This window comes from Bubalus bubalis, chromosome 22 (assembly GCF_019923935.1).
Source record: "Bubalus bubalis isolate 160015118507 breed Murrah chromosome 22, NDDB_SH_1, whole genome shotgun sequence".
In the NCBI taxonomy this organism is placed as follows: domain Eukaryota; kingdom Metazoa; phylum Chordata; class Mammalia; order Artiodactyla; family Bovidae; genus Bubalus; species Bubalus bubalis.
The window spans coordinates 16256303-16363247 of NC_059178.1; the positions used below are offsets into that span (position 1 = coordinate 16256303).

The 106945-nt window shown below is 43.0% G+C and overlaps 1 protein-coding gene and 1 pseudogene across 3 annotated transcripts; one reads left to right on the forward strand and one right to left on the reverse strand.

The window, feature by feature from the left end:
• The first annotated feature begins 626 nt into the window (after nucleotides 1-626).
• On the forward strand, nucleotides 627-96082 carry PSTPIP2 (proline-serine-threonine phosphatase interacting protein 2). Of its 3 annotated transcripts, XM_045164031.1 has the most exons (15): nucleotides 627-765; nucleotides 43691-43791; nucleotides 55866-55943; nucleotides 64286-64320; nucleotides 65735-65841; nucleotides 71326-71388; nucleotides 84993-85091; nucleotides 85615-85660; nucleotides 86554-86633; nucleotides 88013-88111; nucleotides 89038-89134; nucleotides 89256-89334; nucleotides 90902-90936; nucleotides 91988-92048; nucleotides 94536-96082. In XM_045164031.1, exons 1-14 carry the CDS (start codon nucleotides 733-735, stop codon nucleotides 92038-92040), a joined length of 1005 nt encoding a protein of 334 aa, XP_045019966.1. In that variant the 5' UTR covers nucleotides 627-732; the 3' UTR covers nucleotides 92041-92048; nucleotides 94536-96082. The 3 variants fall into 3 exon arrangements, with proteins under 3 accessions (XP_045019966.1, XP_045019967.1, XP_045019968.1); XM_045164032.1 differs by lacking the exon at nucleotides 91988-92048; XM_045164033.1 differs by lacking the exon at nucleotides 55866-55943.
• A 10136-nt stretch (nucleotides 96083-106218) lies between these two features.
• Nucleotides 106219-106619, reverse strand: LOC102414317 (annotated as a pseudogene).
• Between the last annotated feature and the right edge of the window lie 326 nt (nucleotides 106620-106945).

Consider the following 106945-nt stretch of genomic DNA (forward strand, 5'->3'; position numbering starts at 1 on the left):
GCGACAGAATCAGTTCCTTCCAATCTTTAAAGGTCTCCCGAAGGAGGGGGACGTAGGGCTAACTGACTGACTCCTGACACCGCAGGGTCTAACCCGCGGGCCGCCTCTTTCTTCCGCGCGGGACGAGTGCAGGGTGCGGGCAGACCCGGGACGCGGCTCGGGCAGGAGTGTGGGGTGCTGGGTGCTGCGGACCGCTGAGGGGTGTGGGGAGTGGGACGGGGCGCTGGATGTGGGGGGCGGGTGCTTGGCGCGGGGGTGGGGTGGGGGCGGGGCCGGGCGATGCGGCTGGGGCAGGCGGGTCGGGGCCGATGGGTGGTGTGGGGCGGGGCGGAGCGGGGGAGCTGGGCGGGGCGGGGGCCGGGCCAGGGCGGGGCACGAGGGTGGGCGGGGCAGGCGGTGGTGTGGGCGGGGCCGAGCGGGGTAGCTGGGCGATTGCGGTTCGGGGCAGGTCGAGCGGGGAAGTTGGGTAGGGCAGAGCGCAGTGCGGGGGCGGGGCGGAACGGGGGAGCTGGGCGGGGCTGGGATCGGGGGGCGGGGCCGGGCGATGAGGCTCGGGGCAGGCGGGGCGGGGCAGATGGGTTTTGTGTGGGGCGGGGCGGGACGCGGGGCGGGGCGGGGCGGGCGGTGGCGTGGGCGGGGCTTAGTTTCGGGTGCGCGGCCAGGCTGGCGGGTCCTGACAGTCCTCGTCCCCGCGCGCCTGCTCTGGTTCTCCTCGCTGCTCGCTAGCCAGCCATGACAGGCTCACTGTTCAAGGGGAACTTTTGGGTAAGTCAGCGAGGCGAGGGGTCCATCGCCCGGCTTGGGAGCTGGGGGCCCCGAAGGGAGCCGTGGGCCCCTGTCCGGAGCAGAATCCGATCGGACTGGCCGCCGCCGGCCCCTCTCTGCGCTGCCCCCAGCCCGCCGCGCGTCCGCGGGTCCCCGGGGTCCGGTTCGTAGGGTCTCCCTCGGCCTTCCGCGCCCCGGGTCACCGCAGACAGGTGTAGCCTTATAGCTAGGACGTTCACCCCTCATCTCACACCTGGGGAAACCGAGACCCAAAGGGAGGAGCCAACCGTCCTGGGACAGTGGCAGGGTGGTCCCGGAGGCTCTGCTGTGAGCAGATTTGGGGGGTAACGTGGGTCAGAGAACGTGCGGTAAACTTGGCTGGGTTGTTTGGCTTTTCCAGGTCCACGGAAATGTACAGCCTGTCCGAGCCTGCAGACATTAGCGGGGTTCTTTAGCAGAAGCTTTGCCGGTCTCGTAGCCCCGTTTCCTGAGCCCCTCCCAGCCTTTGCCCCCTGTCCCCCTATCCAGGGGGAGGCTGGTGCGTGTGTAAGATCCTGCGAGCTGGTGGGGGCATCTGAGCCCGAGGACGGGCCCAACCAGGAGGCGTCAGCTCAGTCCTCTTCTCCTCTGTCCAGTCCTCTTCCCCCCTTGTCCTCTCGCTCCCCAGGTGCCCCTCAACAGTCTGTACCCCCTCATTTAGAGGAGCCACCCTCATCCTTTTAAGGCAGCAGCAGAAAGTCAGCTTGTCTCCAGACTGAGCTACTGCTGCCAAGCCACCCCATCTCCTTACCTGCAATCCCGATGTGAAGTGAAAGTTGCTCCCTCTGTCTGACTCTTTGCGACCCCATGGACTACAGTCCATGGAATTCTCCAGGCCAGAATACTGGAGTGGGTAGCCTTTCCCTTCTCCAGGGGATCTTTCCAACCCAGGGATTGAATCCAGGTCTTGCACACTGTAGGCGGATTCCTTACCAGCTGAGCCACAAGGGAAGCCCAATACTGAAGTGGGTAGCCTATCTCTTCTCCAGAGTATCTTCCTGACCCAGGAATTGAACTGGGGTCTCTTGCATTGCAGGAGGATTCTTTACCAACTGAGCTATGAGGGAAGCTGAAAGGAAAGCAACCCTGATGGCTCCCCCTGTAGCCTCATAGCGCCTAACAAGTTCCTGTCCCCCATGGAGAATGCTACATAGAGAAACTTGGCCCTGTGACCTGGGGGACACAGTTTACACCCTGCCTTGAGAAGTCCCTTTTCCTGGAGTTTATGGGGTTCTCCTTGGCAATGCCTACCTGTGGGGTATGATCCTCTCACCCCAAGCAGCTTCACAGAGAGGGTTCATGGCCTTGGAGCTGGCCCCTGGAGGAGGCCTGTGAATTCTTTGGGTGGAATAAAGGATCTCTGGGTCCCATGCCAGGCGCTGTGGGAAAAAAACAGCACAGACAGCCCTGTTTTTCTTCCCCTCAATATGTAGCATTCAGTTTTCAGGTCTCTGCTCAGTGTCTTCTCTTCAGGGAAGCCCTTCCTGATTGCGCCCGATAGTGCCTGTTGTATTCCTTCATAGTTTTTGTCCTTTATGGTTTTGAGGTTGGGGGCCTGCAAGCATGTGAGCACCTTGTGGACAGCTGTTGTCTGGCTTTCAGTGCCACTGCCCCTTGCACGGGCTGATGCCAGTGAGATCTCAGCTGATAGCTGTCGAATGAGTACAGTGGATCTATAAAACGGACAGGGCATGTAGTGGGTTGAGAGCTGCGGCCTCCATCCTCAGAGGGCTCCCAGGCCACAGGAAGGCAGCCCCCCAGCTGCTCCCAGAGGCAGTCTTGCAGGAATGGTTAGGGGAGGGGGCAGACATGAGGTCTGTGTTGGGAGTTAGAGATTGGATAAAGGTCCAGGGTAGAGAACTTTCTGGGTTTTTACTCCCCCCCCACACCCGAGCTTTTACTTTCAAAACATATAAGATCCTGAGAGATAGTTTGCAAAGATATCTTCCATTTCTAATTTCATGTGATTTTTATGTCAAGTAATAAAAACAGTAATAGCTAACATTACTGTGTATAGAGTCTGTGGCAAGCACTGTGCTAAACACTTTACATATACCACTCGTTTAAGTCTCAGCTACCCTGTGAAGTACCTTATTGACTATCCCATTTTACAGATGAGGAAACTGAGTGGCAAACAGGTTGAGCAACATTCCCAAGATTGTAGAGCTATTAAACAGTGCAGCAGGACTCTGCATAGACCAAGTGTTCACTGAGTGCTTTCAATGAGGCTGGTGCTCAGTGAGAGTGTCCTTTGGCACCGTTAGATGTAGATGCTGAGACATCATTTGACTCTTCATGTGGCTATCTTTCTCCTTCAGCTCCAACCATGAGCTCCTGGGGGGTCTGCGCTGAGTGCCACCACTGAGCCTCCAGCACTGCGATGGTGCTTCTCATACGGATGCTCAGGAACCAGGCAGATGGGACAGTCAGCCCAGATTTGAGAGAAAAGGGGCAGAAGGGAACTATTGGAGACCTTAGGGGCTGCCTGAGATGCTCTCATATTCTCAGGGATGGGTAGAGAGTGGGGAGCAAGGCTGTTGTTATTACTAAGGGGATGGCAGCAACTCACGTTTCAAGGACAAGAAGGTTGTGATGGTACAAGGTAGAAAGCTTTGGAAACCCAAGTGGGTATCAGCTGATTGAATTGAACAAATATTTGAGAAAATACGTTCTCTGTATAGAGGTGGCATTTGCAGGGATAAGAGCACTGTCTTGGGTTGAAGGTACATTCATCATTAGGAAGCCAGCAGGGAGGGTGGACTTTAGTCTTGAATGCCTGTCCTCTGGGATATAGAGGACAAAGGGGCTGGGGGATGGGAAAGTTCTAGCAGGGGCCAAGGGGCAGAAAGAGTCTGCTCCAGGATGGAAATCATAGGGAAGGGACAGGAGGAGACCAATGAAAGGAATGGCAGAAGGTGAGAGAAGTCAAAGCCGCGGGACCAGGTCACCAATTGAAGCCGGCAGTGGGGGAGAGGAAAGAAAAGCTCGGAGCAGGCTCTAAGTAAGGTGAGCGGGAGAGTGGGGTACTGGCCCCAGAAAGAAGGAAGTCAGATGAGGAACTGGTTTGTGGGGAGAGAAGGAGGAGGAGGCAGAAGTGATATTGACAATATTAACCACAGGGGTAGCACTGGTGAAGACCGAGACTCGCAGCATCCTGAACCCCCTGCAGCAGCCCTCAGCTTTCAGGACAGTGCCAGGGTTGCTGGATATGGGGAGGCCCTGGGGAAGGAACAGGGGCCAGACAGTAGGCTTTGGGGATATGTTAATATTTGAACAACCAGTACAAACAATGAATGTGCCCTGATCCTAGGTTTGAGGACTTGGTGGAGGTGGCCCCAGTGCCTGGGAAAGGATGTCCAGGAAAGACAGTGCCTGGAACAGCAGAGGCTCTCAGGTGGCCTCAGTTCAGCTCAGTTCAGTCTCTCAGTCGTGTCCGACTCTTTGCGACCCCATGAATTGCAGCATGCCAGGCCTCCCTGTCCATCACCAACTCCCGGAGTTCACTCAGACTCATGGCCAGGTTTAAATCCCCATCTGCCCCTTATAGCTGAGTGACCTTGGGCAGTTAACTTCAACTCTCATTTTGTTTTTCCATGTCGAAAAATGAGGATAATACCAATGTTGATACTCTAGGACTGTTGTGAAGATTAAATCAGAGTTCTGTGCATGCCTGGCACATAGCGAGCACTTGTGATTGTCAACTATTATCAGCACAGAGATGACAATTAAAGGAAGTGGTTGACAGTTACTCAAGGAGAAAGAATCAAGAGATAAGAGGACCCCAGAGAAGCACTATTGGTGACTACCTTGTTTAGGCAGGAGTAGAGAGTGGTCAGAGAAAGAGGGGCAGAAATGTAAGGATTGAACCCTCACAGGAGCCATCACAGGCCCAGGAGAGGAATGTTCCATGGAAGTTGAGAGGCCCATGGTCAAATTAGGTAGATGTTCCTGAAAAGGTATGAGTCAGCGCATACTGTATAAATAATCTTCAAATGCCCCATGGGAAGTTCATTTAAAGGAACCTTTCAGTGGATCTATTTGAAAAGGGAATACTCTTTAAAACTGGGATAGTCCCCAGCTGGGTTTGCCCATGTGCTTTTTCCCTCCCAGCAGTTGTATGGTTAGGCCATGCTGTTATTTATCCTGGTTAACGCTGATGGTATCTTGTTGAAATAAGACGGGGACCGTGGGTGTGGTTTCCAGGGCTCCAGGGAAGGTGGCCACAGAGGGACAGTCCCAGCCTTTGGCCTGTTGTCAGAGGGGCCTTGCACAGGTGACCTGTTCCGGGAGAGGGAGATGCTTCCCGTCTCAGGACAGTCCCACATTCCTCATGAGGGTGTGACCCCAGCCTGACCCTGTGTATCTTCTAGATCCCTATTTTGACCTGGTCTTCCTGATTCTCACTGCTCTAAGCTCAGACCAGCTTCCTATTGCCTGTCCTATCCTCTTCCACCCCTGTGCCTACGGTGGGCGAGGTCTCTCTGCTTGGGGAGTGACTAGGGGAAGGCTTGGGGCCCCCTGAACTTGCTCGTTGCCCCTGACCACCCAGGGCTGTCCCTCTGCTTCAAACCTCTGACTGCTTTGGAATCTGTTCTTTCTGGGTCTTACCAGATCTTGAGTTGGTACTGTCCTGCCTGGTGGCAAAATGCAAGGTAAAGGCGTTGACTTTTGTCCCTTCCAGTTCATTCTTTCTAGAGCAGCCACTGGGGTCTAGCTTTCAAATAATTATCACAAATCTTTTTTTCTTGTTTTAGCATTGTAAGAATTTAATAAGAAAGTCATGGGATCTACCTTCTAAGGAAAATAAGAAATTCTTCTCTTTTTTTGGCCATGAGGCATGTGGGATCCTAATTTCCTCGCCAGGGTGCAAACCCAAGCTCCCTGCATTGGAAGAGCAGAGTCTTAGTCACTGTGACTGCCAGAGAAGCCTCCAGAAAAATAGGAAATTCTTTTTGAAATATATGAAACAAAATCTGAACAAGTGGAAAGAAGACAAAAGTTTGTTACCAAACTTTAAAAAAGTCTAGATGATGCAAGCATATTCTTTAAAAATCCAAATATTCCCAATGATTTAGAATGAAAAACAATATAAATATTATTTATGTTGTCACAGTGTTTATTTTATTTTTCTTTGCCATGTGACTTGTGGGATCTTAGTTCCCTGACCAGGGGTGGAACCCATACCCTCAGCAGTGAAAGTGCAGAGTCCTAACCACTGGACTGCCAGGGAATTCCCACAGCATGTAAAGGTTTTTTGTTTTTAAAGATAAGTGTGTGTGTGTGTGTGTGTGTGTGTGTGTGTGCGCGTGCGCGCGCGCTTAGTTGTGTCTGACTCTTTGCAACCCTTTGGACTGTAGCCTGCCAGGCTCCTCTGTCTATGGGATTCTCCAGGCAAGAAATACTGGAGTGGGTTGCCGTTTCCTTCTCCAGGGGATCTTCCCAACCCAGAGATGGAACCCGTGTCTCCTGCATTGCAGGCGAATTCTTTACCTGATGAGCCATCAGGGAAGCCTGAAGTAGTATATTATACTTAGATCTCCATTCTTATTTTTCCTGGACTTTCTAATTCTTTCTTCTTTTTTTGAGAGAAGACATTATTCACTTTTATCAGAAAAAAATTTTTTTTTAAAGCATTTATTTAATTTTGGCTGTGCTGGGTCTTTGTTGCTGTGCGGGCTTTTCTCTAGTTGCAGAGGAGCGTAGGCTTCTCTTTGCGCTGGCTTCTCTTGTGGAGCTCTAGAGCACAGGCTCAGTAGTTGTGGCCCACAGGCTTAGTCGCTCCAGAGTATGTGGGATCTTCCTGGATCAGGGATTGAGCCCATGTCTCCTGCGTTGCAAGGTAAATTATTTACCACTGAGCCACCAGGAAAGCCCCAGAGCCTTTTTTTTTTTTTTTTCCAATGCTCCACTCTATCAGTTTTTTCCCCTGCATAAACAACAGTTTGTTCGCAGATTAGATTTACACAGTGAATGTAGAATTCTGAGTTTAGTGTCTCAGATACCCATTACAGGAACACGTACATAGATAATACATAGTTAAGTTCATTCTAAAGTCAAAAAAGACTTGGTGTGTGCAAACTTGGTATAAGTGTATATGGATGCATATTAATTTATGGATTTTTCTGGTAAAAGCAACTATAGATGTCATTAGCCAGTCAAAGCAAAATATTAGTTATATCCAAACATATACAATATCCAAAGTACCTCTGTTTGTACAACCAGTAGATGTTTTTGCCGGAGAAGGCAATGGCACCCCACTCCAGTACTCTTGCCTGGAAAATCCCATGGAAGGAGGAGCCTGGAAGGCTGCAGTCCATGGGGTCGCTCAGGGTTGGACCCGACTGAGCAACTTCACTTTCACTTTTCACTTTCATTCTTTGGAGAAGGAAATGGCAACCCACTCCAGTGTTCTTGCCTGGAGAATCCCAGGGACGGGGGAGCCTGGTGGACTGCCGTCTATGGGGTTGCACAGAGTCGGACACGACTGAAGCAACTTAGCAGCAGCATCAGCAGATGTTTTTGCAATTAACTTCTGTAATTTTCATTTACTGTCTCTTAAGTATAATCAGAATGTCCATTTTTGGACATATTTTATTATAGCATAAATATCATCTAAGTTTCAATGTTAGTGAAAAGCTCATCTGAGTAGGAAGGGGCTGACATTTTTCTTTCCTCCGCTATACTAGAAATCTCCAGCTTTGACAAAAGAAAAGGTGGGCTGGGGGTGGTGTTAAATAATAGGAATTGTTGGTTAGCTTTATAGAATGACATGTCACTGTTTTTAAAAATATTTGTCTGCTTATTTATTTATTTGGCTGCATTGCTCTTTGTTGCCACATGTGGGATCTTTGTTGCTGTGTGCCAGAGCTTCGTTGCAGTTTCTGAGATCTAGTTCCCTGACTAGGGATCAAACCCAGGTCCCTGGTCTTGGGAACCTGGAGTCTTAGGCACTGAACCATTGGGGATGTCCCTAGCCATTGTAATTTTTAAAAATATAAAACTATCAGACTTTTCCAACTCTATCAATGGGACTATTTAAGGTATGGTTGCCAAGAATTTAAGAACTCTTGCATGTTATGAAAATCCATGAAGACTGAGAGCTATATGATCTCACTCTGGAAAAGTCAGGCAACAGGAAACCAGATACTTTGGACACTGTGTTCAGATAGGTGTTGTTGTGTCTCACAACATTCAACACAAGCTTCGGAGCCTTCCTCAGAATCAGGGGCTTCTAGCTTCCCAAACAGCCTGTGTGTAAGGAAAGTAGGAAGAGCAGGCTTCAGAAAGACACAGTAGGCTCTTGACATGTTGGTTTAAAAACTTGCCTTCTAGCTGGAATTAGCTGTATCTTTGTGTGAAGGTTAGACAAAGGTCAAGCTGCAGATTTCAACACAGGAGATAACGGTTTGTTCTTGAGAAGAGGAAAACTTTTCCCTAGCTGACTCTAACGCTCTTGTCTTAAACACTTTACACGTTTGTATGTGTAAGGAGGCTCAGGGTAGTTCAGTTCAGTTCAGTGGCTCAGTCGTGTCCAACTCTTTGCGACCCCATGAATTGCAGCACTCCATGCCTCCCTGTCCATTACCAACTCCTGGAGTTCACCCAAACTCACGTCCATCGAGTCAGTGATGCTATCCAGCCATCTCATCCTCTGTCATCCCCTTCTCCTCCTGCCCCCAATCCCTCCCAGCATCAGAGTCTTTTCCAGTGAGTCAACTCTTCGCATGAGGTGGCCAAAGTATTGGAGTTTCAGCTTTAGCATCAGTCCTTCCAAAGAACACCCAGGACTGATCTCCTTTAGAATGGACTGGTTGGATCTCCTTGGAGTCCAAGGGACTCTCAAGAGTCTTCTCCAACACCACAGTTCAAAAGCATCAATTCTTCGGCGCTCAGCTTTCTTCACAGTCCAGTTCATATCCATACATGACCACTGGAAAAACCATAGCCTTGACTAGATGGACCTTTGTTGGCAAAGTAATGTCTCTGCTTTTCAATATGCTATTTAGGTTGGTCATAACTTTCCTTCCAAGGAGCAAGCGTCTTTTAATTTCATGGCTGTAATCACCATCTGCAGTGATTTTGGAGCCCAAAAAATAAAATCTGACACTGTTTCCACTGTTCCCCATCTATTTCCCATGAAGTGATGGGGCTAGATGCCATGATCTTCGTTTTCTGAATGTTGAGCTTTAAGCCAACTTTTTCACTCTCCTCTTTCACTTTCATCAAGAGGCTTTTTAGTTCCTCTTCACTTTCTGCCATAAGGGTGGTGTCATCTGCATATCTGAGGTTATTGATATTTCTCCCGCCATTCTTGATTCCGGCTTGTGCTTCATCCAGCCCAGTGTTTCTCATGATGTACTCTGCATGTAAGTTAAATAAGCAGGGTGACAATATACAGCCTTGACATACTCCTTTTCCTATTTGGAACCAGTCTGTTGTTCCATGTCCAGTTCTAACTGTTGCTTCCTGACCTGCATATAGGTTTCTCAAGAGGCAGGTCAGGTGGTCTGGTATTCCCATCTCTTTCAGAATTTTCCACAGTTTATTGTGATCCACACAGTCAAAGGCTTTGGCATAGTCAATAAAGCAGAAATAGATGATTTTCTGGAACTCTCTTCCTTTTTCTATGATCCAGCAGATGTTGGCAATTTGATCTCTGTCAAAGAGTTCAGTTCAGGGCAACTTAAATCCCGGTGCACAGATCCATACCATTCATCAGTATTTATCTGTGGAAACTCTTATATGGCTTCCTAGCTTACCAGTCAGATATGGCTCTATTGCATTAGCATTGATCAGGTCACACCAGGTGAAGACTTTCTTATTTTAAAGTTTGTTTATTTGGCTATGTGGGTCTTAGATGCCGAGTACTCTCTAGTTGTAGCCCAAGGACTCAGTTGCTCCAGGGATATGTGAGATCTTAGTGCCCCGGACAGACATCGAGCCTGAGTCCCCTGCATTGCAAGGTGGATTCTCAACCATTGGACCACCAGGGAAATCCCAAGACTTTCTTTTTTGACAGAAATGATCACAGCTGAAATATTTGGGAAAGTAAATTAAAAGAATATTCTTAGATATTTAAATCTGTTTTTTAACAGAAGGTTAGACAAAGGTCAAGGCTGTGGCGCTTTATACCCTCTCACCAGCCCAGCACTGCGCCTCCAACAGAGAGTATGACATAGAGTACCGTTTTTTCTATTTTTTAAGGCTACATGATCTTAAATATTTTTTTTTCATAGATCACTGTCCATCTTTTAAACATATTACTCTTTGTGCCTTTCAGATCCCTAAGAATGGTACTGTAAGTGTTGCATACCTCAGGGACATCACTGCTTTTACAACTGTATTTTAGGAGAGGGAGACACACACAGAGGATAAAAAATAAGGAAAGTTGGAGTGACAGAGGATGGCTGACCCTGCCTCATACCCTCAGCGTTCACACTGTGAGGTGCAGCCACACAAGACCCTCAAAGGGTTGGAGGTCGGAGAAGGGGGTGGGAGGTTTTAGTTGACTTTGCACTGATCTCTACTCCTCCCTCCTGGTCTTGGGGAGGAGACTTTTTCTACAAGTCTGTTGCATATTTCTAACAATACGCTTATCACTCCATGTTTGTTTGTTTTTCTTCCTTGGTAGACTGTGGTCAGCTTCTGTATTGTTTACCTCTGTGTCCCTAGAGCTTGACTCAGTTCTGAGGACAGAACATGTGCTCAGTAAACGTTTAACAAGTGAATAAATGAACACTGAAGTCTCAACTACTTGATGTTAAGAGGCATCCCCCTACTCTCTACCCCCTGTACAATACCTAATATTTAGGGGCCAAGCAACTAAATTCCACATATTTAACTAATATTTGTTGTCTTTTAAAGTGTGATGCCACATTTAAAAAAAATTGTGATACAACGCACATAACAACATTTACCACCCCCCCGCCCCAACCTTTTTTTCCGTCTAGTCAAGGCTATGGTTTTTCCAGTGGTCATGTATGGATGCGAGAGTTGGACTGTGAAGAAAGCTGAGCACTGAAGAATTGATGCTTTTGAACTGTGGTGTTGGAGAAGACTCTTGACAGTCCCTTGGACTGCAAGGAGATCCAACCAGTCCATTCTAAAGGAGATCAGTCCTGGGTGTTCTTTGGAAGGAATGATGCTAAAGCTGAAACTCCAGTACTTTGGCCACCTCATGCGAAGAGTTGACTCATTGGAAAAGACTCTGATGCTAGGAGGGATTGGGGGCAGGAGGAGAAGGGGACGACAGAGGATGAGATGGCTGGATGGCATCACTGACTCGATGGATGTGAGTCTCAGTGAACTCCGGGAGTTGGTGATGGACAGGGAGGCCTGGCCTGCTGCGATTCATGGGGTCGCAAAGAGTCGGACATGACTGAGCAACTGAACTGAACTGAACCTTTTTTCAGTGTAAGGTTAAAACTTCAATACTTTGGCCACCTGATGTGAAGAACCGACTCATTGGAAAAGACCCTGATGCTAGGAAAGATTGAAGGTGGGAGGAGAAGGGGACAACAGAGGATGAGATGGTTGGATGGCATCAATGATACGATGGACGTGAGTTTGAGTAAACTCTGGGAGTTGGTGATGGACAGGGAAGCCTGGCATGCTGCAGTCCATGGGGTCGTAAAGAGTTGGACATGATTCAGTGACTGAACTGAACTGAAGGTTCATTGGTATTAAATACATTCACGTTATTGTGCAACCATCACCACCATCTGTCCTCTAAATTCCTTTCCTCTTGTAAAACTGAAGGTCTACATCCATTAAACAACAACTCCCCAATCTCCCTTCCCCCAGTCTCTGGCAACCACCTTTATACTTCTGTCTCTATGATTTTGACTGCTTTGAGTACCTCACATAAGTGGAATCATAGAGTATTTTTTATGACTGGCTTATTTCACTTAGTGTAATGTCCTCAAGGCTCATCTGTGTTGTAACACATTTCAGAATTTCCTTACTTTTTAAGTAGAATATTCTTCCATTGTATGTATATACAACATTTTGCTGATCTGTTCATCCATCAATAGATATTTGAATTGCTTCCATGTTTCACTTATTGTGAATAATACTATGAACATGGGTATACAAATATTTCTTCAAGACCCTACTGCTAATCCTTTTGGCATATGCCCAGAAATGTAATTGCTGGATCATATGATAATGCTATTTTTAATTTTTTGAGGAACTGCCATATGTTTCCTATAGCAGCTGTACTGTTCTACCTTCTCACCAATAGTGCAGAGGGTTCCTGTTTTCTCATATCCTCACCAATACCTTTTATTTTCTCTCTTTTTTCTTTTTTTCCACTCTACTCAAACCTCCACTTCACTTCCTCATTCTTTCTCTGTTTTGATGATCTTTGCCTCCTGCTCCATTAAGAAATCAGACACCAGCTGGTGAAAGCTCACTTGTCTTCTGTATAAATAAGATGAGGTGTAGCCATGAGTAATAGAAAAACCCAAAACAACAGTAGCCTCAACAAGGACAAAGTTTTTCTTTCACCCACACAAAGTCCCCAGCCATTCATTCCAGGGATGGCACGGCCACCCACAGTGCCAGGGCCCACACTTCTGTCTCATTCCTCTGGTGGTACCTAGGTTAATGCCTGGTACATAATGGATTCACAGTAATAGCTGTTGAATGACTGAAAATAGGGTTTATTAATAATAGGACATTTAAAAACTTGATATGTAGCACCAAACTGATTTCCTAAAGAGGAGACATAGTTTAAGTGTCCCTGATAATATGTGGAAATAATCAGTTTCACTACATCAGCCATGGCCAGTTTAATAAGCAAAAACAGATGCCTTATTAAATTTTTGTTTGTTTTTATCACCGGGGAGAGTGAACGTTATTTTCTTGTTGTATTTCCCCATTTACAAATGGTTTTAATTCCTTTCTCATTCTTTACTTATAAATCTACATAAGTCTTTTGAAATGATAAATATATTCTTTGTCATTTAATACAAATATTTGAATGTGTATTCTTGTATATATGTGTGTGTGTATGTGGTTGTGTATGTAATTCACACGTTCTAGCCTTGATTCACACGTTCAGCAACTAGCGTGCAGCAGGGAAGGACTTTCCTCATGCCCTCAAACTTTTGCCTTGAACATTTCTGGGTTGCAATCCCAGCTCTGCTCTTTTCAAGCTGAGGGATGTGCCCTTGTTCAAATTACTCAACCTTCCTAAGCTTAGTATCCTTGTCTGTAAAAGGATCATTGTACTTAAACATGTATAATGTATTTTGAAAACACTTTATACAGTCAAGTTTGCTGTAATTTTGTAATTTCATCTCAGCTCAGTTCAGTCAGTCAGTCATGTCCGACTCTTTGTCATCCCATGGACTGTAGCACGTCAGGCTTCCCTGTCCATAACCAACTCCCGGAGCTTACTCAAACTCATGTCCATCAAGTCGGTGATGCCATCCAACCATCTCATCCTCTGTCATCCCCTTCTTCCACCTTCAGCCTTTCCCAGCATCAGGGTCTTTTCCAGTGAGTCAGGTCTTCACATCAGGTGGCCAAAGGCTTGGAGCTTCAGCATCAGTCCTTCCAATGGATGTTCAGGACTGATTTCCTTTAGGGTGGACTGGTTTGATCTCCTCGCAGTCCAAAGGACTCTCAAGAGTCTTCTCCAGCACCACAGTTCAAAAGCATCAATTCTTCGGCTCTCAGCTTTCTTTATGGTCCAACTCTCACATCCATACATGACTACTGGAAAAACCATAGCTTTGACTAGATGGACCTTTGTTGGCAAAGTAATGTCTCTGCTTTTTAATATGCTGTCTTGGTTTTTCATAGCTTTTCTTCCAAGGATCAAGCATTTGTTAATTTCACAGCTGCAGTCACCATCTGCAGTCACCCAAGAAAATAAAGTCTGTCCCTGTTTCCATTGATTCCCCTTCTATTTGCCATGAAGTGATGGGACCAGATGCCATGATGTTCATTTTTTGAATGCTGAGTTTTAAGCCAGCTTTTTCACTCTCCTCTCTCACTTTCATCAAGAGGCTCTTTAATTCTTCGCTTTCTGCCATAAGGGTGGTGTCATCTGAATATCTGAAGTTATTGATATTTCTCCTGGCTATCTTTTTATTTTTTTTTCTCCTGGCAGACTTGATTCCAGCTTGTGTTTCATCGAGTCTGGCATTTCGTATGATGTACTCTGCATATAAGTTAAATAAGCAGGGTGACAATATACAGCCTTGATGTACTCTTTTTCCCAATTTGGAACTGGTCTGTTGTTCCATGTCTGGTTTTAACTGCTGCTTCTTGCCCTGCATATAGATTTCTCAGGAGGAGGAAATGTGATCTGGTATTCCCATCTCTTTAAGAATTTTTCACAGTTTGTTGTGATCCACACAGTCAAAGGCTTTGGCATGGTCAGTAAAGCAGAAGTAGATGTTTTTCTGGAACTTTCTTGCTTTTTCTGTGGTCCAGTGAATGTTGGTAATTTGATCTCTGGTTCTCTGCCTTTTCTAAATCCAGCTTGAACATCTGGAAGGTCTCTGTTCATGTACTGTTGAAGCCTTGCTTGGAGAATTTTGAGCATTACTTTGTTAGAGTGTAAGATGAGTGCAATGGTGCGGTAGTTTGAACATTCTCTGGCATTACCTTTCTCTATTGCACATCAAGGTTTCAAAACTCTGCATGCTGAAACTCGATAAACATTCAGGTTCTTTTTTTCTGAACTCTTTTTTTATGATTAGAGTTTTACTCAGTATTTAATTGTCTTTTTCTATGAGCCTTTGGGGCTTCCCAGGTAGAGCTAGTGGCAAAGAACACACCTGCCAATGCAGGAGACATAAGAAATGTGGGTTTGATCCCTGGGTCGGGAAGATCTCCTAGAAGAGGGCGTGGCAACCTGTTCCAGTATTCTTGCCTGGAGAATCCCCATGGACAGAGGAGCCCAATGGTCTATAGTCCATAGGGTCGCAAAGAATTGGACACGACTGAAGCAACTCAACACGCACTCACGCATAAGCCCTTAGGTGTTCCAACATTTGCAGAAGCTAGAGATCTGTGTGGACCTGTAAAGTCAGGAGGAGACTGATCCCTGCCCTTGGGGGGCTTTGTTGCTGTTGCTATTTTGTCCCTCAGTCGTGTCCAACTCTTTGTGACCCCATGGACTGCAGCATGCCAGGTTTCCATGTCTTTCGCTATCTCCCAGAGTTTGCTCACACTCATGTCCATTGAATCAGTGATGCCATCCAATCAACTCATCCTCTGTCGTCCCCTTCTCCTCCTGCCTTCAATCTTTCCCAGCATCGGGGTCTTTTCCAGTGAATCAGCTCTTTGCATCAGGTGGCCAAAGTATCGGAGCTTCAGCTTCAGGATCAGTCCTTCCAATGAATATTCAGGGATGATTTCCTTTAGAATGGCTGGTTGGATCTCCTTGCTGTCTTGTTAAGGGACAAACACAAGTGTATGGCACTGATGGGAAACAGGCTCACCTAGTCTGCTCATGCTGCAAGCAGTGGGTTAGCCGGATAGGATTATGGGTCAGGCTTAGCTGGAGCACCGTTTCCTAAAAAGTGCTGAGATGGTACTGGCCATGTGATAAGATGGAGAAATCTGTGTTTCCAGAACACCTCAGAGAAAGTGGTGGCATGCACAAGGGTAGAAGGAATACTTGAGTGAGCTGCTTAGGGTAGGGAGACTGGGACTTCACCTGGAGGTCTTGCTTGAGTGAAAATAGCTGATAGTCTGGCCATCCTCTGAGGGGCTGGGGTCTGGCTCATTTTCAGGCTTTGTTTTGCTGTGTGACAGATGCCAGCCGAAATGCTGAGAAAAGTCACCGCTGTCTTTCCTCTCCGCTCTGGTCCTGCACTGCTGAGTCCCCACTCCTGTATGAACATGACTTTTTCTATTTTAAGAAGCAGGATCTGCTTAAAGCGACAGGTTCAAAAATGGCCACAAACACAATTCCTTCACTGCACCAGGCCTTGGTTGCCCCACATCTTGGAATCTACTCTGCAACTGCACCCTGTTGTCAGAAACAAACATGGCTTTCTTGATCCCGTGTCACGGTCTTCGTAGACCGGGACATGGGGACTGGAGTCAATGAGTAGAGGGATGCAGGGGACCCAAGTCTCGAGTGAAATAAGAGTGCTTTATTTGCAGAAACGCATATTTATATATCTTCATACAAGGCAGCTTTAGGCAGTAAAAAAATTGAGCAAAAACAAAGGCAAGCAAATAACAATCTTCAAAGGGCCAGAAAGCATTCCATATCCTGAGTAAGAGGGGCATAACTGAATAGACTACCTCTAAGTAAAAGGTCACTGAAGGGAGTCACTGAAAGGAATCCAAGCAGGTGCCCTTCTCATGATCTCAGTCCTGAGAACTGCATGCAGCTCTGATCGCTCCTGTTTTCCAGGAACTGATAAGGAATAGAGAGTCCTTGAGAAATGGCACACAAAAGAAGAAAATAACATATTGGATCCCTTAAAGTTGAAAGTCCCCTGACAATCCTGCAAGTCAGGTCCTGAACTAGGGGTGCAGAAAGACCTAAGCTCTGAGGCATTCATCAGTACCTCTGCTGCTGGCCAGATCTGGACAGTTGATGAGTCCTATGGGCTGTCTGCCCCAGATCAGGCTTCCCCCCTGTCTGTCCGGTGTTTGCGTGTACCTGTGCGAATCAGGATTCTCACGTTAATTCCTGCTCAGAAGGTTGGCCAGCTTTGATTCTGACCAGCCGTGGCTCAGGGCTGGTGTCCTGGCGGGCAGGCCTCTCCCTGGCCAACCCTGGCTGATGCTGCCCTTTCCTGGGGAATCTGTACATGAGGGACCCTCCTGTTCCTCCCGGCCATCCTCAACTCTGAGTCACAGGGAGCAGACTTGCTGAAGATCCAGGCACCTGCATGTGAGCCGTGCAGCCCCTTCTGCAGAAACTAAACTGAAAGGTCCCGGAGTCCAAGGGCTCAGGAAGCCACGAGCCTGTCTGCTATCTGAGGGTAAAGGAATGAGTCCAGTCAGGGTCGTTGCAGAGAGGGAAGCTGGAAGCCTGAAAAGACGGGGGCCCTGAGAGAGGCTGAGTGAACAAACCACAGCTATTCAGAATTGTGATTGATTCCGAGAGCAGAGGATGTGGGGAGGGGGAGGCCAGCAGCCGCAGTCCTCCCAGCCAGGGCTATGTATCATTTGGGGTCTGCACCCCACTCTACCTCAGACTAAGTGGGTGACTCCCCGGAAGCCACCCTGCTAACCACTCTGGTTAGCTTGGGCTTCCTGTTTAGCAATGTGGATAATACTATCTGGCCGGCCCACTGCTAGCTAGGGCCATCGTGTCTCGGATGGAGGAGGTGGAATCGTCGGGGATGTGTTAATGTCAATAGTACAGTGTTTTCATGTTTTGTTCGTTTCTTTGGCCGTGCTGTGCAGCACGTGGGATCTTAGTTTCCTGAGTAGGGGTGGAACCTCTGCTCCCCTGCAGTGGAAGCCCAGAGTGCTAACCACTCTGCCAGGAAGTCCCAATATTGTAGTGCTTTCTGCAGTTAAATTAATTTTTAAAATTGAGACCATGAGTGAAAATGATGAGTGGAAATCACTTGAAAAAATCTCAAGAATTGTTAGAACAGGCGAAATATAGTCCCTAATCCCTAAAAATTATGATTTTAAACAAGCAGGGGTCCCTGTACTTCTGTTATGAAGCTAATTCCATAGTATTATCCTCAGGGCTCAGTGGCACAGGTTTTAGCACTGAGTGAACATGGCTTTGAATCCCTGCTCAGCTGTGTATGCTTTTGCTGTACGACGTTGGGCCAGTGGTGTTATGTCTCTGGGTCTCTGTGTCTGCATCTGTAACATCTGGGTGATAATACCTCTTGGATATCATCACCTGGATGATCTCTCCATCTCAGGGTCCTTAATTTAATCACAGCTGCAGAGTTCATTTTGCCATGAAAGATAACAGAGTCACAAGTTCCAGGTATTATAGCTTGGCACCACGTAAGGTGGTTGGGTCGTCACTGGACGTGTGCAGGGGGATGGAGTTGTCATCGGGGACGTCTTTGAGAAGATGCCATTTGAACTGAGATGTGAAAGGTAAGGTCCACCTAGCCTTGCAGGTGGCCGGAGGAAGGGGAGGGAAAACAGCAAGCCTGGAAAGGGCCTAGTGTGTTTGAGGGATAGAAGGATCAGCGCTTCAGCAGGAAGCAGGTTGAATTGCTGAAACTCAGCTTGACAAAAACCCGTTTGCTGAAATGATCATGTCACTAAAAACTTGTTTTTAGTGATTACCCAGAATCTAAAGAGTATTGTATTATCAAGGGTAGTTTCAACAAATTTTTTATTTAATAGGCTTTATTATTATTTTATTAATAGGCTTTATTATTTTGAACAGTTTTAGGTTTACAGAAAAAAATTGAACAAGGTATAGGATTCCCATATCACCTCTCTCTCAGTTTCCTCCACTATTAATATGGGGTGAGAAATCTTGCCTTTCATGAATGTTTACTGAGCAGCTACTCTGTGCGAGACATGGCAGCAGATTTTGGGACTTCATACTCTAGTCTGTGAGATCCAAGGTGGCCAAATATTACATACGTTACACAGTTAGGGATTTTGGTGACTTCAGTGAAGGAAATAGAGTGTATGAGTTTCCTATTGCTGCTTTAACTAACTGCCACAAGCTCAGTGACTTAACACAAATTTACTGTCTCACAGTACTGGATGGCAGAAGTCTCATTGGGCTAATGTTGAAGTATCTGTAGGGCTGTATGCCCTCTGGGGGCTCAAGGAAAATCTGTCCCTTGCCTTTTCCTGATTCCAGAGGTTCCCCTCATTCCTTGGCTAGTGGCCCTCTTTTATCTTTAAACCCAGCAATCACATCGCTCTGCTTCTCTCTTTTAAGGGTTCTTGGGCCCACCTGGATATCTTGCATTACTACGTTACTATTGCTGCACTAACATTACTAGCTAAAGTCCATGCTTTACATTAAGGCTCACTCTTTGTTTTCTGTGGGTTTTGACAAACGTGTGATGCCATGTATCCAGCATTACAGTATCATACAGAATGGCTTCACTGACTTGAAAAATCTTCTTTACATCCTTGCTTGCTTCCCCTGAACCCCGGGGCAACCAACAACCTTTTTATTGTCTCCATAGTTCTGCTTTTTCCAGAATGTCATGTAGTTGGAATCACATATGGTATGTAGCTTTTTCAGACTGACTTCTTTCATTTAGCAATATGCTTTTAAGATTCTCCCATGTCTTTTTGTGGCTGGATAGCCCATTTCTTCTTATCGATGAATAACATTCCATGGTATGGATGGACCACACTGTTTATTTGTTCACCTATTGAGGGACATTTTGGTTGCTTCCAATTTGGGGCAATTATGAGTAAAGCTGCTACCCACATGTGTGTGTAGTTTGCATGGACATAAATTTTAAACTTGATTTAGTTTCATTGATTCAGATTTATTGATCTAGCCCAGTCGGATGTCATTTTAACATGTGTTTCACATCTAATATGGCTGAATATCCTCTGTGCTTCAAATTCATGCAATTTATTCATTGGATCAAACTGAATGAGAAGTAGTGAGTTAGAGAAGGAGAAAAGGCAGTGGGCTCAGATGAACATGTAGGGAGAACTACTTCTTATTTGCTTCTAAAATTTGCTTCCAAAATCCTAACATTTATTATTTGCATATATCTGAAATTTGAATATGAAAACATTCTCATGACCAAATGTCATGAACAGAAAGTATAGAAAACTTTAAAGATGCTGAACTTGGGCTGGTGTCAGTGAAATGGCAGTCATGAAACTTAAAAATAAACTAAATCTAAAATTTAACTACATTTAAATCAAAACTTTGAAAAAGCCGCGAGGTCTTTTATAGACTATGAAATTGTCTATTTTATAGTCAGTAGGAACAAGTAGAAACTAGAGGCACATGTTTCAGGGGTGAGAGAGGGCTGAATCACTGAGACACAGAGGATGAGTAATTTTGGGATGAAAAAAATGGTATTGATGTTATTCCTCAGAATCAAAGTTAATCAACCTGGTCTTCAGATATGGAGATTATTGCATTTATTTACATGGTGCTGGTTGAGTAACACGTTTTGCATTTATGTATCCCTAGTTGTGTTAAGAATATAATGACTGGGGCTCAGTTTCTTCATTAGTTGCAGGATGGAGACTGCTTTCATGGTTGAGCCCTGAGATGTCTTCTGATGCCTCAGCATGCCCAGGCTGGAACAGCATGGGAGAGCAAACAGACTCTGATTGCCTAGACTGTTTAGGAAATGGGATAGATACTCTGATTAGCAGTGCTTTCTCTTTTTTAAAAGCTTTTTATTTTGTGTTGATTTTGTTGTTCACTTGCTAAGTCACGTCTGATTCTTTGTGACCCCATGAACCACAGTACGCCAGGCTTCCCTGTCCTTCACTCTCTTCCTGAGTTTGCTCAAATTTTGTATTGGAGTATAGTCAGTTCACAATGTGATAGTTTCAGGTGCATAGCAAAGGGACTCAGCTGTACATATATACATGTATGCATTCTCCCCCAAGCTCCCCTCCCATCCAGAGCAATGCTTTCTGGTCAATTGATAATTGACCCTGATTCTTTTTTTTTTTTTAATTTATTTTTTTGGCTGCTCTGGATCTTATTTGCTGCTCGAGGACTTTCTCTAGTTGTGCCGAGTAGGGGCTCCTGTCTAGTTGCAGTGTGTGGGGTGGGCTTCTCGTTGCAGTGGCTTCTCTTGTTGTGGAGCACAGGCTCTAGGCTGCAAGGGCTTCAGTAGTTGTGGTGCAGGGGCTTAGCTGCCCCACAACATGTGGGATCTTCCCAGACTAGGGATCGAACCCATGTCCCCTCCATTGGCAGGAGGTTTCCTAACCACTGGGCCACCAGGGTAGTCTGACCCTGATTAATTTTTAATTCAAAATTTGTTAGAATTTATAAATCTACATTTGCTTTGGATAATCAAAGTGCAGAGACTATAAGGGAATTTTTTTCGAGGACTTTTCTGATTATGCATTGGGGTTTCAGAAAAGGAGATAGATAAGACGGAGGAAACTGATTATGAATGGATGTACTGAGGCCAGGTTTTATCTTAAAAAGTTATTAACAGTAAATCTTTTCTACTGACCTGCAGTTTCTTTACTTCAGATAAATTGTCATGGAAAAAGACCCAGGCAGCTGAGTATCTGGATGACTTAAGTCAAGGTTTCCCAGTTAGTTGGAGCCATTATTTCTGCAGGGATGAGACTGCCTGAGTCTCCACAGTGGTGTATTGTTTTGAGACCAAAATTTATTCTCCTTTGAGTATATGGTTTGCCTAGTGGGTCAACCAGAAGGATAGTAGAGATTCAGTCAGTTTAGTCTCTCATTTGTGTCCGACTCTTTGCGACCCCATGGTCTGAGCTCGCCAGGCTTCCCTGTACGTGGCCAGCTCCCGGAGCTTGTTCAAACTCATGTCCATCGAGTCGGTGATGCCATCGAACCATCTCAACCTCTGTCGTCCCCTTCTTCTCCTGCCTTCAATCTTTCCCAGCGTCAGGGTCTTTTCCAATGAGTCAGTTCTTCGCATCAGGTATCCAAAGTATTGGAGCTTCAGCTTCAGCATCAGTCCTTCTAATGAATAGTAGAGCTTAAAGTCCTTCAAGATTGTACTGCAGAGGCTGTTGGGAATTTTTGTGGATTGGACCCAAACTTTCCACTTGCAGTGAGAAGAAATACAGGTCAGCTGGTGCAGTGACTGTGGATGTTCCCTGGGTTGGATCTACTTTGGATTCCTGGCTCTATTTGCTTTTTTTGTTTTTAACAGTAGTGGCAGTACATTTGGTTTTTGAACTGGCCTGTTTTCTTGGCTTTTCTGGCGGAACTGCTGGAGTTTGTTGTTCCCTTGAAGTCTGTTCATCCCATAGTTGAGGACTTACTTTCAGTTTTAGGAACAACCTCTTCATCCTGGTGCTTGCTTGCCTCCCAGGCCTGGACAAGTGTCTTGGGCATGTCTGGGAATTCTCAGGAATGCTGTGGGTGAGGAAGATGACTTTGGGGTCTGTATTTCTGGTCATTGACATATCACTGGTTTTACCCTGTGATGTGTAAAGTCGTGCATCTCTTAGGGGTAAGCTTCAGTCCTTCAACTTATTTTTATTAACTAGAAAAGTCATAGCACTAACATTAGCAGTGCTCTTGGGGGCAATCTAGTGTTCCTTGTGAATTGAAATTCTCAAATTTTCTCTGCCAGGAAATTTGTGTTTTCCCTTAGGTTGTGTATTCTGTGTATGTGCATGCGTATGTGAGAGATTTGGATCATGTTAAAGGTTAAATGAGTAATGCTGGACATGAGCCAACTTTCTGAATATTATCTTTTAAACTTTTGCCTTCTATGTTAGATTTACAGGGATAAGTATCTTTCAAAAAGTCATGATCTCACCATTGCCTAATATGAATTAATCTGTATTTTGTAAAATAGAACTTGTTTCTAGTTTTACACCAGTTTTGTTAGAGCAGTCCAATCAGTTCAGAAATAGAGGTTGCCACTAGTAAATGTGAGGTATGGCTCCTTCTAGACTTTTATCTTTGCTGTTATATATAATGTAGCTATACATTTTCTTAACATATATAAGCTCCCCTATTATGGGCTCATATATGCAACTTTCATTTTTCTTGTAATGATATATGTGGATATCTTTTTATGTTTCTATGTATAATTCTGCTTTATTCTCGTCTCTATTCAGTTTTCCACTGTATGATTATCAAATTTACTTAAACAATTTTTGTTGCTGGATATTTAGGTTGTTTCCAGTTCTTTGTCATTACAACACCTTTGTATATGTATCTTTTCAGATCTGTGTAGTTACAGAGAATGAATTTCTACTAGAAGAAGCTATACACATTCAAAATTTTCATTAATATCATCTATTTGCCTTCCAAAAAGGTTGTACTAATGTACAGTCCTGCCAGTAGAATATGACAGTGACTGTTTTGCTATACTTTTGTTTGCCAGTGCTGGGTATTTTCAACCTTTACCAATCTGATGGGTGAAAACTTATGTCTTATTTTTTGTTTGCACTTTTTGATTGTTGATGATATTGATTCCCTTTTTACAAAGTGCTTATTGGCCATTTTAAGAGCACTGTCTCTATATCTTTTACCTATTTGAAAGAAAATTGGTTTTGCTTATTTTTTGGTTGCCGTGGTCTTCACTGCTGCGCACGGGCTTTCTGTAGTTGCAGGAAGTGGGGGCTACTCTCTAGCTGCAGTGCATGGGTCCTCATTGCTGTGGCTTCTCCTGTTGCGGTGCCTGGGCTCGAGGGCGCTTGGGCTTAGTGTTTGCAGTGTGCCGGCTACATAGCAAGGGCTCAGCAGTTGTGGCGCATGGGTTTAACTGCCCCGTGGGATCTTTCTGGACAAGGGATCGAACCTGTGTCCCCTGGATTGGCAGGTAGATTCCTAACCACTGGACCACCAGGAAAGTCTGAAAGACTGTTTAAGATTTACAGAAAAGTTGTAAAATAGTACAGGGAATTTCTAGAGACTTTTCACTTGAATTCCTCAAATGTTAATACTTTGTTCTTTCTGTTTGTACCTAAAATACATATGCACACATTTATTTTTTCTGAACCATTTAAAAGTAAAGTTGCAGGCATGATTTCCCTTTGTCCAGAAATTCTGCATTGTGTATTTCATAAATATAAGGATATTTTCTTGCGTAATCACAGTATGATGATAATATAATACTGTTAGCTAATGTATAGACCCTACTCAAATTGTCCCAATTTCCCTGGATAATGTCTTTATAGCAAAAGAAGAAACACTCCTTTTAATCCAGGGTACTGTGTTGCATTTAGTCCAGTCTTTTCAGTCTTCTTTAATCTGGAACAGTTCCTCAGTCTTTTGTTATTTAAGACTGAGATTTTTGAAGCGTATAAGACAGTTATTTTGTAGAATGTCCCTCAACTTGAGTTTGCGTGTTTCCTTATAATTAGATTCAAGCTATTTTTGGCATGAGCTATGCAGAAATGGTGCTGTTTTATTCTCGGTATCAGGGGCATGCGATATTTATTTGTACTGTTACTGGTGGTGTTAACTTTGACCCTTTACAAAGGGTTCCAGTGGTTATGTTGGTTTCCGGTTGCTGCTGTAACAGATTGCTACAAATTTAGTGGCTTAAAACAGCACAAATTTATTATCTTATAGTTTTGGAGGTCAGAAGTCTGAAATGAGTTTCACTTGGCTAAAAATCAAGGTGTTAGGAAGGCTTGCTTGTTCCCTCTGGAGGCCCTGGAGCCTCTGCTTGCATTGTCCAGCTTCTAGAGGCTGCCTGCAATCACTGGCTTGTGGTCTCTTCCTCCCTCCAAGTCAGTGGCACAGCCGCTTCAAATCTGTCTCTCTGACTTTTGCACCTGTCATTCCATTTCTGACTCTGAGTTTTCTGCCTCCTTTTTATGAGGAGCCTGGTAATTACACTGGGGCCACCTGGATAATCTAGGATACTCTCTGCATCTCAAGATCCTTAATTTAATCACACCTGTAAAGTTCTTTTGTCATGTAGGGAAACATACTCACAGATTTGGGGATTAGGTTGTGGACATGTTTCAGTTCAGTTCAGTTCAGTTGCTCAGTTGTGTCCAACTCTCTGTGACCCCATGAATGGCAGCACGCCAGGCCTCCCTGTCCATCACCAACTCCCGGAGTTCACTCAAACTCATGTCCATCGAGTTGGTGATGCCATCCAGCCATCTCATCCTCTGTCATCCCCTTCTCCTCCTGCCCCAAATCCCTCCCAGCATCAGGGTTGTTTCCAATGAGTCAACTCTTCTCATGAGGTGGCCAAAGTATTGGAGTTTCAGCTTTAGCATCAGTCCTTCCAAAGAACACCTAGGACTGCTCTCTTTTAGAATGGACTGGTTGGATCTCCTTGCAGACCAAGGGACTCTCAAGAGTCTTCTCCAACACCACAGTTCAAAAGCATCAATTCTTCGGTGCTCAGCTTTCTTCACAGTCCAACTCTCACATCCATACATATGGACATGTTTAGGGGGCCATTATTCAGCTTACTGTAGTGGTGTGTTCTCAGTTTCTCCACTGTAGAAGTACTGTTTTCCTCTTTGTAATTACAGGAAGATACTTTGAAAATATATAAACATATCACTTTGCTCAAGCTTTCATCCATTAGTTTTAATATCCATTGATTATTCTTGCCTGAATCAAATATTACTAGGATGGTTGCTAAATAGTGATTTTTAAATGTTAGCAATTTTATTGAAGAATAATTTACATACAATAAACTGCCCATGTTTAAAGTATACAGTTTAATAGGTTTTAACATGTGTGTACCACCTATGAAATTCCACGGTTGAGATAGTGGATAGTAAGCAAATCCATCATTCCCAAACTTTACTCTTGCCCTTTTGAAATCTCTCCTACCTCATCAGTCCTTTTCCAGGCAACCACTGATCTGCTTTCTGTCACTATAGATTAGTTGTATTTTCTATTATTTACATAATTGGAACATAGTAAGTACTCTTTTTTGCCTGGCTTCCTTCATTTATAATTATTTTGAGATTCGTCCAAGGTGCTGCTTGTGTTAATAGTCTGTTCTTTTTTTTTTTTTTTTAACCACTGAGTAGTATTCCATTTTATGGACAGATCAGTTTGTATAATCATTTATCTTTGACAGACTTTTGGGTTATTTCCAGTTTTTGAAAATTACAAATGCACCTGTTGTGAACATTCAAGTCCAAAGTCTTTGTGTGGTGATTTTCTAACTCTATCTACATAATAAAGTTGGCATTCTCTGTAAGGAAGAGCCTTTCTCTCTTTCTCTTTGCCTCTCTGTTTCTGTCTTTGTTAGTATGGATTTATGGATTCTTATTTTGTTCAATGGATTATAATATGTTGCTGCTGCTGCTGCTGCTAAGTCGCTTCAGTCATGTCCGACTCTGTGCGACCCCATAGATGGAAGCCCACCAGGCTCCCCCATACCTGGGATTCTCCAGGCAAGAACACTGGAGTGGGTTGCCATTTCCTTCTCCAATGCATGAAAGTGAAAAGTGAAAGGGAAGTCGCTCAGTCGCGTCCGACTCTTAGCGACCCCATGAACTGCAGCCTACCAGGTTTCGCCATCCATGGGATTTTACAGGCGGTTATAATTTATCTTCATGCTTGAATCATCCTACATTTGGACTGTGGGGATCCCCTTTACACTGGATCCTGTGTCCTTTTGATATATCCCCATCATTCTTTGAGCACTTCCATGCTTTCTGGCATAGGATGCTATAGGACATTTCTCCACCCCAGTCCTGGAGAATCTTGTTTCTCCAAAGAGCCTGGGTTCCTTTTAGTAGAGAGCAGGACTTAGAAACCAGGATTCCAGTGCTCTAGCTATGCCTATTGCCCCTTATTGTCATTATTTCTAGGCTCTCTCCACACACAGAGTAAAGAAATACATATATACACATGATTCCTCCATTTCCATTCCAGCATCACAAGGTTTTTCTTAAAGATAGTTTTATTTCTTGGTTACTATATTTCTCAGTCCCTTCCAGGGGTGTGGTGGTAAATGGTTAACAATTGTTTCTCCAGTGGATAAAACTAATTTGCAGCCTTTGCCAATTTCTATGGTGTAAAAGCTTGCCCTTTACCTTTTTTTCAATTTAAAATAGGAGATCATATTAATTCTAGAGACATTCCACGCTAATTCATAGAGATATTCCTCATTCTTTTCATAGGTGAATGTAACTCCATTGTGTGGATGAGTGTTTATCAAACACTCTCTTGTGTATGAGTACTTAGCTCATTTCCAGAATTTCCCAGTTACAAACAGTACTGCAGTGAATAACCTGTGCAGGTGTATTTTGGTTTTGCTGGAGGTGTACCTTTAGGGTACATTCATATAAGCAGGATAGCTAGATCAAAAGATAAACATGTATGTGATTTGGTTAGATATTGTTGAGTTCCTACTCTTTGAACCATTTTTTTCTTCTCACCAGCAATGTATGGGTGGCTGTTCACACAGTCTTGTGAACAGAATGTGTTGTTGCACTTGTTAATTTTGCCGTTCTCATGGGTGAGAAATGGTATTTCAGTTAAGTTTTCATTTGCGTTTCTCTTTTCTATGGGTGAGCTTATTTATTTTTCCATATGTTTAAGGAACACATACACACAAAGTAAATCATCTGTTCATATTTCCTGCCCACTTTGGGGGTTCTTCTCCATTAGTTTTAAAGAATTATTTATATATTAGGTATATTAGTCCTTTAGCTATTGCATAAAAGTTAGCTAATTCTCTTTTTTCAATTATCTTTATGTTGCTAATTATCACTTTTGCTATGAAAAATTTTTTATTTTTAGATGATAATTTTTTTTTTTGCTGCTCAGTTCCCTGACCAGGAATCAAACCCATGCTCCCTGCATTGGAAGCATGAAGTTCTAACCACTGGACTGCTGTGATCAAACTTATGAAACTTATTGAAGTTAGATTTTAAGTTATGATTAGAAACCCTTCATGAATGTTTATTTCTAGTACTTGTATGCTTTCATGTTTTTCCATTTAGATCTATGATCTATTTTGAAATTCTTGTGTATGGGGTTTAGATCTATTGTTATAATTTTCTAAGTAGCTAACATTTGTCCCAGAACCCACTTATGAAAAATTCCATTTTTGCCCCAGTGATGTGAGAAGCTACCTTTAGCATATATTAAATTTCCCTGTGTACTTGGGTCTATTTCTGGACTTTATATTCCAGTCTGCTGGCTCGTTGACTGTTTATGCACCAGTACTGTGCTGCTTTAATTATGAAGGATTTATGATATGTTTAAATGTCTGGTAGGGCTGGCTTCCCTCATAACTTTTGTCAGTTTTTGCCTTGCTATTTTTTCATTTTTGTGTTTTCCATATAAACTATGTTTACTACATAAAAATAACTTGTTGGTATTTATTAAGATAGCATAATTTTTTGTTTATTTTTTCTTTTTGTTTTTTTGGCTGCATGGCACTGCTTTCGGGATCTTAGTTCTTGGACCAAGAATCAAACCTGGTCCTGGCTGTGAAAGCACCAAGTCCTAACCACTGGACCACCAGGAAATCCCCCAGCATTATGTTTTAAAATTAACTAAGAATTGATATGTTAATGATGAGGAAAATCTTTGTATTATACTATCTTTAAGTAAAGATGGTTTTATTTCTTTTCTGTCTCTTATGTTTCTAATTGATTTATCTTCTCAGATTGCATTGGTTAATACCTCCAGTATAAAGTAGTGGAAATATAAGCATGAATATACATGCATATGTTAATATATATAGATATATAAATTCCCATTTTCTCCACTGTCTTTTAAAATCAGAGATGGGTGTTGAATACCGTCAAAAGCTTTTTTTTTGGCCTTGAATTACTTTTCTATGGCTGCTGTAACAAATCATCACAAACTTGGTGGCTTAGAACAACAGAAATGTATTCTCTTACGGTTCTGGAGGTCAAAACTCCAAACTCAGTATCACTGAGATGAAAAGATGTTCAACATGGCTACTCATCATGTAGGCCGTCTGCATTTCCTCTTTTGAAAAATGTCTATTCAGTTCTTCTACCCGTTTTTTATTCTTTTTCTTTTATGTTGAGTTGTATGAGCTGTTTACATAGATTGGATATTAACCCTTCATTGTTCATACCATTTACAAATATTTTTTCCCATTCAGTAGGTTGTCTTTTTGTTTTGTTGATGCTTTCCTTTGCTGTGCAAAAGCTTTTTAAGTTTAAATAGGTCCCATTTGTTTATTTTTGTTTTTATTTCCTTTTCTTTAGGAGATAGATCCAAAAACATATTGCTAAGATACTGTCAAACAGTGTTATGCTTCTGTTTTCCTCTAGGAGTTTTATAATTTCCAGTCTTATATTTAGGTTTTCAACCCATCTTGAGTTTATTTTTGCATCTGATATTAGAGAATGTCCTAATTTTGTTCTTTTGCATGTAGCTATCCAGATGATTTTTCTTTTTATTTATTAAAATGATTTTTTAGGTTAGTGGATTTCCTTGTATTCAATAACTTTCCCTTCTTGGAATAAATCCCACTTAGTCATGGTATAATCTCTTCTTACTGTGGTATGGATTATTTTTGCTAATATTTCACTTAGTACTTGATTAATAGTCATAAGTGATATTAGTAACTATATTTTTTATACTCTATTGGGTTTATGTATTGTTTTATACTTGTTTTATAAAGTGAATTAATAAATTTTCTTTCATTTCTGATCAATTTATGAACCTTAGGAATACCTTTTTTTCCCTGAAGGAAAAAAAGGGTTTCATTCTCCTGTGAAAACATCAATTGCTTTTTTCTGCTCCTTAATCATTTTCTCTGTTTCTTCTAAGGAAATTGGCCTGTCTAAGCTTTTTATCTCAAGTGGGGTCAATTTTGGTAAACTGTATTTTCAGAACAGGCTAGCCTGTTAATCTTTTCTTCTATTTGGAGTCATACTTAGGAAAGAAACTCTTACCTCAAATATGTTTAAAACTCTTACCTTAATATGTTTAAAATATGTACATTCTGTATTTTCTTCTTACGTGTTTGTGATTTCCATGTTTACATCTTTAATTTATCTGATATTTATTGTAGAGTGCTATGTTAGAAAGGACTCTATATTTAGTTTTTGGCAGAATGAACAGTCATCGTTACAATAATATTTATTGAACAAGGCATTGTTTTCTTTCTGGTTGTAAATGCTTCCTTTATCATATTAAATCCTCAGAGGTATATAAAGCCATTCTTGGACTATTGTTTGTATTTTATGTTTCTGATCATTAATTCTCAATATAAATAACATAGAACTTTAAAATTTTTTTGGATACTTTGTAGTCCTTTTTATATGGTAGGGTAAGTCTTCACTTATCTTTTCAACATTTTAGGGTCTGTTTTCATTCACTTATTCTCTTTATTTTGGCTTTAGAATGAACTTAAATTTAAAAAGAAATTCCACTAAAATTTTGATTGAAATCATTTTAACTTTATAGGTTTCCATGGGGAGACTTGAATCTTTCCAATATTGGACTTACCCATTTTGGACTAGGATACATTTCTTGATGTTCTGAAATCTTTGCATTTTTTTAAGTAATGTTTTATAGTTTTCCTTCAAAAAGCCTTATTCCTAGATATTTTATAGGTTTTATTGATATTGTGAATAAGATTTTGCATTTTAAACTACATTTTTAAATGATTATTGTTGACATACAAGAAAACTGTTGATTTTTAAAAAAAAAAATTTAACTCAGTTCCTGCTTTTCATTTGATAATCTCTTGTTTTCAAAGTAAGTAATTATATAATCTAAAAATAATGACGATTTCTGATATTTTTGCCTTTGTCTGGAGTGAAAAAGTGGAAAGGTGTCACCCTGAAAGCAAAGGGCATTTACAGAACTTGAGAACCGCGCCAAACCTCTTTTTCTTTCAGTGTTTACTGCGCAAGCTTTGATGGTGCCTAGGGACAGTGGCCTGTTGCTGTTCTGGTCATCGTGTCCTTGCGAGGAGCCTGCTGCAGGGTGGAGTTCTCACCAGCTGTGGTTTTGGCACAAAAGTCAGAATTAACTGCTCTGGGCAGGGCACTGGCCGAGTTCCTGGTGTCCAACAGACACCCTTCCCATATCTTTGTGGCTGCTCCAGTTTCAACCCCTGCTGATCTGAGCTTAGGGTTTTCATGACTCTGCTGGGAAAGTTTGTGGACTGTCTTCTGTTTTGTGCAGGTTGGAATACTGACTTCTGACTTCTATCCTCTGCCCATCTAGTCCTATCTGCTTTTTTGTATTATAGAAATTCCTTCAACATGCACCTTCTTCCTCAGTGGGCCCTTTCCTATTTTTCTGTTGTTGCTGTTGGTGGTTTGTTATTTTAGTGGGGCCTGGGAACAGATGAGACAGAAACAAGACTTCAACAAGACTTCATGTTTAAGGGATGGACATAGGCAGAAAGGGGACTTCCTAGGTGGCGCAGTGGTAAAGAATCTACCTGCCAATGCAGAGAAGCGAGTTCAGTCCCTGAGTTGGGAAGATCCCCTGGAGTAGGAAATGGCAACCCACTCCAGTATTCTTGCCTGGGAAATCCTATGGACAGAGGAGCCTGGAGAGCTACAGTCCATTGGGTCACAAAGGGTAGGATGCAACTGAGTTGCACACATGTATACCCATAGGAAGAAAGACTTCAGATTATAAAATCTATGCAATATTCTAGAAAATGTAAAAATATAGAAGCATGCTAAGAAAAGAATTGCTTTTAACCTTTGGGTGCCCATCCTTCTAGTTATTTTTTTCCCCTTATTCAGTTTTTGCACTGTACACTTTCTCAGGTTTTGCTTTCACTGAAAATATTTTCAGTTGAGTGAAGTTGCCTTTGTAATTGACTTGATGACTTGACAGGAGGAATGCTTAGACATGTGAAAACATCATGTGGACCCAGGCTAGACAGAGGTGGGGCTGTCTAATTGAGGATTACAGGGGGCAAGGGAAGCATGCTGTCGGCTTGTAGAACAAGGCAGGTGTGGAAACTGGGGTGGGGTTTCATTCTTGGCTTCATAATCCATTATTACTGCTTAAGAGAAGGCTTAAGGGCACAACCAGTGTAGTGGCTTTGATTTTAGGTTTAGGAAAATGTGGCTGAAAATGGCAGTTTCCATATCCTTTGCTGAGGTATCCCTGACACTTTTCCAGTTGCTTTCTCAGATGACGACACACTTATTTTTGAATAGCTAACAGCTACATTTATTTCACTGTTGTCTGCTTTCAATGAAAAAAAAATCATGTTGTTCATTTTTTGTTTATGTGTCCATTAAAAATCTGGATGTGCCTCCCTCAATTCCTTTAGTTTATGAAGCACTTGGCAAACTCAAAGTTCATGATCTCATTTGGTCCTTCCAACATCCCCATTTTATAGTCTAGTAAGTGGCACCCCACTCCAGTACTCTTGCCTGGAAAATCCTATGGACGGAGGAGCCTGGTAGGCTGCTGTCCATGGGGTCACTAAGAGTCAGATACGACTGAGTGACTTCCCTTTCACTTTTCACTTTCATGCATTGGAGAAGGAAATGGCAACCCACTCCAGTGTTCTTGCTTAGAGAATCCCAGGGACGGGGGAGCCTGGTGGTTTGCCATCTATGGGGTCACACAGAGTTGGACACGACTGAAGTGACTTAGCAGCAAGGAGGGATTGAGCTATTAGCTCCAGGTCACATATCTTGTTTGTGGTAAAACTGGGGCTCAAACCGAAGTGTGGCATTAAAGCCTGCAAATGTCTCATTTCAAACTGTAGAGAAGTAGGCCAACTGGCAAAAAGTTAGATTTGGCTCTTATCCTCAAACAGAAGAAGCTGTGTGGTTGAGCTATTTCAGAATACAGAGCCATTGCTTTTTATCCTGTAAAATGGAGATAATTAATTATACTTATGTCGGTAGGATTGCTATAAGAATTAAGCAATATGTCCCATGCTAAATACTTGGTGTGCTATTTGGAACACAGCAAGCATTTGATGTATATTAGCCCAAGTTATTAATATTAACTAACAATACTTAATCTATATTTGCTGGAGAAGGCAATGGCAACCCACTCTAGTACTCTTGCCTTGAAAATCCTATGGACGGAGGAGCCTGGTAGGCTGCAGACCATGGGGTTGCGAAGAGTTGGACACGACTGAGCGACTTCACTTTCACTTTTCACTTTGATGCACTGGAGAAGGAAATGGCAACCCACTCCAGTGTTCTTGCCTGGAGAATCCCGGGCACAGCGGAGCCTGATAGGCTGCCATCTATGGAGTCGCACAGAGTTGGACACGACTGAAGTGACTTAGCAGCAGCAGCAGCAGCAGCAGCAATCTATATTTTCAGATAAGGTGAGTTTGAGCCATTTAGCTTTACCTCTTCTGATAAAAGAGATAGAAAAGAAAGACCGAGGTTGAGAGCAGAGAGAGGTAAAATGAAGTCTTTGGTCTTTTCCTGTCTTCTGTCACCATATAGCTTTTAATAAATAGTGAAGATTTGGATAATACTGTTAATTGAGAGTTAAAATCTTTCACTGTGGTTGGAGGAAGTGATAAGGAGAACTTCTCTTCCTTCTTATTTTCTTCAGCTGTAAACATGGAAATAGCTCCTGGTTCACTGTGTTTATATTCAGCATGTTGCAGTCCATTAATGCAAAGTACACCATGTTAACACATCCTAAGGCCAGTCTTCAAACACATGCAGCCTTTGTGTGTAATGCAAAGTTAGTGCCTTCTCCCCATTCTAGGGGGCTCTCTGGGCTTCCAATGGGCATTATGCCAATTTGCACTTTTTACTCAAAATTGGAGGTTATAAAAAGAAATGCAAACCATGAGAGTCTTCTCTGGCCTCTTCTCCTTTGCGTTTATTGATAAAAACAATCGTTCTTTCCCGCCCCATTCTGCTGTATTCTCTAGTTTCATGTGCAAGTATCCTGCTTTCCTTGAGTCAGGAGTCATGATTATTCTTCCATCTTTTGTAATTTCTATGGCGGCAGTTCTCAAGCAGCATTATAGTTTTTGAAGTGTTACTGAGGCCAAGCTTTCTCTGCTTGCTGCACAACAGGCCAATGAATCTGAGAGACAAAGAGTTGAGGCAAGGAACACAACTTTATTCAGAAAGCCATCACACAGAGAAGATGGCAGACTAATGTTTCAAAATAACCATCTTTTGGGGTTTGGAAGCCAGGCTCTTTTATAGAACCAGAGAGAAAAGCAATGAGGAACCAAAGTCAAAAGGTAGAATAGAGAGGTTGAGGCAATGAGAAAGTAAAAGGGCCATCAGTCTTATAAAACATCTCTGTGAATGGCCAGCATCAAGGAAGGGTTGTGTTAATCTCTTCTTTCTTGCAGCCATTCACAGGTGGGCAGGGTCAGATTGTCTCTCTGTGAGATGAACAAAGACACTTTAATAGTCAGGCAGAGGGACAACATCTTCTGAGGCATGCCCTTATGTATGATTATAATAACAACAGCAACGAAAAGCAAATCAAATAAACAGTTCCAACATGGAGTCACAATTGGTTCTTCTCTGCAACAGGAGGAGTATAAAAGGTGGGGATTTCCCCACCCCAGATCAGAATCACCAGGTCTGGGGTAAGACCTGGGGGTCTGCCTGTTTACCATGCTGCCTGGGTGATTCTGGCATTAGGTGGTCCTTGGAGCCCACATCTAGAGAAACAAATTGTGTAGCAGATGTCATGATAAGATGGATGTGAGAAGCACCACCGAACTGAATGTGTGGATGCTCTGTGTGTGGTAGCACATGTCATTCTGATGGTAGTTTGGAGACTACAGGTATCCTTTGCTTCCCCTCTGCCTTGTCTTTCTGCCTAGCATCCACATGGTGGAAAAAGATCACTGGAAACAAATTCTCAGAGGTCCCTGCAGAATGAGCCTTAGGATTGGGCACATAGGAGGAGTACATATACCTGGATTCATTGAGACTAGACCTGAGTGTTAGGGGTGGATTTGAGGAGATGCTGCCAGTGGAGTTACCTTCCATCAGGCAGCCCATGGAGATTTCCTTCTCCTCTGAACCCACACCCCACCTGGACTGGACACCCACTGGTGTCACAGCAAGACTGTTTTTTTTTTTATTATTCTTCAGCTCACACATCTCCTGAATATGGCACACTTGTGCCGGAAAATTTTTTGTCTTACAGAAATTGAAGTGGTTTTATGATTAAAGTACTGCTGCTGCTGCTGCTGCTAAGTCGCTTCAGTTGTGTCTGACTCTGTGCGACCCCAGAGACGGTAGCCCACCAGGCTTCCCTGTCCCTGGGATTCTCCAGGCAAGAACACTGGAGTGGGTTGCCATTTCCTTCTCCAATGCATGAAAGTGAAAAGTGAAAGTGAAGTCGCTCAGTCGTGCCCGACTCTTAGTGACGCCATGGACTGCAGCCTACCAGGCTCCTCTGTCCATGGATTTTCCAGGCAAGAGTACTGGAGTGGGGTGCCATTGCCTTCTCCGGATTAAAGTACTAATCCATTGATTAAAACTTGAATACTTTCTGTTATGGCTGGCAATTGTAATTATCTTTTATTTTTTGTCTGGCTGTTAATTGCGAAAACTGATAAACATCTTTTACTGTTGTGATTATGCAGCTAGTGTTCATTTTAATATTGTAGGAAGGGGAACCCCTTCCAAGGCCTGAGAGCGGACTCTTGTCTAACACTCAGAAATGAATTGTCTGAGGAGACACACCTGCTGACAAAGCAAGAGACTTTATTGGGAAGAGGCACCCAGGTGGAGAGCAGTAGCGTAAGGGAACCTAGGAGAATTGCTCTGCCATGTGGCTCACAGTCTTGGGTTTTGTGGGGATGGGATTAGTTTCCAGGTTGTCTTTGACCGATCATTCTAACTCAGGGTTCTTCCTGGTGGCGCACACATTGCTCAGCCAAGATGGATGCCAGCAAGAAGGATTCTGGGAGGTGGCAGGACATGTGGTGTCTCCTCTTGACCTTTCCTGAACTCTTCCCGTTAGTGGTGGCTTATTACTTCCGTGTTCCTTACCAGGACTTTCTGCTGTGAAATAACTCACGCAAATGATTACTATGGTGCCTGGCCAGGGTGGGTGGTTTCAGCCAGTGTGCTTCCCCTAACATTAATACCATTGCATCATGATTGGTCAACAGAAAATAATAGAATTCTGTATCACTAAAACTACCATTTAACAGAAAAGCCTGTAACCACTTTTTAAAATCCAGACGTACATTAAAATTATCTTGGAATATTTTGCAAAATATATATGCCCAGATATTGTTTTTTTCTCCAAACTCCAGATGTGATTCTAATGAGCAGCCACATTTAAAAACCACTGGAAAAATATTGGACTATATGATGATCTTTTACCTTTATCTAGTTTGTTTCATTTTTTCTATTTCATATTCAGTGCTCCCATTTCACCTGGGTTTCCCTCGTAGCTCAGTCGGTAAAGAATCTGCCTGCAGTGCAGGAGACCCAGGTTTGATTCCTGGATTGGGAAGATCCTCTGGAGAAGGAAATGGCAACCCACTCCAGCATTCTTGCCTGGAGAATCCCATAGACAGAGGAGCCCGGTCGACTACAGTCCATGGAGTTGCAAGAGTCGGACACGACTTTGCGACTAAATCAGCATCATCACCATTTCATTTAGCTTTTGTTTTCCAATTTTCTATCTGTTTTTGTTGTTCTTCCTCAAACTTTTATCAAGTGTAGTAGAAAAGCTTTTGTACACATATATGTGCTCGAGCTCAGTCATGGCTGACTCTTTGTGACTCCACGAACTCTAGTCCACAGGGCTTCTCTGTCCATGGGATTTTCCAGGCAAGAATACTACAGTGGGTTGCCATTTCCTTCCCCAGGGGATCTTCTCGACCCAGGGATTGAACCTGCATCTCTGGCACCTCCAGTATTAGCAGGTGGATTCTTTACAACTGAACTGCCTGGGAACCTTACACACACACACACACACACACACACACACACACACACGCTATGAAAGTCGCTCAGTCATGTCCAACTCTTTATGACCCCATGGACTATAGCCCGCCAGGCTCCTCTGTCCATGGAATTCTCCAGGCAAGAATACTGGAGTGGGATGCATTTTCCTCTCCAGGGGATCTTCTGGACTCAGGGATCAAATCCCAGTCTCCTGCATTGTAGGCAGATTCTTTGCCGTCTGAGTTACCAAGGAAACCTATATATATTATATAATATATATACATACATGTATAGTAGGTATAATATGTATATATATTTAGAAAACATGAATTTTTGCTTAGCTAAAAAATTTATGACATTTTGCTTCCACTTATTTGACTAAGTATGAATAGAATGCTAGATTTCTAATTTATATTCACTCAAAACTTTGATATAGTTCCATTTATTCTGGCATCTCATATTACTGTTAAAATTCTAGAAAGCTTATTATTTTAGTGATTTTTAAAAAATTTTGAATGAAGCTTGAAACTTCTAACCCAATTCTGAAAATATAAAGAAATATTATATTATAAAAAAAACAGGAAATTAAAATGTGATACAGTATTTATTAACTAAAGTACAAATTTAGTTGCATTGATCAACTTTATCTGCATGCAACAAATTCTGATAAATTCTCTTTTCATTTTTATTCTGTTACAAATATTTTCTAATTTTCCTTGTCATGGCTTCTTAGATATACCCAACATTTAAAAGTGTACATTTAATTTCCAAACACATTTAAAGTATCCTTGATATTAATTTCTCATCTAAATGCTTTCTTCCCTGCAATCACTCTCTGTGATTTTTTCAGTCTTTTAACTTTCTTGAGGCTTTCACTGACTAAGTCAAAGATCTTTCTGGGTAAAGTCACATTGTACTGGAAAATATGTGGGTTATTTTCAAATATCTTTTGATATTGATTTCTAACATCATTCCACAGTGATAAGAGAACAGACTCTATGATCTCAGTACCTTTAGACCATGATATTTTTGCATCTTGTTTTATGTCCCTGGATATGTTCCAGTGTCTCCTGGTTTATAGCCTATGGGAACTTGGATAGAATTTGTACCCTGATGTTGTGTGAAACTTGTATAAATCTTAATTATGTGGAATCGGTTCATAGTGCTTTTCAGGTCTATTATATCCTGCTACATTTCTGTCCATTCTATTAATTTTTGAGAGTTTGATATTGAAATTCCAACTAAAATCTTAATTTATCTACTTAAAAATAATTGAAAAAAATAATTGTAATATGTAGTGGAACTGGTGCTTCCTTGGTGGCTCAGATGGTAAAGAATCTGCCTGCAATGCAGGAGACCTGGGTTTGATCCCTGGGTCAGGAAGATCCCCTGGAGAAGGGAATGGCAATACATTCCAGTATTTTTGCCTGGAGAATTCCATGGACAGAGGAGCTTGGCGGCTTCAGTCCATAGGGTCACAGAGTCAAACATGACTGAGAAACTCACCCACATAGTGGAACTATATGTAACTTTGTTCTGTATTTTCCAAATCTCCTGTACATGCATTATCATGCTTTCATAATTTAAAAAATAAAAAATTTTGAAAAGTTGAATGCTATTTACCTCTATAATTTGAGCATTTTCTTTTCTTTTCTTTTTTTAATTTGAGCATTTTCAACCTTGTATTCTGGGTCTTCGGGAGGTTGCTGGGTTCTTGAATCTGCCCCTCCTTCTTTTTCATTTCCCTGCCTCACCTGGGACTCCAAGACCAGATCCATTTTTAAGGCTGTTCCTTCCAGTGACTGCCTCCTCCCTCCCATTATTTTCTGACTCCTAATCGATTTTTCTTTTCTTTTTGTTTTTAAGTTTTTGAGGTGTCATTTGCCTAAGATGAAGGGCACAGACCAACAAGTTTGAAAACTGCACATACTGGTACAACTCACACCTCCATGGAAAGATTTTTTAAACAATTTTTAAATTTTAAATTTTATTGATTTTAGTTATTTATTTTTGGCTGCTCTGCGTCTTCACTGCTGCACGTGGGCTCTCTCCAGCTGCTGCCAGCGGGGACTGTTCTCTAGTTGTGGTGCGTGGGCTTCTCACAGTGGTGGCTTCTCTTGTTGCAGAGCACAGGCTCTAGGGTGTATGGGCTTCAGTCATTGCAGTGTACAGGCTCAGCAGTTGTGGTGGACGGGCTTAATTGTCCTGAGGCATGTGGGATCTTCCTGGACCAGAATCACACTGGTGTCCCCTGCATTGGCAGGCAGATTCCCAACCACTGGACCACCAGGGACGTCTGGAAATATCTTGATTGGATGCATTGCTATCATTCCGGGAAGTTCCCTCATGTCTCTTCCAGTCCACCTTCAATTTCTCCCCTGAATTAGGCAATCCCTGTTCTTACTTCCTTTACCATAAAAGTAAATCCTAGAGTGCTTGCCTGTCCTAGAACTTCATATAGATGGGATTATACAGTAAACACTTTTTGTATCCAGCATTTTTCATGAACATAATGTTTTTGAGATTCATCCCCGTTTCACTGTCAATAGTTCTTTCCTTTTTATCGCTGAGCAGTATTCCACTGTATGAATATACCACACATTGTCTATCATCCATCCATTGTTAGACGTTGGGTTATTTCCAGTTTGGGGCTATTGTGAATAGAAGTCCTGTGAACATTCTTATACAGGTCTTTTTGTGACATATACTTTCCTTTCACTTGAGTAAATGCTTCAGAGTAGAACTTTGGGTCATAGAGTAGCCCATGTTTAGCTTTTTGAGAAACTGCCATTTTTCAAAATGATTGTACCATTTTCACACTCCCAGCAGGAATAAACGAGAGTTCTGATAGTTCAACATCCTTGCTGACATTCAGTGTTGACTTTTTAATCTCAGCTGTTCTAGTGGGCACGAAGTAGATATCCTTGTGACTTTAATTTGAATTTCCCTGTCATGTTAAACAACTTTTCATGAACTTTCTGGTCAAAGGAATATCTTTTATGAAGAGTTTATAAAGTTTAAGTATTATGCCCAGTTTTTTTTTTATGCCCAGTTTTTACTGGATTGCTTATATCTTTATGATTAATTTGTTGAAGTTATTTGTATACACTGGTTACAAGTCCTTTGACAGACATATGTACTGTGATTATCTCCTTCCAGCATGCAGCTTGCCATTTACTTTTCTTAATAATCTCCTTTATGAACAGAGGCTTTTAATGTTGATTAAGTCCAACTTTTCTGTTTTTTTCTTTACCAGTATGTATTTTTGTCCTCTCCAGGAAATCTTTTCCTGCCCCAAGGCTTGAAAGGTATTTGCCTGTATCTATAAACCAAAGCTTTTTATTTTGGTTTTGCATCTGAGTCTGTGACCCATCTTTTACTAATGGTGTGTGCATTAGTAAGACGTAATGTTACTAAACCTTTTAAGCATTAATTTCTGAATATTTTATATCTTTAATGCCATGTAAATCATGTTTAATTTTTTTGCTGCTGGTATATGGAAATGTAATTGACTTCTATGTATTGATCTTGTGCCCTGCAATATTGTTAAATGTATTAGCTTTAGTAATTTTGAGGGGTAAATTTCTTAAGATTTTCTGAGTACACAATCATGTTGTCTGAAAATATAGGCAGTTTTATTATTTCCTTTCCAACAAGTACGTTCTTTGTTTTTTTTCTTTCCTTATTTACTCTTTATTAGAAGGAAAGTATTCAGTCTTTTGCCATTAAGTTGTTAGCTAGGTTTCTGTAGATGCCCTTTGTCACAGTAAGGACATTGATAATTTGTGTTCTTTTCTTTCTGTTTCTCTTATTTTTTGATCAACCCAGCTATAGGTTTTCTGATTTTATTAAACTTTTCAAGGGACTAACATTTGGTTTCACTAATTTGCTTTATTGTTTGCCCATTTCTGTTTCATTGTGTTCTATTATTTTTATTTTCTTCCTTCTACTTATTGCAAATTTAAATTTGTTCTTCTTTTTGTGGTTCCATAAAGTAAAAGTTTAGATCATTAATTTTAAAACCTTTTTTTTCCCCTTTTCTAACATTAACCTTTGAAGCTACAAATTTCCCTATAAGCACTGTTTTTCTGCCTCTCATAAACTTTGATGTGTTGTTTTCTTCACCATCAGTTGGTTTGAAATATCTTTTGATTTCTAGTGTGAATCCAGTCGCTTTAAATGACTCAATTTAAATCTTATATCTTCTCCTTTCTGATGATCCTAATGTATTTTCTCTTTTCCACCTCATTTATTTTTTCTCTGGTGGGAAATAATATATATATTTTCTCTGGTGGGGGTGGTTTAGTCGCTAAGTTGTGTCCGCTTCTTGTGACACTATGCACTGTAGCCCATCAGGCTCCTGGGTCCTTGGAATTTTCCAGGCAGGAATACTGGCTTGTCAGTTCCTTCTCCAATATATTTTCTCTGTGTAGTCTTATATTCTGTCTCAGTCTCTAATTTTTTTATGCATACACATTTGTTTTGTGTGTGTGTCTTTTACTGACTCCCAAATGAACACTAAGGGACTCCATCTTTGTAACCTTTTTAAGTACCTTGTCTGTAGTTGGTATACAGTTAACAGATTTCTTAAGCCATTGATGTAGGATCTATTGTGGGTGATGAAGTTTGGGTATAATCTAGATATACTTAAAGTTGACTAATTTTTTAAAGACTATTAACTAATGATGCAAAATAGTATGTAATCAGGGCTAAAGAAGAGGAATCATCATTAAACACACCAGGTACTCAGAAGAGAGAAGGGAGACTGTAGGATAAATTGTCTGAGGAGGACCTCAGAGAGGACTTGGGATTTGAATTGGCCTTGAAGTGAGGTGGGATTTAAGTAAAGAGGAGGAGATGCCATTCCCATGGTAGGAAAGTCCTGTGCAGCGGTCCTGGGGTATAAATGTACACCACCCATTTGGAGGATGCGGAGAGAGCAGCACGGGAAGAGCTAGGGGAGAGAAGTCAGGATGCTGGAAAGCAGTATATGGGGTTACAGGCTCGGCTCATTCATTTCTGACAGCAAACCTGCTGTGTTATGTTGGTGCTCATTGCTGCTTACGCAGCTACATCTCTTCTTTCCTCCTTGGCCTTCTTATTCTGCACCTGCCAGTCAGGGCTTCTCAGCACTGCTTTCCGAGGAGCATGGGAAGGAGTTTCCAGGCCATACTTCCTGCCACTTTGTGCTTGGGCTTGGACACTCTTTGTTTTCTCTTGGAGATTTTCTTTCTTGAGAACCTCTGGAGTCCAGTCACTCCTCTGAAGCAGCAGTTCTGGTTTTTTAAGGCTGGTGGCCAGGAGGCCTGGTGATTTGGTTTGTTTCCAGGAAATCCTAGTCTAGCTCCACCCTCCCTACCCAGCTCAAAGAGTGTCCGCACCCTTAATTGAGAAAAAGGAAACCACCTTTTCCAAATGAATATCATAAAACAGAGAACCCAAGAGTACTTCCCTGGGAAGACCAAAGCACTTCTGACTACAAATCAACATTGACATTGACCCTTTGTACCCACCCATTCATTCCCTCATTCCCTCAGGAGTCTTTGTTTTCATTGTTCTAGTGCATCTGGCTGGGAACACAATAGGCATTTTCATCCCACAGAATGTTACTGTAGACCTTTGGTGTGCATAATATTAAGCTAGATTTTTGGTGTGTGTGTGTGTGTGTGTGTGTGTGTGTGTAGGATCTGTGTAAGACTCAGAAGAAGCTACAGGCACCTGGAGTGGAGTTGGGCCAGCAAGGCTACTCCCAAGGAGGGGTGGCAAACAGCAGATTCAGGAGCTGGAGAATCTGAGAGCCCAGAGGAAGAAGCATTAGGGCTACTCAGAGAAGGCTTCCAGAAATCCTGGGGCTGGAGGGTTTGGACCAAGACCAAGCATCGTCTCGGGGTTGCCATTGAGTGCTGCACTCCGGGGGCAGGTAGAAGGCTCCCCTGCTGAGACACAAGAGGTGTGTGGAGCAAGGAGGGTAGGGAAATGAAGCTTCGGTGGAAGCTATTTCTTTAGGCTTCCCAAGGCCTAAATCTATGCTGAAACAACAGCCAGAACCCATAGAACTAAGTGTATTTCTAACTAAGATTTATTTGTATGTCCATGTGTAAAATTTACTATACTTTCAATAATCCATTTTTAAAAAATGCAATGTGAGTTATAGCCAGTTAAGTTTCTGAATCCATGTTGAAATCAGCCTCAGGCCTTGCTCCTGCGGGGTCTCTCTGGGACCCCTGTTTGTTCAGCCAGGCCATGAGGAGTTGCAGCAAATGGAAGAGAGAAATTCTGCTTCTCCAGTGTCCTGGACTGGGCAGGCAGGAGAGAGGAATCTTCAGGAGCCCCCTCACCCCCACCCCACCCCCCATTGGCAGAGAAGTACTTTCCACAGCAGACGGAGGGTGGTGGGGCTGGGCTGGGGGTGGCTCAGTTCAAAGCTCCCCAGGACACACCAAAAGACCACCTAACCAAGCTCCCTAAGGGCCTGGAGTCTGGATCAGACCACCTATTACATGTTCGTGTGGAGTAGGAAGCAGGGAGCCAGCTGCAATAGGAGACACTTTAGCCGGTATTCTTCAGAGCTCCTGGTTTGTTGGTTTGGGGAGCTGAGGAGACTTTGATTTTTAAAAGACACTACTGCTTTGGGAGACTTGGACAGCTTCCTCCAACCTCAGAGCACATAGTAGAGTAAAATGGGAATAAATGGCTCGCTCGATGGACAGGAGTTTGAGCAAGCTCCAGGAGTTGGTAACGGACAGGGAAGCCTGGCATGTTGCAGTCCATGGGGTCGCAAGGAGTCAGACATGACCGAGCGACGGAGCTGAACTGATTTGAAATGGCTCGCTTAAAATGTAAAAAAAAAAAAAAAATTCCTTTCCCCCAAATTGGGGCCAGGCCATCCGGGGCCCGCTGGCTGCTGGTCTTCCCTTCCTGCTACAGTGGGAAGCCGGCCCCTCCTCCCTCTCCTGGGGCCTGGCTCAGTGATGCCCTTGCCCCTCAGACCAGGCTTCTTGGCTGCAGGAAGAGCTTTCAGGGTCAAGCTCTGAGACAAGGGGGAGGCCAGAGTGAATGCTGTGTAGCCCTCGTTATGAGGACCTGTGGCGTGAGTGAGTTTCCCCCTGCAGGATGGAGCTCACTCAGCAGAAGGCTGGAGGGGGGCTCAGTTCCTGCTGCCTGCTTGGCCTGATCAGGGCATGGTGGGGACCCAGGGAGGGGCCCCGAGCCAGCCAGCTCCCTCGACCATGTGCCTCTCAATGCTCTGTCACTTCCTTCCTGTTTTGTGACCCTATAGTTTCATAATTCTAAAAAGTCTTCCACAGCTACAAGAACTCTGAACTTCTGTTTTGTCCTTTTTGGTCACATGTGCGTTGGAGGTAAGCATCTCGAAAAGTCCCCGTGGCCGGCTTCCCCCGGGTCCCCGCCGCCCCGTCCTTGCTTTAGACCTCAGGGCTGATGTCACCCGGTTCCCCATCTCACACAGTGTTGTTTTTCCCACCAGACTTCAGACATCCTCAGCACCATTGGCTATGACAGCATCGTCCAGCATCTGAACAATGGCCGCAAGAACTGCAAAGAGTTTGAAGACTTTTTAAAAGAAAGGTACCTGCCGTTTTTTTTTTTCTCTGAAAACACAGTGGGCAGAACGCTCCCACACCAACAAGGACAATTTACGGGTTGTGTTTGTTTTCAGTGGTTCACAAGGCCCGCTGCTGTATGTTACAGAATGATACCCAAGAAGTAAAGGATGTCTTGGTCCTAAAGCTCTTAGGAACTCCATGGAGAGATAAAGTTTATGAATGAAACGACAAACAAAATGTAATAAAGTGCTGTGCTCTGTGATACCCGTGATACTGAAGGACCTCATGGCAGAGGGGGAGATTGTGGAGGACTGGCTAAAACGGGGGGCAGCTTCATGGAGGAGGAGATCTCAAAGGGTCCCTCAACTCGAGGTGGCTTGGATGAGTGGAGGATCATGGGGGGACCGCAGGCCAGGCCTGTGTGGTGAAGGAAGACAGAGCCTGGTTCAGAGACCACTGAGCTGCGGGATTGGTGAGAAGGATGCAGAAGCAGGCCCCTCCGGATGGTGATGGGCTTGGAGGTCTGGGGGGCTCTGGCATGGTTTAGAGGATTCCCTCCCTTCCTCTTCCCTTCTCTTCCTTTCCTTTAAGATTAAAAACATTCTATACTTAATGGCTAAGTTAGTTTGTGGAATATCTCATTCATCTGGAATCCTCCATTTCCCAGTGATTCTGGATGAAGGAGTGGTTTAGGAGGATTTTTGGCCAAAGATCTGGGTTGTTGCCAGGACCCAAACTGATGAACCTGTTCTGTTTGTAAGGCAGTGAGTGAGAGATCTGTAACTTGGAGGTACAGACAGCAAAATGTTTTCAATCAAATCTTTTATTTTCCACTCAAGAAGACATTGTTGTTGTTTAGTCACTAAGTCATGTCTGACACTTTTGTGACCCCATGGACTGTAGCCCACCAGGCTCCTCTGTCCACTGGATTTCCCAGGCAAGAATACTACAGTGGGTTGTCATTTCCTTTGCCAGAGGATCTTGCCAACCCAGGGATCAAACCTGCGTCTCCTGCATTGGAGGATTCTTTGCCGCTAAGCCACTAGGGAAGCCCAAGAGAACATTGTTTAGTAGCTAACTTGTATCCAACACTTTCGTGACCCCATGGACTATAGCCCACCAGGCTCCTCTGTCCATGGGATTTCCCAGACAAGAATACTGGAGTGGGTTGCCATGCTGTCCTCCAGGGGAGAACATTAGGGTAACAAAGCTCACATTGGTTGCCCATGCTCTGATGGTGAGGCATCTCCCTCTTAAACTGTTTCAAAGGTCCCGGGGAGCTGAGCACTGACATACTGTGCATCTCAGGAGAGGTGGACAGAGAGAGGTCTGTCCACTGTCAGGCTCCATGGAGCTAGTCACTGTGCCTCCTTTGAGGGACCAGCCTCCATCTTCTACCCAAGCTGGTAGAAAGTGGTGATGCCGAGTTACAACTTTCCTTTCTCTTGGCAGGCACTGGAGATTGGCTTCCTCCTTTCTTCAACAGAGCTCTGACAAAGTAGCAAACACACGAGATTCCCCACTGCACAGGGTATAGAGATTTTAGAACATCCCTTGATTTTGTATTTCTCCTCCAGTAGGGCATCTATAAATTTTCTCCTAGAAGTGAAATAGCTCTGCCTCTCATACACGAAGGAGGTGTTGGCTACTGGTCAAAGCTTCTGCTGCCCAGGCAGGTCGAGTCAAGGATCCCCTGATACAACCAGGATGGTGGTGTGTATCAGTGGTGTCTGGATTTTTTTTTTTTTTTGACTATACCCCTCAGTAACAAAAAATCATTCCCAGGTAGCTCAAACGGTAAAGAATCTGCCTGTAATGCCGAAGACTTGGGTTCGATCCCTGAGTCGGGAAGATCCCCTGGAGAAGGGCATGGCAATCCACTCCAGTATTCTTACCTGCAGAATTCCACGGACAGAGGAACCTGGTGGGCTACAGTCCGTGGGGTCACAAAGAGTCGGACACGACTGAGTGACTAACACACATTCTATAAGAAATACATTTTACACTGCCACCCCGTACAGACATGCATACAATAAAAGTTTGATTAAACATTAGCATCCTATTATTTTGTTCAGTTCTATTTAATTAAAAACTGCTGGTCATAATCCAGTGAATTGATTTATGGTTTACAAATGGGTCATGATGACCCATGGTTTGAAAATCACAAGTCCAAACAGAACTAAAAAACTAAGATCTTCACAGAAATATGTGGGTAAGAAGAGAAAGCATGTGCAAATTAAAACTTATTAAATATTTATGTGGTATTTCTAGTATATGGTCATCTTTCTTCAGAAGTTTCATAACAAAAGAAGCCAGTCCCGTATCCACCGGTCTGGGGGCAGAATCTGCTGGCATCAGGTCAAGGTGTTGGATACGTCTGCCCTAGGTGGGGGGCTTGAGGCCCCTGAGCAAGGGGGCTGCTGGCTTTGGGCCTCCTTTCCTGCTGGTATGCTTGCCAGAAGGAGACTGCTCCATCAAGGGCGCGTGTTCTGTTCATGGTTAACTCAGGAGGGGAGGTGCCATCCTCTTCAGCTTTGGGGGTCCAGCCTTTCTTTTTTGCTGTCATAGGTGTGGGGTGTGTATGGGGCCTGGGCCTCAGTCTGGGCCGTGGTCTGATATTGCTGAAATTCCCTCCTCGGGTCTTGAGCATTACTTTACTGAGCTGCCATAAATTTCAGGTGGAACCCTGGGATGTTTGGTATTCCTATGGACTAGAGAAAAAAACACACACAGGGAAAAGATAATAGCAGTTTGTCATGTATTATTTATTATTTTATCCCTGGATTGGGAAGATCCCCTGGAGGAGGGCATGGCAACCCACTCCAGTATTCTTACTTGGAGAACCCCATGGACAGAGGAGCCTGATGGGTCCATAGGGTCACAAAGAGTCAGACAGAACTGAAGCGACTTAGCATGCACACACATTTGTTATTTTTGTTCATGAAGTGTGAAAGTGAAACTGTTATTTGCTCAGTGTCATGAGGTGTAATCACATACATTTATAACATATCTATGATATGGGACTAAATATGCCCTATATCTAAGGTGGTGGCCTTCTATCCCCCCAAAATGTTGAAGCCCCACCATGAACCTCTCTGGAATTTCTGGTAGGTGGCTCTACCTGCACAGGGGCAGCAAGGGTTAGGGAGAGATACTGCACTCCCCGGGGGACCTCCCTCTCCCTCTCTCTCAGATGCAGCTAGGACTGGGTCCCTCCGTGCTGTTTCAACCTGCATCTTGGAAGCTAGAAAGTCCCTGTCCTTGGTTGTACCAGATGGATTGCAGTAAATCCGTCTACACTCGTTTGCGCATGGACAGAACAGAGGCATGTCACACACTCCTCTGGAGTGGGCAGGAATGCTACCTTTCTTGATCTATATTGCCAATCCGGGGGCTGTGTCTCAGTGTGTGCCCTGTAGCTAACGAGTCCCCAGTAAGTCCCGGTAAGTCCTGGATGATTTACTGTAACACAGCAAATAAGTAACAAAGCAGAGAAGCAATGTATCCAGTAAATTATAAATTGCCTTATCTTCTATCAGTGATGATATAGTTGATGACAACCACAACCAACCTCTGAACAGCCACAAAATAACAAATCACACACTGAGCACTTGCTGTGTGCTGCTCTCAGAGTTTTGTCTCAGGATCTTTTTATAATTGGGGTTTACAGATCCCTTTGAAATGGCCTCCTTTGACACAGTCAACTGCCTAAGGTATTATTATTTCCATTTTCTTTGCATGAAAATGCAGCTTTTTGAGATGAGATTGGATAAGTAACTTACCATGGGAACCTAGAAAGTCACAGAATCCAGAACAGCTCCAGAGGCTTCTCACGCAGACCCTGTGTTGATGACTTATCCACCGCAGGCAGAAGGGCAGGTGATTTCCAGGAGGCTGGGCTTGTTCTCAGCACAGAGGTTTCTCTCCCTCCCTTTTCCTTCTGTTTCATATTCTCACTCACCACACCCACTCCATCTATCCCAGCCAGAGAGATTATTAGTGAGTGTGTTTTGGATGTCTCTGCCTCTCCATCTTTACTCCATATTTCCCCACCTAGAATGTTCTCTTTTTTCTGCGACTCCTAAGTAGACTCTCCCCATCCTTCAAAGTCCAGGTCAAATTTCCTTCTCCTCCTCTTCTTCTTTTTTTTTTCCTTTAAAGGCAGCATTCTACATAACACTCCAGCCTGAGGTCTTCCACTGGCTGGCAATTAAAATGAGCCTGTCTTAACTCTGGTAGCCCAGGCTTATGGACTCTCCTGCCCCTGAAACCCTTGATGGGGCCAGACATTACGTACTGAGCTCCTGATACGAGCAGGAAATGAGAAATATGAAAATGAGGATAGGGACTTCCCCAGCAGTCCAGTGGTTAATAATCTGTCTTCCAATGCAGGGGATGTGAGTTCTTCCATCCCTGTTCAAGGAATTAAGATCACACATGCTGTGGGCAACTAAACCCATGTGCCACAACTCCTGAGCCTGCATGCTCTAGATAGAGTCTGTGCTCAGCAACGGAAAAAGCCTGCATATCTCAGTGAGAAACCCTTGAGCCGCAACAAGAGAGGCTTGTGTGCTGCAACTAGAGAAACCCCACGGGCTGCAACAAAGAGCCCAGGGCCTCAATGGAGACCCAGTGCAGCAAAAATTTTTTAAAAATGAGGCTAATCCTGCTGCAGAGGGTGGCTAAGGTGACTCAATGAGATTATATCCATAGTTGCCATTTACTGAAGGCGTATTAGTTATAATGGACAGAGGAGCCTCGTGGGCTACAGTCCATGGGGTCACAAAGAGTCAGCTACGACTGAGCGACTGCACAACAATAACTATTAGTTATAAGCTCCAACATTATTTAAATATATTATCTCATTTAATTCTCAAAATACCCCTGTATAGCAAGTTTTATCATCATTATTTTACAAGTGAAGAAACAGAGATTCAGAGATGTTATGTAACTTGCCTAAAATCAGACAGGTACTGAAGGGTTAGATCTGATTTCAAACCTAGGAAAGTTGGACCCTGGAATCTGTGCTGTTAACTGCTTCAGCATGCCAAGTATAGTACCTGGTACAGAGTAAGTGGTGGGTGAATGGTACCCATTACTAATATTGTTATATTAAGCCTAGAAGGTAGATAGAGAATATATCATTAAGTCTGTTTTACAGATGAGAAAGCTGAGGTTCAGTGGGGTTTGACTTGTCCAAGATTATGAAAGCAGTAAATAGTAGAGCCAGGACTTCTTGACCCCACGTCTAATTTTTTTTTCCACTTTATTTAGTGGTCTCCTAAGAATGTTGTCCATATATTCTTTGAAAAGAGGTTTCTCTGGGAACTGGGTGGTCAGATCAGCCCTCTTAACTGTGTGTTGCAACATGATGCTGAGTGGGGAGGAGGGAAGCGTGCTTGTGGAACCGCTTTGTGTGTGAAATTAGCAGCTGTAAGTATGGACTGAGGGATCCTAGCCACAGTGCTTTGGGGCTCTGGGCTCCTTCCACAAGCTCCTGTACTCCCCCTGTTCTTTTTCAGGGATAAGTCAACCTATCTTGATTACAGCTGTCCTTCTGGGGTCCTCACTGTAGGCCAGCCATCTCTCAGGATGGGCTTGAGAATGATAGATTGCCAAGGTGGGCGTGACGAGTTCCCTTAGATGTTAGCTTCTCATGATCAAGTTATAGCCAAACTATTATTACTATATGAGTTTCCTAGGGCTGCTGTAGCAAATTACCATGAATTGGGTGGCTTTAGACAACAGAAATTTATTCTCTCCTAATTCTCAAGGCCAGAAGTCCAAAATCAGGGTCTGCAGGCTCATGGGCTCACAAAGGCTCTAGTAGAGAGACTGTGTCTTTTTCTTAGCTTCTTGTGTTGAATGAATCCTTGGTTTGCAGCTTCTAACTCCAGTCTCTCTTATCATCACATGTCATTCTTCTCCTGTGTCTTCCTGTCATCTTCATATTGAATTAAGTGAAAGTGAAAGTTGCTCAGACGTGTCCAAGTCTTTGTGACCCCTTGGACTATACAGTTCTGGGAATTCTCCAGGCCAGAATACTGGGGTGAGTAGCCTTTCCCTTTCTGGTTGGGGATCTTCCCAACCCAGGGATCGAACCCAGGTCTCCCACATTGCAGGCGGATTCTTTACCAGCTGAGCCACAGGGAAGCCCTCTTCTGTTACGTATATATTATTTTGTACATTTTTATTACAGCCCTTGTTACATGGACCTCATATTCAGATGAAAGTACTGGTTTACGTTCCTTGCTGTCCCTCACCCATGCGCTCTTCTAGGCAGGCCCCATATTTTGGCCACCTCTATGTTCTCCCAGTGTGATGCCTGGCACATAGTAGATGTTCAGTAAATGACAAATTAATGAGCAGATGAGAGGGAAATTTTGGATAGTTGGTAGGAGGGTGATCTAGATAAAGCCTACTTATTTGGGTGTGATTTTTGCAAAGTCCTAGTGATTCCTTCATTGGCTGCAGGTCCCTGGACTCCACCACTTCCCATTGGCAGTGTTTCTCAATCTTGTGGTTATTCACCTGATTTCATGAAGATGAAGTTGTAGGTTCATTTTTATCAAAGCTTCTTGTTTTCTTCAAAGAACACACTGTTGTGCCTGCTGGAACTCATTACCGTCATCATTCAGTATCTGTGGGGGATTTTTCCAGGATCCCCCAAGATCTACAGCTGCTCAAATCTTGTATAAAATGGGGTACTATTTGCATATAACCTACGTACACCCCCCTGGATACTTGAAGTCATCTTTGCTGCTGCTGCTGCTGCTAAGTCGCTTCAGTCGTGTCCGACTCTGTGCGACTCCATAGATGGCAGCCCACTAGGCTCCTCTGTCCCTGGGATTCTCCAGGCAAGAACACTGGAGTGGGTTGCCATTTCCTTCTCCAATGCATGAAAGTGAAAAGTGAAAATGAAGTCGCTCAGTCGTGCCCGACTCTTAGCGACCCCATGGACTGGAGCCTGGTTACTTATAATACCTAATCCAATGTAAATGCTATGCAAATAGTTGCCAGTATGTGCACATTCAAGTGTTGCTTTTTGAAACTTTCTGGAATTTTTCCCCCAAATAGTTTTCATCCTCGGTTGGTTGAATCTGTGAATGTGAAATCTGCAGTTGCAGAATCCAAGGTTGTAGAGGGCTGACTATACTTGTCAGATTCTAGGACTCTCCATGGGATCAGATGCTGTCTGAGGTGAGTTCAGATTCCTGGTGCCTTAGTGCTAGAAGAAAGGAATTGAGTAAATTCTGCTCCTGGAAACCACAAAGGATTATCAAGAAATCTTCAGGATATAATTCTGAAAAGATAAAATATATGTATTCTATATAAATATTTTTAATGAAAATAGCCTTAATTCCTTTTTACATGTAAAAATACTAAATGTTCATTGCAGAGGATCATAAAGAGCCTCATTCAGGTTAAGTTATTTAATTAATGAAAGAATACTTTAAGTATCTAGGAAGGGAAACAAGCCAAATTCCCAAAACAGGAACGGACAGCAGGGAAACTGGATCGCCTTGGTCTTCTCTTCAATGACAGAAGCCAATGGAACAAGTTTAACAGAGTTCTGAGGGAAAGTTTTAGAACATTCATTACACCAGCAAGGGTATCATTTAAATATAAATGCCACGCCATCATCAAAAAGTCTGCAAATAATAAATGTTGGAGAGAGTGTGCAGAGAAAGGCATTCTCACACACGGTTGGTGGGAATGTAAATTGGTGCAGGTACTATGAAGAACAGTATGGAGGTTCCTTAAAAATCTAAAAATACTGTGTGATCCAGCAGTCCCCTTCCTGAGCATATATCCAGAAAAGATGAAAACTCTAATTTGAAAAGACACATGTACCCCAGGGTTCATTGCAGCACAATTTACAATAGACAAGACATGGAAGCAACCTAAATGTCCACAGACAGAGGAATGAATGAAGAATATGTGGTACATACACAAACGGAATACCACTCAGCCATAACAAAGAATGAAATAATGCCTTTTGCAGCCACATGGATGGACCTAGAGATTATCACAGTAAGTGAAGTAAGACAGAGAAAGACGAATATTCTATGATATCACTTACATGTGGAATCTTAAAAAATATGATACTAATGAGCCTATTTACAAAATAGAAACAGACTCACAGACATAGAAAACAAACTTAAGGTTACCGAAAGAGAAAGGTGGGGAAAAGGCAGGGAAGAAGATAAATTGGAAGTATGAGGTTAATAGTTATGTATTACTATTTATAGAATAGATAAACAATAGTCACCTCCTATATAGCACAGGGAACTATATTCAGTATCTTGTAATAACCTGTAATGGAAAAGAATCTGCAAAATAATATATAGGTAGATGTATAACTAAATCACTTTGCTGTATGCCTGAAACTGATACAACATGGTAGATCAACTGTGCTTCAATAAAAAATAATAATTTCAAATATGAAGGCCGTAGGTAGATGGCCTCAAATATGAAAGAACTCAGGAAATACTGATGCCCTCCCTTCTGAGCCATTTTGGTGAAAGATCATGAATTGATGAAATCCAGCCAACCAAGAAATGAACCAGAATACAAATTGTAGGGATGGAAAAGTGATGGTAACAGGACTGGTAGTCAGCATCTCATTTATTTTAATAAACAACTAGGGGAATTATGATTGGAGAACAGTGTGTGTTATAGATGCAAATTAAGTAAAAATAATGTAAAATTTTGAGAAGGAGATGGAGGTACAGTAGTGCTAATCCTTTCACCACAGGCTGTCAAGTGTCTGAAACTAAGACTGAAATAGATCATTAAAACATTTTAATGTCTCAGTCCCCTTAATTATTTTCATAAACTCCTTTTTAACTTTGGAAGGGTCTTTTAGGAATTAATTTTTCCTGTGCTAGAGAAACGACCGTTTGAAATCCAGCAATTCCTTCAGCTTCCTTTCAGTTTCCTTTTCTTCTGTGAAATTTAGCTAAAATTAGGCTTGATACTTTATTTTTATATTATGTTATTTATTTTTAAAATTTTTGCTGTGCTGGGTCTTTGTGGTGGTGCATGGGCTTTCTACTAGTTGCAGTGTGCGAGGGCGTCTCCTGTGGTGGAACACGGGATCTAGCGTGCGCAGGCTCAGTAGTTACGGTCTGCAGCCTCTCGAGTTGAGGTGCATTGGCTCCATAGCCGCAGCATATGCGCTCAGTTGCCCCGCACTATGCGGGATCTTAGTTCCCTGAGCAGGGATTGTACCCATATCCCCTGCATTGGAAGGCAAATTCTTAACCAGTGGACCACCACGGAAGTCCCAGTACTTTATTTTTAAATAGTGTATAGAATATAGCTTTTAGAATTGATGCTTTTGAACTGTGGTGTTGGAGAAGACTCTTGAGAGTCCCTTGGACTGCAAGGAGATCCAACCAGTCCATCCTAAAGGAAATCAGTCCTGAATATTCATTGGAAGCACTGATGCTGAAGCTGAAACTCCAATACGTTGGGTACCTGGTAAGAACTGACTCCTTGGAAAAGACCCTGATGCTGGAAAAGATTGAAGGTGGGAGGAGAAGGGCATGACAGGATAAGATGGTTGGACGGCATCACCAACTCAATGGACATGAGTTTGAGTAAGCTCCGGGAGTTGGTGATGGCCAGGGAAGCCTGGAGTGCTGCAGTCTATGGGGTTGCAAAGAGTTGGACACGACTGAGCAACTGAGCTGAACTGATAGAATATAGTCTCATTCTTTTAAAATTACTCATGCCTATCTGTCCATCCATCCTGCTTGCATATCTGTGTAAAGGAATGCCCATTACAATCATCACCGCATGTTAATACTAATTATTTTTAGTTGGTGGATTTTGGACAGTTTGTTGCTTTCTTCTTGTATTTTTCTTTTTGCTTATTTTTGAGCAATAAGCATGTATCATTTTAATAAAGTGGATAAGGTTATTATTTAGAAAAGACAGATGAGAGTGGGAGAAACTATATAACATGTAAGAATAAAAATTGATATGTATAATATATGAAGAACTTCTACAAAACAATAGGAAAAAGGTAAAATGTTCAGTTAAAAAATTGGGGTGATATGCCTATGTAACTCATAAAATAACATACAGAAATAAATATATAAAATGCATAATCACTGAAATCAAGGAAAAGTAAATTTAAATGAGACCTTTTTTTTCAAACCTCTCTTACTAAAGTCTAGTGAGGACTGATAATATACAGTGGAGAGGGTTTCTGGGAATGGGAGTGCTTGCACACTTTTGGTGAAAATATAAATTGAGAAGGCTCTTTTGGAGGGCAATTCAACACTGTTTTCCAACATTTAAAAGATATATTCTTCTGATCTAGTAAATCCACTTTCTCAGAAGTCCTAGCTTAGCTAGAGAAACATTCTCAGAGATGCCCATGAATATCTGCCTGAGGATGTTCATTTAAGTCTTCTTGGCAGTAGTGAAAAGCAAAGCAATTAGGGTGATCTTGAACTGTGGAAGATGCCTAATTATGAACATGGTAGCTGGCATGTACTGATAAAGAAAGATCTATGTGACAGATCTATTACTAGGTGAAAAACAGAACAGCAAATAATAGAATGACCTCAGTTATGTAACTAGAAAAAGCTGAGTGTTTGTGAGAGATGACTATGGAAATGCAGAGAAAGACTGGGAGGATACACAGCAGTCTTAGCAGTGGTTCCTCCCAGGGAGGGCCGTGGGGTTGGGGGAGAGCATGAAGGGAGGCGTTTGTGTTTTATTTCATATGACTTTGTGTTGTTTGAATCTTTTGGTGTGAGAATGTATTCATATAATACTTTAAAAAAATGTTTAACTTGGGTATATGAACCTAAAGGTCCATAACTTGATAGTAGGATTTAGATAAAACTGGGGCTGAGACACAACGTGGAAATGGTGACAGAGGCTGTGGGGAGCAGGAAAGGGGGAAAGGGGATATTTTGTGCTTTAGACAGACCCATAATACCACACCAAGTAACAACGTTCCTGTGAGACATGCTGACTGCAGGGTTTCTATTGTGAAATTCTCATCTCCTTGGTACAGTTTAGTTACATATTTGAATTGACCGTGAACAGAGAACTCTAAGGGCTTCCCTTGTGGCACAGCTGGTAAAGAATCTGCCCACAATGCGGGAGACCTGGGTTCGATTCCTGGGTTGGGAAGATCCCCTGGAGAAGGGAAAGGCTACCTACTCCAGTATTCTGGCCTAGAGAATTCTATGGACTGTATAGCCCATGTGGCCACAAAGAGTCAGACACAACTGAGCAACTTTCACAACATAAGATGTCCTTCAATAGGTGAACAAATAAACAAACTGTAGTATAGCTTTACAATGGATTATCATTCATCAATAAGAAGAAATGGGCTATCCAGCCACAAAAGGACATGGGAGAATCTTAAAAGCATATTGCTAAGTAAAAGAAGTCAGCCTGAAAAAGCTACATACCATGTGATTCCAACTATGTGACATTCTGGAAAAAACAGAACTATGGAGACAACAAAAAGGAGAACTCTATGGGGCTTCCCTGGTGACTCAGTGAGTAAAGAATCTGCCTGTAATGCAGGAGACCTCTTAGGTTCGTAAAAGGATACTCATAGAGAAGATGGGAGGGGTGGGCCTAAGGAGTGCAGCATTTGACGGCAATATCTTTTACTTCACTTAAAATGTATATATTTCATATTTGTATAGATTTGTGTAAACTATAAACATATATATATACATATATACCACATTACAGAATAATTTTCAAAACTCTGATCCAAAAAGATGTATATATATATATATATATATATATATATATATATATATATAGTTTTGAAAATTATTCTGTAATGTAGTAACCTGTGCTGGTCAAGGGACTGTACTTGGTTTGGCCTTAATTATTCATGCTATAGACTTTTTGCTGGAGAAGAACACCATAGAGATGGAAGTCACTGGTCTTTTACAATTCTTCCTGGTTCTGTAGTAGGAGTTTCACATTTTAGAGAATTGTGAGCTTCTATGTAAAATGTGCAGTTTTGCCTTCAAGGGAAGTGCCATGTGTCATAAATAAGAATCAGCCCTGAGAAGGACTCAGAACTCTCTCTCCTGTTCTCCTTAGGGCATCAATTGAAGAGAAATATGGCAAAGATCTGCTCAGCCTCACTAGGAAGAAGCCATGTGGACAGTCTGAGACCAAGTAGGTTCCATGTTTCTTTCTGGTTTCCAGGTTGTCTGATACCACTCAGGAGCCCCGTCACTTCATCAGACAGACCTGGCCAGTAGAGTGAAATGTGTTGGGTGAAAAAAATGTTTACTTCTTTTTCTTATTTCTAGTTGTGAAAAATAGAAATACAGAAAGAAATCTAAAATGAACTACGAAGCCATAACTCAATATTTTCTAAACTTTCCTTTGAAGTCCTTTTCTGTATATACTTTTTATAGGTAGAATTATGCATAATTTTATGCTAGAAATCCAGTAGAGTGTATTATTGTTTTGTATATATATTTGTATATGTGTACATATTATATGAAACACATAGTTTGTAATTGTTACGAGAGACTGTCTTTGCATCATTTCATAGTTCTCACCGTTGATGTGAGGATTCTGTACCTTGATTATTCATTCTTCCATCATTCGTTGAACACTTTTGAGGATACAGAGATGTCCAGACATGGTGCCTGTTTTGGGAATACAGTCCCTCATTTGCAAGGCTGACTTGGGCAATCATATGGGATCGCAAATGTAGATAGCTTCAGAACTGGTTTACTATCTTTGTGTTGATATGTCATGTCTGACTCTGTGCGACCCCATGGACTGTAGCCTGCCAGGCTCCTCTGTCCGTGGGATTCTCCAGGCAAGAATACTGGAGTAGGTAGCCCTTTTTTTCTCCAGGGATCCTCCCGATGCAGGGATCAAACCCACATCTTTTGCATTTCCTTCATTACCAGGAGGATTCTTACTCTTTGCTGTCACTATTTGAAATTCTTAGTGATTTATAAACAAAGAATGGCACATTTTTGTTTTGCAGTGGGCCTCACAAGTTATGTAGATATTCCTATGCACGTGGAAATTTCTAGATTCCTTCCATACGTAGCATACTGAGGGAGACTTGGGGAAAATCCTTTAGGCAGACCTTTGCAGATCTCTGCAAATGTAATCGTACCTCAGGCTGTCGTGCACACTGCTTTGTGCTGTAGACAGCGGCAAACCTGCCTTGAGGTCTGTGTCTGCTCAGAGGCAATATTGGGGCAGACAAGACATTGCCCTTCCCTTTCTCTTCTCTTGATCCTAAGACACATACACCCACACCCGCACACCCACTCATCCCAGGTTGCAAAGTACTGGATTACTGAGGAGGAGGAAAACATTGGGAGATATTCAAAGTATTAATAGTTACTATAATAACTATTATATATAATATATATATTATATTATATATATTATATATATATACAAATATATATATACTGCAAATTATATATAATAGTTAAGTCTTAAAAAGGGGCCGCTGCATCTGTGGCTCAGTGGTAAGGAATCTGCCTGCCCATGCAGGAGACTCTGGTTCAATCCCTGAATCAGGAAGATCCCCTGGAGAAGGGAAGGGCAACCCACTCCAGTATTCGTGCCTGGAGAATTCCATGGACAGAGAAGCTTGGCAAGCTACAGTCCATGGGGTCACAAAGAGTTGGACCCAACTGAGCGACTGAGCATGCTGCAAGCCTTAAAAAACATGTTACCCTCAGACATAGGACATTAGTACATGGAGAATTTTTTGTTGATTATATTATTTGATTATATTATTTATCTTTCTGATGTTTTAAATGTAAAAACACACTGAAAATTAAAAAGGCAAACATAATGAATGGCTGTGAATCCATCACTTAAACTTAACAATTATTCATACTCATCATATTTTCTTAATGTAATTTTTTTATGAATTTAAATCTGGAGTGAACTAGATTTTACTAGTAATTAGCCATGTTTATAGACCCAGATAATCACGATGGTGTGATCACTGACCTAGAGCCAGACATCCTGGAATGTGAAGTCAAGTGGGCCTTAGAAAGCATCACTATGAACAAAGCTAGTGGAGGTGATGGAATTCCAGTTGAGCTATTCCAAATCCTGAAAGATGATGCTGTGAAAGTGCTGCATTCAATATGCCAGCAAATTTGGAAAACTCAGCAGTGGCCACAGGACTGGAAAAGATCAGTTTTCATTCCAATCCCAAAGAAAGGCAATGCAAAGAATGCTCAAACTACCGCACAATTGCACTCATCTCACATGCTAGTAAAGTAATGCTTAAAATTCTCCAAGCCAAACTTCAGCAATATGAGAACTGTAAACTTCCAGATGTTCAAGCTGGTTTTAGAAAAGGCAGAAGAAACAGATCAAATTGCCAACATCCTCTGGATCATGGAAAAAGCAAGAGAGTTCCAGAAAAACATCTATTTCTGCTTTATTGACTATGCCAAAGCCTTTGACTGTGTGGATCACAATAAACTGTGGAAAATTCTGAAAGAGATGGGAATACCAGACCACTTGAACTGCCTCTTGAGAAATCTATATGCAGGTCAGGAAGCAACAGTTAGAACTGAACATGGAACAACAGACTGGTTCCAAATAGGAAAAGGGGTATGTCAAGGCTGTATATTGTCACCCTGCTTATTTAACTTCTGTGCAGAGTACATCATGAGAAACGCTGGACTGGAAGAAACACAAGCTGGAATCAAGATTGCCGGGAGAAATATCAATCACCTCAGATATGCAGATGACACCACCCTTATGGCAGAAAGTGAAGAGGAACTCAAAAGCCTCTTGATGAAAGTGAAAGTGGAGAGTGAAAAAGTTGGCTTAAAGCTCAACATTCAGAAAACGAAGATCATGGCATCAGGTCCCATCACTTCATGGGAAATAGATGGGGAAACAGTGAAAACAGCCTCAGACTTTATTTTTTTGGGCTCCAAAATCACTGCAGATGGTGACTGCAGCCATGAAATTAAAAGACGCTTACTCCTTGGAAGGAAAGTTATGACCAACCTAGATAGCATATTGAAAAGCAGAGACATTACTTTGCCAACAAAGGTCCGTCTAGTCAAGGCTATGGTTTTTCCTGTGGTCATATATGGATGTGAGAGTTGGACTGTGAAGAAGGCTGAGCGCCGAAGAATTGATGCTTTTGAACTGTGGTTTTGGAGAAGACTCTTGAGAGTCCCTTGGACTGCAAGGAGATCCAACCAGTCCATTCTGAAGGAGATCAGCCCTGGGATTTCTTTGGAAGGAATGATACTAAAGCTGAAACTCCAGTACTTTGGCCACCTCATGCTAAGAGTTGACTCATTGGAAAAGACTCTGATGCTGGGAGGGATTGGGGGCAGGAGGAGAAGGGGACGACAGAGGATGAGATGGCTGGATGGCATCACTGACTCGATGGACGTGAGTCTGGGTGAACTCCCGGAGTTGGCGATGGACAGGGAGGCCTGGCATGCTACGATTCATGGGGTCGCAAAGAGTCGGACATGACTGAGCAACTGAACTGAACTGATAGATGAAACTCTGAGTTCTATCGTTGGTCATTGTCACAGACATGTCACTGTTTCTAGGCTCTTTCAGGGGACAGATTTTATTTTGTTTATTATTTATTTATCTATTTGGCTGTCTTGGGTTTTAATTGCAGCCAGCAGACTCCCTAGTTGTGCTGCATGACTTAGTTGCTCCCTGGTATATGGGATCTTTGCTCCCCAACCAGGGGTTGAACCCATGACCCCTGCATTGCAAGACATATTCTTAACCACTGGATTACTGGGGAAGTCCCAGGGGACAGATTTTAAAAGCTTGAGTTCATATTGATATGTCTAATTCAAATTTAATTTATAATTCACTTCTTTTATTTTATATTTATTTCCTCTTAACATAGAAAATCTTGGTTCCTGACAACATTAGCATAATTATTGGCTTTCTATGACAATATATATTAAAATGTTTCAAAATGATATTAATACAGCTACTAACAATGAAACTTCTGAATGAAACATTTCTTTACAGTGCTTTTTGCAGTTCCTCTTGCAGTTCCTCTTGACCTTGTATACCACTAAGAATATTGTTTTCTAAGGTCACTTACGGAGAAGGCAATGGCACCCCACTCCAGCACTCTTGCCTGGAAAATCCCATGGATGGAGGAGCCTAGTAGGCTGCAGTCCATGGGGTCGTTAAGAGTAGGACACGACTGAGTGACTTCACTTTCACTTTTCACTTTCATGCATTGGAGAAGGAAATGGCAACCCATTCCAGTGTTCTTGCCTGGAGAATCCCAGGGATGGGGCAGCCTGGTGGGCTGCCGTCTATGGGGTTGCACGGAGTCGGACAGGACTGAAGTGACGTAGCAGTAAGGTCACTTAAAATACTATTTTCTCTGTGTGATTATGTAAGCAGTTTCATATACAGTTAAGTTTGTTTGTTTGTTTTAAATGTTCAGATCACATGAGATCAGTCACTCAGTCGTGTCCAACTCTTTGCGACCCCATGAATCGCAGCACGCCAGGCCTCCCTGTCCATCACCAACTCCCGGAGTTCACTGAGACTCACGTCCATCGAGTCAGCGATGCCATCCAGCCATCTCATCCTCTGTCGTCCCCTTCTCCTCCTGCCCCCAATCCCTCCCAGCATCAGAGTCTTTTCCAATGAGTCAACTCTTCGCATGAGGTGGCCAAAGTACTGGAGTTTCAGCTTTAGCATCATTCCTTCCAAAGAAATCCCAGGGCTGATCTCCTTCAGAATGGACTGGTTGGATCTCCTTGTAGTCCAAGGGACTCTCAAGAGTCTTCTCCAACACCACAGTTCAAAAGCATCAATTCTTCGGCACTCAGCCTTCTTCACAGTCCAACTCTCACATCCATACATGACCACAGGGAAAACCATAGCCTTGACTAGACGGACCTTTGTTGGCAAAGTAATGTCTCTGCTTTTGAATATGCTATGTAGGTTGGTCATAACTTTCCTTTTTCTTGCATGGTTTAGCTTCATGTTTTTGAGTATGTAAAACATTTCCATATTCACATCAGACCTACATACTATTAGGGTTAGGTAAGTTTCATTCAAGGACAGTTTCTGTAGTTTCAAGGAAGATTAGTTTCTGTAGTTTCAAGGAAGAAGGGGCCAAAAAAAAAAAAAAAAAAAGAAGAGGTCAGTGGATCTAAAGTCTTGTTTATCATAAAGAAATCATAAGTCATTTGGAAAGATATCCAAAAAGTTTTTAGGTGATGTGAGGGAAAATAGCCATGTTCTTTCACATAGTATTGCTTGGAAAACATATTTAGCAGAATGAGTCTGATGCAAAGTGGTATTTCTTATATTCTTGTGTGTTTGATTTATAACTTGGTAAATTTTTCAAGAGACTCTAGCACCAATCTCTTCTGTGAAAAAAGCTCGTCAGTTTTCCTTCTAAGAATTTCTCAGAGAGGAAGGTGAATAGGATATGAGACCTGCAGACTATGATTCCAAGGTTGAAGTGAAAGGCCGTTCAGGTACTTCCGGTTTTGTCACCTCCAGGATGCTCTTTAGGAAGATTTCCTCAATGAACGTGCACAACTTTGCTTGTTCAGGGCCTAGGTAGGATTTTTTTCTGCCTCATCGACCACTTTGAGAGACTTCATAGCTTCTGGTGGGCCCTTTTAGGGTTTAAGGCCAAAGTGTTTGTAAGAGTGGCGGGATATTTTCTCTTCCCACAGTTAAGGAGAACACCTGGGAGGAGGGGGCAGGGACACTGTGAGAACACCATCCCCAAGGTCCACATTCACTCCTCGGATTGTTGTCACCATCTAAATGCAGGAGCAGCAATGAAGTGATGTTGCAGGACAACAACTGCTGCTGCTGCTGCTAAGTCACTTCAGTCGTGTCCGACTCTGTGCGACCCCAGAGACGGCAGCCCACCAGGCTCCTCCGTCCATGGGATTTTCCAGGCAAGAGTGCTGGAGTGGGGTGCCATTGCCTTCTCCGGCGGGACAACAAAGCTGATGACAAATAAAGAGAGTTTGGGCTGCTTTATTAGTGGCCTTTTAACCAGTCACTTAGGTTGGGGGAAAAAAATTTAGACTCTGAACAGACTTCATCTCTGTCACTTTCCAGCTCCACAGCTCATTTTTTTTTATTTTTTTTTATTTTTAGACTTTACATAACTGTATTAGTTTTGCCAAATATCAAAATGAATCCGCCACAGGTATACATGTGTTCCCCATCCTGAACCCTCCTCCCTCCTCCCTCCCCATTCCATCCCTCTGGGTCGTCCCAGTGCACCAGCCCCAAGCATCCAATATCGAGCATCGAACCTGGACTGGCAACTCATTTCATACATGATATTTTACATGTTTCAATGCCATTCCACAGCTCATTATGGGGAAAGACTTCCAATTCTATCTGAGGCCAAGACCAGCTTTCTCTCTCACTAATTCCAGTCTTAAGTCTGCTCTTGAGTGAGGCTCATGTATCTTACTGGACCAGTTGTGCGTTTGTTTAGATATGGACACTTTCTAGTACATTTTCCTTGAGAAATTGTATCATAAGGCAGGGAAAGTATACAGAGACTGTGCAGTTAACGTTTTTCTGCTTAATGTGTTGGTAATAATTGGGAATGTTTGTATGAGAAAAGGCAGGGCGACATAAGGACTCTTTGTTTGAGGGTGAATAAGCAGAATGGGAAAAATGAGGTGTAGTTAAAAAGAAGGGGCCAAAAAAAAAGAAGAGGCCAGCCGAAAGATACAAGGCTTTTTAGTTTGTAAGATAGCAGAACTTGCCACCTACATGTATATGTATAGAATACAATCCGTAATCCTACGGATGTTGTGGCTATGGGCCGGGACCATGACTTCACTGAGTCCCATTTCTTCTTGAGTGGCTGGAGTGATCCCAGTGAGGTCTGCATTCGTGAGGGCAGTGATGAGCAAGAGAATCCCGAGAGCCACTTCACCTCAAAAGGAAGCTTGTTAAGAAAGTGTAGGATGGGAAGAACTAAAACCACGGGCAAGGGGAGCTATAAGGGAGGAGGAGCCATGGGAGAGAAGGGAGGAAATTGAGAGAAGGTATGAACGGTGAGTCATGGTCTTCTCCACAGAAACTGTGAAGTAAGAAATGTGTCTTGTTTTAAGCTGCTAAATTTGTGGTAGTTTGTTCTTCTGTGATAGAGCACTGTATTCATGACTGTCTCTTCTGTTGAGACTCTTAAGTCTGTGGCAATGTCTGTCTTGTACCACTGAATCACCAACATCTGACACCATGCCTGGTCCATAGTTTATGTGCAATAAGCATGTGAGGACTAAAGAATGGATGGAAAAGGAGGTGATCGGGAATCCCTCTTTTATTGGCTTTTATCCATATTTTGGGCTGGATGAATCACAAGCTGGAATCAAGATTGCTGGGAGAAATATCAGCAACCTCAGACATGCAGATGATACCATGGCCGAAAGTGAAGAGGAATTAAAGAGCCTCTTGATGAGAGTGAAACAGGAGAGAGAAAAAACTGGCTTAAAACTCAATGTTCAAAAAACTAAGATCATGGCATCTGGTCCCATTATTTCATGGCAAATAGAAGGGGAAAAAGTGGAAGCAGTGACAGATTTTATTTCACCGTGTACGGTGACTGAGGCCATGAACTTAAAAGATGCTTGCTCCTTGGAAGGAAAGCTATGACAGACTGAGAGAGTGTATTTAAAAGCAGAGACATCACTTTACCGACAAAGGTCTTTCTAGTCAAAGCTATGGTTTTTCCAGTAGTCATGTATGGATGTGAGAGTTGCAGCATAAAGAATGCCGAAGAATTGATGCGTTCAAACTGTGATGCTGGAGAAGACTCTTGAGAGTCCCTTGGACTGCAAGGAGATCAAACCAGTCAATCCTAAAGGAGATCAACCCTGAATATTCATTGGAAGGACTGATGCTGAAACTCCAATACTTTGGCCACCTGATGCAAAGAGCCAACTCGTTGGCAAAGACCCTAGTGCTGGGAAAGACTGAAGCAAATGGAGAAGAGGGCGACAGAGGATGAGATGGTTAGATAGCTTCACCAACTCAATGGATGTGAATCTGAGCAAACTCTGGAAGATAGTGAAAGACAGGGAAGCCTGGCGTGCTGCAGCCCATGGGGTTGCAAAGAGTTGGACATGACTTAGCAACTGAACAACAAAAACAACATCCATATTTCTAATTATCATACTTTAAGGAATAATTTGTATCATTATGAGAAATGGATCATAACTCCTATATTATCCTTGGGGAAAATGAAGCATAAAGAATTTTGGCATCTGGCTCTACCCAGATGGACAGTAAAGCATTTATGATGCTTGGGCCTGGGACTGAGGGGCAATAGAGAGGAAACTGGACTGAAGAAGCATTGATCTTTTGTTGTCTTCTCAAGCTCATGGGCAAAGATCAGATCACAGGCTATCAGTTAAGATGTAGGCTGGGAGAAACATGCAGTGGCATTATAATAAGGTTATACAGCCAATTTCCAGAACTGAAGCTATACATGTGCTTTTATTTTTTTTTAGCACCCTGAAGCGAGCCCTTGAAGCCTTCAAGCAGCGTAAGTGATTCCTTAAAAATGCATTTGCTGTCCTTGGTGAGCTCTGTGTTTGTCATCGCAGCTGCGTTTTAACTTGAACAGCTCATACTGGTTTAAAAAATAAAATAGAGCGACTTGGTGATAAATAGCCCTTCAGAATTGAAATGAGTTGGAGAACTGTCTACACCTGCATTTCATGATGTGCATTTGACTCATTTCAGGCAGTGGTTCTCACACTGGGAATCCAGGGTGAGGCCCTGGCACTGGTCTTCAGGGGGTCCTGTCCATTTCTAGCATTCCCTGGGCCTGTGACTCAGAGTTTAAGGCCTTTAAATTTTCTGTTCTTAGTGCCTGCAAGCTAAGGACTTTAACATGGCACAGTATGTGCTTAACATGTTTCTGTAGCTAGTTGAGTGGTGCTAGATATCTTTCCATTTCATTTCATATAGATCTGCCTCACTCTTATATTTAACTTTTTTAATTCTACAAAATGCCATGTTTCCTCTCAAAAAGTGGTAAATTTCCCCCCACCCACAGGACTGTTTTTTTCCCATGCTTGCCAATACCAAGAATGTTCGAACTTTAACAATTTTTTTCCAAACTGAAGGATAAAAAGTGATATATTTCTGGATTTTAAAAATTTTGTGTTTTTTTTTTCCAGTAATTTTAAGGCTGAATATGTTTTCAAATGTTAACTGGCCATTTGGCCAATCTTTTTAAAAATTTCATGCTTTTTAACCATTTTAAAACCCTGGAATATATATATTTATTTTGATTTGAAGTTCTTTTAATATAGCTATTTACTCTGTTGTGTAAATTGCAGGTTTTTTTTTCTAGTTTTTTGGGTCTCTTCTAACCTTATTCCAAGTTATTTTGACACACACAAGTTCAAATTTTTTTCTTAGATCATATCTGTCAATCTTTCTATCTTTAATGCCATCTATAATTTGTATCCTTGGAACAAGAAAAATAAAAATTTCAGTTCTTCTATTAGAAAGGTAAGTCATGCTCTTTACAAAGATCTCAGAAAATAAAGGGAAAAATACCAATAATCATTCTATCCAGAGAGAAATTTCTTACAGGCTCATGAGATGTTAGAGATGGGAAGAACCTTAGAGTCCTGTAATGAGAAATAGGATTGAATTTGAAATTGTAGTGGGTTTAGTACTGTGTGCTAGCATGCAAGCTCCGTGAGCTTCTCCCCTGCCTTGGGCACACACCAGGTTAGTGCAGCTCGTGGTGGAAAGCTACACTAAAGCTTTGCTGGCTTCAGGGTAATGCTGGGTATGTGGAGGGTCTTAATAAATGTTGGTGACCAAGTGAAGCAGGTTAACTTTACCACGTGCCCAAGAGTTCTGTCTGTATTTTAACTTTTTATATGGTTTCTTTGATTTGAATTCAGACATGTGGGGTTTGTTTTTTATTCTTTTTGCAGAAGTAGACAATGTGGCACAAAGTCACATCCACCTTGCACAGACTCTAAGAGAAGAAGCCCGGAAGATGGAGGAATTTAGGGAAAAGCAAAAGTCACAACAAAAAAAGGTTAGATTTATGTGTTATATGGTTTATGTGGCTGGGTTGGGTTTATGTGTTATATCGTACATGTATTAAGATGTTGCCTTTCTTCCAGCAGAAAACTCCAGGCTTGTTTTCTCACTGACCTCCTTAGCTCAGCTCCCAATCTCAAGCGTCCACACTCGTCTTTTAACCTATGAGATTATTTATCAGGAACCATGTGGGCACTCAATCTAGACAGGGATGCCTCTGTGCCCATTTACATGCTAGGGCAGTTCTTTTTTAACTTTTTGCAAGAATCAGAGGTCCAGCTTGCTTTCCTGTTCTATTGGCTGCCGCTGTTTAAACTATGACTGGAAAGGGGAAGCCCTGTTTTCATAAGGGTCTAACACATCCAAGGTGGTGGGTGTTCAGTTCACATTCCTCCTCCTGGTCAAGGTGATATGGATGGGTAAGAAGTGGAGGGGACTCAGTTCTCCCTGGAGACCAGAATGTAGTCCAACCGCCCTATTTTACAAAGAGGGATACAGAGGTCCTGGGAAATTCAAGTCCTTTTGGCTTCAAAACGGATGTTATACAGGCTCCTTTCCCTTGATGGGCAGGAGGTGGGAGTGAACAAGAGTTAATAAAACTGGCAAACATTTAGGAAGTTACAAGGATCAAGACAAGAAGTGCAGATTTATATTAAAGTGTTCCTTAGACTAGACCAGCCTCTGTTTTGTCTCCCTTCTGTTTTGGTCCTAAAAGATTTGATTTTTTTCGCTGTGCTGAGTCTTTGTTGCTGCAGGGGCGTTTCTCTAGTTGTGTTGCATGGGCTTCTCATGGCAGTGGCTTCTCTCGTTGTGGAGCATAGGCTCTAGGGCCCGCAGGCTTCAGTAGTTACAGCTCGAGGGCTCTAGAGCGCAGGCTCAGTAGTTGTGGTGCGTGGGCTTAGTTGCTCCAAGGCACATGGAATCTTCCCAGACCAGGTATCGAACCCCTGTCCCTGCAAAGGCAGACAGATTCTTATCCACTGTGCCACCAAGGAAGTCTCCATAGAACTTTTCTTTAATATCTTGTCTCCAAGGTTGGCATGAACTTCATGTGAGAGAGAAACTCTTCACTATGTAGCATCTGAACACGCCCACCCAGGTCTCTCCAGACAGCTCTGCATGGACTTCTTGGCGATCTTTCTTCATCCTGGCCCTTTACTGTCTGGAAGTCATTGTCTGCAGTGTATATATCCAGTTAACAGCTGATTTTACCCATGCCTCAATCCCAGCAACTTTGCCTGTGGTTCTAAATCAGAGTCTAATTCCAACCTCCCTTGTGGCGACTTGACATTTGGAGTGGGCGGAGGCATCTTAAGAGCCTGACTACCTTCTATATACTGTCATTTCATAAGCCGCCCTGGCAGCTGTGCCTCTTCTCGGAAGGAAGGGTAGAAACTAACAATTAAGGAACACCATGTCGGGTGTTTTCAGACAAATTCAAGGTTCAAGTATCAGGTTTGAGGGGCACATCTGGCCCAAAGTATATGTGTATTACACCCATCTATCTATTGGATGGTCAGACTCTTTATGTCTGCCATTGCAAACCCTGCCTGTTCTCCAAAGGGTTTACAATTTTTCAGCCTTCGACAGCCAGTGTCTGTGCACACATGATTTCCACTAAGAGAAGAAGAGACTCGTTTCCTCACAGTCTTAAGTGCCCTTGGTTTCAGGGAGAGTTTTGTTAATTTTGCAAGGCTTCTGAAACTTCCCTTCCTCATAAGTTACAAAGACCAAGTTCTCTCAGCTGGAACCGTTTTGAATTCTCTTAAGCAACAGTGAAGCCTGGACTCATTCCACTGCAGTCATCAAAGTTCCCCACACTGTGTGCTCTCGACAGCAGGAAAACAGCTTCTGAGCTTTCTTTGCCAAGTCCAAAGTTTATTCATAAATTTACAGTTACTTGTATCACAGTGAACTATGGGTTGTTCCACTTCTGTATTTAGATATTTTGAAAAAAAAAAATCAGACTTTTAGAGAATATGTGTCAATGTTAACTTCTCATTTTCACTGGTCAAACCCTGCACATGTTGGTCTCTCACTTCTTGGAAATTAAGCCATTTCCGTTTATCAAGGAAATCCATCAGTTGGTTTCTTTTAGCGAACTGGGGCAGGGGAGGTATGGCTGGTAGAACCTTTCAGTGAACTAGCTTATAGAACTAGGAGAAGGCAATGGCGACCCACTCCAGTACTCTTGCCTGGAAAATCCCATGAACGCAGGAGCCTGGTGGGCCGCAGTCCACGGGGTCACGAAGAGTCGGACACGACTGAGCGACTTCACTTTCGCTTTTCACTTTCATGCATTGGACAAGGAAATGGCAACCCACTCCAGTGTTCTTGCCTGGAGAATCCCAGGGATGGGGGAACCTGGTGGGCTGCCGTCTATGGAGTCGCATAGAGTCGGACACAATTAGCAGCAGCAGCAGCAGCAGCTCGTAGAACTAGTTTTCTGAGGGTGGTGACAAATGCTGCCGTGGCCTTCCGCCCACCCCCGCCCCAAGCATAGAGCTTGGCCAGAGAGACTGATGTGACAGTAATCATGTCGGTGGAATGAGCCTTAAAAGATAAGGAAGTGAAGCTGCCAGCCGAACCTACAGTGGGACACCTAACCTAACTGGTAGGCCTGGGGAGCCTCCTGGAGGCAGTGACCTTGAAGCTAAAGCCAACAGAGTGAAAGATGGTATGAGTGAGGGCAGAGACAAAGAAGGTTCTCAGCCCTCAGGCAGGGAGGCATCTTTGGAGCCACGCTCAGGAGGTTTGACGTTTTAGGTGCTGAGGTGCTTTCCCAGCCCAGAGCATCCTAAGCTGAACAAAGGAAGCACGTGGTCAATCACTCTGTCTTCCGGTGCCTACATTATGCTTTACTGTCTCAACTAAGACAAGGATGATCATGGCAGAAGGCCCTGTGTCGAGAGCGAGCTCCGAGGAAGGGAACCTCCTTGGTCACATAGGTTGTCACTTCCAGTTTTCAGAGTATAGTCTGAATGTAGGTAAACAGACAGACCATTCAGCAGCTCAGTCAGCAATTTACTGCAGGCCATTATTTTACATCTCTCCTTCCTTTTCCCCTTCCTCTTGCCTCTCCCCACTTGATAGCATGCAGGGCTGTGGCTTTGCACTATTTTGTGTTACTGATAAAGCATAATCAAATTTCCAATAGAGTCAGTCTAAACAGAAAGAATGAGTCCTAGAAGAAAAACATCCCTAAGGAGCCCTGGAAGAGGCTCCCTGGTAGTCCAGTGGTTAAGGCTCTGTGCTTCCACTGCATGGGGCACAGGTTTGATCCCTAGTTGGGGAACTAAGATCCTGCATGCTATGTAAGTCCTGAAAGAGAACTCATGACTTACTGGGGTTACCATGGAAAGGCCACCTTACAAGTGAGTATGGACATGAGGAGACTTAAATCAAGGTGGTAGCAGACAGAGCTGGACTGGGTGTCACTGAGTGGTCTTGAGCTATAGCCCTTTGTGGGCTCTAGGGATCACACTAGTTAGCTTAGAGCTAGACTGCTGCTAAGATCCTGCTGATATACAAATACAGGAATCCTTGAAGCCAGAGAGAAGAATGGCATGAAGTATAATGGAACTTTGTAGCCACATGAGAGGTGCATGATGCTGGTGTTACGTAGAACTTGGAGATAAGGAGGCCTGGCTTGGGCCATAAACTATAAAATAATAACAGCTCCTGAACTGGAAGAATGGCACTGTGTGAATTTGGACTAGAAAGGACCATGGACAGACCAGCATTGCTAACTGATCTGCTCTGTGGAGCCTGGGAAATCAAGAAACATTATGAATAAACTCTGCCCTCCTCACAGAGGCACATAGGTGCTCACATGAGCCACACAGCTCTCTGTCTGCAATGGCAGGGATCTGCCTGTGAGTCATTCCCCGTGGGGTCATGTTTCTGTCCTCCATTTCTTTAGAGCCTTAACCTCGTTACCTCCTGGTCCTTCCATTTCAGCTGGGCTGGGAGATGGGTGCTTCGTTCTCAGAGGGCCCCTTGGGGGCTCTCCCAAGGGAGTTTCATATATTCTACAAAGTTCATATCTGAAGTGAGGCCAGCCCAAAACATATCCAGATATCTTGAAAATCCATCCATATTTGTGCATTATGGTAACGGACAAAAACCTAGTTTTCCAGAAGAAAGAGACATATTTTAATATTCTTAGTATTATTTTGCATTATGTCATCTTGTACAAGGGCAATGCCATAACTCGTTTTGTTGCATTTCTTAGCTTTTATATACCCATCTGATTTTAGAGGGCTATCATGTGGTTAATGGTAGTTTTGGGTAAAGATTAGGAACAAGGACACGGGAGTCTGACTGTGCCCAAATCCCAACTCTGCTACTTGCTGAGAACATCACCTTGGGTGAGGTTACCCAGGGGATGGGGATGAGTACTCACAATCGTGATGCATGAAAGTCACTTAGCACATAATAGTGTGGGAGCTGCCACTATGTCTGGGCTGTGCTTAGTCGCTCAGTCATGTCCAACTCTTTGCAACCCCATGGACTGTAGCCCAGGTTCCTCTGTCCATGGGGATTCTCCAGGCAAGAATACTGGAGTGGGTTGCCATGCCCTCCTCCAGGGAATCTTCCCAGCACAGGGACTGAACCCATGTCTCCTGCATTGCAGGTGGATTCTTTACCATTTGAGCCACCAGGGACCCCACTGTTATGTCTGAGAGTTGCATTTTTATTATCAGTCCCATTATTTTGACTAATAAAAGTATTGTCACAGCCAGAGCAAAGAAATTGCTCCCAAGTGATCTCAACCAAGTAGCTTACCTTTCCTTTTAGATGGTGTACAATGTAGGACTGATCAGCTGTTCCACAAACATTTCTTCCCTTCATACTGCCTGGGCTCCTTGCTGGTGATGGGAGTGCCTTTGACAGATGCCACAGAAGTGAATGTTTCTGAGTCCCTAACTGCGCTGACACAGGCTTACAGAATAAAGAACCCTTTTAAAATGAGCAACATTTTAAAAATCCCTTTTTGAAACTCGAGGCTTCCCTGGTGGCTCAGATGATAAAAAATCTGCCCGCAGTGTGGGAGACTTGGGTTCAATCCCTGAGCCAGGAAGATTTCCTGGAGAAAGGAATGGCTACTCCCTCCAGTCTTCTTGCCTGGAGAATTCCATGGACAGAGGAGCCTGGCAGGGTCACAAAGAGTCGGACATTACTGAGTGACTAACACTTGAAGCCTAAGTTTCTTGATTCCAGATTTACTGATGAGAATAAGGTGATCCCTGATTCTCAGTAGTGGCTGGTGGCCACCCAGGTTCAAAGGTAGGCAAATTGTTTAGCCTTTCTGTGCTGCACTCTCCTTATTTGTGAAATAGGAGTAATAATAAATAGCACATCTACCCTCTGGGTTGTGTGAGGACTAAACGAGGTAAGCCATGTTAAACGCTTAGCCTTCAAAATAAACTGGTGTTAATAATTATCTTTATTAATAGTGCTTGTGCTCTCTTCACAGATGGAGCTTATAATGGATGCTGCCCATAAACAAAAGAGCTTACAATTCAAGAAAACCATGGATGTAAGTCTTACTATATTGCTTAAAAAAAAATGGTGACATTTTTTGAAATCCTGTGCTGTGTATCAACATTTTCTTGAAAATAACATTTGTGCAGTCTTTTAGAGAAAACAGCCTTTAGTGGTTTGGCTTTCTTTCCTTTTAAGGCCTTGGAAAGATTGAGGATGAAATTAGAAGAAATACAATGATGTTATCTTTTCAGCAACCTGGGAAAATATAGCAAGTCAACTTAAATATTTCAGACCAGAGCATGTATACTATATGGTACCTTTTATCTTGTTGGATTTGAACTTCTTCCCTGTAAGACTGTTTTGAATCTTGATTTCTTACCTTTTTTTATTGAGTTTTAAGATATCTGCAAACTGTAACAGCCATCTTTGCTTTAAGTAATTTATTTTAAAAAGCTTATCAAGATAGAACTGAGACAAGTTGCTGGGATCTCACACTAGCTTTTCATGAATCCCCTACTGTTGAATTGTGTTACTGAACATCTGTGACTCCATCTTTGTACAGAAGTATCATCATATATTCTGTGACTGTGACATCATACCTGGTTACCTGGTCAAAAAAGAAAATGCCACCAATGTTGATGGCATATGCAGTCTATTCTGCATTTTTTCTTTTGTTGGGGAAGTGTGAAATTTCCTCGGTTCTGTCTTGCCACAGCAAAGATTTGAAACGGCAGACCAGTGTTACAGCTCAGTTACAGCTCAGAGTTTTATTCAGCAAGCAAAGGAAAGTATACCCTTGAGGTATGAAGGTGGGCCGACCCCAAAGGAGAGGCCTCAATCCATCTTGGCTTCCTCCTTTTATGTGTATGTCTCTTCCCTACCTTGAGCCTGCCCTATGCAAATTGGGCTAGCCAAGAAGAGGGTGTATTTGTTTGTGAGAACTGAAGTTCTCACTCCAGTCTGCAGATATTCTTTTGTTCCATTTTTGCAGGCTTTTCCCTTTCTTTGTCTTTTAGCCACTGCCATTTCGGACTCCTTTTTCCTATTCTAACTACCTAACATCCCCCCCTCAAGAGATGGGAGGCCCAATTCTCTGGGAGTAGGGGTGTTGAGGTCTCTCTGGCTACTAATTCCTGCTGAGCTGGGATGGTGAGGGGCATTGGGCCTCCCCCTCTCTTGCTAGTCTCAAGCCTCAGAGTCCTTATAGCAGTGTCCATCTAAACGTGAGTGATATTTTCCATTGGTCAGGTTGTAGCTTTATATATCCTTGTTGAACTGGCACTGCATATTGTAGTTTGTTGACCTGGGCAGAGACAAAAACAGGTTAGACAATTGATAATACATGGAGCAATCACAAGCAGCATTAATATGGTGATAACAGGGATTAGTAGGGATATTAGCCAACTCCAAATTCACCCTTGCCTGGAGAAGGATCCCCCAAAGAGAGATTGTAGCCACCCCAAGAACTCTCCAGCTCATTCTTTGAGATCCCATAGGATCTGAATGTTTTTCTTGAGGACTGTGAGACTTCCTTTAACTTGGTTGGAGGTATTTACCAGAAACAACACGTCTCATTTAAGATGGCTCAAGTTCCTCCTTGTTCAGGGATCAGGAGCTCTATCTCCTGTCTATTTTGGAGTACAACCCCTGCCAAGCTGTGTTGGCTCTTTAGAGCTATCCTGAGAAATCTTGTCCCCAGAAAATTAATTTTGGGGGTGTTCATTAGAATGGCACTCATTTGTAGTCCTAAATAGGTATCTGAGATCTACCAGGGTATACTGAGTATCCTCTTCTGTTTTCTTCCACAGCTTAACTAGTGATTAGTGAATCCAGGAGTTGTGCCCTGGTATCTTAACTGCTGTGGGGGTAGAAAATATTACAGGGTAGGGGCCCTTCCGTGTGGCCTGGAGTGGAGCCTTTGGGGACCCATCTTTCCAGACTTTAATTAGGACTTGAGTCCCTGGAGCATATAGTGGTGGCTCTTTAGAATCTTTTGGGTCTTGGTTGACACCCCACAAATGTATATGCTGTTGGAATTGCCCAATGGCCATGGTATAAGACCAGAGAGTCTGAGCCTCTGGATCTAGGAAGAGGTCATTGATATAAACAAAAGGTCTTCCATATAGCATCTCATAAGAACTAAGACCAACCTGTTCCTTAGGGGCAATGCCGGTGCAGAGGAGAGCTATTGGTAAAGCCTCCTTCCATCCCAGGGAGGTCTCCTGGGTTATCTTTTTTTATCACTGATTTTAAGTATTGGTTGGCTCTTTCTACTTTTCCTGAAGACTGAGGCCTCCAGGCACAATGGAGATAATAAGTAATGCCCAGTGCTTTCGAGACCCCTTTGGTGACCTTAGAAGTAAATGATGTCCCATTGTCACTTTGTAATGACCCGGGCAGACCAAATCTTGGAATGATTTCATGGAGCATTGTTTTTTACCACCTCCTCAGCCTTCTCAGTCCAGGTGGGAAAGCCTTCAATCCATCCCGTGAATGTATCTATCATGACTAGTAGGTATTTAAACCCTTGAGAAGCTGGCGTCTGGGTGAAGTCCATCTGCTAATCCTCTCCTGGGTAGGTCCCATGCCATTGGATGGGCTGGGTCAGCTGAGGTCTTCGAGCTCTTTGGGGGTTAATTGGCAAGTGGGACGAAAGGTGACCACTTGCCTTATAATTATTTGGAGGCCTTTTCCTCTGAAGGACCTTTCTAGTAATCTTTGGAGGGCCTTCTCCCCTAAATAAGTGGTGGCATGTAAGGAGTTAATCAACTTCAATTGGAGCTTCCCAGGCAGAAAAAGGAGTCTCTCCTCTTGGAACCATCCCATATGATCTTCTTGAACGCTCTCACTCTTAGCTTTAAGAGTCTTACCTTCAGTATATGAAGGAATTTCTGACAAATCAGTCTGTGGAACTAAGGTGGCAACCCCTATTAGGTCACTGTTCTGTAATGCTGCTCTTAGCTGCCTGATAGGCTTCTTGGTTCCCTTGTGCCACTTTCGTACTCCCTTTTTGGTGTCCTTTACAGTGGGAGACTGAAACCTCAGTGGGCAGATGGACTGCCTCCAAGAACCTAAGGATTTGATCACCCTACTTGATTGGGGACCCTCGGGTGGTCAAGTGGCCTCTTTCTTTCCAATAGCAGCATGTGCATGTAGCACCAGAAAGGCATGCTTGGAGTCAGTGTAAATGGCTACTCTTTTTCCTTTTCCCGCTCTAAAGCTCAGGGCTATGAGCTCAGCCAATTGGGCTAAAGTACTGGTGACAAAGGTTTAGCCTCTATGGTCTCAAAATTGGAGACTACTGCATATCCAGCTCTTCTTTCCCCATCTAAGACCAAGCTACTTCCATCAGTGTACAATTTCTTCAGGATTGGTCAGAGGAGCTTCTGACAATCCTTCTCAGGGTTTTGCCCAGTGGTCCAAGGTTTCTAGGCAAGAGTGAAAGGGGAGAGAGCCCTCAGGGATAGGTTGGAGGGTAGCTGGGTTAAGAACCTCACAAGGGGATATAGTTTGGCCTGGATTTTCCATCAGCACTACTTGATACCTGAGGATCCTTTGATCAGACATCCATAAATGGCCTTTCCCATTAAAAAGTTGTTTCACTTGGTGGCTGGTAAAAATAGTTTGCCCCCAAGAGAGAGTTTTAAAGCACCTGCCATCAGAACTGCAATAGCTGCAAGATTTCGAAAGCAGGGAAAGATCTCTTCCCAATAAGGGAGTAGGACACTTAGGGACCCCCCGAAGCTGGTGGGAAAGTATTTGCCCATCCCAGCAACAAAGAAGTGCTTGGGTGAATCTTTTTGTAATTGTTTTTCCTGTAGCACCCAAAACAGTACAGGTTTGGGAGGAGACGGCTCTGGAACAGGAGGTCAGGACAGAGTAGGTAGCCCGTGTGTCCATCAAGAAATTCTCGGACCTATCGGCCACATCCAGTTGCACCCTTGGTTCCATCCCTGTTGGTGGTTATCTGTGGCAGGCGGGCTGGCTGGAGTGGGCGCTTCAGTCCTGTTGAACTATCGTGAGGGAAGGCTTGGCGCCTGACCTTGAGGCTTTTGGATCCCGAGGGCAGAGTGCCACCCAGTGTCCCAAGTGATGGCATTTGTAGCAAGCCATTTTAGGAGACTTGCCAGAGTTTGAACACTCTTTGGCCCAATGTCCTGCCTGTCTACAGGTTAGGCATTTGTCTCATGCCTTGTCCTTCAAGGACTTGGGGTTTGCCATAGGGCTTCCCTGGAGGGTGGCCAGCATCTGGGCATGGCTTGTCTCTTTCATTCTCTCTCTTTCCTGGGCCTTGGCTCTCCTCTCCTGTTCTCTGTTATAAAAGTTATTGGTGGCTGTCTGGACCATCTCATCTAAAGAGGCAGCAGAGTCCTGATGCTGTAGCTATTGTAACTTTATCCTGATGTCTGATGCACATGGGAACAGGAATTTGTCCTTAAAAATCACCTGTCCTTTGTAAGAGTCTAAGTCCAAATTGGTAAACATTTGGAGGGCCTCTTTTAGCCTTTCCAGAAAGGCAATGTGGTTCTTGTTGGGCTCCTGAGTTATTGCTGAGACTCAGCACAGTCCCACAGTAATAGGCTTCCTTCTATTCCATGGGTGGACTTCCTTAGGGGTGAGTCTTTCTGAAGCTTATCCTATCCAGTACTGTTGCAACCTGAGAGCCAGGCATCCCCGGGTCAGGGTTCAGATCCCCAGGCAGATTGAGGCATGACAGCCTCCTGGAGATCAAATCCCTGGGCAGGTCAAGGCATATCGACTTCCTGGGACCAATGGACTGGTGGATTCCGAAGCAGGTTGAGGTGTGACAACCTCCCGAGGACCAGATCCTTAGGCAGGTTGAAGCAGGTCAACCTCCTGGGATCCTAGGCTGGGTGAATCCCCAAGCAGGCTGAGGCGTGACAACTTCCCAGGGAACAGATCCCTAGGCATGTTGCAGGAAGAGGGACCCCTTCCAGGACCCGTAGTGGGCTCTTGTCTAACACTTGGAAATGAATTGTCCGAGGAGACACATGTGCTGACAAAGCAAGAGATTTTCTTGGCAACGGGCACTCAGGCAGAGAGCAGTAAGGTAAGGGAACCCAGGAGAACTGCTCTGCCATGTGGCTTGCAGTCTTATGTTGATAAGTTCTTATGTTGCAGTTTTATGTTGATAGGATTAATTTCTGGGTTGTCTTTAGCTAATCATTCTGATTCAGAGTCCTTCCTGGTGGTGCATGCCTTGTTCAGCCAAGATGGATGCCAGCGAAGGATTCTGGGAGGTGGTCAGACCTGTGGTGTCTCCTTTTGACCTTTCCTGAACTTTTCCAGTTGGTGGTGGCTTATTAGTTCCATGTTCCTTACCAGGACCTCCTGTCATAAAACAACTCACACAAATGGTTACTATGGTGCCTGGCTAGGGTGGGCGGTTTTAGTCGGTGTGCTTCCCCTAATAGGCGGGTCAAAGCAGGTTGACCTCCTGGGACCCCCCAGGCTGGAGTTGGGCATCCCCAAGGTCTCCAGCGTGACTAGTCCTGGGTAGGATTGGGGGTGTAATCTTAACTCATTGCCGGTTTGTCCATCATGGATGGGAATAGATACCATGATGTAAAGCAATCTAAGCCTGTGCCCTGAGACTGGGAACCTGGTGAAACCTTATCCTCTTATTGCTCTGAGGGAATAAGTAAGTCAGATTTCTTTCCTTAGTCCTTCATAAGAGTAGTTTAGGGTGTTTCCAATGGTAAACATTGTATTGTCATAGACCCATTTTAGGTAATAACAGGAGTAATGACATAGGAGTGGGTTATCTGGTCCTGTAGGGGCATTAAGAGTATTTTAATAATAAGCAAGGTGGAGCAGTGTTGCCTATGAGGGGGGAGGGTCCTGGTTGTAGGAGTTAGTAAGTGGCTTAAGAACAAATTGATAAGAGGCAACAGACCAGAGGACTTCCCTGGTGGCTCAGAAGGTAAAGCCTCTGTATACAATGTGAGAGACCTGGGTTCGATCCCTGGGTTGGGAAGATTCCCTGGAGAAGGAAATGGCAACTCACTCCAGTACTCTTGCCTTGAAAATCCTGTAGATGGAGGAGCTTGGTGCAGGCTACTGTCCATGGGGTTGCAAAGAGTCAGGCACGACTGAGCAACTTCTCTTCACTTCAACAGACCAGATGTTCCATAAAAGTGGAGTGGAGATTTGATCTGGGGGTATGTTTGTAACTTTAGGAGAAGGGTGGTAAGGGTTTGGGTCCAAATGGCCTGAAGGGCTAACTCCCAAAGAAGCAAACATTATCCCTGGAAGCCCAATTGCCCTTGAAGGGATGCCACCAACAGATGGACTTTTAGCAGGCATTGTGTGCCTGTCACCTGCCCTAGTGGGTTCACTGAGAGATGCTGTTGCTGCACATATTGTAGGAAACATGGAAGATGAAGGCCTGAATCTCTAGAGGGATTGGATATTATATAATATTGCCCTCCCAAGGGTCAGTTATTTTCTGGTTGTCCCTCCAGAAGATTGTAGAGGCAACACTGTGGGCCCACACTGGGCTCAGGAAAAGAGCATGAAACAGGAGGGAGGGGGCAGGGCACAACTGTTGAAAGAACGACATAGCCCAAGGGTACAACATAAACCGATTAAAATCAAATGGGTCCAAGATGGCAGACAAGTCAAATTCTACTAAATTTTGATCCTCAATCTGCAAGCTAAACAACACACCCAGAGGCGCCATGACACGTCCAAGGCACTATCAAAAGACCAAGGAGTGGGTGATTCCCCAATTGTTGGAATGATCCTCCCATTCACTAGCATATGAAATTGCCCAGCAGATAAAAAACTAACCACACCACATTTCATGGCTGCCTCACTCGCCCTCTGTGATGGCCCACTCTTGGAGTGTGAATCTCTCTGAATCTGAACAAATCCACCTCTTACCTATCGCTGTGTCTTTCACTGAATATTTTTGGCAATGAGACATCAAGAGCCTGAGCTTCATTAGGTCCTAAAACCAGGCACCATGGGTTTTGGCTGGGCTCAAGTCCCAGTTGAATATGACTGAGTGACTAAGCATAGCACAGAGTCCCTGCCACGTGGGTTTGAATCCCAATCTTAGGTATAAACAGTTTCATACACAATTTTCAGAAATGGAAAGATGACGACCTGCCCAATACTTTGTAAGCAGTGGCATAGTTGGAGAGAGGAACTGAAGGACAGGAGGAAAAAGCAGTGGGAAAAATGTGCTGAGGAATCCCCTTCATAACCTGCTGGAAAGTCTGCTAAATACCTGACCCGTGCTCACAGTTTTCATTGGTCTGATCCTTGGCACAAAGATGATTAAGGACAGAAGAACCCTCACCCCCTTGGGCAACAGCTACCAGGGCATAGCAGATAGTAGAGCCTTTGTGACATACTGGGGAGGAGTCCCTGCTAGAGCCCCCCAATTGCACCCACTGCCGCTTGCCTATTTGCAGGGGGTTTGAGGAAACAAGGAATGAGAGATTATAAAGGAATTAAGATTTTGTTAGCCATATGTCCTTCCAGCCATAGGGGTGAGTACCTCCTACCTTAACTGGAGGTCTGGAATCTGAGGCTGAGCCGTGTGAGCTTTCTGCTGAGTTTGTTTTTTGCTGTCCTGGTTTCCAGCATGCTGGGCTTCTTGTCACTTCTGTTGCGCTGGGTTTGTTCACGTTCAGCTTCCACAGAGAGAGCTTTCACTGAGTTGGGCTTCTGCTGTGCTTGGCCACTGCCTCGCGCATGCTGAGCCGAGGTTGTTTCAGCCAGGTTAAATCCAAGAAATGGCACCAGATATGTCGGGGGAGTGTGAAATTTCCTTGGTTCTATCTTGCTGCAGCAAAGATTTGAAACAGAAGACCAGTGTTACAGCTCAGTTATAGCTCAGAATTTTATTTGGCAAGGAAAGGAAATTACACCCTCGAGACATGAAGGCCGGCCGACCCCAAAGGAGAGGCCTTAATCTGTCTTGGCTTCTTCCTTTTATATTTTTGTCTCCTCTCCATCTTGAGCCTGCCCTATGCAAATTGGGCTAGCCAAGAAGGGGGCCTATTTCTTTCACCTGAAGTTCTCTCTCCAGTCTGCAGATATTCTTTTGTTCCATTTTTGCAGGCTTTTCCCTTTCTTTGTCTTTTAGCCACTGCCATTTTGGACTCCTTTTTCCTATTCTAACTACCAAACACTTTGATGCAGAGCATGTGAAAAGTGATTGATAGAGAATGATGTCAGTATAATGCAGAAATGGTGTTGGTTGATATATGATTACTCCCAGAATTTTTATGTTTTGAGCAATCTAGGGAAAGCTCACAAATAGAAAGTCTTATTGAAATATAAATTTCCTACTTCTTCCGCCTACATTTAGAACTGTAACATTGTTAAAATTTTTGCTTCAACTGTCAAAAATTTAGAAAACACAAGAAGAAAAAGGAAGAGTATTGTATTTGCCCATTTTTTGCTGTTTTTTTCCTTCTAATGTTTCAAGGTTTCTTTTTATAATTTTGTTTTGCTTAGAGAACTTCTTCAGGCATTTTTTTAAGGTATGTCTGCCAGTATTAACTACTCTTGTTACTGAAAACACCAAGCCCATGTGTCTGACACACACCGAGGGCAAACAATACTAAAACATTGGAGTTTGGAACAAAGGTTTATTGCAGGGCCATGCAAGGAGATGGGTGGCTCATGTCTTAAAACCCTCAAACTCCCTGAAAGCTTTTAGCAAAGCCCTTTTATAGAAAAGGTGAGGGAGGGGTGTGGTTAGTTGTGGCAAACTTCAAACTTCTGGGTGTCAGATCCTTTGTTCTTGAAGTCAGGTCATGGTCAGGTAACAATGTACCTGTAAATTTCTGCCAAACAAATGTTTTTCTCTGTCCTGACAAGAAAGGGCAGGGTCCCAAGGCACAACTTTCAGCCACCAAGGTCCCGGTCCTGGCTAAGAGGAGGCAGATCTCAGTTGGCAGCTCCCTTGGGGCCAGGTTCCCACACCTTGCCCAGCTATCATCACTGAGGCAGCCAGGTGACCAAACCAACTGGCCCTCAGGCTCCTCTGGCTGCCCAAGGGGGTGGGGCAGGTCCCACAGACTGTGATGCACACAAACTGCTGCTGATATTAGGTCACAGAGACAAGGATGGGGGAGAGGTTCAACACTGCTTTAAGGCCTGGGCCAAGGCTATCAGAGAAGCCAATGGCAGCCCACTCCAGTACTCTTGCCTGGAAAATCCTATGGACGGAGGAGCCTGGTAGGCTGCAGTCCATGGGGTTGCAAAGAATCAGATACAACTGAGCAACTTCACTTTCACTTTCATGCATTGGAGAAGGAAATGGCAACCCACTCCAGTATTCTTGCGTGGAGAATCCCAGGGACAGGGGAGCCTGGTGGGTTGCTGTCTATGGGGTCGCAAAGAGTCAGACACGACTGAAGTGACTTAGCAAGGCTATCGGGTGGCCTTGGTGAGGGCTTTTGGCCCTGCATGACACAGTACCCACCCTGTTTCCTTGGTCCCCCATCACCCACTGGCCCAAGACCAGGGAACAGGCTGGAAGGCCCAGGAGAGAAGGCAAGCATCTAATCTACCTCTTACCTCACTCTCCACCTGATGACCACCACCCTACTGACTGCTGGCTGAATCAAGTCCCTAATGGTGTCTCACTGACAGTTGGTTGCTTGTGGGAAGGGTCCATTGTGGTGCTGGCCAATGGCTGAGCAGGACCCATTGCCTGGTAACAGTATGGAGTAAGGATCCACAGTAACGTCTGTGTGCTAAGGGCTGCCCTGCTACTCTCTGTTACACTCTTAGCTTTCCTTTAGTGAATTCCCTTTCATTCTTGAAGGATATTTTCTCTGGATATAGGATTGTGTGTTGACAGTTTTCTTTTAGTACTTGAAAAATGTTGTGTCACTTCCTTGTGACCTCCATAGTTTCTAATAAGAAAACTGCTATAATTCAAACTAATTTTCTCTTATGGATAAGGTATCATCTCTGTTTTAAGATATTTTCTTTTTTTTAGTTCTCAGACGTTCACCTCTGTGTCTTATCATGGATTTCTTTGGCTTTATCTTGTTTTCAGTTTGGTCAGTTTCTGGAATCTGTAGGTTTATTTCTTTTGCCAAATTTGGAACGTTTTCAGCATTTATTTCTTCAGCCATTTTCAGCCCATTCTCTTCTCCTAGGATTCCAAGGACATGAATGTTAGATCTTTTGTTATGGTGTCAAAGGTTCCTGAGGCTCTGTTCATTTTTTTAAGCCTATTTGCTCTGTTTTTCAGATTAGATAATTTCTATTGTATTGTCTTCCAGTTCACCAGTTCTTTTTTCTGTCTCTTCCATTCATAAGTCTATCCTTTCAAGTAGTAAAATTTTCAGTTCTAAAGTTTCCATTTGGTTCTTATTTATATCTTCTGTTTCTTTGCTGAGGTTTTCTTTTTCTTTGCCAAGACTGTTTTTTTCATTTTCCCACTGTTTGCAAATGTTTATTGAACATTTTTATGATGGCTGCCTTAAAATCTTTGTCAGATAATTGTAACATCTCTGTCATCTTGATGTTGAAATCTCTTGATGGTCTTTTTTCATGCAGTTTGAGATCCTCCTGGTTTTTGGTATGATGAGTGATATTCAACTGATATTGGACATTTTAGGTATTCTGTTGCCAGACTCTACATCTTATTTAAATCTTCCGTTTTAGCTGCCTTACTCTGATACCACTCTAGCAGTGGGGTGAAGTGCCACCACATTAGTGCTATGAGGGGGTAAAATCCAGGTTCCTTTCCTCCACCCCCCAGGCTCTACTTACACAATAGGGTCAGTGTTACTACTGGGGAGTGGTTCAAGTTCCTACTCTCCACTAGAACACCCCTGACGCCACTGCAGCCGGGAGGTGCTGCACCTCATTATGCTAGGTGGGGATGGTGAAAGTCCAGGCTCCTCACAGAGTCTCTGCTGGCTCTGTGTGTGCTGCTTCGTTATCTCCGGATAGGAATGAAAGTCCAAGTCTGATATTTGTCCTTCTCTGATACCGCCTTAGCAGGGGAGTTGGGAACCTCAGTATAGCCTGGTGAGTGTGGAAGTCCCCACTTGGCCTTTGCTGGATGTGTGGTGGGTGGGAGAGGGCACAGTTTCTTCATGTGGTGTGTGGCTGCTGTAGAACTTGGAGGATTCTTCCTGTCCTACTGTGCTGTCCCATTTCTGGCCTTTTGGCCAGAGAGAGCAGCTTTCCACTGGGACTATTTTTTGTCTATGCCCATCGGCATGTCTTGGTTGTCTGCTGCTTTAGCACCCATTCTGTGATACATGAGGCCAAAAGAAAACTCAGGGCACTTGCTTCTGGGTTACTGTCTGAGACCAAGGACGTTAGTCAGTCTGTCTTCTCTCTACCTTTTAGCATATTCTGTTTGTTTTATGTAGAATGCTCAGAGGTTTTAGTTATATTTGTGTGGAGGAATAGGGAAGAGTAAATCTGCTCTATCTTCCCTGGAGCCCATATACATTTTTAAAAAGACATTTTGATATGCTTTTAGAGTCATAAATGTGATCATACCCCAGCAAAGAATCTAAGACTATAAAATCCTCCAAAATGAGAAAAACAAAGTGCACTACTGTGTTCAGTACTTATATGAAAACTGTAAATGATTTAATTACCAAAAAATGGAGAAAGATTAAATTGTATAACCTTTAAAGATATGATTATGAGGACTAGGTAGCAACCGAGAACAAAGTCCCTAATATGTCGTATTAAAAAGTAATACAGAAAAGAGAAAGATGGATCACTGACAGCCTTAAAATTTAAGACTTCTTTAGAGCAAAAGAAAGACTATCATATGGTGAGAGATGACATGGAAGAAAAATATTAGTACCATATGGGGCTTCCCAGGTGGCGCTGGTGGTAAAGAGCCCTCCTGCCAATGCAGGAGACATAAGAGATGTGGCTTTGATCCCTGGGTTGGGAAGATCCCCTGGAGGAGGGCATGACAGTCCACTCAAGTATTCTTGCCTAGAGAATCCTATGGACAGAGAAGCCTGACAGGCTACAGTCCATAGTGTCACAAAGAGTTGGCCATGACTGAAGTGACTTGGCATGCATTAGTAACATATAATTTACAGCCAGTTAGTGTTACTAGTATAGACTGAGCTTTTAAAAATCAATTAAAATTATAATGCTCAAAAAAAAAAAAAAAGGGTAAAAGACATGGAGTAGAAAGGATATCAGAGAAGGCAATGGCACCCCACTGCAGTACTCTTGCCTGGCAAATGCCATGGACAGAGGAGCCTGGTAGGCTGCAGTCCATGGGGTCGCTAGGAGTCGGACACAACTGAGCGACTTCACTTTTACTTTTCACTTTTCACTTTTATGCACTGGAGAAGGAAATGGTAACCCACTCCAGTGTTCTTGCCTGGAGAATCCCAGGGACGGCAGAGCCTGGTGGGCTGCTGTCTATGGGGTCGCACAGAGTCGAACACGACTGAAGTGACCTAGCAGCAGCAGCAGAAAGGATATACCGCCTTAGCAATGAGATAAAATGCAAATTAAAAAGGGATATGCTTCTAGTATTAGAAAAGGTTAAAAACATTGTCCTATTTTAGTGTTGGTGAGAGTATGAGGCCACCATACCCTCACATATGTGTTTATAGGAGTATAGATGAGGGCAACCATTTTGGAGGTAAGTATGTATATATTTTTTTATCAAACAATTATGCTTCTAGGAATTTGGTCTGTAAATTCACACTACCCACAGTAAAAATTAGAGTGTTTTTATGTAATAAAAATAGGAAATAGGATAAATGTCCACCAGTAGAGAGTAGGTTAAGAAAATTATGGCATATATATATATATTATATGTATATGTGTGTGTGTTAACCCCAATTGAATTGCAGGGGAAGCTGAGAAATGTAGGAAAGCATGTGAGATACTTGACGAGCACAAACCAGCTCTGAAAAGGTGTCTTCATTCTTAGTCAAGCATTTTTGGGGTGTTTATAATTTTTTATTTATTAGCCAACTGATTCACAGCTTTGCTTTGTTTGAACAAGTTAAGTCTTTGCTTCAAGAGTTGAAACACAACTATTTGATTCAGTAAGTGTACTTTGTGAACTGATTACACACTGCTAATAGTAATGGTAGCACAGGAGAGACCACACTTACTTTAAACTACTGAAAACAGAATTCTTTAAATCAAGGAGCATGATCACCTTGGGCTACAGAAATGATGAGATCGGTGCCTCCCCACTGGCGCATGCTGTAACGAGGCACATGAGGATACTGAAGCATTGTTAGTTACAGTTCTCAGGACCAAATCATTGTATCTCAGTTCTGAGTGTAATGAATAAATGTTGGATTACACATCCTCTAGTTACATCAGTATTTGATTTTGCCTAATTCATATTCAATCTTTTGTTTCAGTAAATTTTTAAAGTTCATAGACTTTGTTTTTGCCAAATAGGAATTGTTAGTTCCTTGATCAGGTTGCCACTACATACATGATTTGGAAAGGGGATGGAGAAACCTTCCAGAGATAGATTAAAAAGAGCAGCTGCTCTGAGCACACACAGTCTAGAGGTGATCATAGCCCTAATCAGTGTGCCCTCTTATTTGCTGGGTAGGGGAGGGGCGGTTAGGGTGGCTGTTCCTCAGAGTCACAGTCTGCTTATCTGTTTTGATCCTCTTTTGTCTCATAACTACAAAGGCAAAGAAGAACTATGAGCAGAAATGCCGAGATAAAGATGAAGCAGAGCAGGCTGTCCACCGCAGTGCCAACATGGCAAACCCGAAGCAACAAGAAAAGGTACCTGGGAGAGCCAATATCCTGAAAAATCCAAGATTCGCATATGTCAAGCTAGAGCCAATTAATAATCTTAACAAACAAACAGAAAATGGACTTGCACTCTAAGCCCCTGGCAATACCCTCCTTCAGGCTATTAGAGTCCTCTGAGCCAGAAAAACCCATGTCCTATTTTGAGGGTTAGGGAAGAGCTAGAGAAACCTGGTCATGGGGGAGGGGTTCTGATGTTTTCATCTTTCTTCAAAACTCCATCTCATGTGTTCCTTATAGCAAGGCTGCCTCCTGCTTGGGTCTTTTATAAATTGAATTTTATGAAATCTGGATAAAGATTGTTAGCAATCAGAAGGTAGGGATATGTTTTAGGAAGATTAAAGAGCAAGTTGAGTGATTAACTTACAAGAGAAACATAAGTATGACTTAGAACTTGTCTCTTCACAGACTTTGCTTTTAAACCTGTTTTGCCTTTAGAAGCCTGGCCCAGCATTCCTAACTTCTTCTTCTTGTTGTTTTTTTCTGGTCCTCACAGCTTTTTGTGAAACTGGCAACTTCAAAGACTGCGGTAGAAGACGCGGGTGAGGGGTGTGCTCCAATGGATGGGGGAAGATGGTGGTGGGGCTAAATCTGTCTGAGAAAGGTAGTTTTATATACCTTACAATAGTGAATATATGCTTGTACCATAGGGTTAGCAAGGTATCTGAAGGAAAGAAGGGAGGGACAGAGGGAAGGAAGAGGGGTATATCAGAACCCTGGAAAGTGGGAGAAGCAAAAGAGGCAGCGGTTTCTGGCCCCTGCCTGCTTAGCTCATGCTGCCTGACAGGTGACCGAATGGCGTGGGGGCGTGGAGGGGTTGGGTCATGTGACAGCTGCTTTGAAATCAGGTACTCGCTCTTACTTATCGGGTACAATCATCTTAAAACCCCATTTCATCCCTGATACGTTGTCTCTGCTGTGGAAGAAACAGCCACATTGTGAGGTCTCATCATCACTGAAATCTAAGGATCCAAACCGAGAGTTTGCAAAGGCTTCTAATTCCCAGAGTTCCCTGTGAGAGACAAACCTCTCACGACCGTGGTCCCTTAAGTCTCTAAATCCAAAACTGAAGTGACTTGCTAGTTCACTTTTCTGCCTGCCTCATTTAATTTTCCTCAAAATGGAAAGAGGTAGAGGGAAACCCTGGTGAGTTTTTTCTGGTTTTTTTTTTTTGTTTTGTTTTGTTTTTTTGTCAGCCTTTAGTTCTCTTTCTTTGGAACATTTCTGGCTGATTGTTTGGTTTTTCTTTAGAAAGAAAGTGATGCCTGCCTTTGCTTATTTTTTCACAAAGCTATGATGAGGGTGAGATGTAATTGTGGCTTTCCAGCCTTCAGAGTCCGCAGGAGCCCTGTGAGCTCTCGGGAGGGGCCTGGGCTGGGTCTGCGAGCCCCGCTCCTCCCAGTTTCCAGACCCAGGCCCCTCCCCTCCATTGCAGACAAGGTGTACATGCTGCACATCAACACGCTGGACAGGGTCCGGAGTGAGTGGCAGAGCGAGCACATCAAGGCCTGCGAGGTATCTGGAAGCGCACGGGCGGGTCTTTCTCCCTCTACTTTTGTAGAATTGCTTGAAGGCAAATTAGAAATGTGGACTTTAAGGAGAGGATGGAAGGACTGGAATGTTTTCTTGCAGACCTTGTCTTTCTGCTTCTTGCCCATCCTGATCGTGCTGTCACATTCTGTCAATGGCTTGCTCCGTTTGGGTCGCAGTTATGAAGCAGCTGAAATCAATTAACGCTTATTTTAGTGACGTCCAGGGCTTCTCTTGTGGCTCAGCTGGTAAAGAATCTGCCTGCAATGCGGGAGATCTGGGTTCGATCCATGGGTTGGAAAGATCCCCCGGAGAAGGGAAAGGCTACCCACTCCAGTATTCTGGCCTGGAGCATTCCATGGACTGTATAGTCTATGGGGTCACAAAGAGTCGGACACGACTGAGCTCCTTTCAGTTTCACTTTCTTTGTGACTTCCCACTGAAAGCTTCTCCTTTCTCTGTGACAAGGCGGTGCAGGGAGCAGCAGAGCTGGCTTTAGAGATTTTTATTCTCACACCTTTCGTTTCGCCATGGCCCTCCTCATTTTCAACATGTGCCTCACAATGTCCCAGAGAAAATAAAGACTCCACCTGGAAACTTCCTCAAGTTTCTGTCACCCTGTCTATGCATTTTTCTTACCAGTGGTTCTCAAAGGGAGGTCCTGGGACCTGTACCAACACTCTTGTTAGATGCAAATCTTATTATCAGACCAATTCCAGGCCTCTGGAATCAGAAACTCTGGGCCCACAATGAGTGGGCTTTCTCAAGTCGAGGTTAATGGGGGCCAATCCCTAGTTTGTGGTGCCTGGGCTTCTCTTGTTGCAGAACACAAGCTCTGGAGGGTGTGGGCTCCAGTACTGGTGGCCTGTGGGCTCCAGAGCTCAAGCTCAGTAGTTGCGGCTGACGGGCTTAGCTGCCCTGTGGCTGGTGGGATCTTTCCAGACCAGGAACTGAATTAGCATTGCAAATTCTGCATTGAAATCTGTCCTTCGATGCAAAGCGGACCCCCAACCACTGGACCATCAGGGAAACCTGAGGGCAAAACTTTGCATTGGAGGCTCTGGCAAGCTACCCACGTGCAGATGTCCATTCGGCGGTGGGAAATGTGAGCCACAATTCAGGTTAGAACACTGACGGCTGGGTTCACCATCACCTCTTATGTACAAAACTGTATCCAGTCCTATTTGTGTTAGTATGTTATTAAAATCCATTTGCTGGAGTTAAGAGTGTATGAGCTTCCTCAGCAGTGGGTGGGAGTACACTAAGTGAGACTATAAGCTTACAGATAATTCAAGGTTGAAATTGTTTCTTACATCATAGGCAGTCTAGACCCTTTCTCTGCATGTATGTACATGTTTCTACAGGTGTTTGAGACTCAAGAATGTGAACGAATAAACTTCTTTCGAAATGCACTGTGGTTACATATGAATCAGCTTTCACAACAATGCGTCACAAGTGATGAGGTGAGTCAGAGTTATCCACGGAGGATGCTCTGCATATTAGATTCGTAGAGTGGGAGGAGTCAGAGACATTTGTTAGTTCATCCCCTGTCATTAGAGGCCCAGGTAGGTACAGTGACGGCATACACAGTGAGTATGGACCCAGAGAAACACCTAACCTGCCTGACTCCTGGCTCACTTTACCATCATGAGGCTCTCACTGAGAAATTCACATTTAGGGCAGGAGAGCAAAGAAAGGACCCAAATGCAGTTTAATTTATGGAAAACAGATGTCACAACATGAATGTGAGTCCCGGGGACTGCTCCAGTCTGGAACGGAGTCACTCCAGGACAGTAATAAGTACCAGGAACTAGCAGGCTGAGCCACGCCCAGGCTAAAGATCACTCCAGGGCTCAGGGTTTAATGTCAGCAGTGTTAAGGGCCATTAGTGACCCAGGTTTAACTCATGCACAGCAACTGTCCTGGGTTCCCAGGTCTCAGAGGGACCAGAATCAAATTATCACAACCTTCTTTCCTAAGAAATAGCCACTCTCACTTAGATGGGACATTCAGTTTTGAAAATAACACCCAGAAAACAGGTAGGATTGACTGAAGAACTTTTCTCCAGTTGTCTTTGCATTTGTGTGTAGGATTGGTCATGGGACTTCGTATCTATTCTCTTCATCCCATGCATTTTTTTTTTAAGTCTTTAAGATTACTGTGCTGCTACAAAGATATTATTTTTTGTCATCTTTAAAAAAAATGTAATAGCAGATATACATCAAAGAAATCCCTCTATATGAGTCCAGGACACTGTGGTATCTTTTTTTTTTTTTCTTTTCAAGACAAAATTTGGAAAATAGCCATTCATCACACCTCCCGTATTAATACTCCATGCCACCATTTTTATGGACGTAGCTCTACCTTGATTTATCTTCTTTTTTGTTAGATGTATGAAAAAGTCCGTAAGAGTTTAGAGATGTGCAGCATTGAGAAGGACATTGAGTACTTTGTGAATCAACGCAGAACTGGACAGACTCCACCAGGTGAATGGAGTGGTGGGCTGGGGGATGTTATTTAAGCAATACTATCAGTCTTTCGTGTCACATATCATTGAGAATGGAAGTCATCAGCTTCTTAATGTTTTATGTCTTGATGATTCCCTAGCACCCATCATGTATGAGAATTTCTACTGCCCCCAGAAGAATGCAGCCCCAGGAAAGGCTACAGGGCCTAACTCGGCAAGGTAATATCCAGCTTTCTTTCACATGAAGAAAAGTGCTGTTAGGGACTTCCCTGGTGATCCAGTGGTTAAGACTCCACACTTCCACTGCAGGGAGTTCAGGCTGCAGTGAGGCCAAAAAAAGAAAAGTACTTTTAATGAGCATTTTTATTTTTAGTGTTTCAATTCTAATACAAACATGTTAGAATCAGAATGTATCACCATTGCATTTGTTTAGAGAGGTTTCTGGATTTTTGGAAATAGCGTTTTTAGGACAAATGTTAAATGGATTGTACTGGTCATAGTTCAAGGAGGATTGTGTCATGCTTGAGTGTGATTATTATTACTTATGCATGAATCCTATACTTTTCTACTAATAATATTTATTGATTTTTACTTATTTATTTATTATTTATTTGGTTGTACTGGGTCTTACTTGCGGCACACAGGATCTTTAGTTGCAGCATCTAGTTCCCTGACCAGGGATTGAATCCACACTCCCTGCATTGGGAACTCGGAATCTTAGCCGTTGGACCACTTGGGGAGTCCCAATCCTAGACCTTTCTTGTAGAAAGCAAGAGTTGGCAAACTCTGGCTCCCTGTGAATCAAATCCAGCCTACCTGTTTTGGTAGGGCCTACAAGTTAAGAACAGTTTTCATGTTTTTAAATGGTTGAGAAAAATTGAAAGGAAACTATTTTGTGCCATGTGAAAATTACATGAAACATGAACATCAGTGTTCATATGGAGAATTTTGCTGCACTCATCTGTTTCCTTTCTGTCTATGGCTGCTTTCATGCTGGAGATGAGTAGCACTGAGAGAAATGTCATGTGGCCAGCAAAGCCTAAATCATTGACTGTCTGGCCCTTTAGAGAAAAAACTTGCTGCCCCTGATATAAAGGATTCTGAGGGAAGAGAAGCTTCTGTTTTACATACAGTCACCCTTAAATCTAAGCTGTTGAATTTTCAGTCCAAATTTTAAAAAGATAGGGTAGTGTTTGAGTAGGAAGGAAGCCAAGCGCAGGACTTCCCTGGTCGTCCAATGGTTAAGAATCCACCTTCCAATCCAAGGGACAGGGGTTTTAGCCCTGATTGGAGAACTAAGATCCCACATGCCATGGGGCAACTAAGTCTGTGTGCCACGACTAGAGAAGCCTGTGTGCCACAACAAAGACCCAGCACACCCAAACACATAAATAAATAATAAATGTTTATGAAAGAGAATGCTAAGTGCTGCTCAAAGCTGTTACTAGGAATTGTTTCCTTTTACTCTCAAGGCAAAGAAGGAGCTGTTTGACTTCCTGTTTTGCATGTGAAGACTGTCCAAGGTGATCAGGAACTCTGGCCCACACAGTAGATTCTGGGCTGTGGAGCAGAGCTCTGGGCATCCTGCTCCCTAGCATAGGGTAGTATTTGTGGCCTAGATCCAGGAAGTCAGTGCTACAGAGCTTTGCTTTCATCTGAAGTCTTCTTAACCCTCTAGAGCAGAAACCCAGTCTGACTAGCATACAGTATGTTTGTAGAGTGAAGTAGAAAATTAGAAAAAACAGCAAGAACTTATCTGAAAGATTTTGGTTTCCATTTCTTACAGGAGAGGACCTCTACCAAATCCTAAAAGCTTACCAGGTATGCCACCAAGAAAGATCATTTGAAATCTTAGGTCAGGTTTTATTTAAGGTTGAGTAGCTAGAATTTTGAAATAAAAGGAGAGAAGGGAATAAATAGAATAAAATTTCCAAGAGAATGAACTTATTATTAGAAACTATAATACTCTTTGTCATAGTGGAATTTGGTAATTTGTGTTCTGTTTTATAGCTTATCCAAGAGAATTCAGTTACTCAAGTAACTTATACTCAAGTAACTTATACTCAAACTTATAAGGGATTTTTACTAAGAGACTAATTCAACTTAGGCCCTGAAAATGACAAAACTGAGATATAGTTTCCTTTGGATGACACTGAAATATAATTTATAAAAGATGTCTAGAAACATATAACCTACTATATTTTGTGCACCGCCCACAATTGGATCTTTCCAGAATCACTCTGGTGTCTTTTTCTTTCTGAACTCCTATAATACCTGTGGGGGAACGAAATATTTAGTGCTTTTTGTTAGTCTGTATTCCCTGGGTAATTACAAGATCCTTGAAGGCAGACATTTTGTTTTCTCCTGAATCAATCATGAAATGTAACATGATACTGGGCACATAGCCGGTTCTGAGCAAATACCTATTATTTGAATAAAAGATATACCTACCTATGTTCAAGGGAAGAGGGAGGAGACATCTTAGATTGCATTTAGCATCTTAGCAAAAATTTAGTGGCTGAAATTACCTCTTGGAACTCTGTAAGGATGTAAGTTAATTTATTTCTCATAACCTTTTAATTACCACTTGATAATATGGGACTTACTTTTGTCCATTTCTGAAGATGATTTTACTGTGGGTAATGATAGCTGGGCAAGGATGAAAAAGGGCAAATAAATTATAATAGAAATTTCCAGTATGTTTTCTGGCTTGTAGTTATGACTATTATTTGTAGGTTTTGTTGCCAAATATGTTTTCTTCTTACAAAATAGCAGTCACTAGACTGAGTGGAATGGTTTGATTTGAAAAGGGCTAAGATCTTATCATAAAGAAATGTTAACTTAGTGTTGCTCTCTGTTCTGCCCTTTGCAGATGACCCTGATTACTCTTTACTTGATAATAACTACAGTTTGATCTATCAGTAACATCAGTGGTAAGAACCTTTCATCTTCACAGAATCAAGTTGCATTTAGACTAGTGATAGTTTTGAAGTCTTTGAAGCTTCCCTACAATACGGCTGCAAATGCCTTGCATCAGGTCTTACACTGGTGGGCATGGTGCACTTGCAGAATGGCCTCTCTGGTCCCACAGCTGAGAGGGTACCAAGACCATTCCATACCTACTTCAATGAGGACATTCCTCCTTTATTCCTGAACTCTTTATTTGCTCTTGTTAACCTCTTTTGTGGCTATTGCACACCTATGCTTAAGGCACTGCTACAAACAAATTTGAGCTTCCCAGGTGACTCAGTGGTAAAGAATCCACCTGCTAATACAGGAGACACGGGTTCAATGCCTGGGCGGGGAAGAGTCCCTGGAGAAGGGAATGGCACCCCACTCCAGTATTCTTGCCTGGGAAATCCCATGGGCAAGAGCATCATCATGCACCAGGTGACTAGTACTTTGACCTCGTTAGTAAAGCACAAAGGCTCCTGGAGCAGAACTGCTAAGCCCACAGTGGCTGCAAAGGTGATTCTTCCTGTTGGCACTCAGGTGCTGGCACTGGCACTCAACATGCCCCAAGTCAATATCAACCGGAAGGAATGTCTCTGAAGACAAAACAACATTACCAAATGAAATTCCTCGTGAACTCTAATTCTTTTAACCCAAATGGGCATATACATGTATATATGAGCAAAGAAAACCTCTGAAAGGATATCTTCATAAACAGATAGTAGGTTTTCTTTTCATCTATCCATGTGTGTAATTAGTCTACAGTGCTAATTTATTGTTTTTTTCATTAAAAACTCTTTTAAAGAGTTGATCTTCTTGCATGTTACTGATCTTAGTGTCTTCCTGGGAGTGACAGGAGGGGTGGGTAGGATTCAGAGAGTCACAGTAGAACTGGGAAAGTCTCTCTCCCACGCTTCTCGGTTTGTTGTTGGTGAAATTCACTGTCTCTTATGAAACAAAATTGATTAGACAGAAATATTCAGCTAGTATATTATTTATGTTTACATGTAAGTCTTTAAATTGCTTAAGAAGTATGCTGCTGCTAAGTCGCTTCAGTCGTGTCCGACTCTGTGCGACCCCCATAGACAGCAGCCCACTAGGCTCCTCTGTCCTTGGGATTCTCCAGGCAAGAATACTGGAGTGGGTTGCCATTTCCTTCTCCAATGCATGAAAGTGAAAAGTGAAAGTGAAGTCTCTCAGTCGTGTCCGACTCTTAGCGACCCCATGGACTGCAGCCTACCAGGCTCCTCCATCCATGGGATTTTCCAGGCAAGTGTACTGGAGTGGGGTGCCATTGCCTTCTCCTTAAGAAGTATGTGTAGTATTTAAAGACCTTTGCTGTGAAAGATAGTGAATATTGAAGACATAAAAATCCTCATCCTCTGACTGTATATAATTTTCTGACCTACAAACAAATTGTAGTCAGCCAGTTATCACTTTTTCATTTCATAAACCTCTCTTCCTCGTGGAAAGAGACCCAGTGCATTTTAAAAGTAGAGTAGGAACATGGGAAATCAATGACTTGGCGTTCAAAGGTGGACCCTGCTCTCTAGAATACCAGGCAGTAATGACTATATGGCAGGGCATTGGCAACACCACAAATTTCTTTTTTATTTTTTACCTCCCTCTCTTCCCTCCCTCTCTTCCTTTTTCTCTCATCCTCCCTGGCCCTCCCTCCGCTCTCTTTTCTTTCCCTCCCTCCCCTGTCTTTATTTTCCTTCCTTCCTTCTTTGCTTTCTCTTTTCTGCTTTCTTTCTTTCCTTCACCTCTTTGGATAAAGCATACATTCTACCTGCTTAATAACAGCATTTGACCCAACAACTCTAGTTCCTCAGAGCCCAAGAATTTGCCGTTTGAATGCAAGATGTCCATACCAACACGTTTACTCGTTAGGTCATTTTACTGGGCCTCATTAGTGTTTGCAGCAGCTCAAGGAATAGGAATCCACATGTGTAATTGACCGAATTTAAGAGAATTTGAAAGAGAGAGTCTACCTTTATTAATAACTTAGTTAAATGACTTACCACAACATTTAAAAGTTTGAATAAAACTTTGGAAATGACATTTAAATAGGAAGGTTTAAGGATTTGCATTTGTTCTGCAATTGTTGATTTTAGCTGCTATTCCTGTTTTTAATCCTAACATGTTTAGGTAAAAATAGATTATAACCTTTGAATTAAAAAATATATATATATCAAAAATATATAATTTTATGGGGACTTCCTTGGCGATCCGGTAGTTAAGACTCACTGCAGGGGAGCATGGGCTTGATCCCTGCTCAGTGAACTAAGATCCTACATGCTGCTTGGCCAAAAAAATTCCATTTTCCATCACTTGAAATACTCATCTCTCACTATTTATTCTCCTTGACCAAGCACATTGTTCTTATTGAATAAAATCACAATGTAGGAGCAGGGTGCTGATGTGAATAGTTGATTCAAATGAAATGTCTTTATTATTTCTTTCAGACAACAAAGCTTTTTCTGGCTGGCATTTCTAAGGCATGGAAGGAAGCACTTAAAGCAGCAGAATCTGTAGAAATTATGTCAATCATGAAGACTTCGAAGTGAACCCTTGCTATGATTTTTTAATATTTTTAAGTTTATGGCAGTCATTTAGTTCAACTTAATCTAGTAGAGTTCTGCAGTTTTTAAAAGTTTGTAAATTGCCCAAGACTGAAGAATTATCCTTTCCTAATCAAGTTACTAAAATTGTATGTTTTCTACTTGATTCAGGAAAGTCTTTGGATTTAAAACTTTGACTTGCGGTTTGGGGCAGGGAAGGGTGAAGAGGAGTCTGAGCCAGCAACCCGCTCAAGAAGCTCCTTTGCCTTTGAGGGCAGTGTGGCTATGGAATTTCCATGGTGACACATAACTCTCAGTGGTGCAAGATTCAAAATCACCTTCCTTTTTGGCTGGAAGATTTAAAGGCCATCTGATAGCACTTTCTCATTTTGCAGATGAGGAAATGGGGCCCAGAAGTGTGAAATCAATCTCCCTACAGTTAGGGACAGACGCAGAAGTAGAGGGCAAGCTCATCTCACGTTATCATCCTTCTAACGCTTCCTGAGGCTGTGATGCTTATGTTGAAATTTGAGACACCAAAGTTTTTGCGGGTTTGAATGTCAGGTTTATTTTTATATGGCTCACTATGTGTACTGAACTACAGAGCACCGTATTTAATCTAAGAAGCCATTCATTGTAAAACATCCCATTATTTATATGCCTCTAAGAAAGTCAGTAGAGGAGCTGATGCTTGTGACAATGGCTAAGCCCACTGGAATTTGAGCTTCTAAAGTGTAGGGGACAATACATCCTAGAATCAGTGAAATACGGTATGTTGACTCTATCCCAGAAGAGCGTTTTAGACTTACAAAACCGGTACTCAATCTTGAGTCTTCACAGAGAAGCTTTTCCTTGTTAGATCCTGGAATTTTTAAAGTGTCAATCTTACCCTCTCACAAGTATCTGAGTCTTTTTTGGTCACCCACACACAGCCCAGAGATTGTGTACCTTGTCTAATATTCACACTGAGTAAACTGCATTTTAGTTAATGACAAGTTAAAATCACACAGGCATGGTTGTAACATTCTGGTACCACAAAGAGCAAACACTTTCCTTTTCTGCTCTGTGCATAGCTTTCCCAGAAGCATGGACAAAGTGATTGAAGGAAGGCTGATAATTTCCCCTTTTTGCATAAGGTGCTGCTGGAAGAGGCGGCTTCTTGTCATGGCCGGACGCTTGCATCAGCTGGATATCCTTTTGAGAAACTGAAATTTGCAAAGGGCCATTGACTTCCCCAAACTGAACAGGCTCAGGAAATTTTCCTTTGAACTCAGAAGATTCTGTTTTTAAGTATTTTATTTATTATTAGCAGGTCCTCAGGGATTTCAGTTTTCTCTCTATTGGTCAATATAATTGATGTAAAAAGTTTTAAGAATTGAAAATATTTTTATTTTATTGCTCTGCCAGTTTGATATGAAGTGAAATAAAGATTCTTGGTGATTTGGTGTTTATTTTGCATTTTCATGTTCATTGTACCTCTCTTCCAAACTGTTTCACTCCTTGTCACAATTGCTACTATTAGATCATGGAAGGACAAACTTCTAGTCAGGGAAGCCAGACAGAGACTGGCACCATGCCACTTCCTACTAACCCTTCAGGAGCCAGATGTAGGATCCCTTTTTTGGGGAGGTAGCTTCCCTGCCTCTGGGCTTGGCGGACTTCCACTGATGTCTCCTTCCCCACTTTTACATTTTCCTTGTTATTACAGAATTCCCTCTTAAAAATTCCCTCTTAAAAAGTCTGGCTTCCCTCCTAGACTGTAGTATCCATGACAGCAGGGTCCCTCATCGTTTTTCTTGCTTATATCCCCAGCACCTGACACATGGTGGTAAATATGTAAGAATTAGTGGCCTAGAAGAAGCTAACGTAGCTAGAGCAATGATCAGGTGACAGAGGAGTGTCAAGGAAGCCAGTTAAATAAGTTCACATGATAATTAGTAGGTATGGGCTATTCTGCAGACTGTCAGCACCTTAATTTGGGTTTTACCAGAAGCAGACCCTGGGATAAGGATTTGAGTGCAGGTACTTTTCAGGGGGTGATCCCAGAATGAAGTGGGGATAGAAGTGGGGAAGTAAGACAGGAAAGAAAAGGACACCCTGCGAGCCATGCGCTTCAGCTGCCAGGACTCTTGAGTGACTGTGGGGTCTGCACATCAGAGAGCTCACCTGAGGGGAGAGAGCTGGGGTAGTCACTCACCAACTCCCACCTGTCACAGGTAGAGCGCTGCTCCTGGGAGGCGTTGTTCCCTGGCATTTCTGGCCTGCCGTGAACACTGGCAGAGTGGCTTCCAGCTGCCGGAGAGTCCTCGTGTGCCTCCTGCAGTTGGAAGTTGGGCTGGTGTGTGAGGGAGTGATAGATGCTGAGGGGATGTTGCCAGAGCACCGGCAGTGCTGACCCCTGCATGGCTCAGGTCCACCTGCGTCCCGCATGCACCTCACTGCCTCCTGTCACCACTTCTTCAAGTCTCAGCTTCCAAAAGACACACACACAGACACACACACACGCACCAGGAAGTTTAGTACAACGAGCTCTAGTACCTGCTGCTACAGATGGTCCTGAGTCCATAATTGACATTAATCATCATCTTCCTCTACCACACTGTTAGGAATTCTGTTCCCCCAAATTCATATGTTCAAGTCCGAACCCGCGATACCTGTGTGAACATTTTGGAGATAGGGCCTTTAAAGAGGTGATTAAGTTGAAGTAAGGCCTTTGGAGTGGGGCCCTGATCCAGTCCTTATAGGAAGAAGAAACACTGGGGTGAGTTTGAACAAAGGGATGCCTGTGTGAAGAGGTAGCGAGAGGGTGGCTGTTGTGAGCCGAAGAGAGAGCCTCAGGGGAAACCAATTCTGCTGGCAAATTCATTCTGGACTTCCAGCCTATACAACTGTGGAAAAATTAATTTCTATTGTTTAAGCCACTCAGTCTCTGGTATTTTGCTATGGCAGCACCATAAAGTGAATGCACACATATTCTAGAGTTCCCTTCACAGTTGTCTGGTCTTCTGCTTGTCCACATTGCTTGACTTGTGGGGTAACGTAGACCCTCAACCCTAAGGGGTCTTAGCCCCTGGTTAAGACTCTTGTCAGACTCTGTTGGATGAAATTGGAAGTTTATGTTTATCAGGCTTGGCAACATCAAGAGGCAACTCAGTGAAACACCCGAATTTCAGATACATTCCTCCTTGCCCACGTTTCCTTGTGGCAATCACCTTCTCCTGCTGAGTTACTCCTTTCTCTGCTTCCTGGTCTACTGGCATGAGGCCCCCAAATGACCAGGTATCAGTGGTAGTTTAGTGGAACTCTTTTATGTCTCTTGACAGACGTATCCCCTGCCAACCACCTAGAGCCAGGCACTCTAATCCACAGAGCCTAATGTTGAAGGGATGGGAACACGTCCCCAGGTGGACCAGTGTAAGCTAAGGTGACAGAGGTCAACCTACCTCTCGGTTCCCAGGCCTGTGTTTTCTACCTATTGGAGTCAAAACATGCAGTACCATATTGTGACCATATATGAAATGGCAACCCACTCCAGCGTTCTTGCCTGGAGAATCCCAGGAACGGGGGAGCCTGGTGGGCTGCCGTCTATGGGGTCGCACAGAGTTGGACACGACTGAAGCGACTTAGCGGCAGCAGCAGCAGCATGCACCATATAAGATCATATCTCACAAAAGAAATAAGAGCAAAAATAAGCAAAAGGAATTTAATTACATTTAGGAGCTTCTCACAGCCCAGGAAACCATAAACAAGATGAAAAGACAACCTATAGACTGGGAGAAAATATTTGCAAATGATGCAACTGACAAGGGCTCAACTTTCAAAATATACAAACAGATCCTACAATTCAATAGCAACAACAACAACAACAAAAACAACCCAATCAAAAAATGGGTGGAAGACCTAAATAAACATTTTTCTGAAGAAGACATATAGATGGCCAATAGGCACATGAAATGATGCTCATCATCACTCATTATTAGAGAAATGCAAATCAAAACAACAATGAAGTACCACATCACATCAGTTAGAATGGCCATCATTAAAAGGTCTATAAATAATCATGCTGTACAGGGTGTGGAGAAAAGGGAGTCTTCCTATGCTGTTGGTGGGAATATAAGCTGGTGCAGTCACTATGGAAAATAATATGGAGGTGGTTTAGTTGTTAATTCGTGTCTGACTCTTGTGACCCCATGGACTGTAGTCGGTCAGGCTCCTCTGTCCATGGGATTCTCTGGGCAGGAATACTGGAGTGGGTTGCCATTTCCTTCTCTACTAAACGGGGTTTAATGGCATCGACCTCACTGGGCTGTGAAGGGGCTCAAGAGAGACAAAGACACTTAAAGTCCTTGACACAAGGCTTGGTACCCAGGAAGTTTTCCACACACAGTAGGTTCATGGTGAATAATGATCAGGAACACTCCTAGGGGCCTGCAGGGTTCCCCGAGGGAAAGGAGCAGAGTGCCCACCTCCCCAGTCTGACAGAGGGCTGGAAAACACTGATGCACATGCTCTCCTTGAGGAAAACAGTATGAAGCTTCCTCAGAAGACTAAAAATATAGTTGCCATATGATCAAGGAATCCCACCCCGGGCATATACTGAGACAAAACTATAATTTGAAAAAATACATGTACTCCTCTGTTCATAGCAGCACTATTTAAAATAGCCAGGACATGGAAATAGCATGAATGTCCATTGACAGATGAATGGACAAAGAAGATGTGAGATATATATATATATACACATATATATACATATATATATATATATATATATATATAAATTAGAATATTGCTCAGCCATTAAAGAGAATGTGATAATGCCATTTGCAGCAACATGGATGGATTTAGAGATTACCATATTAAGCAAAGTAAGCCAGAAAGAGAAGAATGGAACTGGAAGAATCAACCTGCCTGACTTCAGACTATACTACAAATCATGAACTCCTTATTGCCAAATTCAGACTTAAATTGAAGAAAGTAGGGAAAACCACTAGACCATTCAGGTATGACCTAAATAAAATTCCTCATGATTATACAGTGGAAGTGAGAAATAGATTTAAAGGTCTAGATCTGATAGATAGAGTGCCTGATGAATTATGGAATGAAGTTCGTGACATTGTACAGGAGACAGGGATCAAGACCATCCCCATGGAAAAGAAATGCAAAAAAGCAAAATGTCTGTCTGGGGAGGCCTTACAAATAGCTGTGAAAAGAAGAGAAGCGAAAAGCAAAGGAGAAAAGGAAAGATATAAGCATCTGAATGCAGAGTTCCAAAGAATAGCAAGGAGAGATAAGAAAGCCTTCCTCAATTTTCAATGCAAAGAAATAGAGGAAAACAACAGAATGGGAAAGACCAGCGATCTCTTCAAGAAAATTAGAGATATCAAGGGAACATTTCATGCAAAGATGGGCTTGATAAAGGACAGAAATGGTATGGACCTAACAGAAGCAGAAGATATTAAGAACAGGTGGCAAGAATACACAGAAGAACTGTACAAAAAAGATCTTCACGACCAAGATAATCACAATGGTGTGATCACTGACCTAGAGCCAGACATCCTGGAATGTGAAGTCAAGTGGGCCTTAGAAAGCATCACTGTGAACAAAGCTAGTGGAGGTGATGGGATTCTAGTTGAGCTATTTCAAATCCTGGAAGATGATGCTGTGAAAGTGCTGCACTCAATATGCCAGCAAATTTGGACAATTCAGCAGTGGTCACAGGAGTGGAAAAAGTCAGTTTTCATTCTAATCCCAAAGAAAGGCAATGCCAAAGAATGTTCAAACTACCACACAATTGCACTCATCTCACATGCTAGTAAAGTAATGCTCTAAATTCTCCAAGCCAGGCTTCAGCAATACATGAACAGTGAACTTCCAGATGTTCAAGCTGGTTTTAGAAAAGGCAGGGTGCTGGGAGCCAGCGTGAGGAGCTCTGCCCATGGCAAAGGTCATGAGGAAGGAGGCTCGGCATACGCAAAGGCGGGATCGAGCCTCAGGAGTCCCCCTGGATATTCTCGAGCATCTGCCCCCCAAAACCAGAGTCTGCCTACTTTACTGCTTTGTGCTCTCACCTCTGACTTTATGGGGGCTGTCCCCTACCACCATCTTGCTCTCTCTGAAAAAGAGTTAACTTACGGCTCCAGTTAATAAAGTTCCTGGGCATTAGGAGTGTTTAAATCCAAACCCCTCAGATAGCTCTCTAATTTGCCTGATAAGTTTACCTGGACTCCTACAGCTATGCATACGATTGTTTACAGTCTCCCAGCCATGAGAGGCATGGGAAGCTTAAGATATTCAAATAGCTTAGAGACACTTGGAGAGTTAGAAACTGTCAGAATAAAACTAGTAAAGGATTTCATTGATGAGCCAATGCTTGCTGCCATGTTTCCACATCCCCTGTTTTGTATCCTTGAATGTGTATTAATTAATATACTTGGTATGTAGAAAAAATAAGTAGTGGCCTTGGTGTTAGCAACTTTAGACCCTTAAGGTAATACATTCTTTCCTTTGTTGTAAACCCACTGCACCTCTGCCCTATAGGAATGCAATTTTATCTAACACCTTCAGAGGATGGCGCCAAACCTTAAAATAATTACTCTTAGAGAAAATAAGTCTTATGGATTGTACAAAAAAGATCTTTATGACCCAGATAATCACGATGGTGTGATCACTGACCTAGAGTCAGACATCCTGGAATGTGAAATTAAGTGGGCCTTAGAAAGCATCACTATGAACAAAGCTAGTGGAGGTGATAGAATTCCAGTTGAGCTATTCCAAATCCTGAAAGATGATGCTGTGAAAGTGCTGCACTCAATATGCCAGCAAATTTGGAAAACTCAGCAGTGGCCACAGGACTGGAAAAGGTCAGTTTTCATTCCAATCCCCAAGAAAGGCAATGCCAAAGAATGCTCAAACTACCGCACAATTCCACTCATTTCACACGCTAGTCAGGTAATGCTCAAAATGCTCCAAGCCAGGCTTCAGCAATATGTGAACCGTGAACTTCCTGATGTTCAAGCTGGTTTTAGAAAAGGCAGAGGAACCAGAGATCAAATTGCCAACATCCGCTGGATCGTGGAAAAAGCAAGAGAGTTCCAGAAAAACATCTATTTCTGCTTTATTGACTATGCCAAAGCCTTTGACTGTGTGGATCACAATAAACTGTGGAAAATTCTGAAAGAGATGGGAATACCAGACCACCTGATCTGCCTCTTGAGAAGTTTGTATGCAGGTCAGGAAGCAACAGTTAGAACTGGACATGGAACAACAGACTGGTTCCAAATAGGAAAAGGAGTACGTCAAGGCTGTATATTGTCACCCTGTTTATTTAACTTCTATGCAGAGTACATCATGAGAAACGCTGGACTGGAAGAAACACAAGCTGGAATCAAGATTGCCGGGAGAAATATCAATCACCTCAGATATGCAGATGACACCACCCTTATGGCAGAAAGTGAAGAGGAACTCAAAAGCCTCTTGATGAAAGTGAAAGTGGAGAGTGAAAAAGTTGGCTTAAAGCTCAACATTCAGAAAACGAAGATCATGGCATCCCATCCCATCACTTCATGGGAAATAGATGGGGAAACAGTGGAAACAGTGTCAGACTTTATTTTTCTGGGCTCCAAAATCACTGCAGATGGTGACTGCAGCCATGAAATTAAAAGACTCTTACTCCTTGGAAGGAAAGTTATGACCAACCTAGATAGCATATTCAAAAGCAGAGACATTACTCTGTCAACAAAGGTCCGTCTAGTCAAGGCTATGGTTTTCCCTGTGGTCATATATGGATGTGAGAGTTGGACTGTGAAGAAGGCTGAGCGCCGAAGAATTGATGCTTTTGAACTGTGGTGTTGGAGAAGACTCTTGAGAGTCCCTTGGACTGCAAGGAGATCCAACCAGTCCATTCTCAAGGAGATCAGTCCTGGGTGTTCTTTGGAAGGAATGATGCTAAAGCTGAAACTCCAATACTTTGGCCACCTCATGCAGAGAGTTGACTCATTGGAAAAGACTCTGATGCTGGGAGGGAATAGGGGCAGGAGGAGAAGGGAATGACAGAGGATGAGATGGCTGGATGACATCACCGACTCGATGGACGTGAGTTTGAGTGAATTCCAGGAGATGGTGATGGACAGGGAGGCCTGGCGTGCTGTGAATTATGGGGTCGAAAAGAGTCAGACATGACTCAGGGACTGAACTGAACTGAATGAAAAATGATTTGATAAACATGGCCCAAGGTGATGTTATGTTGAATTTCACAATGATACTCAGATATTGTTAGCCCCTGGATGGTGTTACTGGCCAAGACACTGCTGACAAAAAAAAAAAAAAAAAAAGATAATCTCTTCTTAGAATCAATCCCACTAGAGATGAATCTCTAGACTGTTCATCAAGGTCTGGATTTTAAAACCAGAGACTAGATCCAATGATTTACACAAGAGGTGAGCCCAGATAACATCCCAGTAAAATAGGAAGTGAAAAAGGGAAGAAACAAAGAAAATAAAGAGTGTGTTATCAAGCCAGAGGCCATAATGTAAAATGAGCTGAACCCCACTGGGGATTCTAGGAAACAGCACAGAACACATATCTCAGAGTTACTCCACCCAAGGGGTAAGGGAACTGGGTATTTCTATTAGTTTGCTACAACTTCTGTCATGAAATGCCATAAACTGAGTGGCTCAAATAACAAAAATGTACTGTGGAGGCCAGCTGTGGAGGCTGGAGGCAGGAATCAAGGTGTCGGCCCAGCTGGTTCCTTCTGAGGGCTGTGAAGGAAGGAGGTGTTCTAGGTCTCTCTCCTTGTCTTGTAGATGTGAGTCTCTCTGTCTAAATGCCCCCATTTTATAAGGACACAAGTTGTATTGGGTGAGGGCCCACTCTTATGGCCTCATTTTAACTTCATAACCTCTGTAAAGATTCTATCTTCAAATAAAGTCACATTCTGAATTACCAGGGGTTAGGATTTCAATCCTCCCCCGGTAATCCTAGGTAATAGATGCAAAAGCTAGGTAATTGATGAACTGTGGTGTTGGAGAAGACTCCTGAGAGTCCCTTGGACTAAAAGGAGATTCAACCTGTCCATCCTAAAGGAAATCGGTCCTGAATGTTCATTGGAAGGACTGATGCTGGAGCTGAAGTCCAATACTTTGGCCACCTGATGCGACGAACTGACTCATTGGAAAAGACTCTGATGCTGGGAAAAAATGAAGGTGGGAGGAGAAGGAGACAACAGAGGATGAGATGGTTGGATGGCATCACTAACTCAATGGACATGAGTTTGAGCAAGCTCTCAGAGTTGGTTATAGACAGGGAAGCCTGGCTTGCTGCAGTCCATGGGGTTGCAAAGAATCGGACACGACTGAACTGAACTGAACTGAACCAAGGATTTCAACATATGAATTTTTGAGGATATAATTCAATCCTTAACTGTATTTATATGAGAATTTATATATATGTCCTTGGTCGAGGGTTGCCTTTGGTTTAGGAAAATGTGTTATTTCTCTGGCACTTAAAGCCTGTCATACGTGTGGCTGAAGGGATGTTTGAGGCAAAGAGGTGATAACAGTTGGAATTTGGGTCTGCATACTCAGAAATGTTAAGTGCCAAGGGAATTTGAGTGGGACACCTGGAGTGTCTGATACTTTATCAGATCAGATCAGATCAGTCGCTCAGTCGTGTCTGACTCTTTGCGACCCCATGAATCGCAGCACACCAGGCCTCCCTGTCCATCACCAACTCCTGGAGTTCACCCAGACTCACATCCAACGAGTCAGTGATGCCATCCAGCCATCTCATCCTCTGTCATTCCCTTCTCCTCCTGCCCCCCAATTCCTCCCAGCATCAGAGTATTTTCCAATGAGTCAACTCTTTGCATGAGGTCGCCAAAGTACTGGAGTTTCAGTTTTAGCATCATTCCTTCCAAAGAAATCCCAGGACTGATCTCCTTGAGAATGGACTGGTTGGATCACCTTGCAGTCCAAGGGACTCTCAAGAGTCTTCTCCAACACCACAGTTCAAAAGCATCAATTCTTCGGCGCTCAGCCTTCTTCACAGTCCAACTCTCACATCCATATATGACCACAGGGAAAACCATAGCCTTGACTAGACGGACCTTTGTTGACAGAGTAATGTCTCTGCTTTTGAATATGCTATCTAGGTTGGTCATAACTTTCCTTCCAAGGAGTAAGAGTCTTTTAATTTCATGGCTGCAGTCACCATCTGCAGTGATTTTGGAGCCCAGAAAAATAAAGTCTGACACTGTTTCCACTGTTTCCCCATCTATTTCCCATGAAGTGATGGGATGGGATGCCATGATCTTCGTTTTCTGAATGTTGAGCTTTAAGCCAACTTTTTCACTCTCCACTTTCACTTTCATCAAGAGGCTTTTGAGTTCCTCTTCACTTTCTGCCATAAGGGTGGTGTCATCTGCATATCTGAGGTGATTGATATTTCTCCCGGCAATCTTGATTCCAGCTTGTGTTTCTTCCAGTCCAGCGTTTCTCATGATGTACTCTGCATAGAAGTTAAATAAACAGGGTGACAATATACAGCCTTGACGTACTCCTTTTCCTATTTGGAACCAGTCTGTTGTTCCATGTCCAGTTCTAACTGTTGCTTCCTGACCTGCATACAAACTTCTCAAGAGGCAGATCAGGTGGTCTGGTATTCCCATCTCTTTCAGAATTTTCCACAGTTTATTGTGATCCACACAGTCAAAGGCTTTGGCATAGTCAATAAAGCAGAAATAGATGTTTTTCTGGAACTCTCTTGCTTTTTCCACGATCCAGCGGATGTTGGCAATTTGATCTCTGGTTCCTCTGCCTTTTCTAAAACCAGCTTGAACATCAGGAAGTTCATGGTTCACATATTGCTGATACTTTATAGGTGCAAGTAATTTTTTCTACGACTTATTTAATCTGTTCTTAGTGGGGAAGGTTATGAGAGGTTGTGTGCTAAGTCGCTTCAGTCGTGTCCAACTCTTTGCAATTCCATGGACTGTAGCCCGTTAGGCTCCCCTGTCCATGAGATTCTCCAGGCAAGAATACTAGAGTGGCTTGCCATGCCCTTCTCCAGGATGTCTTCTTGACCTAGGGATCGAACCCGTGTCTCTTAGGTTTCCTTCACTGGTAGTCAGGTTGTTTACCACTAGCGCCACCTGGGAAGCCCTATGAGAGGGTAAAAAGAAGACTAAAAGATAAGTTTTGTATTTTCCTTCCTGTGGAAGCAAAAATCTGTTCACAGAAAAGATCTCATCTATACAAGAGTCTTTTTAAAATATGTGGGTGGATATTTTTGGTACTTATTTGTACTGCCAGCTTATTGTCTCAAAAAACTGAAACAATTTAGAAGTGACATGATTTCTTTATAACTAAAAATGCATTTAGTAATCATGAATGATGAAATAATTAATGCCATGTACAGAGTGACATACAGGAAGTGATTGTTTTTAAAAGAATGACTTCTCTGAAATCTTGTCGGACGAGGGTTCACCAATGGATGATTACCACCAGATGGTAAAGAGACTCTGGAATCTAATTTTGTGAGGGATTTTTTTTTTTTTTTTTTTTTTTGCCCTCTGAGGCATTTTATTTGTATGCATTACTTTCATAGAAAAAAAAAATCCAAAGATTTTCTCTCCTGTGTGTTTTCTTCTTGCTTCTTCATGGTCCATGGTGCCAGGTGACGATGTCAGTACAAGGAAGTCAAACTGACAAGATGTGAGCTGACATTGTTCTAGATCTTTGAGTTGCACATTAAATCTGGGGCTGATCACTTCACACTTATTTAGCCTGCATGTCAGGTTAACAACAATTTTTCCAACCCTGTGATCATCAATGATTTCAAATTCGCCAGTATAAATATACTTCATCACTACATTTGGAAATCTCATGATGACTTTGGAGCATGGCCTAACAAGCACTTGCCATTTGCCTCTCTTTCAGCATTGTTGATGCTCTTGAGAGCATCAACCAGGACGTTCATGCGCATCATTATGGTGGCACGGAAAGAATGGAGGAAAGAGCTAATTTTGTAAGGGATTTTTAAGAAAGATTTACCCAAGGGTTTTCCATGAATTCAGAACCTTTCACTTAACCCCGTTACTGCAAAAAAACTGTTCTAGATGCTGGCTGACTTAGGAATTGTGGTCATGTTAAGTTTTGAAATACCTTAATATACATAAATTATACTCTTTACAATCCATAGAGTTGCAAAGAGTTAGGACCGAAGCAACTTAGCATGCATGCATGTCTTCTTTGGAAAAATGTCTGTTTAGATCTTTGGCCCATTTTTTTATTGTTTTTTTTTTTTTTTAAACT

Coding starts and splice junctions, on each gene's coding strand:
- PSTPIP2 (XM_045164031.1), top strand. CDS start 733: ATGACAGGCTCACTGTTCAAGGGGAACTTTTGG. Junction 766..43,690: donor TGTTCAAGGGGAACTTTTGG/GTAAGTCAGCGA, acceptor TTTTCCCACCAG/ACTTCAGACATCCTCAGCAC. Junction 86,634..88,012: donor AGCACATCAAGGCCTGCGAG/GTATCTGGAAGC, acceptor ATGTTTCTACAG/GTGTTTGAGACTCAAGAATG.